At 37.3% G+C, this 144,179-nt stretch overlaps 1 pseudogene; it reads left to right on the top strand.

Annotated features, from left to right (window-relative positions):
* The first annotated feature begins 17,035 nt into the window (after positions 1-17,035).
* Positions 17,036-20,457, top strand: LOC149192587 (uncharacterized; annotated as a pseudogene).
* Positions 20,458-144,179: the final 123,722 nt, after the last annotated feature.

Raw genomic sequence — 144,179 nt, 5'->3', positions numbered from 1 at the left:
AGACATTACAGGATAAGAAGAAGAAGCAGGGTTCTTCCCGCAGTGACAACGACACTTCTGGGAAGAGCGTAGCTCACTGCACAGGGATTGATGGGATTGTGAGCTCCAGGAGTTGGGCAAGTGTTGCAAGCAATGATGATAATGATGAGATACTTCCTAGTCTTGGAAGTACCTCCCTCACTAAGAGGGAGTGTTGATTTTTGTAGCTTGGGAGGTACTCCAAGCCCTAGGGTTCAGGGTTTGGAGGGCAAAGCACCACAAGGGTCACTTGTGGGCTTGGAACCCAAGCATGGGGTTTTGCACCCATTAGATTTTGGTCAAAACCATGATGAATTTGAGCTTGAAAAGATTTGAGGTGATAGAGCTTGGAAAGCCAATTCCAATGCTCCAAAGATCACTCAAATTAGAGCTCTAGAAACGAAGTTATGAATTTCTGAAGTTGACAATTTAGTATGGATAACCAAAGTCATGTAGGCTTGAGGAATTCGTCCAGGAGACATGTCTCTTTAAATCAATTTTTGGAGCCATATTTACGTGTATATATAGAGGTGAAATGGAATACTTATTTCATCCATCAAAGTGCAACAAATTGTGGAGAATACCTTCTGAATTAACTACAGTTTGAAAAATGAGGAGGCCAAAGCTTGAAGTGACTGCTTTGGGTCAGATTGGGAGAAAGAACAGGGCCGAGGAGTAGTTGGGTTAATTTGTAGGGAGACAAGGCTATTTTGGAGTGGAATAATGTTGGGATACCTTTTGTTTTGGGATCCGCAGTCTCTATGGTAATTACAGAGCTAACACAAGATGTATAAGGTTGTTAGAGAGTCTCATAAAGCCTCAATCCTACAACAGAGCCTTATTACAGGTCGCGTAGGGAAACAACTTTCCAAGGAAGCGAAGCCACATTAGAATCTGGGGCTATTGTAGTGGTTGGAAAGGGTAAAACGTGTCTGCGTTGATTCCCTAATCAGAACATGACTACAACAATGCACCAAGGCTATGTGAAGGTATGTTTTCATGTCAATTTTTTGGTCCTAGTTTGGATAGTTGGATGGTTTAGTTGTTGCAGCCTATTGGTGCCATGTGGAGGACCGTGAAGGGTCCATCCTAAGAGCATAATCAACAGTGTAGTATTTGGCATCTTTGGACTATTGGAGGGCAGCGTGTGGATGTCCAAAGTAACCCTAGACTAGCAGCCTTGAAGTGACGAAGATATATGAAGATTGGGTGAGGTTTATAACCTTATGAGTAGCTCTTTGATGGAAAAAAGAGGCTACTAGAAGGCAGATTGGAGATCGGGAATTAGGCCTACCTAGAGAGTAGATATATGAGCCCGTGTACATGAAGTATAAGTGACATGCAACATTGTTAGGTGGCAACGCTCCTCGAGTCTCAATGTGTAGTGGCCTTAATGGAATAAGGAACTACTAGTGGGACATAAGCCAACACCTTCACGACTTCATCTTGAACTATTAATGAGCATCAATTGAAAAGAATTCACCTCCCTATTTTTTTCCATTAATTGATAAACATGTCCAATTATTTTAGTATCGAGGGGTAATCCCTGATAACTATTATCCTAATTCCCATATCTAAATGCTTGATAACCCAACATCGAACATCCCAATATTTGATTTCCATGTCACCTCCACCCTGGTTGCCACTTGAATGTCACCTTAGTGCCATGTTTCACTTAATCCACATCGCATTTCCACATGGAGTTGTCTTTAGTGTGACTTTTTGGAAGATTTTACGGTGGGTTTTTCTAGTCAAATTTATCTAAAATCCGGTAGGAATTTATTGAAATCACAAGCTTGATGGGTAATCCTATGCAATCGAAGTGCCCTAGGGGTTTTCCAGGGTGCTGAATCCATGTATATAGTCAAAAAACTAGTTTAAATAACACAAATCAAGATTTCACCTCAAATTTTTCCACCGAATTCCGGCACCAGAAAGTCCAAAAAGTCGCACTAAAGACAACTCCTTTCCACATTATCTTGTCTCATTAGCATGCCATGTTGTCACCACATCAATATGCCACATCAATTCCATGTTCGCTTGTCACATCACTAAAACTTGCCACAGTACACCTTATCGAGTTTCACTGGTGTTGGGAGGAAACCCTCAATAGTTTTGTCTCAACCTCCTGATACCTGATACCTTGAAAGGCTCATAAAAAATATACCATAGTTAATTGATGGGAAAACCCATCTTCGACAATTAATAGGCATTTTCAGGTTGTATTAGTAGTTTTAGGAAAATATCAATATGGAAGTCCCAACCTTCATAAATCCCAACACCTAATAATTGATCTCCCATTGTACCAAGTGCTAATAACTTGTAGTCATTAGATGGGGAAATTACTTGATAGATAAAAAACATGTTGGGATCCATAAATATCAGGTATTTTTTTAATAGAGGTTGCTCGTTGGGTTAGTCTTGATGCCCAATTGTTGATAGCCCAAAACTCTGATATTCCATTCTCCCAAGGCTTAGGCCTCATTTGGCTAAGCTCTTAGTCACAACTCTTATCGGCCATGTGACTATAATTTGACACTAAGGGTTCCAATGCCAAAATTTTCAAAATTTCCACTGTACAAATCCTAAATTAAAAAAGGGCAATGCTTGAACTTTTGATATTCCTGAATCCCAACAACTGTCAAGTTGATACCCAATGGTCAAAGTCTCGATAGTTCCTTTCATTTAGGACCCTAGTCATGGATCCTATTGGGCCATGTAACTAGGGACTAAGGATAAATATTTCAAACCCAAAATTTCTAAGACTCTCAAAAGGATCCTCAGGCTTATTTCACAAGTCTAAGGCTAACTCCCATAGGGAAAGGAATTACCCATAAAAATTCTTAAACTCAAGAATCTTCAACAATCTTTGGCAGCATTCAAAGCACTACCTTCAACTAGACAAATTCACCAAGAAATACAAAGAGATGGCTAATTCCAAATCCACAACCTATCATAGCCGAATAAGCTTCTTCTTACTCTAATACTGCAACTTCAACTTCCCACTCCAAAATACTTAGAAATGGGGAGACTAGTATCTTGACTTATCTCCATAGGAACAGACACCCCTTAAATAGAGAAGTACTTCCAAGTCTTCTGATTTAGAACAATGGCACAATCACAACTGTTCTATCCCACACTGGCCTAACAAAGGCCATTCACTTTACAAAATACATGAATATCCTTAGAGTTCCATTCAACCTCTAATTTCTAGCTCATAAAGCAATACTTCAAAGCTATAATAAGGAACAAACTTTAAAGAAATATTTGTATATTGTATTTATTCTTACAAGAAATAACAACTACAAACTAAGCATAATTACACATTTATTCAACTCATTATCACATCCTACTTAGTGATTCCAAGAAACCATTCTAATCAACCTCTCGTGTATCCTTAAAAACTTACACAATAATCCAACATGACAACTTTCATGAAAATTTGAGCTATTCCAAGAAAATCTACTAATTGATTTCATGAATAGGGAGCGCATAAGTATCACATGTAGCCTATGTGAATGATTATCACTACATATAACATACTATAATAACAAATATTATAAATTTTAACTAAAACCATTCACTACACTCTTCAACTTGTCATTATACATGTGCATAATTGTATAGCATAGAAATAATCATGAAAAACCAAATAACAATTTCATTTTATTAACAAAGGAGTAATACACTTATGTGCTTTACTTAGACTTACTGGAAACTGAAGAAAGGGGATCCCCTCTCGACCCAACTATAGGCTCAACTACATTACAGTCTTTCTTGCAACTAACCAACCCTTGTCCAAATTTGATGCCTTATAGTAAGCTTCCCTTAGGGTTCTATAGAGTCAACTCAGGGTAGAAGATGTGAAGTCCACTCTTCCTCATGTACAAGGTTTGGGGTTGTACTCTCATCTTACCTCTCTCTCTATTTCCCTCTTCGTCTGTTCTATTTATCTAATTTGCCTTCTCAAATCCCTCTTCAACCACAAACACTCTTCCCACTATGAGAATTTGGCTTGTTGCCTAGGGTTATGTGGTTAACTAGAAGTCTCCAAAAAGGCATACGTAGACCATACCTCAGAAGCAACTTGGTACCACTTCCACACTCTTCCCATAAATGTTGGTAGTTGGGTAGTTCAACAACCAAATTAGAAAAATATAGAAAATTTACTTAAACTAAGATAGGAAGCTTCCCCAAATCCCCCTCACAGTTTCCTTCTTAGGCATCAATATCTGTGTTGGTTGCTATATTCTTCAATTTTAACATATATTAAATAAAGATGAATATTGCATCAATTAAAATATGGTAAAATATCTATTTTGGTCATCAAACATTGTCAGTCCTATTTACACATTACAAATATGTGGGGGTTAAAAAGGGGTCACACAGAAGGGATGTATAACTGAGTTTAAATCCCTTTGTGTGTCAAAAACATCCTTGTTAAGGTAGTTAGGGTAAACTTGACTTGGTCATAATGTCAATTTACCATTGGAATTTTATGGGCTAAAAGTTATGGTAACCCATGTTTTAACCCATGGTATTCTCATGACATGTAGCCTATTTAAAGGCATGATGACTCTATTATAATTTACCTTTTGGCCATCTTGAGGGCATGGTTAAAAGAAGGGGGAGACTATAAAAATGTTGAAGAGTTTCGTGATGAAATAATAAAAGGAATAATCATTTTTCCATTGATGTAGCATGTTGAAAATAGCAACAAGAAATGCTAAAAATAGAAATGCTAAAAATAGCATTGCTATAAACAACATTTCAAGATATACTACAACTCCGTTGGAAATGTCAAAAAATAGAAATGCTAAAAATAGCATTCCTATAAATAGCATTTCCGGATATATTCCAATTTTGATTTGTCCTTGAATCAAAATTCAAATTTAGTCTCACTAGCTGTTTGAAAAATAATTAATTAATTCATCTTGAGTTAATTAGTTGAAGAAAATCAAACATGAAGTCTTTGTGAAGACATGCAATAGTTATCCCTTTGATTGAGGAAGTTACCCCTTAATTAAGGAGATAAGGATGAGTTGTAATTAGTTAGCTCAGTTAACTGAGTTAAGTCGAGTTAAATTAGTTCCAAACAGTTGGAGGAACTAATTGTGAGATCAGTCAGTTAATGCATGCATGAATGCAACTAGTGTTCTCCAGATAACTGAATATTCTCTCATAAATAGCCAATGCATGTCAGTTTAGAGAAAGACCCAGTTGAGATTAAAGACATGGACATTGTACTATCAGTTGGAGGAATTTTCCTATAAAGGAAACTCTTCCATGTAGAAGGAATTAACTCCTTCAGGATTGCGTAGTTATTTCAGAGGTCAGTGTTGTGTGTGAGGTGAGAATCACACAGGTTGCAGATAGAGGACCTAGGAGAAACTGCGTAAGGAAATAGGAGGCTTGGAGGACTGAAGGAAGGCATATGTGTTGTCTATTCTGTCTATGAGAAGCAATGAGGGATTGTACTGAGAGCTGGATAGCTTGAGAGCTAAAGCTTTGTGTAATCTTGAGATATTTCCACTTGTATGATAGTAGAGATAGCAGGGTTTTTAGCTGAGGCTTTCCCCAGAGTATTCTTATGTGTTTCATGCGTATTGATTCTTCTTTTGGTTATATGTCTTCTGCTTGATCTTGCTCAAATCTATTAAGCTTCCGCAAGTTTGATTGCAGAAGTAGATTAAGTATTTTGCTTTAGTTATATTGCATAATCAGGTTAATCTACTGTCAGATTTTCTACATAGATCTTAGAGGTAGAATTGTAGAGAATTTGCAGGAAATTATACATGGTATCAGAGCTAGCTGATCTATAGAGAAATTTCTACATGGTATCAGAGGTAGCTGATCCATAGAGAAATTTCTACATGGTATCAGAGCTAGATGATCCATAGAGAAATTTCTACATGTTATCGGAACGAGGTTTGGTAGAAAAAGTTCTACATGGTATCGGAGCAATGGTGAGTCTTGCTCTCCTCGGTCTTCCTAAGAGCTGGCATAACTACCAGGAATCAGTGAATGGAAGAGAGAAACTGCCAGATTGGGAACGACTGAGGTTGGATCTGATGTAGGAGGAGATCAAGAGGAACACTAGAGATGGTTCTTCATCCAAAGAGGATGAAGAAAATTTCGCCTTAGCAAGTAAGGCAAGGAAAGGGAAGGAGAAGGATTCTCATCCCAAATCGAGTTCTTTCCATGGAGGGAAGAAGATCGACAAATCTAAAGTGAGATGATTTAATTTTCATGAGGTGGGCCATTATGCAACTAATTGTCCATTGAAGAAATCCAAGAAGGGATCCTCAGAAGGATCTGAAGGTGAGGCCCTAGCCTCATAGTTCGAATTGGATTTTACCCTCATCACATGCATGGATTCATCGATGATGGGTTGTGGTTGGTTTCTTGACAGTGGAGCCTCATTCCACATGACCGACGATAAGAGTTTATTCAGTACCTTAAAGGAGAAAGACCTCGAGATACTCATAGAGATGGGTGACGATGAAAGGTATAGTGTTTCAGGAGTGGGCATAATTGCTTTTCAGAGGGAGCTTGGAGCTTCTATCACCTTGATAGATGTGAAGTATGTGCCGGGAGTAAAGAAGAACTTGGTGTCGATCGCGATGGTGGAGGACAAAGGCTATGATGTTGTCTTTAGTAAGGGAAAGGTTTTCCTTAGACACATCACCACGGGTCAGATGAAACAGATCAGTTCACAGGTACAGAACCTGTATGCTCTTGAGGTTCAATATGCATGCAAAGCCTTGAGGAGCAAGGAAAATGTTGGAGACTTGGTGGTTGAGAGGGAGAGTACATTACCTCTCAACATGCAGCGCCCGAAGAAGACTCAGCAAATTGTGCAGGAGCCACTATTGGTGAAGCAGCTTCAGGAGGTTGTGGAGCAGCCACAACTGGAGAAGCCGAGAGGAGATCAAGTGGAGGCATCCACTCATGTAGAGACCTCTAGTAGGGGGAAATTTCAATCCAAGTGGGCAGAGGGATCACATGCAGCCATACCTTCAGGTGTGAGGTGGGGCGATGTGAAGTGATAGTCCCAAGAAGGCTGAAATAGGGGAGGATCCTTGAGGTACCCAGCCTCTTTGATTAGACCTTGCTACGGGAGCCCCAACAAGGAGTAGCAAGACTGGCTGAGTGGGTAGAGACAGATGCGGATGGAGCGACAGAGGGAGCTTCAACACCGGAGGGTGTTTCTAACCCAACTGGGAGGTCAGTTGGGAGATCAATTACTTACTTCTTAGTAACTGATTTGCAGTACAACATTGGGCAGCACGATGCAACATGATAAGAGGAGGTGCAGTGCAGATGCATGCTGGGAGATAGGACCAACAATAGCACGGATGCAGCAGGAGGAATCAATGTGATTGATGCAATCAAAGATCAAAGTGACAGAGGCTAGAGCAGTCAGATACTGAAGAGAACAGAGGTGCATAGTTTTCAGTCGACAGAGGCAATAACAATAAGAGACTTTGATGACAGATGCATCATACTGATTCAGGTTGTATATTTTTTGTTTCTAGAGTTGCTGTAGCAACAACACTTGAGAGAAGTGTTGCATGCAGAACATTCCAAAGGTTCAAGATCGGGTTTGAGTTAAATGCCTTTCTTGTTGAGAGGGAGTGTTGAAAATAGCAACAAGAAATGTTAAAAATAGCATTGCTATAAATAGCAATTCAAGATATACTCCAACTCTGTTGGAAATAGCAAAAAATAGAAATGCTAAAAATAACATTGCTATAAATAGCATTTTGGGATATTCCAATTTTGATTTGTCCTTGAATCAAAATTGAGGATTAAAATTTGAATTTAGTCTCACTAGCTGTTTGAAAAATAATTAAGTAATTCATCTTGAGTTAATTAGTTGAAGAAAATCAAACATGAAGTCTTTGTGAAGACATGCAACAGTTATCCCTTTGATTGAGGAAGTTATTCCTTAATTAAGGAGATAAGGATGAGTTGTATTTGAGTTGTAATCAATTAGCTCAGTTAACTGAGTTAAGTCCAGTTAAATTAGTTCCAAACATTTGAAGGAACTAATTGTGAGTTCAGTCAGTTAATGCATGCATGCATGCAACTAGTGTTCTCCAGATAACTGAATATTCTCTCATAAATAACTAATGCATGTCAGTTTAGAGAAAGACCCAGTTGAGATTAAAGACAAGGACATTGTACTATCAGTTGGAGGAATTTTCCTATAAAGGAAACTCATCCATGCAGAAGGAATTAACTCCTTCAAGATTGCATAGTTATTTCAGAGGTCAGTGTTGTGTGTGAGGTGAGAATCACATAGGTTGCAGCTGGAGGACCCAGGAGAAACTGGGTAAGAAAATAGGAGGCTTGGAGGACTGAAGGAAGGCATATGTGTTGTCTATTATGTCTATGAGCAGCAGTGAGGGATTGTACTGAGAGCTGGATAGCTTGAGAGCTAAAGCTTTGTGTAATCCTCAGATATTTCCACTTGTATGATAATATAGATAGCGAGGTTTTTAGCTGAGGCTTTTCCCAGAGTATTCTTCTGTGTTTCATGTGTATGATTTCTTCTTCTTTGTTATATGTGTTCCAATTGATATTGCTCGACTTGATTAAGCTTCCGCAAAGTTTGATAGTAGAAGTAGATCAAGTATTTTGCTTTAGTTACATTGCATTATCAGGTGATCTACAGTGAGAATTTCTACATAGCCCATATTGGGTGAACCATTTAAAGTTTGTCTCTTGTGAATTTTCCATTATTTGTGTGCCTATTATATTTTTATATAACTCTAATTTTTATTATTATAAAAAGTTGTATTACAGCTAGAAGTTGAAGATTAACCAACAAGATCGAGGTGTTGTGAAATATCTATAGGCTGCCTACAAACTCGATCTAAAAACATATGCATTAGATCCATATCAAGGCAAGGAAATACATTTATTTTGATCAAGTGTTGGATAGATAATGGAGGAGATAATGACAACTATAGCGATTGAACGTGAATGACATCGACTTATTCATATTGAATGGATGTCCAAAAAAGCTAGGGATTAGGTTGTTTTTCCTAGGAAATGACCCAATGCCATAAGCATGAGAAACTATACTAAGCATATAAAAATAGAAGAGGCATTTTGGATAGGATGCCTAGAGATCAAATGGAATTTTCTCCTTTTGCTTCTCCCTCTAATGTTGACTAGATGAGCGTTCACCAAGAAGACTACAAAAAAATATTAAGGGGTGGAGTGGTAGAGTAAAGGAGCATGGTTTGATGGGTTACATGATGGAGGAAAATGGATACACGTTGTTTTGAATTTGGTTACTCGAAAATGTCTATTTTTATATGTATAGGGGAATAAATAGAAGAATGAGAAGCATACAAGGATTTTGATGTATATTATGAATAACTAAAGGCATTTTATGATAATCTATCTAGATGGGATGATGTGGTTCTTGCATATGAGCTTGCCATTGATACAAGCAATGTGGCTTCTCTTCAACATGCCTAGGAAGTGCATGTGGTGGTCCACTAATGGTTAAGAAAGAATATTGCTATTAAAGTTGTATCTCAAACTCGAATTATTTATGGGGTTTCTGTAAATGGAGGCAAAAGTGTGGAGCAAAGGAAAACATTCCTAAACCAAAGGTGGTTGCTAAGGTTGAAGTATGGAGGTTGAAAGCCACACTGGAGTAGCAACAAATAGTTGTTTGCAAATACACCTTGAATCCTAAGATTTAGAGCCTAATAGATGTAACACCCCACCCCACATTTACCCACTTTTACAAGCTTAATAGGGTAAACATGAGCTGAGATTTACTATGCATGACTCAAAATCCAAGATCCAGATATGGAAATGGGGTCCACTTGTCCAAAACCTTTTACAACACCCAAGAACACATGATCCCATTGACATCATACAATCTTTCCCTGGTGATCACTTTCCCTAAGCATAGGCCACTCTTCAACCTATCTTTACTGCCCAACAACACGCATGTAGGCCTGCTAGTACAACCAGAGGGCTCGAACCACACGGATAACCTTTGTTAAATGCAGATATGGCCCCAAATTCCCTAAACTAAGAGTGTAGCCACGAACCCTGTTCTAGATTTTTCAGGGCTAGACTACAGGCCAACTGCCTAGATCTATCCAAAACTTTCCAAAACTTTGTCAATGATAATTACAAGTATGCATATTTTATTCTTAGGCTCAGATATTGCCTAAGCTTATCCAACACATATGAATCATTTATATAAACACTTGGTGAACATGGTACCTGTGGGTCATGAATGCATAATTGTTCACTGTTTCATTAGTTTCATCAGATGTTCATCAAGAAGGCTTACTTCCCTCTCAAGCTAGTTGCAACAAACACTTATTAGCTCATGCATTCATATAACTATTCAATAGCTTGTCTAACCATGAGCAAGATTAATAACAAGAGCATATCATATAATAAGAAGTATACCATGCATGTAACCAACATTTAACCAGAATGAAGCCATGACAAACTAGTCATATAATCACACATTAAACCAAAACTTGTGCTCATTGATCTCAATAAAGAATAACACATACTACGATATGCATAATGCCAACCAAGTTAGGGAATTTGACGTACCACCTGACCATAGATTGGGCTAAACCAAATATTTCTTCCAACCAATCACCCTCGTGCCATATTCCAAGCATGAATTTGGGATCATCATGAGATAAACCAAAACATAAACAAAATAGAGAATCCAGAGGAAACCACCTCCACCCTCTTACCACAATGATTTTACCCAATATCAGGTCCAAAAATCACCAAAACCAATACAATCTTGGATGCCTCATAATTTCTTCACCATAACCAGATGAATTTTCATGTCTCCACCCACCTGTCAAGAGCTTCTCAGAGAAAACCACCATTGGGATTTTTCTGGGACCATGTCAACCAAGAGCCAAAATCTACCAATAGTCCAAAGCTTAACCAAACAAGGAACCCACTACATCATGGCTATCCGAGAAATGGCGTAGGTAAGGTTGTACATAACTATTAATCTAGGAAAAAATCCTTGCCAATGAAAACAAAATGACCAATAATCCAATGCATGAACCATGCATTCAAATTCCAACATGATAAATCACACATGCACACTGTTACCTGCAAAAATCCTCTTGCTTATTGCTCTTTTCTCTATTCTTTTATGCCCTTTGTTAGTTGTTGTTCAATCCTTCTTCTTGGCTGCCACTCAAATTCCTCTTGTGCTCCTTGCTTGTCTCTTGCTTGTGTGTTGCTTGTCTTCCTTGTGTCCAAGTGTTGTAGTGTTGTAGCTTCTATCCCCCTTGCCTCTTTTCTTCCCAAAGAGAATGTTAGAATGTTGTCTCTCCAATTTATTTTATTTTCTTTTCCTTTTCCTTCATTTTCCTTGCATGCATATTCTTTTACTATTTTTATCCTTTTCTTGTCTCTTCCTCTTCCCCACTTGCTGAAGTGGAATTTCTTTCATTTTCCTTTATTTATTTTACTTTTTTGCCTCATGTCCTTGCTAGCCTGTAATAATTAATTTGCCATTTATTTCCTTTTGCCTCTTTCCAATGCCAATTTCCATAGCCAATAAATAATTAACCACAAGTGGATCCCAATGTAATGTTTTCCCCCTCATTCAACTTGGAATACATGTCCCATGACCTTGGTTTGATTTTTTTGCTTTTGTCCATACATTATTTATTTACATGGAAATTTAACCTGAAGTTGTTACAATAAAACATTGTTGTTAGGAAACTAAGAGTTGAGAAAAGTGGTTTAGTGGCTAATGGGATGGATTTGTGCAAGATTAGTTTTGAGAGTTGGTTTATTGAGAGATCACATAGAACTAACAAGTGAAAATGACATTGAAAGGCTAGGTCAAGATGAGAGGAGTGCATTGGATAATTTTTGAGAGGAGGCACAATATAAAGATACTTAAAAGCATGGGTATATAGCAAGAAAGGGTTGCATAATTGAGAAAACATAGATGGAGCCAATGGCATCGAGGCTTAGTGAATGAGCCAACATGTTATGAAGAGCCATAGTAGTGCATGAACGCCCTAAAGTGTTTGGGCCAAGTTGTAAAGCCTAACCATAGGTAGGAAGTATTCCTAAAGGTTGTCGTAAGATTTGTGGTTCAAGCATACATGTTGTAGTTTAGTAGCACATGATGACATTCCTCTCATGAATAAAGACGATGGAGGATCAATTTGCGGAATGAAGTACTTGAATAACTATGAGGGTGATAGGTGTCACTTTGTATGCTATCTTGAAGCTAGTTTGATGTAAGACCCGTTATTCATGCATACATATTGTAGTGGAGTGGTGCATGGAGTTATGTATGATCAAGTTGTGGAATTGACCACTTGAATAGATACAAGGGTGGTAGGTGTACTCATACACTTAACTTGAGTCGAAAATGTGATATCTTAAGATATGAAATGGTTGATGAACCATGTAAGAGAAAACTGTGCTTTAAAATTAACAAATGCAATGACTATTACCCATGTGAATCTCCCCATGTCAAGTTTAAGGGGGGATTTTTAGGGTAGTGTTGATGGTACTGGACGCTGCCAACAGTTAGGGGTCTCCCTAGTGTGAAGTCCCAATTAGACCTCACATCGTTGATAGGAGCCCCATGCAATATGTGGGCTCGACTGCCACCATGAATTTTTTCACTCTTGGTTTTCAAATGAAAAGGTTTAAGAGTGAGGACAAAAATGAAATGCCTAGACAATGAAACAAAGTCAACCTAATACTGAAAAACTATAGAAATAGGTACAAGGAAGTCACAACAATAATAAGAAGAAGTATTTCATGAGAAGGATCATTGAGCCAAAACCCAATCAAATGTACATAAACAAGAACATGCCGAAGGTTAATTGCAAATTAGTTCACTATAGATCACCGACATGGTGAGAAATAAGTAAGCACAGATTCGAAAGCAAACATACATACAACAACTATGAACCAGTCCATAACATATTATGTGTATGAATTCACACATACGAATACAGTGAAAATATCAGACAACCAATATAACCACTATGAATAAGCATGGGAATCAGTGCCAGAAATGAAGAACATATTATTATTGTTGCTGCAAATACAAGTACATATGTTGCAATTCATCAAATCCCAATAGTGGAACATGGGTTGCTCATGCCATTATCCAATACAAAACCCTAGCCTCACTTCAACTCACCCTCCTAGCTTCCAAGAGTAGAGTGCCTCTAGCTCTCAAGCATAAATCAAATATCTACTACTAGCCCCAACTCAAGTGCTAAAGTCCTCTTCAATGAGGAATGAGGGTCTACTTATAGAGGTGAGGAGGGCGACCTTTCACCCTCTCTTGTGACCTTTCACCTACCCTAATGACTCTTACCCTTCCTCACTCTTCTCTTGTGACCATTGACATATTATGTGCTCAATTGATTTATACATAACTGTGGGCATTATGATGAGAAACATGTACATATTAGTAGAAGAGTAATTGTGAGGAGAATGAGTAGGGTTGCTAGAAACCTTGATGCTGTTGCAAAGTCATGGTGAGCCACCAAATAGGGTTGCAATCCAGTCGCTATGTTGAATGTTGATTTTCCTACTACAGTTTCTGCCAACATGGTTGAGATAATGTTTCAGGCAGCTTCATGGATCCACTAGTCTTTTTGTCAAAACCTTGATTGCAAGGCTCCTTGCAAGAGACCATAGCTCTCTCCATCCAAATAAGCATTCCCACCTGCAAACAAATAACATTGTCATATAAATATGAGACATATAATAATGCCAAAACATGACAAATTAACTGAAAATAAAACATCAATTTGGACCCCCATATAGTCCCTTTTTGTGCCACAGTGCAATCAATGAATGTGATGTCTATGGGGTGTGTCTCTGAGCTCCAAAATGTTTACAACAATTCTTGAAGAACTGTCCATATCTCTCTTGGTAGGCACCATGCCTTATCCACACTAGTACCACAGGTTGTATGCATGACAACATATTATAAGTGTCTTTGGATCTATTTTGACAAGAGGAAATTACATTCTCCTTGCATACAACTTCTTTGACTAGCACTCAGTATGGAGGTTGTCCACTATGCCCAACAAGAAGCGGTCTATCATTGGTTGTTAAAACAAATTGGTGACAAATTTTACTTTCTGGATTCTCTTGTTATTTAAGATGCTTCCGAAGTCCAAAGGAGTGCCTTTTCACGGTTATAACCTGCTAGTCTCTTCAACATCGTAGACCCGTCAATACCAAATTCAAAATAGTATGAGATATTTATTAAGCACATAGGTTGCATTGTTGCCATTTAGAGGAGATCACCCACCTTGGCTACTCCTTTGAGGCCTAAAGATGTGATCATGCAACTTAGAGAGAGGTCGCATAGTCACGCCCCGATGAAGATCACACTTTAGAGCTACATCTCCAAACTTTAATCCTGCGATTTTCCGACCTCAGGTGCCATACTTTCCGGGAAGCTTCATGACTATTGGAACATGTGTTGGTTGTGTTGAAGAATCAAGGGAAATTAGGTGTGGTGTGATTCTTATTGACTTGATAACAATTTGTGGAGTTTTTTTTTAATTTTCTTGTTAGCTTAATCTTCTTCTTCTTATTAATGCATGTGTGTATACTTCATCAAACTGCTACCAAAACACAAGAACAAGAACACAAGATGTTGGCTCTTTTCTAGGGCCAAAGCCTCTCTTCTCTTGAGAGGAAAACCCTTTAGTAAGTTTCTCTTATTGAAGCTTCTTATTGATCAATGTCAAACCCTAGACCCTTGACTAGGATGTCCTCCAAGCACAAGTCAAGTCCTTCCTCTATTCTACACTTTGTTCCCGGCACATTGACTTCCTCCTTCCGACACTTTGCTCCCTAGCACTTCGTCCTTTTCTTCACTGCTTTGTCTAGAGATAGACCTTGGCTAGTTAGCTTCTTGATGAGATATTCTTCTTCCTTCCTTCAAGATGTTCTTCACTTAATGAGACACCCTTCTCTTGATCCAACGAGGTTCTTCTTGAGGTAGGTCTGCAAACTTGATGTGACTGAACAACAACCCTAATTTTCCCACGTGTGGAAGGTACCCTTGGAGAGTTAGGGTCCTTTTTGCCTTCGCTAGAGAGAGGGACTTCTTCGCTTGACTTGGGAGGCCTTGTAGGCCTAATATTTAGCCCAAACACTAACAAATTATGAATTGTGATATTACTGCTGTTATACCCGCAAACTATCCTATTTTTCCTTCGCACGTGTGATTGTTTCTTGCCCTAGAAACAGTCCCATAACTTCGCTTTTTCTTCTCCTTCCTTCACTGCACTAGGAGACCCTTAAACTTGTCTTTTTGTCACTTCTTCTTGGCTTGTATACTTCGTTGATTTCAGATGAGAGTTTCTTGATGTTATAGTGGAGTGGACAACCTCTATATATAGAGGACTGTCCCTCCTTTTAGGCCGACTAGAAGGCTGACATGCTATCTTTAGGTCGACATGAATTTATTCCATTGTTTTGCTTTATTTGGAAGACGTTGCTGTGTGGAGAGGACTTGGACTTTGCTTGGAGGTATTCCTTTGACCTTTATACCATGTTATACATAGTGTAACATGCCCTCAAAGGGTCTTACATAAATACATTGACTCTTTGACTTCCTAGAAGCACTTAAACATGTGCTCGACCTAATTCAATGAGCAAGAAACTCATTGACAAATATCATAAGAATCATTTCTCTTTTCTTGAATAAACACAAATATCAAAGATACATTTATGAAGAACAAACCTAGTTACACTTTCTTCAACAAGTTGCTTTCTCTACCACTTTATCTTGGCTTCTCAATGCCCCATGTGCCATCGAACAATATCAATTTTTTCTAGGAATAAAGCCTTCTTGCTTTCAACTTGGAGTTTTCTTTTGGGAAGGGTCCACCTTGGTGATCGAATAGAATACCTTCATTTCATTTCTGGAGACATCTACAACCATGGTTTGATGGATTTACTCCTTATAATATCATTCAGGCTGAAAAACCGTGGTGGAGTTGCTTGTATATATAAATGTATGTGAGACAACCATCACCCCTCCAATTACAAAATAATCCTCCGTTCTAAAGCATGGTTATGCCCAACACCTACTTTCTAGCTCTTCAGGTGGGCGTTAGTCATATTCCTCTTTATTAATCAATGTGTCAAACACAAGGTTGCTTCACTGTTACTGCGTTATACACTCTTGTATAACCTTCTTCTGTTATTTAAATAACACCTTGCTATGTACGCAACCATAATTTGAGAGAGGTCGTAAGCCTGTGCGACTCATGGAGGTGGCACAATCGCACTACTATCCAGATTGCTCTTCCCAGATGCTTTCCTGAGGCTTTGAAGTGCGATCTAGTGAACTTAGTGGAAGTGCGACTCATTGGAAGTCGCATAGTTGCAACACAAGGTTGGTCGCCCTTTTGGAGTCTAAACTGTGATTATGCGACCTGCCAGTGTCACCATTTGAATTTTCCATGCGAATGTCCGTGCCTGAAAGGTGCAGTCGATGCCATAAAAAATCTCGACTGGTTTTACTTTAATCTAGGGTTAGTAACATTTGACCGGAGAGCAGATGGGTAAATTTTGGCCTTCTTAATTGGCTGGAAAACTCCACATAATTCAGAGGCTATAAACGGGCTCTTTAAAGAGGAATCGATTAATGCAACTCTGGACCTTGGAACTCGTCAAGAAGAACTTAATAGGGAAAACGCTTATGAATTTCGACCCCAGCTCTGGTATGAAAATTATAAAACTGTCTTCAACATGGAAAACGATAGAAACCTTTAGCATATATCAACACCTCATCAAACCTTTGGCGTGGATTTGATGGCCTTCACCCTATCATCGTCTACCAAATGGCAATACATTTGACATAATGCATGTAGTGGCACTTGACCCAATTCTTTGGATATGTTGCATCAATCTAGTTACATTGAGAGGCAACGTATACTTGGGAGCAATATAACTCCATCCATAATTTCGGCCAATTGAAATGGTGTATGGTGTCGACGTGTGTTATGATGATTTGCGCATTATATATTTACGCCGTAAGGCGTTTCCCTCTGAAATGGACTCCCCCAAATGCCTTTCTGTCCTAATCGTAGCCATTAGATCTTTTGTTAGACGATTGAACAAAAATCGGCGGTCTAATTTAATAAAAAAAAATGTTTTAAAACATTAAAAAACCTTAAAAAGCGTTATTAGGCCAATGAACAATGCTCTCCGCTTGACATCTGTGCGCTTTTTATGGAGGAGTTCCAGAGAGAGTCCATTTGAATTCTTAGTGGAGTTTATGGCAATGAACTCCAGCGCCGGCGAAGCCTTTTCGTCGCCTCAAGGATGGCGTTAAAGTCCCTTTTGTTGGCGAAATCAGGTGGGTATTTTTGAAGGAGGCAGTGAAAGTATGGTTGCGAAATCCGAAGAATTTGGCACTGTTAATATGGGGTATTGCTGTGGCAGTATCTGGAGCTATTCTTTTTTTGGTTTTGGTTGGCTTTCTTAACAGGATCGTGCCTAAAAAGAGTGAGAGGCATGCCTGGTTTGAGGTCAATAATCAAATTCTAAATGCGCTTTTTACCATGATGTGCCTTTATCTACACCCACAACATTGTTATCATATTTTACTTCTCATTAGATGGAAACCAGAGGACATTGTCAATCTTAGAAAGGTCTACTGTAAAAATGAGACTTACAAACCTCATGAGTGGGCACACATGATGGTAGTTGTGCTACTTCTGCAAATAAATTGTTTTGCATAGTATGTGCTCTATGGTCTGAATTGGGGCTATAAGAGATCACAGCGTCCGGCTATTGGAGTGGGTTTGTGCGTTTCTGTTGCAATAGGCGCCCCTATTGCAGCTGGTCTTTATCTTATCCTGAGTCCTCTTGGGAAAGATTACGAAGCCGAAGGTGATTTGGAGACTACGGTTATAAGTATCACTGATGCAGATGCAGAGGCAGATGTTATTAGGATAGATGATAACTCTGTGAAAAACAAATCTACATACGTGCAGCTTGAGAAGAAATACTCTCTTCTTAGAAGAGGTAGTAAAAGAATGGAACCTAAACCGGAATGGCAGGGAGGTCTATTTGACTGCTGGAGTGATCCTTCTGTTGCATTTTTTCAACATTTTGTGGGTTCTGCGTTTTTGGGTGGAATATGGATAGACTGGGGTTTGGGAACATGTATGTGCACATAGTGACCTTCATTTTGTTGTGCATGGCCCCTTATTGGATCTTCACCTTGGCTGCTGTCAATATTGATAATGAGAATATTCGGGAAGGTCTTGGTATCATTGGGATCATTCTTTGCGTGTTTGGGCTTCTGTACGGTGAGTTTTGGAGGATTCAGATGCGGAAGAGGTTTGGCTTATCTGGAAATGGCTGCTGTTGTGTGCAGCCTAATGTGACAAATCTAATGCAGTGGCTTTTCTACGGTGTTTGTTCTCTCTGTCAGGAGGTTCGCACTGGAAATTTCTATGAGGTCTGTGAGGATAAACTCTATTCTAAAAAATATCTTGGCCAAGATTCACAAGACCTGAGAGATGCTTCACCGAGTTTGGCTCCGTTGGGTCATGAACCAGGATCACCAGCTTTGAATTCACCCTCTTGGGTCAAATCAGACATGTCACCAAACTTGAATGCTCAAGCTTTAGTGTCGCCAGTTTTGAGTCCAGTGCATTATTCCATTGAAAACTCTCTTCCTCCACAGGGTATGCCCCTTGTGCGGGAAGGGTCGACATTTCCTTTGTCTAACTTTCTGTCAGCAGAAACTCATATTACGATTTCTCCAGATTCAGAATTAGCGGATGCACATAATGTGGCAGCTCAAACAGAAAATCTAAAGAGGGACGGGTTCTGCGTTTTTAGTGACCTTCATTTTGTTGTGCATGGCCCCTTATTGGATCTTCACCTTGGCTGCTGTCAATATTGATAATGAGAATATCCAGGAAGGTCTTGGTATCACTGGGATCATTCTTTGCGTGTTTGGGCTTCTGGACGGTGGGTTTTGGAGGATTCAGATGCGGAAGAGGTTTGGCTTACCTGGAAATGGCTGCTGTTGTGGGCAGCCTAATGTGACAGATCTAATGCAGTGGCTTTTCTGCGGTGTTTGTTCTCTCTGTCAGGAGGTTCGCACTGGAAATTTCTATGAGGTTTGTGAGGATAAACTCTATTCTAAAAAATATCTTGGCCAAGATTCACAAGACCTGAGAGATGCTTCACCGAATTTGGCTCCGTTGGGTCACGAACCAGGATCACCAGCTTTGAATTCACCCTCTTGGGTCAAATCAGACATGTCACCAAACTTGAATGCTCAAGCTTCAGTGTCGCCAGTTTTGAGTCCAATGAATTATTCCATTGAAAACTCTCTTCCTCCACAGGGTATGCCCCTTGTGCGGGAAGGGTCGACATTTCCTTTGTCTAACTTTCTTTCAGCGGAAACTCATATTACGATTTCTCCAGATTCAGAATCAGCGGATGCACATAACGTGGCAGCTCAAACAGAAAATCTAAAGAGGGACGGCTATCCGATGAATGCACCCATTCCCCAGAGACTGGAAAAATAAGAATAGGGCATTAATGCAATCATAATCCTATGGTTGATGGCTGGAAGGTTAAATTGAATTACCTTGGAAACTTGTCCAGTATTAAGATGCATCTAGACATTGACTTGTTCTGTAGCTTTCTGCAGTGCCCATTGTTACAGTTTACACTTCAGGTTTGGTTGATTCTTTTCTTTATTCGATACAGTGGTTAGATAGAAACGTTCATTGGCATTGTTATTTAGTCCATGAAACCTTACCTTACATAGAAGGGGTTGATTGGTGCAGGAACAACATTTCGAGCTTTACAGATCATCCATCCGTCTTTTATGTTGCTCCACGGACTGTGAAAGTAAGAAATGTGAGATAAGAGCAGTCAACAGTTCCTCACTGATGTATATTTGTCTGCAAATACGCAAAATATGAGATTCTGATTTTTAACTGTGTTGATGCAATTTAATTTTGCTTTCTCATCTAAATTATCTGACTGAATCCTCTGTAGTGAGTTAGTAATATATTTTGGGACAAATTGCATTACCTGTACTGAACCACATCCTAACATGGAATATTGCTCATGTATGGTTTGCATTTATGTTCTGTACATTCAAATTTACATTATTTATGGTTCTATGGACAAAGCTGGATAGTTCTTTCTAATTCTTGATCACTATGTGGATCCAATACATTGAACTTGGAGCATTGCTGACAAATGAAGAGGATTTTAAAAGAAAAATTATGCCTTCATCTGATCTACAACCTGTGAGGGAAATTTTACTTCTATCTAGCTCAGGCTGCCTCTCCATAAAACACTACCTTTTGGTAGCAAAAGTGGAAAAAGGCAAACCTCTAGAGCTGGAGGCGAATGAAGAGGAGCAGGGCAAACTTTCTAGAGCTAGGAGGGAATGACGGGGAGCAGTGGGAGTCTAACATAGGTGGACTAAAAGTGAGTCATGTTCGACTCAAGGAGACAAGGATGAGCTGGTCTGGTGATTCTCTACCCCCAGACTCGGTTTCAATGCAATGCAATGTTTGTTAACAGATCGGCCTGATGGAATCTAATGGCAGTGGAAACCACTTTGGAAAATCAAGTCCCCACTAAAAGCATGAAGCAAGGATCTTCATGTGGCTGGCCATATAGAACAAGGCCCTACTCTGTGTAAGTACTACATGGTACAGAAGAGGATTGGACATGGGCCAAGTCGATGTACTTTATACAAGCTGGATGAGGAAGCTATAGGAGATCATCTTGCCCATATTCTTCCCCATTGTGGGCTGGAATGGATAGCCTGATACGGGTAGGAGGTGCTGGGCAAGGTGAAACTAAAGTAGTAAGTTTTACACAGTGGCAGTAGAAGCCAGATTTAAAAGAGTTCAAAGCTTTACTCTTGATAGTTGGGAATTTGGTTTGCAAGGAACGTTGACGCTTTTGAAGGGAGATTCATCCCACCTTTCCAGTGTGCATCCCAGCACAGATTTATATTTGCTAGTTATATAAATCTTCCCAAAGCAATGCCTGAGAGGCAGCCTTTTCATGATTTTGACGGAGCAAGCCAAGGATCTCCTCCCAAATATAAATATAAAGCAAGTGGCATAATTTTTTTTTAAGACACCCACTTTTTCAAGGTCAAGGCCAGATTGGGAGAGGAATTTGACAGTTATGCTGAGCTCCTTGCTTTGAAATTGCTTATTAATATACTTTGTAAAAAAGGGTTCAAGCTTCAGATTTTTGGTGGTAATAAATTCGATGAAGGGTGAATTTACGATGGGGAAATGGTCTTAATTCTGATTTTTGATGAGTTAAAAGGTCGATTTCTAACTCCATTTCTTTTTTCATCATGCCTACAGAGAACTCAACTCTGAAATTGATCTCTGGTGACTCAATTGGTGGTAATAAATTGGATGAAGGATGAATTTAGAATGGGGATCTGGTCTGAATTCAATCTCTGGTGACTCAATTGATGGTAATAATTTGGATGAAGGGTGAATTTAGAATGGGGATCTGGTCTTAATCCTGATCTTTGATAAGTTAAAAGGTCAATTTCTGTTTTTAACTCCATTTCCTTTTTAACAAATCATGTTTACAGAAAACTCCACTCTGAAAATGATGTCTTTCTAAAGCAGGACTATAGATTTTCATAGCTAGTCTGTTTTAGAAGTTAAGGATGGGCAAGCTATTTCAAAATGCATTCTTTCAGTCTTGTGACTCATAGTGGCTAGAAGTCGCTTCCAAATTGGTCCTGATCCTCTGTTATATATACTCGTGGGCAAAAGCTCCTGATATTATTTAATGGCTCATGTTTGACAGCTTAATTCCCTTTGTTACAAGATGAATGCCATATGCTGGGAGAGTTGTGATTTCTCTTTTTCAAAAGTTATCCTTTTCTTTGGATGTTATATCATGGGGATATTAATGTGATTTTGATGAGATTTTTGAACCTGTTTTGACAATTTGTGATTTTTATGAGCAATATTAGGATCACACTGTAGGCTCTCTTTGGACAGATCTTGAGCCTACTCGGGCATAAAATTCTAGCAGGGAATACTCTTGAAATGCTTTGTGCATATGCAGAAAGTAAAGCTAAGCTATTTTAACATTTGACCATTTATTCATGGAACAGATTTACTAATTAATAGTTGGTCCTTATTAAGGAACTTCAATGAGGATGACACGCCTTCCATCTCTCACTACACTGTTAATGCCCACTTTGGCCTAGGAGATTATATTTCACAACATTTCTAGCTTCATAGGGCAAGGAAAAAATTACATCTCTTCCTTCCTTAAGAGCTTAAACCACCTACTTGGTTGCATGATATTGTTCATGCGACCGATAATCTCCATAATCATTTGACAATCTTATTGTCCAAAATCAATTCTTTGTTGAAGGCGTAAGATAAGATTCATATATTTTCTTGATTTTCCAAATATTTTAAAAATGATCAAAAGATATATATTTTTAATTTTTTAATTTTTTATTTCTTAAATATTTAAAAAAAATCAAAAAGTCAAATTTTGATTTTCTAAATATTTAAAAAATATCAAAAGTCAAATTTTGATGTAAAGAAATCTTTTACTTTACAATGAATTTAATGCACAGATATGCACAGACAAATATGATGTCTTTACAAATGAATCTCATCTCTTTTATTATAAAAATATGATGTCTTTACAAATGAATCTCATCTCTTTTATGATCTCTATGCAAAGTCAAATATGATCTTTATACAAGTGAATCCGGTTTACTTTATTGTCTAAAATCAATTTTTTTTGTTCTTGTTGTTGAAGGCATAAGACAAGATTCATATTTTTTTTTGATTTTCTAAATATTTTAAAAATATCAGAATATATATATTTTTTATTTTTTAAATATTTTAAAGAGATGGAAATTCAAATTTTGATTTTCTAAATATTTTGAAAATATCAAATGGGAAATCTTTTTTTTACAATAAATTTAATGCAAAGACAAATATGATATTTATATAAATGAATCTCTATCTCTTTTATTATAAATAGGAGAATACGAAATAAGGAGAAATGAATCTCTTTTATTATAAATAGGAGAATTGGAGACAGCCCCACATGATGTAACCTATTAGTAGGTCAATTTAGTCCTAATAAATAAAGTAATAATAAATGCTTATTAGAGTTTTAACCGTCCTCATCTTTTAAAAATGTTTTGCCTTTAGAGTTTGTAATTGAGATTGTGTCTTCAACTTAATCATAATAAATAAAGTAATAATAAATCTTTATTAGAGTTTTAATATAGCCCTCATCTTTTCAAAATGTTTTGCCTTTAAAGTTTGTAATTGAGACTGTGTCTTCATGAACCGTTCATTTTCCATTTAGCCTTTTCAAAATGCATGTTCTTCCACTGATTTTAGCTTTTCAATTCTATTCTAAAGTGATACAGAATGCTGATCTATAACTTTTTCTAATCTAAGATCAATTTTCATTCTTCATACAATTTTAGAAGTTTTGTTTGCACTAGCATAGTTTATCTCAAAACCTTTTTTTAGACAATATACATCCTATGAATGTGGGAACACAAATCTAACTGATATGCCACTTGTCCAATCCTATGAATAATCTTGTAGATTTCCATTAAATTTTGTAGCTATGTTTTTTTTTCTTCTTTTGCTTGAATATAAATTGTTTGTAAGGTTGTAGTCTCAAAAATACCCAATCAATTTTCTCAAATTGTTCTTCATTTACATGTTGATTTGCTTCTTGTTTTGCGCTATTTGAAGGTTTTACTTGAGAATTGTTAAAGTTTCTAGTCTTTTCCATTTGTAACTCTATTGCATGTACTTTGGACTTATCTTGCAAAAAGTATGAGATACTAGGAGATGTATATCTATAAATGACCTCAAATGGGGACATTTTAGTAGATGTGTGATAGGTGGAATTATATGACCATTCTGCCAAAAGCAACTACTTCATCCATTGAGTTTTCTTATCTAAATCATAACATCGTAGATAACTCTCTAAACATGTGTTAACTATTTTTATTTGACCCTTTGTTTGTGAATAAAACTTTGAACTCATATCTAGTGTTATTCCACTAATTTTTCATAATCCTTTTAAAAAGTTAATGAATTTTGGGTCTCTTTCACTTACTATTACTTTCGGAAAACCATGAAGTTTATGAACTTCTTTCATGAACACTTTCATTGCTTGGCTTGTTATATATGTACTTTGAATTCCAAAAATGTGCATATGTTGTGAGTCTATCAACAAGCACAAAAATGACGCCCTTGCCTTTAAATTTTGGTAACCTTGAAATGAAGTCTATTGATATCTCTTCCATCTTTGATTAAGTATGTGTAATGGCAAAAGTAGCCTTGGAGATTTTATTGTCTCCCCTTTATTTTTTTACAAGTTTTTGAATATCTTTCTTTATTCATTAAAAAAAATGATCTTTTGATATGTTTTAAGAAACCCTGCATGTCTTGGATCTTGGATCATGTAATTCTCTTAATATTTGTTGCCTCAACTATGATTAAGGGTATGAAAACATTCTACCCTTGTATACTAAAGTATATCTCCCCTCCACTCACAATGCTCCATATAGTTCATCCCTTTATCCATTGTGTTTTTTGTTTAGAACTGTTGTCAGTTTTCCATTTATGGTGAGCTTTTGCTAGCCACTTATGGATAGAATGTGTATTAGAATATGAACTTGAGGTTTCTTTTATTTTATAAAGAACATTTGCTACTACATTGTCCTTCCATTTTCTGTATATTATTTCAAAATCAAACCCTTGTGCTTTTGCTACTCTTCTAATGACAATATTTGCTCCAAAAAGTACTTTAGGATATCATGGTTTGTCTTGACTTTAATGTTCTCCTAATGAGACACTGTCATCATTTTTTATTGCATGGAAAATTGCTTCTATTTTACTACACGTTGATTTCACCAAGTCTTTTCCCTTGAATTGTTTGCTTTCAAAAACCAATAGTCTTCCTTTTGTGTCAATATTTCTCTAATTTATTGTCCTGATGCATCATGTTTTTTTGTGAGTGTTTTACAAAACTTAGGCATTTCCAATACTGGTATAGAAGACATGCACTTGATCTTAAAAAAAGATACCACTATATCAAATTAAGAAAAGAAACCATTCCAAAAATAACTTCTAGAACACAAACAATACTGTGAGTTCTTGGTCATGCCTTTAGGGTTGACTAATGCTTCTACTTTTCAAAGCCTTATGATCAATTTTTTTTGACCCCTTCTTGAAAAAATTGTGTTGGTTTTCTTTGATGATATACTTATCTATAGAAAATAATAGGACGACCACATTAACCATGTGGATAAAGTTCTACAAATTCTCAAGAACAATTAAATGTATGTAAAAATATCCAAATGTCCTTGTGGGAAACAAGAAGTAGAGTATTTAGGTCATATCGTTTCAAAGGAAGGAGTTAAAGTGGATCCTCAAAAGATCCAATCCATTACAAAATGACATTTTCTCAAGAACATCAAGAGTCTTAGGGGATTTTTGGGACTTGAAAGATATTATTAAAAATTTGTTAAAAATTATGCACACATTACAAACCCACTTACATCTCTCTCGAAGAAAAAAAATATTTGTATGGAATGACGAGACTACTTTGGCATTTCATTTAACTTTCATAAAATAAAGTTTAACCACAACTCCCTTGCTACCCTTTCTATTTTATGATATTTGATGGCTTGAGAAGGTCTGGATTTTAACTCTTTGTCATTCATATTGAATTCCTCTCAATTCAAATCTCATGAATAATTCATTGTAGTTTGTAGAAATTTTACCTAATGTTCACAACCATGGAATCCATAGAACATCTACACCTCCAATGGAAATGGCATACATTGGGCTTACCAAATTATATCCTCCCATACTTAGTTTAATGTGGTGGCATTTTTCCCATACTTAATAGCTTGGATATACCAAGCTATTGAGACACTTTGCTAATATTTTTTCAATGAAGTGATAGTTACTTCCTTAGTGAATAGGCGCCATGACCTTTTGCTTCTCAATGTAACCTACAATCTTCAAGGTTTGAGGTGATGACAAACTTTCCAATGCATGCATAGATATTTCACACATGGATAAAACAATATTGTGCACAATTTCAACTTCTATGTCTGCTTTTTTAAGTTGACAAGTTCTTTTTCATTTCATTGTGTAGATGTTTCCATTTTCTCTCTATCATTAGTTTTCAAGGTGAACACTTTTGTTTCTTGGCATTTATGCTCTTTTGATCCTTTGCTGTTACAACCAAAGGCTATACATTTTGCTCTTATTTCCTTTATTTTCTTCTGTGATATTCAAGTAGGGTGAGTTAGGGTTGTCTTATGAATCTCAAACAATCTTTGCTTCATGCATATGGTCCCACCAGTAGACTTGTTTGTAGCGTTATTCTTGGCTTGAATATGACTATTCAATTGCATAGCTTCCATAATATTTTCATGATGTTCTAGGAAAATCTCATGTTTAATGTCTTATTTTAATCCAACCATGTAAGCTTCCAACAAATGTTCATCACTTATGTTATCCATCCTTGTGGACAATACTCAAAATTTTGAATTTTAATTTTCGATATCACCTAAGTACTTGATTCCTGTCAATTGACTAAAGTAGTCTTGTTCCCAAACTTTTCCATATTGTGCTTCTAAGTCTATTGTAAATAAACCCAAAGTATAAGAATAAAAAAAAGGCTTTCTTTTAACTACCCATTTAGACCATTGATAGCGTTATATTTCAAAATTCAAAGTTGTTATGTGAATCGTTTGTTTATCATCTATAATATTATGCAATTCAAAATATTTATTTATTTGTTTCACCTAGGTAAAGATATTTGTTCCTTCAAACTTCTTTAATTCAACCTCGAGAAATTTCATACTGTTTGGAGACAATCCATAAGTAACTCCAATATTTAGAGTTAAATCTTTTTGACAAATGCTTATTTTTAGAAACTTTAACAACATGGATATTACATTTATTTTCATGAATCACTTCAAACATTATCAATTTTAGGGAGCCTTTCATAGAGGGCTTGTACGATCTTAAGTTCCAATTTTCCATCTTTTTCTCCATTTCCTTATTTTCATCCATCTTTTGCTTCAATCATTCCACCATTTTTTTTGTTTTTTTGTTTTCGTTTTTTCCATATCCTATTTAATTGATTCTTGTATTTGTGACAATTCAACCTTTCTTAACATAGTGTCAATTATTTTCTTAATTTGAATATCTAAATTGAATACTTGATGTTGCACGTCTTCTATTTCTTCATCAGTCATGATTGAGTTTTCTAGAAGTTTAATTGGTGAAGTAACTCTTGGGTGTTTCTTTGGAGCCATGTGAGAAAAATAATTCTCCTCTTTTATCTCTTTATCACAACTATGGTGAGCTCACTGGAGAAAGTTATTGGTTATGAGGGAAAAGGAGTGTTAGGTGTTATAGTCGTTTGATATACATGTGTGGTTCAATAGTAGTGCTTGGTTCAATCATGCCCTTAGTTGTACTACTCAACTACCTACACACTAAAGATTGGCCTCACCAAACATTGTTCTCAATGTACTATAACAATTAGGTGTTGAAAATTGCAACAAGAAATTCTCAATTTGATTTTTCCTTGATTAAATTGATAAAATTTGAATTTCCACATCAACAAACAACTTGAATGATGTTAAATTGTGTGACATGGCTTATGTCACCTAGTTTACTCACTAAATTCGAGTTGGAGGAGTTAGAGTTCAATTTTTCATGTGTGATTGCTAATTTGTAGCAATCAAGGCCATTTATCTCATTTCCAATTAAACTAGTTCCAACTGTTGGACGAACTAGTGGAGCGTCAAGTTAAGCAGTGGGACTTCAGTCAAACTTAATGATCATCCAGTAACTGATCAATCATCCCAAAATATCTAGTGCATCCAGAGAATTCGAGTTACCTAGTTGAGGTGGAGATTCCAAGGCAATGTAACATCAGTAGTAGACTAGTCTTGAGTGTACAGGTGTTGCATGCAGTCAAATTATCAGCCTAAGGAATTGCACAATTTAATTAGAGGAATTTCCTAAATAATGGGGCTTAATTCCTCAAGGAACAACACAAGGAAGTATGAGCTCAAGACGAGGCAAAATGTGACCTAGTCTGGGTTAGATGGCTTCAATGAAGAATGAAATAAATTGTGCACTTGCAGGGTGAGATCAGTTGTGCAAAGCAATTGTAATACATCTCTATTCATTTGATTAATGCAAGCAAGCATTGGGTTTTTTAGCAAATTTATTTCCCCAGATAAAAATACTTGTTGCATGTGTGTTATTTCTTCTTGTATGTCTGAGATTTTTGCTATAAATTTTAAATTAATGTCCTCAAAGCAGTAGAGTAGGTTTGTGTCTTGTGATTTTGATTAAAACTTCATGAGAAATTGCAAATATACAACCTAATTTCTACATGGTATCAGAGCAGGCTTCACATTAAAACAACAAATTCGAAGTCGTTTCTCAGAGGTTCAAATTTGAAGATCAGTGTAGCGAGATTTATTCAGAGCTGAGAAGATGGCCTTCAATGGACTAAGGCTAGAGTACCCAAAATACTGAATGCGTGGGTACCCAAAATATTGAAGCTTGACCGCTGTAGTTGACATTTTCAAAAAAATTAGCTGGATTTTTTCAAAATCATGTTGTAATTTCTATCATTTTCTATGCAAAATTAATGCACTCAAAATTCTAAAACTTACAACTATAATCCACTTTTTCAAAAAATTTAGCTAAATTTTTTCAAAATCATGCTAGAATTTTTATTATTATCATGATGGCTCCAACAAATTTTCATGCATTTTCAAATATGGAACGACGACCATGATGTTGTTCACAATGTCGTATCGTTTCTTTCACCTCTTCCATTACAATAAAATATTATTTTCTAATAACACCATAAATAGGTAGCATATGGAAAAATTACATCTCGGAAGACAAACAAAAATAATAATAATAATAATGTACAAAAACATGTTCACATAAACAAAAACAACTACATGGTTAATAGATAACCTCTACATGACATTACTATTATTTACCAAATAGCAATATTCGAATACACATAACTAATCATTTCAAGTATAACTCATTATCATCCACCCTACCTTTCAACAATGTCCATTCACATGTTGCTATTTTTCCACACACTACTATTATTTACAAAATATCCATATTCAAAATACACATAACTAATACTTTCAACTCTAACTCATTATCATCCACCCTTTCTTTCAACAATGTCCATTTACATGTCGCTATTCTTTCACAAACTATTATTATTTACAAAATATCCATTTTTAGAATACACATAACTAACTATTACAATTGTAACTCATTATCATCCACCCTTGCTTTCAACAATGTCCATTCACATGTCCCTATCCTTCCCCACTCTATGTTATTCTTCCCCACTCTATACATGTCCTTATTCTTCCCCACTCTATGCCATTCTTCACCACTCTATGCCTTACGGCGTTTCCTTTGCAACATAAGGTGCAAATGCTAGTTACAATTCCTTCACTGCATAAAGCTTAGTTTGAAGCAAATTTACTTTAGCCTTTACCGTGCCCCAATACGTTACTCTTAATCCCTTATGTGATGTGGTGTTACATGTAAGCAGGCCTTAAGGATCAATCATGGGAACATGTGATGTGCTTAAGAGCTGAAACCAATTTTATACAATGCGCTGGCCAGTGTGGTGTCCATTGCACCTTAACAATGCACATACACATGGTTCTTTGTCGACTTCCAAAATAATATTTGCCTCAACGTTGATGTTGGCTTGTGGTCTCGATTGCACCATAATAACGCACTGCCATTTATAGCCATCATTTAAAATGTCGTTGTTTAATGTCGGCCCTTCATATGTGTTTCACAATTGCACTTATGATCGACCTTACTTGTGCCAATAAGCTGCACTAAATTATTTAATGAGAGTGCATTGGAAATGGATTCCTAAGAAGCATGCATATCGTTGAAATTTTAGGCCGATTTTCATGAATATATTTCCCATGGGATGATGTTATGCCTTAGAACAAGGTTACAAAACTAGAGTGATGCCTTTTCAATGCACGATTTGCATTGCTAGGTGTGTATCAAGCCACCTTTATTTATTTCATTTGCCCTACCCTCATAGCCTTGAATTGTGCGATAGCCAAAAACTAAGTCGATGGAGTATTAATATGGCTTTGTAACACATATTTTTTTGAAAAGCGGGCTCTTTAATCACATCGGTGTAATGCACTCCAATTCAAACCAAGTGCTTAGTGTGTGATGATAAGCAAAACCCTAGCGATGTTAACACAACCTTTAAACCCCTTGAATTGCACCTTTATATAAATATGATGCGCGTTGGTTTATTGAAGTGCCATCACCATTTTCAACATGACTTGAAACTCTCTTTGATATCAAACCTGTACGCATAATAATAGTAAGTGTAAATAAGATTATGCACTGCAAGAAAAACCTAGTCACATTAAGGCCTAAAGTGCAACAAATAAGGAATTAAGTCTCTAAAAGTTTTGCTATAAACTGCCTAGATGTGTTCTAGATGATGCCATAAATACCACTAATGTAAATGACCTTCTCAAAAGCATGATAAATTACATGCATGTGTATCTTCTAATAGTTTAATCTTGGGTATGTGAATGCCACTTCCTCAATTTCAATGATGACTATGCAACTGTCATGTCTAGGATTGAAGATGTGATTGCATCTTAGAGAGAGAAGAAATTGAGGTTATAATATGGAAGTCACAAAAATCCCTCCAACCTTAGTGCAGTCACAAAAATATGACCCAACAATGCCATGATGATGTTATGATGTGATGTCAGTGCGAAAACATGTTTGTGGCAATGCATCTAGGGGATAAGATAACATTTAAACAAGGTTGGGGCTTTAATCAACCATCCAAGGTTTCAGGTGCGCATGAGAAAGATAGCAATACACGAACCCTAATGGATTTGAAAGGGATGAGGATGATGGTGAGGTGAAGTTATCGACAAAAGGTTTTCCCATAAACCCTGATGCTACTGCCATGACCATATTTTGAGATAGGTCAATGAGGGAAAAGATGAAATGCCCCATGTAAGTGGGTACACCGATAGGGTTTAATGGGAATGGGTCATGGAGAGATCAACTAGTTCCAAACACGACGATAACCTGTATGACCTTAAGCAAGCAGGGGGGTGGGGACTCAAAATTTTCAATATGCCCAAAATTTTGGGTGTTGTTGTCAAGGTAAACTTGACTCATTAAAATAGTTAATTTACTATTGGTGGTTTATGGGCTTGAGGTTATAGTAACCCATGGTTTTTCCCATTGTATTCTCATGTTATGTAGCCTCCATTGTAAGTTGTCTTTTGGCTACTATGAGAGCATGGGTTAAAAGGAGGAAACTATAAAAATGTTGAAGAGTTTGTTAATGACATAATAAAAGGCCTAGCCATTTCTATATGGACGTAGCCCATATTAGGTGAACCATGTAAATTTTGTCTCATTATTAATTTGTCATGATTTGTGTGTCTATTATATTTTTATATATCTCTCCTTTTTCTTAACAATACTGGTCTTGTATTTTTGGGCAAGATAACAACTCCCTAACCTGGCCTTTCACCATTACCAAAGTGTTGCTATAGTTACTTAATTATGGAAGTAATTCATATTGTTGTCATGATGCATTTTACCCAACCCTTGTGCTGCATCCATGGCCACTTGCATTAAAGAAATCAAGGAGCACATCAATACTTCTACAAAGCTATTGCAAGATATGATATGTATTACTTTCTCTGCCTCTCAATTTTTTTACACTTTCCTTTAACGTAGGTGAAGAGTTACTTCTATGAGGGTATTGCAAATTCAATGTTGTATTTTTATCATTGGCTTCCAATATTGTAAAGTGAAGTGATATGAGAATATCACGCTTTTGGTTAGAAGCCATTGCTCTAGACATCTACTTACATGGTGAGGTGATATGAGAATATCTACTAGTACTAAAGAACCACTATTTACATGAGATATTAATATTGTTTTTTGGAATAGAAAATGAGGAACTATTAACATTGATTTTCAATACATTATTTATTCATGTTGTTTCTATGGATTTACTTAGTAGACAAAAATATTTATATATTCAAAGCAATTTTAACATGCACCAATATTCAATATATTCTATTGAGTAACAAGGGCCATAGTAATGGTAGAAGTCCCTATAGAGAGAGGGAAAATAGGGAAAACATCATAAACCTAGATCGTATCAATTCATGGTGAAAAATTTTAAGGTATGCCCTTAAAGTAAGAACCTGCTGAAGATCAACTTGTGCTCTAGTCAAGTTCTCTTTGAAGAATAAGTAGAAGAAATAATGTTATTTCAATGTTCCACATCTGATGCTCTCAAACGTGGCTTATGAGGCAGTTTGAGAAAATTTCCATTAATAGTCCAAAATGAGTCCAATGGTAGATTCCAATGCAGGAAATGCTGATACTTGTAAAACCAAATCACCAAAAGAATGTTAGCACTATTACAAGAATTACAAAGTCATTGTTGTTTCAATTGGTCATAGAGGCATTAATAATCCCATTTAGCCAATATGCAACCCTAGTTATATTTCCAAAGTGACATTTTGTGTAAAGAGCTTGAAGCACTCCTTCTAAGGGTAGAAAATAACTATTACTAAAAACAAAGCCATACACTTTGGGTTTCTCCTGCTTAAGCATTAAATGTTCAATCCCCCCCCATGAGCTCCAATGCTTTCAGTTTGCATGTTATCTTTCTCTTGTGGTGAACTTCTTCCCTTGCAACTCTGAGACTGTGGTAGAATTAGATCCATTGCAACGACTAGCTGGAAATGCAATCAGACGACCTATAAGAATCATATTAAACCCAACAACCCATAATTGTAGGTAAATTGGAATTTAATAACATAATTCATTTATCTTCATACTTCGACATATGTTGATTTATCAAGTGAATTTTACATTATAAATTCCAAGTGAAACTAATAATTGATAAACAACATAATGTTTGAAATTTGAATGCAAGTCAATGTTTGGATTACACACTAATAGGGATTTTGGAGACAAATATGTTGTTATAGGTTTTCATATATCATGTAGGCAAGATAAGTTTAGGTGAAATGCATAATGCACTATTGCTTAGTGAGGTGAATAACATGACTATGCTTTTGTCATTTAAACCAACAATATATACGATGGAATAGTTCACATTTCCTAAAAATGTCTCAAGCTTTACCTATGTGTTGTATACTACCCAGAGGACCAATTTCTGTGTTTCAATTCTAAAACTACAACAAATTAATACGAATCAATTGTTGAGTTCCAAACTTCCTTGTTGCTTTGAGTTGCATCATTACTATTCTTAGGGTTGTAACAAATCTTTAACCAGGAAGACGAGATTCCATTTATGATTACCTAAGGCCTTATTTAGAAGCCAATGGGTTAGCCTGGCTAGCTCAAGTTCAAACACTTTAGTTTTTATCGTTTGCAATCTTTGCGCAACAACTAGCAACCCATTTTCCCAATATTCTCCATCTTTTTTAAAGAACAATTCCAATTATTAATTGTGAGACTTCTTCAACTTAGAGGATAGAAAAAATGAATGGGGTAGAAAAATACCTTTTTAATAGCCAAAAAGCTTATAAACATATTTATTCCGTATTATTGAAAATATCAAACAATAGAATTTTTATTAAAAGTTATTAGAACTAGAATTGGATGAGGATGAGACCAAGACTAGGCTTCAACCCATTCAAGAACTAGGTTGAAGAACTAATCTACTAATAGATTCATGAACCCCCCCTCCTTGCATGTTCTTCTTACAACATTTGCAATATTTTCCCCATCAACCCCATTACAATGACTTTGTGAAGGGTCTTTCACATTTTGAGGGTAATGGTAACGTCTTTAAACATAAAACAAATGTTCAAATGCAAAAGCTAACTTTACTTATTGTTTAGAATTATTTTATTATCAAATTCTGGGAGAAGAACAATGAGGGTTTGAAATATTTTTGACATACCTTCAAATGGGCACAACAATCTAGTCCCAAATCTCCTCCTAGATTGTAGATGTTAAGCAGAGAATTGATATAGATGCTAAATCCACTAAAAGCAGCTCATGTAAGATTTTTCAATCAAAATTTCTATAGTTTGAGCTTTCTACAAGTTCTCTATTTCTCATAAATTTCCTTTTATGAATTATTGATTCATTGAATAGATATTTATTGGATACAAGAATATTTATATTATCTTTTGTATAATTCTATTCAAAAAATAAATGGTTAAAATTGGAAACTAAGGACAAACTCCATGCGGGTCATCTTATTTATGGCAACTGATATTTTTATTAGATCCCTCTCATTGAGAGGTGTAGGATTGATCTAAAGATCATCCGATTCCGATAAGTATTCATGGAGTTATGAATTTATTTGTATTATAAGACATATTGTCAAGTCAGCCAACATCCTATGTAGGCTCAGAAGCCCAATAGTCGTGTCTATTCATCATCTACGTTTTAGTATAAATATAAAGGACTTGAAATCATTTGGAATACACATCCTCTTCATGTGTGGTCTCCTCCTCTCCACGTCTTTGGGTTTTGGTGAAGGAGAGACACAATGAAGATACGCTGGCCCAAAGGTGATGCCCTAACCACAGTAAGCCGTAGGCATATGAGGATGATCTACGCAGTCAAGGAGGCTCCTATAATGCAATAAGAGGAGGCTTTAATGCTGTCAAAGAAAACTCTAAAAGAGACCTAGCCGCAGTCCTAAAGGGTTATCTAAGCCGTAGTTGGAAAGGCCTGAATCAACAGTATGTGAAGGCCTAAATCCATAGGCAACTTGACTCTAATACGTAGCTACAGGAGGAGACATAATCCACTGGTCAAGCAATCCTGAAGAAGGTCTAATACGTAACCTAACTTCAGTCACCAAGCCGCTATCATGATGAATGATATTTGTAGATGATAGCGTGGACTGTGTTGGGCATGTTCAAGATCTCAGTTTTCTGGATAGAAGTATCCACTGTAAAGAGGAGCCTAAGTCTGGTTGCTTAAGGACTGATTCAGGAGACCTAAATCTCAGTCCACTGCTGGGCTAGGCCGCAGGCCATAGCCAGCAGTTGGAGGCCCTTTTTAGTAGCTGCGTTCAGAAGGAAAGCATCCCTATAAGGCAACATATCATTGAAGGATTGTATAAAGGAATAGCCGCAGTAAACAGGTGAATTGTGAGGTATGTATGTGCCCCAACCAGTGTAGTAATGAGGCTGTTCATAAGGACAGTTTAAGGTGACCTATCTAATAAGCAGTCACAACTAGAGCAACAATATGATAATGAATGATGCACATTAGCAAGGGCAACATGATAATGAATGATGCACATTAGCAAGGGCAGCATGATAATGAATGATGCACATTAGCAAGGGCAGCATGATAATGAATGATGCACATTAGCAAGGAGTTGCATGATGATGGAAGATGCAACATATGATGATGAGCGCAGATGAGAGCAGCTCAGTCATCAAGTTCTAGCACTGTTATGGTACAACATGGTGCTACACGGTAAGGTGCAACAAATGGATGAAATGAAAAACTACGATAGGTGAAGCCGTCACCTTGGAGAATTAGTTGAAGCATAATATCTTCAACTGATCTCATCGTTATAGGAGATGATCTATGCTCAGATCTAGATAAGTCAAAGTGTTTACTTCTGTAGTAAATGTACTATCTCTCTCTCTGCTAAACTTTGAAGAACATAAAAGAAGAATTGATCAAGGGTTTCCCCACATTGAGGTTTGTCCCTGGCTAGCACCACATCTTGTGTCCTCTTGTCTTGGCTTGTCTTCTACGATTTATATTTATGTTCTATCTGCATTTTACTTTAATGCTGATTGATGAGCCCCAACAATGTACAATTATTTGGGCTCATTCAACTTCCTAATTTGACTTAACCCACCATTCTCATTAGTTTATTGCATGTTTTTGATTATATTTGTGTTAATAGAGTGAATTTGGTTAGTCATTATGCCAACAAGTCTAATGGGTGCTTTGTGTAGCCTTTTTGGTCAACTTGGAGACAAAATGGAAGGTCTTAATGAGCACTTGGCAGCCAAATTCGTGGGAGAACAAGCTAGAGGATTTGTAGGAAGGTGTCCCCCTCATTTATGGGCCCTTACCTCGAATTCTCCACCATCAGCTCAGAGTTCAAAGGCCACCAAATCAATGAGCACAAGGGCAGCCAAGCAAGTCAAGTAGGACTGCTGTTAACTACAAGTCTTGGGCAGCCAAGTCCCTAACTTTTAGGAGGACTGTTGGGTCCTCAAATTGTATAAATAAGAGGGCTTGGGGCCTCATTTTGGTTAGCTAGTGGTTAGTCATTTTGTAGCTAGTTAGTCATTTTGTTTTAGCCATTAGTTAGCTAGTTTGTAGTTCGATTTTTATGCAATAGATTAGCTTTGCTTTCAGCTCATGTTCACGTTCTCCTTGTGGACAATTTTGATGTACTTTTCATTTCTTGATTAATAAAGATGGATCCAGCTTTGCACCAGCTCTAAATCTTTCATGGGAGGCTGTAGCTCTTGGGGTTGGGCCCATCTCAAGCGCCCAGTACCTCCCTTGTTTCTCTTTATGTGTGTTTGCTGCGTTCTTAAGAAAAAAATCTGCTCTTTAGATTTAATTCATGCTGTGTTACTTAGGTTGCTTCCGATGGTTAAAGTAGTTTCTTATGTTTAAGATAGATTGGTAGGAGTTATTCATGCGTTTATATCTCTTTGATAATGTTTTGTTCACAGGTTGTACGTGATTATTTTCACGAATAAGGTTGCTGTCCACCGATTTCACTAACTTGTTAGATAGATCACATGATATTTCGATTGCATGCAAGATGTAGTTGGTTTGATCAAGCAACCACTATGCAGGGCATCTTCATCACCTCCTCGTTCATTTGAGCCTCGTTCAGATCAGCTCCTCCATCACCAAGTCTGTTCCCTCATCTCCCATCTTCTCTTTTGCCAAGTAACCTTACCTTCTTCCCCATTGTTGTCTCAACTACCTTCAAGCCAAGTCAGCTTTCCACATCATCTCACCACTCCATCCATCAGTTCCTGGGTCACTTCAGACCCCCATCCTACCTCCATAACCATCCATGCATCTTCCCTCAACCATCCATCCTCAAAAATCCAATTCGTAAACATCCTGTAGAAGAATTACAGAACATCCTGTAGAAACTTCCTGTAGAAGCCCCTGCAGACTTCCTGTAGAAGTTCATGAACACGGTTGCATGTCATCCAGACTTTGTGAAACTCTCAGAAAGGATACTGGGGATCCCTTAGACTCTCTCTGTACCATCCCAATCTTTCCCAAAGCATTTCATCCCTTGATCCATCCCTGCACAGTGGAAAACTAGTTAGAAGCACATGCATGATAATTTCAACAACTTAATCAAAAATACAAAAAGATGTTTTCTTCAGATAGTGATAACGTAGACACATGCATTTTACCTTCCTAGAAGTAATGGCATCTCTTTTCGTTGTTTGCATTCTTTCCTTTGCATCAGTAGGACTAGCTGGTAGAATTAGGGTTTTCTAGGGTTTGCTAGGGTTTGTGTTTCTTTTTGGCTTTCAGTTCATTTTTGCAAAATAGATTAATTTCCTTCGAGATAGCCTTCGTCCATCATTTAGAAAGCTTCTTCTGAGAGCATATAGAAGTTGGCTTGAGCCCTAGCGGACTTGTGCCAGCTGACCAAGTGACAGCTGCGACAAGAGCTAGTACTTGTGCATACAGCACCGTCGCTTCCAAGTTTGTACGAACTACCGGGTTGATAAAATTAGAGATAGGAAGCTCCAGGAGTTGTAGCATTATTGCTACAATACTGGAGCCCACCATCTTTTTGGCGCCGTTGCCGGGGAAGCGGTAGAGTATTGGTGATTGTTGCTATTCTTCTATTTTCTACTACAACCTTCTGCTCAGTAGCTTATTTCATTTTCATTCTGCAAAAGTATCATAGACATTTCCTGCTTTCATAGATTAGTATTTCCTGCTTTCATAGATTAGCATTTCCTGCTTTCCTAGATTAGCCTTTCAATTCCGCAATTTCAATTTTGCAAGGGTAGATTAGTATTTCAATTCTGCAAGCTTAGATTAGTATTTCAATTTTGCAAGCGTAGACTAGCCTTTCCATTCCTGCAATTTCATTTGAGCAAAATAGATTAGTCCTTTCCTGCTTTCATTTCAATTCCGCATTTTCATTTTAGCAAGACAGTTAGTTGCAGTTCAATCTATTTCAGTTTTGCAAGTAGAAGTAGAAAAAAGAAAAAACAACCAAAAAGATTTCATTTCATGCTTTGTAGGAGTAGAGATAAGTTAGAAAAATGATTGCACAACACCCCCACTGCTTCACACAGCCAACGTTCTTCTTCGATGGCTGTGATGAAAGAACCCCTGGGTGGACATCAAGGCATATTTAAAGAACCTCTAGGGGAGAAGAAGAAGAAAACATTCCTCTGGAGCAAATGGCTACAAGTAGAGATGTTGGGAGCAACATCTTGTCCAAAGATGAATTTGAAAATCAGATCAAAGATTTCAAGAGTGATATGAGGCAGTTTCTTGCCATGCAACTGGATACCTTGCGGGTCCAAAAGAAGCAAGAGGAAGCCAAGAGGGCCTTGGTCATTTTTTGTCCTAGGTGCCTTAAAAAGCATCCTAGGAACGAATGCCCAATGCACTCCCTAGAAGTGTGTTTTGTATGTGAAGAATACCATCCTACAGATCAGTGCCCTTCCTTGCCCAGAATCAAAGCTGCATATCAAAGAACCAAGGGAGCCACTGAATCACTCTATTATATGAACCAAGGGAGGCCACATGGACCTAGATCTTACCAGCAGGAACTGCAAGGGATACCCGAGACCTATTATGACCCTTATCAAGCCACTTTCATGCCTTCTTGGGGTCCCCCTGCTCATCCTTCCTGGTCTACACCTCCTCCTTGGTCATATTCTCCTTGTTCCTTCACAGATCCATATTATGCCCAACCAGTTGCTCATCCATTTCACTCTTATGCTCAGCCACAGCCTCAGTGGAATGCACCTTATCAGGAGTGCAGGCCCCAGTATAACTTTCATCCCGCTCATTTTCCTCCACCACCTGCTCATCCACAACCATCGCCTCCTCCTCCACCAAGGCAAACCCAAATGCCTACCCAACCATAATGCCATCCATCTCCATCTCAATTACACCCCTCCACTCAGCTACCCGTAGCACCATTTCCAAAACCATGCAATGGAGCAACTCAACCAAATTGCAAATCTGAGGCACAACATGTGCAAATGACTCCTTTTGAGCTCAATGATGTTCACCAAAGCTCAGGAAGAGTGTTGCAAAGCAGAGATTATATTGACAACATTGAAAGACCAAAAGCAAAAGAAGATTCCAAAGAGGAGATCAAAGAACCATGGGCTGCACTTGATAAAGAGAAGAGATCAGAATCAGAGATCGAGAGAGTTCCCTCATGGTTACCATCAAATCCTCCATGTATTCCAGAGAAAAATCAACAACAAGAGGAAGATCAGAAGGTCATGATAGAAGGTGACATGAAGAATGATCCAAATCAGCAAGATGACCAAGGATATCAAAGCTATATTGAGATATGGTTTCAGAAGGTCACTAAGTTGCAGCAGTACTCTCCTCCTCAGCTATGTTTTGTACTTTCAAAGTCAGATCATGTTGTCTCTGAAAGTTGGATAGTTGTCAAAGCATGCATTCCGAGCCTTTACATCATCTTGTCTCTAATCTCGATGTGCACATGGCTCCATTGGAAGTATTCTTATACTTGAAAATGATTTTGTTTTTCAAGTAGGGTAGGGTAGAAAAAAATGAAAAAAAAGAAAAAAAAGTAAAGAAATGAAAAAAAATGAAAAAAAGAGAAAAAACAAAAATCTAAGGTGAAAACCTCCTCGGAGGCGCCTTAGATTGGCTCATTGATTGAAAACCTCCATGAGGCGGTCAATGGGTTGGGAAAAAATAGAGAAAAGAGAATAAGATCTCTGGGTGAAAACCTCCCTTGGAGGTGCCCAGGGCAGGCAATTAGGGTGAAAACCTCCATGAGGCGCCCTAGTTGTTTTTCAAAAAAAAAAAGAGAAAAAAAAAAGAAAAAATAAAAAGCTAATCTCCATTGAATAATTTCATGTTGCAGCAGTGACATTGCAGGTTGCAAGAAGGACATTATAGGTCAGGTGGATCACTCAAAACAAAGACAAAGGAGTTTTTGTGCCTTCTACAGGAAGTTTCGTATCTTCTACAGGAAGCTTACAAAAAAGCCAAATTGATCTCCGAGGAGGACCTGAAGGCTTGGAATATGTCCATGAGGCCTACCCACATCCATGTTTCCATTCCTCACCCCTTTTCCATCATTTTTTTCCATGTCATTATGCTTCTTTCCTCAAAACTGTGTCTTCTACAGGAAGCTCTGTATTTCTACAGGAAACATCCTGTAGAACCTTTGGACGAGCCAAATACAATTTCAAAAGTGAATCTAATGGTGGGAATCTGTTGATTAGGCCTACAAGCACTTGTGTGTCCATCCCTTGCCTTTCTCCATCATTTTTTCACCTCCTTGTGCTTCTCGTTGTGCTTCTACAGGAACTTCCTGTAGAAATTGTGGGAAACTAGGCAAGCATTTCAAAAAGTGGTTTGGCAAGCATGGTAGCTTCCTCAAGGGTCCAGAAGCCCTCATGCAATCTTCCAACTCCTCCTCCATCAGCTCCATACCTGCATCACAGCCAAAATTCATTTTGTCATCCCATGCAAGCACATGCAAAAAGCCTTGAGGCAAAAAACCATAGAGCAGAATTTGTTTATGCCATAACTTGAAAACCATGCATCCATTTGACAAACCGTTTTATGGGGAATTGTGCAAGGTTGATGAAAACATGCCTGAGCAGTTTCATGCAATTCCGGTGCACGGTTTCCAAGAAATCAGCCTCCATCACCATCAGACATTTTTGCATTTTCTCCATAACCGTGCATCCATTTCAAAACCTGTTTCATGGGGATATGCATGTGAGTGATGGTAACCTACCCAATTAGTTTCAGCCGATTCCGATGCACGGTTTCCGAGAAATCGAGCTCTGAAATATTCAGCCATTTTCCATTTTTCTCGAAATCCGTGCATCCATTGATCACGAATTTGCTATGGGAGATGCATAATGATGGTAGGAACATGCTCACCGAGTTTCAAATCAAACCGATCTACCGTTTGGGAGAAATGGCAAAAAGAAGTTCTGGTTTTGTGACCATGCAGTAGCAGCAGCTTGAACGGGCAGAGTTGAACGAGGAAATGAACTCCTGCAGCTTAGATCCATCCAGAGGACACCTGCACAAGAAAAAAACAGCCATAAATCATCAATCAAGCCACCATACATGCAGCAAATGAAGATCAACACATGCATGCAGCAAAAAGCTTCACAGCAGCCAGTCGACTTGCAGGTACGTGACTAAACTAATTCCTCTGTTTCATGAATGTAATTCGTAAACTGCATGAATAATGAGATGGTCGGGATTAAAGGAATTGGTGGCTAGCTGACTGACCACCGTCATCCAGTTCCATAGTACTCGGTGGGTGGCTGAGCACACGTGTCTCAAGAAGAAAATTGAAATCAGGTAGTGGTGACCGTAAACTGCAGCATGATTGATGGATGTAATTTCAAGCAGAGAACAATCAGTGACCACTGCAGTTCATGAACAGTTGCATGGGCCAGCACGTCTTTGCCACCTCACTCCACCAGCAGTCACGTAGAAATTAATAAGCGCTCAGCTGTTAGTCAACTTGCACACAACTGGAAGTGTGGATTTCGTTGGTGATTTCTATTAGCACAAGAGCAGCCACCATCAAAGATTGCTACAGAAAGCTCTGATGCCATTGCAGAACTACAGTTTGCAAAAACACACAAATGAAGGGGCTATGGAGCATATACAGCGGAAGATTTCCAGACCAGCGGAAGTTCATTGAAATTGATATGTTAACATAGTTTGGACAGTACATCAAATGTGTGACTCCGGCATTTGAGTTTGGAAAAGTCGATTTCACTGTTTGTACAACACATTGGCAGGGTATATATATATGAATATTTGCAGCATTGCATAGATGTATATTGGGAAGCGCTTCAGAAAACGATATGGCATTTTGTGAAATCGATTAAAAGATTTGAATAGTCAATATTGTGCAATCGATACACAACTTGCAGACGAAGGAGACAAGTTTCAATTGGTTCGATTCCTATATGCAGTTGTACAAAGGTTAATGCTGTTAGTTAATGCAGTGAATTAATTTCAATAAGAAAAAAATTCCAAAATCTGGGCGCAGAAAAATGGGTGCAGAGTTATGTTGTTAGAAATTGAGTACGTTGAATGCAGTTAAAATCATTGCTGTGAAAGATCGATGTATCTCAAGATCGATTAAGGGGTTGCCGTAGTGTTAATTGGTGCTTGCTGTAATGATTATTCCAAATTGGATTCATGAGTTTGTATTTACTGAACGCTGTCATTAAATTTAGAATGAATGCATTTGTTGAATTATTAAAGTGAACACAGTTTTAAAATCGATCTGCTGGGGTATGGAACCAGAAAGTTAATGCGTTTGCCGGAGTTGAACGCTGATGATGTAAATTGATCGAATGGCATAACCCTGAGCTGATCTGGTCACTGGAAAGACGCAGTTTACCGGAGTATATGTAAAGAATTTTGCAAAGGAATAGAATTGCTGGCAGAAGCCTCGTGCATATCACTGTCCAAATATTTAAAGAAATCAAAGGCGCAAATCATGAAGAAATGGTTACACCTCGACTTGTGTGCAGGTAGAGTCAATGGGTGAATTGCAGAGGCGTTGTTGAGGTAATCACTTTTGTTAGCATATCCAGATTTATAATGGATTCCTTGCGCTGTTGTGATATGTTAGAAAGTGCAGTTCTAATAAATATTCGCTATGGCATTATTTAGTCAGAGCTTTATATTGGAATCCGAATTTGTTCTGAGTTGAATGTAAATATGGGCGCACTTGTTTGATTGGTCTTTGAATCTGATATTGAAGGCGCATATACAAGATTTGTGTTTGAGTTTGAAGGCACATGTTATAAGCTTCTGCAAGTGATAGTTTTGAATTTGCCAATTATTGAGGTTCTGACTTGGGTAGATAATGATGATACATTTGGATAAGAACTGTGATGAAGTTCCTGGGTATGGCAAGCTCCAGGCTTGCGTCAGTTGGATTCGTCAGCTTCCAGGTAGCAGCACAGTTCAAGGAGAAGGCACCCCCAGCCAAGCAAGTAAAATCAGTGAAATTGGTCCTACAGGAAGTTAGCAGACTGTTCTACAGGAAGGCAGAGGACTGTTTCTACAGGAAGCCAGCGAACAGTTTCTATAGGAAAGTTTGAGAAGAGGGAAGCCAAAGGAGAAATCAGCCGAGATGCTAGCCAAGGAAGCCACCAGGGCCATCAAAGACAAGGGGAGAGATTTGGTTGCTCAGAGGATGAGCAACACTTTCAGTAGGGGGGTGATGATGAGCCCCAACAATGTACAATTATTTGGGCTCATTCAACTTCCTAATTTGACTTAACCCACCATTCTCATTAGTTTATTGCATGTTTTTGATTATATTTGTGTTAATAGAGTGAATTTGGTTAGTCATTATGCCAACAAGTCTAATGGGTGCTTTGTGTAGCCTTTTTGGTCAACTTGGAGACAAAATGGAAGGTCTTAATGAGCACTTGGCAGCCAAATTCGTGGGAGAACAAGCTAGAGGATTTGTAGGAAGGTGTCCCCCTCATTTATGGGCCCTTACCTCGAATTCTCCACCATCAGCTCAGAGTTCAAAGGCCACCAAATCAATGAGCACAAGGGCAGCCAAGCAAGTCAAGTAGGACTGCTGTTAACTACAAGTCTTGGGCAGCCAAGTCCCTAACTTTTAGGAGGACTGTTGGGTCCTCAAATTGTATAAATAAGAGGGCTTGGGGCCTCATTTTGGTTAGCTAGTGGTTAGTCATTTTGTAGCTAGTTAGTCATTTTGTTTTAGCCATTAGTTAGCTAGTTTGTAGTTCGATTTTTATGCAATAGATTAGCTTTGCTTTCAGCTCATGTTCACGTTCTCCTTGTGGACAATTTTGATGTACTTTTCATTTCTTGATTAATAAAGATGGATCCAGCTTTGCACCAGCTCTAAATCTTTCATGGGAGGCTGTAGCTCTTGGGGTTGGGCCCATCTCAAGCGCCCAGTACGTCCCTTGTTTCTCTTTATGTGTGTTTGCTGCGTTCTTGAGAAAAAAATCTGCTCTTTAGATTTAATTCATGCTGTGTTACTTAGGTTGCTTCCGATGGTTAAAGTAGTTTCTTATGTTTAAGATAGATTGGTAGGAGTTATTCATGCGTTTATATCTCTTTGATAATGTTTTGTTCACAGGTTGTACGTGATTATTTTCACGAATAAGGTTGCTGTCCACCGATTTCACTAACTTGTTAGATAGATCACATGATATTTCGATTGCATGCAAGATGTAGTTGGTTTGATCAAGCAACCACTATGCAGGGCATCTTCATCACCTCCTCATTCATTTGAGCCTCGTTCAGATCAGCTCCTCCATCACCAAGTCTGTTCCCTCATCTCCCATCTTCTCTTTTGCCAAGTAACCTTACCTTCTTCCCCATTGTTGTCTCAACTACCTTCAAGCCAAGTCAGCTTTCCACATCATCTCACCACTCCATCCATCAGTTCCTGGGTCACTTCAGACCCCCATCCTACCTCCATAACCATCCATGCATCTTCCCTCAACCATCCATCCTCAAAAATCCAATTCGTAAACATCCTGTAGAAGAATTACAGAACATCCTGTAGAAACTTCCTGTAGAAGCCCCTGCAGACTTCCTGTAGAAGTTCATGAACACGGTTGCATGTCATCCAGACTTTGTGAAACTCTCAGAAAGGATACTGGGGATCCCTTAGACTCTCTCTGTACCATCCCAACCTTTCCCAAAGCATTTCATCCCTTGATCCATCCCTGCACAGTGGAAAACTAGTTAGAAGCACATGCATGATAATTTCAACAACTTAATCAAAAATACAAAAAGATGTTTTCTTCAGATAGTGATAACGTAGACACATGCATTTTACCTTCCTAGAAGTAATGGCATCTCTTTTCGTTGTTTGCATTCTTTCCTTTGCATCAGTAGGACTAGCTGGTAGAATTAGGGTTTGCTAGGGTTTGCTAGGGTTTGTGTTTCTTTTTGGCTTTCAGTTCATTTTTGCAAAATAGATTAATTTCCTTCGAGATAGCCTTCGTCCATCATTTAGAAAGCTTCTTCTGAGAGCATATAGAAGTTGGCTTGAGCCCTAGCGGACTTGTGCCAGCTGACCAAGTGACAGCTGCGACAAGAGCTAGTACTTGTGCATACAGCACCGTCGCTTCCAAGTTTGTACGAACTACCGGGTTGATAAAATTAGAGATAGGAAGCTCCAGGAGTTGTAGCATTATTGCTACAATACTGGAGCCCACCACTGATGTGATTGCTAATCTAGAAAAGATATTGGAAAATTATAATAAATTGCTATAGCATAGAACATACCTAAAATTAACATGGAATCAGAGCTGAGGTGAAGAAAATGCCCAAGCAAGAGTGAAAGAGAAATCACCAAAGACAGTTGGGATAGGACAAAAGGATCAATGGGATCATTATCCCTCTTCTCATTCACTAAGGGTGAAGTGGAAGCAGAGAATATTATCAGAATGACACATCGGAAGATCACTTCATTGGGAAGTTTGGATCTAAGGGTGGAAGGAAAGGCGGATGCCTTGAGTTCGGCCATTATGCGAAGAAGTGTCCGAATGGCAGAGACACATCTCTTGAGGAAGATAACTATCATTCCAGGGACATCTTCAATGATAAAAGGAATGACTGGTAATGCAGGTCATCAAATGGTTGGCTCTTCAATGAAAGCAAGAAACCCCAGGTATGAAGAATCAAATGTTGTTATGACAAGATTAAGAAGTGTTATCTTGCATTGGATCTCTCCTTCAGATTCTTTGGGAATATGGCTTATTGATTGTAGTGCTTCAAGGTACTTCATCGGATAGATGGGTGCAGTCTCTATTTTGGTAGCGATGGAAACAATCGTGGAATTATACTTGGAGCCAATGCCACCTATCCTGGAAAGGGTGTAGGGAATGTTATCTCTTTTATGTACTTGATCGCAAGAAGAACTTGGTGTCCATTTCAGCAATGGAAGTCAAAGGTTACAGGGTGGCACTCATTGATGGAAAGGTACATGTTTGAAAATAGATTTTTCAAAGAAGTTTTTGAGTTCAGGGTTGTATCAAGTTGTAGGAAGTCCATTGGGGACCATGTCCATTGACACAGCACTGGAGGTCTGTGAGTAAGATGGTGACAGGGATGCCTGAATTCAAAAGGAGCATGAAGGTACATGTCTAAGATTTACCAAAGGAAACTCTTATAAGGGGACCATTCCCCTCATGCAACAGGTCCACAGGTTTGGAACAACCCGAGGAGTTTTAGATTCATGATCGGGAATCTCATGTATACAAGTGGAAGAAATCCCTCTATGGCTTGAAGCAAAACACCTCGAGCATAGTGATAGTTGTCCGATGAAGCTGAGATTCACTAAGATTGAAGCTCATCCAAACCATTGTTTAAAGGTTGTGGATGATAGACCTCTCATACTAGCACCTTATGAGGACGACCTATATTTGACAAGTACAGACTCTCTCATTTGCAGAATTAAGAGGGAGTTGGATTTCTGATATGGAATGATAAACTGCAAGCCTGTGACTACCTCGAGGATCTTAACTTTTAAGAATTTATATGGTGATGATGTCAGACTAGATTTGGGAAATGCCTCTAAGTCTCATAAACTCATTCGTGTTGATGTTCTTAGTGAACTTCTGTCCGGACATATGTTTTGCAGTTAGCATGGTGAGCTCATATTTGGTTGAGCCTCACTAGATTGGTGCCAAGAATCTTCTGAGATGTCTTCGGGGCACAATTTCTCATGGATTGAGATACACTGCCGAAAATTTGAAACTGCATGATTATTTGAATGCTGACTGGGCAGGCAGTGTGGAGGATCGCTAGAGCACTTCTTAGTGATGTTTCTCTTTGGATTCTACTTCGATATCATGGATGAGCAGGAAACAGAAGTCGGTTGTTATAAGCACCGTCGAGACCAAATACATAACTACGAGTATGATCTCGTATGAAGATTCCTGGTTGTGGAAGCTCTTCAGTGAGCTCTTTGTACACATGATGAATACCACTATGATTCTCTGTGACAACCAGAGGTGGGATTCAATTATTGAGGAATCCCGTATTCGAAGATTTCTCTAGCAGATAGACATAAGATACTGCGTTATTTGGGATATGGTAAGTCGATGAGCAAGGAGGCTCCATCACATTGAGATGATGTACAGGTCGCTACACTTTGTCAAATCCCTGAGGAAATATTAAATTTGTGATTTTCTCGAATGACTTGGAGTCGTCGAGAGACCCTTGTAAAAGGGTCCTGCATGTTGCATACATTGAGCTTTGGGGGTTTGCGGTTCTTACTGGAGCAACATACGACCACAGGGTGACTCACCATCCCCTGGTGGTGTACGTGTATAGGGTAAAATAATCAAAACTTTTCCTGTGACACCCTGTGGCGACTATGTAGCAGGATGATTAGTTCTCCTGTGAGGTCTGGATGATGTGTTCTCCATGACGATTGTGTAGCAGGATGATTAGTTCTCCTGTGAGGTCTGGATGATGTGTTCTCCATGATGATTGTGTAGCAGGATGATTAGTACTCCTGTGAGGTCTGGATGATGTGTTCTCCATGACAATTGTGTAGCAGGATGATTAGTTCTCCTGTGAGGCTTGGATGATGTGTTATCCATGGCGATTGTGGACAAGATGATTCGCTCTCTTGTGGGACAGGATGATTCGCTCTCTTGTGGATAGGAATGATTAGTTCTCTTGTTGAGGCATCCTACCCATGTAGTTTGGGACTCATGGGAAGTACCTCTCATCTGATCAATGAGCAGGGAAATGAGGATAGGGACCATAGGAGTACCGATGGACGCATCGTTGTATCTATCATACTCCCTATGCTAGGATGAACTTCATTGATCTAGGATCAATGATACAAGTCTGGGACCAGTTGTAGGAGTTGTATCCACTATGACACTGACTTTGGGTTGGTTGAGGACTGGGGATCAGTGGTACACACTCTGAGACTGACTTCGGGTTAGTGGAGTATGGTATGAAACATTCTCGATCAATTCTTCTTCTTCATGGTTCAGTAGAGCAGAGCAGAGCCAACAGAGCAAATCAAAGCAGAGTAGAGCCAACAGAGTTGAGCAGAGCAGAGTAGAGCCAGCAGAGCTAAGTAGAGCAGTGCAGGGCATTGATGGCAGAGATAGTACAGTTGGACATATGGATTAGCGAATGGAGTTCTCCCTAGTTGAGAGGGAGTGTTAAAATTGGCAACTAGGGACAAACTCCATGTGGGTCATCTTATTTGTGGCAGTTGATATTTTTATTAGATCCTTCTCATCGAGAGGTGTAGGATTGATCTAAAGATCATCTGATTCTGATAAGTATTCATGGAGTTATGAATTTATTTGTATTATAAGACATATTGTCAAGTCGGCCAGCATCCTATGTAGGCTCAGAAGCCCAATAGTCGTGTCTATTCATCATCTACATTTTAGTATAAATATAGAGGACTTGAAATCATTTGGAATACACATCCTCTTCATGTGTGGTCTCCTCCTCTCCACATCTTTGGGTTTTGGTGAAGGAGAGACACAATGAAGATACGCTGGCCCAAAGGTGATGCCCTAACCACAGTAAGCCGCAAGCATATGAGGATGATCTACGCAGTCAAGGAGGCTCCCATAACATAGTAAGAGGAGGATTTAACGCTGTCAAAGAAAACTCTAAAAGAGACCTAGCCGCAGTCCTAAAGGGTTATCTAAGCCGCAGTTGGAAAGGCCTGAACCAACAGTATGTGAAGGCCTAAATCTGCAGGCAAATTGACTTTAATACGTAGCTACAGGAGGAGACATAATCCGCTGGCCAAGCAATCCTGAAGGAGGTCTAATACGCAACCTAACTGCAGTCACCAAGCCGCTGTCATGATGAATGATAGCTGTAGATGACAGTGTGGACAATGTTGGGCATGTTCAAGATCTCAGTTTGCTAGACAGAAGTATCCATTGTAAAGAGGAGCCTAAGTATGGTTGCTTAAGGACTGATTAAGGAGACCTAAATCTAGGTCCACTGTTGGGCTAGGATGCAGGCCATAGCCAACAGTTGGAGGTCCTTTTTAGTAGTTGCATTCAGAACGAAAGCAACCCTATAAGGCAGCGTATCATTGAAGGATTGTATAAAGGACTAGCCGTAGTAAACAAGTGAATTGTGAGGTATGTATATGCCCCAACCAGTGTAGTAATGAGGCTATTCATAAGGACAGTTTAAGGTAACCTATCTAATAAGCAGTCACAACTAGAGCAACAACATGATAATGAATGATGCACATTAGCAAGGGCAACATGATAATGAATGATGCACATTAGCAAGGGCAACATGATAATGAATGGTGCACATTAGCAAGGGAAACATGATAATGAATGATGCACATTAGCAAGGAGATGCATGATGATGGAAGATGCAACATATGATGATGAGAGTAGATGAGAGCAGCTCAGTCATCAAGGTCCAACACTATGATGGTACAACATGGTGCTACACGGTAAGGTGCAGCAAATGGACGAAATGCAAAACTACGATAGGTGAAGCTGTCACCTTGGAGAATCAGTTGAAGCAGAATGTCTTCAACTGATCTCATCGTTATAGGAGATGATCTATGCTCAGATCTAGATAAGTCAAAGTGTTGACTTCTATTGTAAATGTACTATCTCTCTCTTTACTGAAATTTGAAGAACATAAAATAAGAATTGATCAAGGGTTTCCCCACATTGGGGTTTGTCCCTGGCTAGCACCACATCTTGTGTCCTCTTGTCTTGGCTTGTCTTCTGCGATTTATATTTATGTTCTATTTGCAGTTTACTTTAATGCTGATGTGATTGCTAATCTGGAAAAGATATTGGAAAATTAAAATAAATTGCTCTAGCATAGAACATACCTAAAATTAACATAAATATATATGTATATGTATGTAACCTTTATTGAATAATGTGAATGAATTCCTTAGTTTCAACAATCAATATTTTTTCTTATATTTGATTTGAATAGACTTACTCCTTCCTATCTAGCTTGTACAAACACACACAAATTATAGTTTATATTAATTAGAATAATCTATACAATATAGATGGTATATAATAAATTCTTAGATTATATATATACTTTCATTAAGATAATATTATATTGTATCCAAAACTTCTTTGGTGGAAACTAGGCCCACATACTAGTGAACATCACTATAAAAAATGAGAGTGGGTCTAAGTGGAACTTACCATCAAGTGATCCTGCCTTGTTGATTGTCTATACCATAAACATGCTTTTGATAAAAGGAAACCTAGTCATCTCTAGCTTTCATTCATAGCGCAATGTTGTTGTTTATAATGTGCTTGTCCTTGTGGTAAAAGGAAAGCTAACAATCACTAAAGTTTCTTCACTATGCAATGTTGTTGTTAACAATGTACTTATGATTCTACTAGAGGGTAATCTAGCAAGCACAAACCTTCCTTTATGGTATAGTGTTATTGTTGGAAATGGGCCTGTGCTTATACTAAATGAAAAGCTAGCAGATGCTAGATTTCATTTACAACACAATGTCGTTGTTGGAAATGGACTTGTGCTTGTGTTATAAATAAAACTAGTAGTTGATAACTTTCCTGCGTGGTGCAATGTTTTTGTTGGTAATTCACTTTTTCTCATGCTAGAAGGAAAGCTAGAAGATGTTACCTTTTCTTCATAATGCAATGTCGTTGTTGGCGATGTGTTTATGCTTGTGCTAGAAGGAAATTTGGCATACACTAAATTCCTTCACCCTATAATGTTTTTGTTGTCAATGCACTTGTATTTATGCTAAAAGGAAAGATAGTCAACACTATTTGATCTAGGTGGATATTGGTTGCCACCCACCTCTTTCACTGACTTAATGGTTCTCTATCTTCTTAGTAGTTTTTCTATTGTTTTTTAGGTTCCAAAATTTCAGGGCCATTTTGAGGCCCTAAATGATGTTTTTTGTCAATTTAAGGGGATAGTGATTGCCACTCCATTCCTATGCCCTAGCCAAAAGTTGTAATTCTTGGATATTTCTTCTCAATAGGTTACTATGCACCCCAAATAAACATTGTATGTAAAATTTACACCCATTGGAAGTTGATGTACCAAGTAATTACCTTGGGGCCCACAAATATTTTAGTGCTTCCTCTTCTAGGGTTAGGTTTTTGGACCACTATGGTTCTTTCTTTATGTTAAAATGCCATTCTTTCAACCTCTTGTAATAGCTTTTACGAATGTTTATAACTACCATCTCTCTCCCTTCAGAGCCAACTACAACCATTCTAGTTAGTTTGTGTTTTACAATATTATGTTATTTTATTTATCAATAGAAGTTGGGGTTTCATTGTATTATTATGATCTCTACTATATTTCTCTATGTGTGTTCCATTTCCTTTCCTTCCTTTCATTTCATTCCTTGTACAACCCAAACGAATGTTATCAAATCAATATACTCATTGTTTCTCAGTGAATGTCTTTGATGAGGTTGGGGTACAAAGAATTGGATCTCAAGCGAGCTTCACTTGGGAATAGTCATTCACACAAAACCAAGGAGGGAGAAACAACCTCAAGACAACCAACCCAAGTCGCAGGTAAAGAAGTGTTGAATCCAAAGCTATATTGAGAGGTGGGGCTATGAGTTAATATAATATAATTTTTACTTATTTAAAAATCCAATCACCATAAAACATAAATCACATAATCAAAACGTGAAACACAAGATATACATGGAAACTCTTTTGGGAGAAAACCATAGAAATTCTCCAAATTATTTTTCTTTATAGGCACTAACCTATTGTTACAATAATTTATAGGAACCAACCTACAAGAGACACCAACCTCCTCATTTTTCAAATTTGTAGGCAACAACCTATATGACACACCAATCTCCTCCGATTTGTAAGCACCAACCTACAAGAGACACTGATGCCCTTTGATACTTTGGATGCACCAACCTCTAAGAGACACCAATGCCCTTTGCTTCTTTGGATGCACCAACCTATAGGAGACACCAATCCCTTACGCTTGCTTGTGTCTCTATATAATCACTGATTTTCTTTGACACATGAACTAGGTGCTTCTTCAAACAACATATTTAACATTTAACTTCACCAATGTTTTCAATTCATTATACTTTGATACAACTAGATGTTTCATTTAATCTAAGTTTCTAAACACACATGCCTTCATAAATATGCAATTAGGTAGGCACTTCCTTCAATGCACCTTTCAAGACTTGGCATTCATGAGGTCAAGTAGTTTATTCCAATTGTAATAACATTATGGCGTCAATGCTTCCAAAATAAACCTCTGAGATTTATTCACATGCTTACAATACTTGTATATGATATATATGAGCTCCCTCAAATCCAGCCTTATTTAAGTTTGGTACTTATGATAACCAAACATTATGTTTTTGGAACTCTGAGTGCTCCCTTCAATCCAACCACATATAACCAAGTTCTATGCAAGTGCTTTCTTATTTTTATAACATCAGAGCTCCCTTCAATCCAATATTACATGAATCTCACGCACCTTAGCAGTATATGATATGCCTTTGCAACACATCCAAACACTCTAATATTGAGATATAAAACAAATGGACGAATTCCTTTAACGCTAAAAATTATTGCAAAACTAATACTTTTCAAGTATGAATGATGGTAACTTTTTCTATCAAATTTTGGCAATTTTTCTATTAGTTTGTGGACCTCGACATTAGAATACTAGAATATCATAGGTTTCAACATTATCTAAACCACAATTCTTCTAATTTCCTAATATGCAAAGGGCTCTAAGCCCTAGGTGCTACTCCTTAGCACTTTGGTGACTAGTATGATGGATGGCGACCAACATGTCGGAGCACTGAAGATTCCTTAGATCCTTCTCTTTTTGTTAATACACCAATAGACAATATGTCGAGGATCCTTAGCGCTGAGGTGATATTCCTAAATCACCACATGATTAGGGGCATGACTAGGGGATATATATATTGGAATATAGGAAATTCCTATAATTCCTGTAATGTATTGATGTGGTGATATATCGATATGCCAAGGGGGGCTTATCCCTCCGGCACTAAGCCTCAAGTGCCCTATTACTAGGGGCTATGTCCAAGAGGCTATATACTGGGATATTGGTGATTCCACACTATCCGCTCCTTTTCGATAAAAAAACAATATGATGATATGCCAAGGGGTGTAGGCCCTTGAGTGCTAAACATTAAGCACCTTGTGACTAGGGGAAAGTCTAGGGGATAACCATACTGGGATATCAGTGATTCTCTGTGTAGCTGAGCTTTGATGAATAGGAAATATGTCGATATATTGAGGGTTAGGTAGATGGAAAAAAATTTGGTGTTTATCAAATATTTTGAATTACAATCATTTTATCACCTTTAACTTCTTACTCAACCATATGCTCCTCAACTTTACTTCTTTGCCCCTTTCCTCTATGCCTTGATATTAATTCAAATCGCATTGCCACATTCGCTCTCATATTCACACTTCATACATCCTGCTTATATTTCACATTGTTATGTACTTCGCTCCTTCGCTCCTTGGGTCACCTCTTTGTGCTTGATTTCAATCGTTTGCCTTCCACAAATGCATTATAGTGCCAACACTCCTCCTATTTATAAATATTAGGCACCTTCCTTTAGGGGTCAACATGAGAGATGGTCGGGGATAAGCTTGACTTGGGTCTGATATTATTCTAAATTTTGTTGACTTCTTGACTTGGGTACATATTATGTGGATCCCCCTTAGCCTTGGGGTTCCTCATAACATTAACATATACCATATGGGTATCATGTTCCCATATTAAGATCCCTCTAGCTTTAACATCAATGAAAACACATTATTCAACAATCCCCCCCCCCCCTTGTCATTAATGGGAATCCTCAGAAATTTGGCAAAATGCTAAGGATATTCCCCTATTTACAACTTCTCCTTTTGATTTCACCTTCTTCATTCATCTGCAATTTCTCCATTTGTCTGCAATTTCTCCATTTGTCTGCAATTTCTCCATTTGTTTGCAATTTTTCCATTTTTCTACAATTTATCCCTCTTTGACATCAAAGGAAAAGGGCTTCTCCCCCTTAGATGATGCTTCTCCTTTTCTATAACCCCTCCCCCCCCATTCATAAATTAGGAACAAGAGTTTGCTCCCCCTAAAGCTATGCCACCTTTTACTGATGAGATGGGAGAGGTATTACTCCCAACTTCCCCCTTAGATATTCAAATGTCTCTCTAGGAAGGGATTTGGTAAATATAACTATAATTTTCTCTTTAGTAAAAATATATTCCATCTTGATAGTCTAATCATCTACCTATTCTCTTAGGAAATGATATTTGATAGGAGTGTGTTTTTTCTTTGAATTCATTGAAGAGTTTTTTGAGATATTGATTGCACTTGTATTATCAAAGATAATTGATATTGGTTGATCATAGTATATTCCAATGTCCTTGAAAGTTTGCTTCATCTAGAGAACTTGAGTGCAACATGCTTATATTGTAATGTACTTAGATTTAGTTGTGGATAAAGGGATTGAGGACTATTTCTTGCTCAATTATGACACTAGACAATTTCACAGAAAGAATGGCCCTCCATTAATACCTTTCTTGTCATGAACACTTCCAACCTAGTTTGCATCTGTATATGCTATTAATGTAAAGTCTTTGCTTCTTGAGTACCATAACCCAAAGTACATAGTCCACTTGAAATACCTAGAAATCCTTTTCACTTCTTGCATGAGTCTCCTTTGGCGCAGATTGAAATCTTGCAACCAACCCTACTGCTTATATTTTATTAGGCCTTGATTCTATCAAATATAACAATCTACCTATCATTGATCTGTACACAATTTTATTTTCATATTGTAACCATGGGAGTGCTAATAGGTGCACAATTTTCCATTCCAAACTTCTTTAACATCTCCTTAAGATATTTGGTTTGGGAGATGAATATGCCTTTATTTGATTGAACAACTTGCAATCCTAGGATGAATTATAACTCTCCTAACATGGACATTTCAAACTCCTTTTGCATTTCTGTTTCAAAAATTTGGCTCATTGTGTCAACATTGCTTCCAAATATAATATCATCCATAGTGACAATAATGATAATTAGGTTTTCATTATTTGTCTTAATGTATAGGTTGTTACCTACTACTCCCTTTTTGAATCCTTGTCGTTGTAAGTATTTATCAAGTCTTGAGGATCACGCTTTAAGAGTTTGCTAAATACCATAAAGATATTTTGTCAACCTACATACATAATCTTCATTTTATGATAGCTAAAATCCCTCCGGTTGTTCAACATATACTTCCTCTTCCAAGTTTTCATTTAGGAAATTTTATATGACATCCATTTGATAAAACTTGAAATTTTTAAAACAATAAAATGCTAGGAACATTCTGACAACTTCAAGTTTAGGAATTGGAGCAAAAGTTTCTTAAAAATCAACACCTTCCACTTGAGCATATCCTCATTCAATCTATTCCTGAAGATCCACTTGGTGACAATTACATACTTATATTTTGGTCTAGGCACAAGTTTCAATGTTTCATTCTTCTCAATCTAATTTAGTTCTTTCTCCATAGCATTGACCCATTGTTGATATTCACTAGCTTATGCAAAATTTTTAAGTTATGTTTGAACAAAAATAAAAAAATTGCAAGATTGAGTGATATTATTAGTCTCCTTTTGGTCTGAACTCTTGAATATTTATCACCAAAAATTTGGTTTTCTAGATGTTTTTTTTGAGTATACCTAGATGAAGTATTTGGATTGATGCTCTACCTCTCCCTCTTCTTCCTTTTATTCTTTCTGATCTTCCACTTATTCTTCTTCCTTTTCATGTTCTATGGTGCCTGTCTCAACTGAATCATTATTTCCTTGTGTCATTAATGTCAAAGTGGAAGTGTAAGGAAACAATAATGTCATTAATGAATCAAAGGAAGTAGTATGAAAGTCCGATCTCTTGACAAGCTTTCATAAAATGATGTCAAAGTTACCTAAAGTTTATTGAGTTTTTGTTGAATTTATGATGTTCAAATGAGTCTATTAATGGTATGATTGGATCATTATCTCTAATGCCTTTCCAATGGTATATTAGTCTTGGTAAAACTCCTCCCAGATGAGAAGCTATGTCATTTTAAAGTTGATAGCCACAATGATGACAAAAACACAAAATTTATTATGAAAAAAACCAATTTTTTTAAATGCTGAGCATATTCAGATTGGATCTATGATCTTGTGGTGCGATCCATGACAGATGACTCATGGACTTGCACAATATTTAACAAGTTAAACATTACACATCTTTTGGTAGATATAGTGACAATGAATGAATGGAGGAAGGTCTATGGTGGATAAAGTGCAAACTTGTGCACTAGTTAACAACATGCATGCACCTACTTTTAAATGACACATCAACTTGTTCAAGACGTTATCAATGGCCCACTTATAGATTAACACATCATTAGGGTGACATGGCCATACAAATGATTGCCATGTGGCAGGTGCATATGGAATTTTGACTGACCAATCAAGTTGTTTTTAAATGACACATGACACCTCTCACTAGGCACCACACGGCGTGATGGATTCATGCTAACTTCACCACACGGATAACCAATGACCCCTAAGCCTAGGTCATATGGCATAGAGGGTCTACCCAAAGTGAACGAGGGTATTTGTGTAAAAATCAAGTCATGATCACATGGAACAATTGTATGGTTGGGCCCAAGACCCAACCGGTGGTTTGATAATATATATACACAACCCCACCATAGCATGGAGTACATAAAACATATTTAAATTCAAACAAAACATGTTGGTTCATTGGCTTTGTGGTTTTGCGAAGGTTTGTTTGTTGGTGACGTAACTCGTTTCACTAGTTTTGTGGTTTATGTTGGTCTGTTGGCTCTATAGTTTGCATGGCTGGCTCCATTGGCTCTGTGGTTTTGTTGGTTCGATAACAACATAATTTGTTTGGTTTACCAGCTACATTGGCTATGTGGTTTGAATTGGTCCGTTGGATCTGTGGTTTGCATTGGTTTGTTGGTGGCATAACTTGTTTGGTTCATTGGCTTTGTTGTTTACATTAATTAGATGGTGGTAGAAATTGTTGGGACGATGCATCTATGGTTTACTTTGGTTCATTGATTAACTATCTCTATTGTGTTGGTGACATAAACTTGGTTGGTTCACTAGCTCTATGGTTTTTGTTGGTTTGTGGTTCAAGTTCATGAAGGGATTCATTTTTTGTGGCACTTGGAAATGAATTGAAAAAAATAAATTGCAAGCCACCATATGACACAACCTATTATGTAGTTCGATTGGTTGTTGGTTCTAGTTTGTATGCAAGAGGTCATGGGTTCGATCCCCAAACAACTCGCCCTGTTTTTTTTAAATACGGATCTTGGCGTGCCGAAAATGACCAATTTGTACAATCGTTAAAGTGTTTTGTAGAACCCTTAAAGGGTCATTCTGTATAATGTGCCCATAAATTGATATTTTGTTGAACAATTATTTTTTCATATGGTTTTTGGAATGATTTTGAAGCCAAATTGAATTACGGAAAAAGGGAAATGACTAGGATCAATTATGATCTTTTGAGGAGTTATGAAGAGTCATGAAGATGCATTTTTGATGTTGTAAAGCTACATTTTTCATTTTGGGGCTTATGATTAGGTTTTAGGGTTGATGAGAAGGTGTTGTCTGTATGACTAGAACGAGATTCGAAAAAAGGTGTTATGGTACCAGATTGATGAATAAGCTGTTGTGATGAACAGGTTGATGACAAATTCATGAACAAGGTATGACAACACCACAACTTGATGAACATTTTATGACAAATTGATGATTAGGGTTGTGAAAACAATGGTATGATCAATTTTTGAGGACATATGTTGTTTGCGATGCTTGTATATTATGAAAATTGGTCCACTACAGGTTAAAGAAGGAGGTGGGTTCCTCCATTGAGGTTGGAACCTCAATCAGGTTGAGGTCTACTACAAGTCAATGCTTGCACATTTTCTAGGTTGGTGCCTCAATTAGGTTGTATCCTATTGCAGGTCAATGCTTTCACATTTTGGGGGTTGCTGCTTGCAAATTTGTTTTTGGGGGTAGGTGCCTCTAGTAGGATGGTGCCTGTAAACCTATCTAATCAAATTCAAGAAGACAAAAATAACTTTTGGTTTTCTCCTGCAAGGGTTTCCACGTAAAAGATGGTGTTATTATGTGTTAATGTGATGATTGTTACTTGATGCACAATTTTATTCACTATTATGATGCATTTTGTTTAATGATGCACTATTTTTTTTTTTTTCTATTTAAGACTAACCTAAGTACCCACGGGGGATTTGAACCGGTGACCTATCGCAAGGAGTGCCTTAACAAGGCACCCATTCACCGTCAATCCAAAGCCCTGTGGGCGTTTAATGATGCACTATTATATATTCAATTATTTATGAAATGGTTTTGGGATGTTGAAATTTCCATTACACTGATTCACCCCTCCTCTCAGTTTAATCTTTAGTCTAACAATCTCCTTTCTAGGTAATGCTTCATCTCCTTTTACATCAATGCTTTCTACTATATTGCACAATAGTTTGTTGTAACATTTGTAGTCCTTGCTTATGGATGAATAACCAAGGAAAATTCCTTCCTCTATTCTTGATATAAAATTCCCTAAATTTCCATCATTTATCTTGATGTGGAATTTATTTCCAAATAATTTGAAGTACTTGACTACAAATAGTTTTCATTTCCATAATTTGTAAGGAGTTTTATTCAGAGTTTCAACGGTTGCATTAACTACTTCTCCCCAGAGGGTATATGAGAGCTTTGCTTCATTCAACATTGTTCTTTCCATCTCCTGCATTGTTATATTCTTTCTTTCAACAACACCATTTTGATGGGGATTCTTTGGTATTGAGAAATGTATTCTAATTCCATATTTTTCATAGAACTCATTAAATTCATCAATATTAAATGCTCCTCTATCTGATCTCAAACATTTGATTCTTAGGTCAATCTCATTCTCAACAAGAACTTTAAAGGTTGTAAACTTTTCAAATGCTTCATATTTTTCTTTAAGGAAAGTTACGCATTTCATTCTTATATAGTCATCAATCATAAGCATAAAATATATATTACCTATTAATGTTTGTGTTCTCGCTAACCCATATAGGTTTGTATGAAAAATTTCGAATGGATTTGTTGATGAGTATTCTTTTATCTTGAAGCTAACTTTGGTCTTCTTTCCATGCTCACAAGGCTTGCAAATAATGTCTTTCGATTTTGAAATCTTTGGCATGTCTCTCATTACTTTGTGATTCGCTGAGTTTCACTAGATTGTAAAAATTGACGTGACACATCATTCTATGCCATAATCATCTTTCATCCACTTGCTCCATGCAACACTTTTCTCCATTTACTTCATCAAGGATATATACTTTACTTAAAGTTCTAGTTGCATTTTCTTCCAATCTTCCCGATCTTTCTTTCCTTATTTCACATCCTTTATACTCAAAAGTGAGGTCATATTCTTGATCACACATTTGACTAACAATCAGAAGTTTTTGTTTTTAAACTCTCAACAAAAACAACATTCTGATTTTTAGTCCTTCCATTATCAAGATGGAATGTTTCATATCTAGCTATCCTTGTTGATGCATTGTTTCCAAGAATCACATTGTCTTCTTTTTATTTAAGGAAAGTCACCCATGCCATTCTTGTATATTCATCACTTAGAAGAATAAAATATCTTTCACCTCTTAACATTTGTGTTCCTGCTAATCGACAAAGGTTTGTATGAAAAAATTCCAATTGCTTCGTTGATGAGTATTTTTTTTTCTTTCTTGAAGCTTACTTTGGTTTGATTTCCATGCTGATAAGGCTTTCAAATAATGTCATTCGGTTTTGAAATCTTTGACATGTCTCTCACTACTTGTGATTTTCCGAGTTTCACTAGATTGTAAAAATTGATATGACACATCATTATATGCCATAAACAATTTTCATCCACTATCCCATTGAAACACTTTTCTCCTTTTACTTCATCTAGGATACATATGTTACTTAAGGTTCTAACAAAATTTGCCACCAATATTCATGATCCCACTTTCCTTATTTCGCATCCTTTATACCCAAAAGCGAGATCATATTCTTGAACACACATTTGAATAACACTTGGAAGATTTTTTTTTAAACCCTCAACAACAAAAACAAATTCTGATTTTTAGTCCTTCCATTAGCATGACTGATTGTTCCCTTTCTAATTATCCTTGTTGATGCATTGTTTCCAAGAATTGTACTATCTCCTTTTTATTTTTTTTTTAGAGTAAGAACTTACTTTGATCTCCTATCATGTGCCTTAAGCATCCACTATCAGCATACCATTGACTCTCTTTACTTTTCACTTATAGTGAAATACCACATTATTCCTATTTTCTTGCTTCGTCTTCCATACCTTTGTGATTCATTTTGCTTGTTTTGTTGAGTAATCCTTATTGAGATGCTTCTACATTGACTTACCTTGTGCCCATAGTTATTATATTTACAACATTCACATGATCCAGTTTAGAAGAAAATGAATCGTAATTTCTAGCAACATTCTAATTAAAAAATATAAGTTTGTTGTTTACATAATCATTCCTTAGAGTCTCATAGGTTCCATGTTTCTATATCTCATATGATCATTTCTTACATATGCTCTACAATTCATTGTTTTATGACCAAAATTATTACAAAAAAAACAATTCCCAAGAAAAGGTTTTGATACCTAGACATGAAAGTTCTATTAGAAGAAACAATTCTCGACTTGTTCTTATTATGAGAAATCTTGGGTCTTTGTTGCACCTTAACTCCATTTCTGGTGCTGCTAATATTGTTGATAGGGTTATAACTCTACTAGTTCTTGACTTCATTTTTGATGTTTCCTTTATTGTTGATAGGTTCATGTCTACGTTGGTTCTTAAATTCATTTTTGGTACTACCTATATTATTGATAGGGTAATGTCTTTTTTGGTATTTAACTATGTTTATGGCACTTCTTGTATTGTTGATGGGGTCATGTCTCCACTAGTTCTCACTTCCTTTTTTGGACCTGCTTTCAATGTTGATATAATTTTTTAGCATATTAGCAAATATTTTAGATTCCTTAGTTGCAATTGATTTTCCGGATCAAGCCTATTCAAGAAGATATTTAGATTCTTATTGGATTTCTTTTTTTGATGCCTTTATACTTGAATCTCCCATGAAAATCTCATGAATTTTTTTATAACCAAGACAATTTTTAACCAAGGGAGACCTCTGATTGTTGGGAATGTTATCTAATATCTCAATACTTTTTCCAAACTTCAAACTTTGAGTTAATTTAACATTTTGTAACCACCCCTCCCACATTGACCCAATTTCATCGGCCTGCTAGGGTAAACATGAGAGGGAGAGCTACTATGACATGACCCAACCTCCTAGATCCAATTAAGGAAGTGGAGCCGACAATTGGAACTTACCAACCACAAACTGACATCCTACAAGGCTTACATGACACCCAAGAGCTAAATAACCACTCCAAGTGCCCAAACCTTGAGCTAGATTGCCTTTTTAATGACCTGGGCCAACAAATGCATTTATGACAAGGCCTCCATGTGGTTATATGCCTCCAACCACATGCATAAGCCTGTAAGGGTGCGGTTATGGCCCAAAAATTTAAGTTCAAAGGGTGCGGTCCAAGATTCTTACCCACCATTTTAGGCTAGCCTTTAGACCACTGCCCATAACTTAGTGAGATTTTCTAGAATGATAAATAACATCAGGGAAAAACCATTCATACAAAACTTGATCAAGGACTTGGCCTAACGAGGCCTAACCATGACAATCATTTCATCAAACCTATGGTGAACATGTAATCTACAGGTCATGAATGCATTTTTGAACATAGGAATCTGAAACTTATCTGAGATTCACTAAGAAGGTATAATGCCCTTGCATAATAGTTAAAATAACACTTGTTAGCCCATGCATTCATCAACCAATCAATAAATTATCAAATCATGTCATGAGCCATAGAAAATGTACATCATATAACCAATAAATAACCAACATATAAACCATGACAACTCAGGCATAATATCACCAACATAATTAATACATATGCTCATAGATCATAATAGAAAATACCTCATATTAATGTGTGAAAATTTAGGGAATTCCACGTACCACCTGACCATATATTAGGTTGAACCAAATCTTTATTTCAGCTAATCACCCCCGTGCCATATTCTAAGTGTGAATGTGGGATCTCATGGAATAAACCAAACAAAACCAAACCGGGGATTCCAAAGGCCAAACCACCTTTGCATGTTGACACTTGGAATGTGTGCATGCAGACCTTTTCCATTGTTTGGTCTATTTAATAGACGATGAGGAAGATGAGATTGATCATTCCTTTATCAATTCTCTTGGGAGAAAAGTGTTGTGAGATAAAGGATTCATAGTAGTAGTACGTTGATTGAGGGCTCGGGGGTGGGCAATTGTAGAAAGATTATGTGCAGCTGAGCCTACGGTTAGGTGGAGAGCCATCCCCAAAACTTTGTTGCGGTTAGCAGAATTCAAAGGGCATTCAACTCCAAAAGCACAAGTAAGGAATATCATCAATACAGGTAAATTGTCTCTACTCATGTTTTTGAAAATTCTGTGTTAAATAGTTGAGTGTTGATTATTAATCATATAAATTGTAAAATTATTTGTATATTTTAAATCAAGGTTGTTACATAAGGAAAAAACATTTTGATTTATATTTATTAAAATAAATAATTTTAAGGAGGAAAAAAAAAACATATAATGATTATTATAAGGTAGTCGAATAATCAAGTCCCCCATTGTATGGGGGTCATAGTATGAGGGTCATAGAGCTTGCTAATCAATTCTATGAGTGAGTAGGTTATAAATTTTGGAAACCTATTTATTGTCTTGAATTCTTTGAAGTTCTAATTATTCCATAATATTAATACCAATATTTTCTAATATATATATTTTTTTATTTTAATGAAAATACTTATTAATAATATCTAATATATATTCTCTTATTTAATAAAAATACCTCCAAATTTTTTATAAAATATTTTGTAAAAAGACCATCCCTTTCGACCACTAAATATCGTTCTTAAATATTGTGAAATACTCCATCCCAAACTAAAAAAATGTTCTTGAAGCTACTAGAATATCCAAATTAAATGAAAGGGAAGTATCCATAGGTAACACAACAAAAATTAGATTCACGTGAATTTACAATATGAAGAGATATCTTATGGTAAGTTGGATTGGGTTTTATTTTTTTTATGGTAAAAATATAATATGTTTTTTATTTTAAGTTTTATAGAACGACATTATTGTATGTTTTTAATTTTAATTTTAAAGTTAATTGTAACTTTTACTTGAAATTATTTTATAAAAAGGAAAAAGGTGAAACAATTTAGTGGTGTCTATTTATCTAGTCAACTAAGGAAAAAAATATTTGGTAATTTTGGAAATTATAATAAAATGTGGAGAAAAATTTTAACCACTTTTACTTGCATGTTACACAATATCATTTAATAAATAAAGTAAATCAAGGATATTCTGTCATTAAACAAGAGGGGCTATGTGACAGCTAGTCCCTGCCCTATGCTGTTGTTGGTTCAAGTTGTATCTGGCACAAGTAGCATAACAAGCAAAAACAATACTAGCTAGCTAGCTTTTATACTTGCAGGGTCGTGCTCATTGTGCTACGCCAATTGAACCAGTGGAAGCACCACTAACAACAGAGTAAGCAGCAAGGGTTATAGTACCTATTGCAAGACCCATTGCGGAGGCTGTGAAAGAGACAATTTCCCCAGATAGAGAGTCTCTACAGTTCTCGCCATGGTCCAAGCTGATAGCAGGAGACCATGAACCTGGTACTTTGAACATTGAACGACCTGTTTTTTTCACGAACCAACCATCTTACATGAGCAACTCCTTTATTAAACCATACGGCTTTTATAAGACTAACGAAAATGAGGAACCATGTTATAAGAACATCTGTATGCCCGTGTCTCAGAGAGGTATACCCAACTTTTTAGCACCCACTAACAACAAAGTAATTACAGTGCCCCAAAAATATCTAGGATACCTTCAGTGAGTTCAAGATAATGAGTGAAATTGTAGAAAGGGAGTCCGCTGGAATCTCGAAACCCTTGAGTTTCCTGTCCATGGTACTTACCTGCTCAATAGAGAAAGTTTGCAACTGCGTGAGGCAACAATATGTCTAATTGTACTCGCGAAAATGCGTAACAGTCTAAGCATTGATTTTGTTTCCTCTACCTGTGTGACTGTGCAAAGTTTCCATTGACTTCTGCAGTTGAGATCCTTCAATCCAATGCCGTTGTCAAGGATAGCTGCCTTGTCCAAAAACCTGAACTAGCACGACAAACCTTATATGCATTAGGTATAGATTTTGTAAAAAAAATTACGCTACAATTCATACAACGTTCACAAATAATTATTTTCCTGCTACATTTCTGATAACCAGCTGTACAATTTCAAATTTATCTCCCCTCTTAAGCTAAAAATTGATGTAATTGATCATTAATTTTTTTTGTTTTGTTATATGCAAAGGTTTTATAATAAAAATTGCATTGTTATATGCCAAGGTTTTATAACAATTGCAATTATGTTTAAAAAGGTATTTTTATTAGGGCAGATTTGGGAATATCTAGGAATCCCATGGATAACAGTTAGGTTGAAAAATTGATCCACTATGAGAGCTAGTTCCCTCTATAAGCTTCTCTTAATGCTGAAGTTGTGGATGCTTTTAGGAAGGTAGGTTGGCTTGATTTCTTTGATAAGTTGGAAGGATACGATGATGTAGTAGCACTGGAGTTTGCCCAGAATTCTTAACATCCCCAAGAGCAAGACTCTAAAACCATGAATTCTACATGACTTTCAGGGGATTCAAGATCTTTGTAAATGAAGAATTGCTCAGTGAAGTTACTGGAATTCCTAGGGGGAAGCCTTGGGATAAGGATGATAGAGTACTCAACCTCAGAGCCAAGACCAACTTTTTCAGATCCTATGATAAGTATGAAGAAAATAGAAATGGGGTGAAAAGGGAGTCTCTTCCATATGAATGGGGAGAGATAGCATATCATTTCATTAAATATTGAACCTGTGAGGCAAGGCTAAGCATTCTATATTCTTACTATTTTCGAATTCTGCATAAAATTCGAAACCCGAGCCATCAAAAACCACAACAAAGGATAAGTATCCCCCATTTCCTACTACATTCCCAGTAATAAATGTGTGTTATAATTCAAAAGGGGAAATTGGACGTTGTAGCACATCACTGCCTAGTTAAGTTGATCATTTGTCATGAGTTATAGAAAAAACTCCCTCATTTGTCATGGGACCAATTTGTCTCTTCAGGGATAGGGCATTATAAAATCTAAGAAACAGAACACCCCACAACACCTCCTTCAGTGAGAGTAGAGGGTCATAAAAGTGGGAAGAAGTCTGGTCAGAAAGATTCCAAAAGGACAAGGGCAATAGTTTCAGATGAATAAATTGCTCATACATTAATCCATCTATCCACTCTAGGCTTTAAACCCCCAAGATCCAAGAATCCCGGGGCTTCATTTTTTGTAGTTCAAACGCTCAAGAAAAGAAAAATGATTCTTCAAGCAACACAAAAATTGTCAACCTGATGACCAAACAAATTTAGTTCATAAATTACCTGTTCATAAATTCAAATCGACCATTAGATTGAAGTATGATAAGAACTCAACAAGTCGTATCAATTAGACCATTTTAAATAAGGACCACATCCAAATGCAGATTAAAAAAGAAAGTGAAATTTGGGCAATTCTGGAACAAACTAGCTTGAAAATTGGCCATGTGAAAATAAAATGACAGAACACAACTAGAATCTAAAAACTTTGAACTATTTTTTGGTGGGAGTGCAAAATCATGTGCTTAATTGCATTATGAACAGAAAGTATGATAAGAACTCAATACCAAATCATATCAAGTGCAAAATCCCGTGCTTAATTGCACTATGAACAAATAGTACGATAAGAGCTCAATACCAAATCATATCAATTAGACCATGTTAGATAAGGACCAGTGCCAGATGCAAATTAAGGAAGAAAGTGAAATAGGATCAATTATGGGACCAGCTACCTCGAAAATTGACCAAACTGAAAATAGAATAATGGTACAAGATTTGAAATTGAAGAATTTGAGATATTGTTTATTTGGAGTGCAGAGTTCTATGCTTAGTTTCACTATGAAGAGAAAGCAAGCAAGGAGTTCCCTTTTGTACAATAGATGTTTCTCTGTCTCTGGTTGTAAACTTTGTACAAAAATTTCGGTTCTATTGCAGCTTAGTCTCTGAAGTGGAAATAGGCACACTATATTTTCCATTCTATCACCTAACACTAAATATTAATTAACTCTTAACCATAAGTAAGGATCCCTTTCAATGCAATGTCCTAACTCTCTAGGTTGTGGCAGAACCTCCATAACGGAAAAACTGCCAAAATAGTAACAATGGAAAACATAAAAGCTGGTGCAAACAAGAAATAACAAACAACAGAACCTCTCACAGAAGCACTCATATTTGGCACTTTAAACATACAATTTAGCAATGCATGTCTGCTTCTCTATATAGAAAATGTCAAGAATACTACAAGAACAGAGTGGCCATGTGGGAAAGACAAGTTTGTTAGCTTTTGAAGAATCTAAGCAACAATGAAGTTGATTAGGTTAGCTCACCAACACAATCTGTGGGGTGCAGCGTGATTGAAAGATCAAACATACAAGCTACCTGCCAATCTGTCCAAAAATGCCCTCTTTCAAATGGTGCTATCTAGATCCTTTCAATGAGATGCCTTACAGAACTGTTCCACACAACAAATTACTCACTTTGTGCTGGATATGTGCTGAACGATGAATAATGTCCATGGTTTGTTGATGGGGATGCACACTATGAAATTTGTACCCAATGCAAATCGGATATTTGGCCTCCTTTGCCACTATCGTGGTTTGCATACAAGCATTTTGAAAATCATCAATGCTATGTCACATTTTTGAGCCCACACATATTTTTAGATACAATTAAGTTATAGTACATTGGTTCAACAATGAAGAGAGGCAATGAATACTCTTAGTAGAGGCATGAAGGGCACCCTATAACTAAAGTGTTTGGTGAATTACTTATGTCACTGGGATTGAGGACATTTCGGTGTGGTGCCAAGTTCGCTTCTACCCCATCTCCCAAACCAGTCTAGGGTGTGGGCAAACAATTAGTGTGCATTTGAGCTCTGAGTGTTTGAAATTATGCATTATTATATAATAATAATAATAATAATAATAAAATTGCTCACTTCAGATTTAGTGCCCCCGTGTGAGACAAATCCGACTAAAACCTCCTTTTTTTAACCCTTGGCTACAAATTTTAACCTTCCTCGTCATAAAAGCGAATGCAAACCCAACGGAAATTTTGGATTCGAGAGAACCCCAAAAATAAAACCAAATTAACAGACAATTTGTACTCCATTTGTATAAGCCGTACTACTTACTTGCACCTATTATAAAATATCCCAAATTCCATGTTCAGTGTATCACGGATCTAAAACCTAACCCAACTTAGGGGTATTTCCCACACAAGGAAAATTTAACTCAAATAACAGCAACAACCCCCCTCACAAGCAAGACAACCAGATATTGTTTAAGGATAGATTTCACACTTTTTTAATCAAAATTGTGAGAGAAATATGGGATGCCGTTGCTTACCAAAAAGCAGAGACGAGGCAAGTTCTATCCCCACACATTTAAAGCACATCGAATCATGAACAGAAATTGACAAATGAATTTACTGAGAAAACTGATCCTCGTACTAGATCAACCATAGCTTTATTGAAATCCTCTGCAATCAGAGGCTTATTCTCTTCGGACTCCATGATTCACAAGCAAAAAAACGTTCGACACTCCTAGCTTAGATGCTTGACTGATCGCTGCGTTTATCCACCACTTGATTGATTGAGATCAGAATATTGCTCTGCACCTAAATTAGATTCGAAGAACCTAAATTATATTCGAAGAGATACAATGTATGCGAAGGGTATAATTACAAAAAAATAAATAAAGTAAAATACCTAAATTACATTTGAATACATTTGACGAGATCCAATGTATGCGAAACTTATAATTAAAAAAAAAATATTAATAAATAAAGTAAAATTAAATTAAAATTAGACCGTGGTGAGGCTGATCATCCATGCATGCATCCTAGGTGTCACAGGAATTGATTCACAAGTTACTCTCTAGCTGGACACTTCGACACACCAGAATAATAGTTTTAGGGTGGGTTTCTTGTGCAAGTCCGTGTTCTCTATCTCTGGGTAATAGTTCTGGCACTGGCACACTAAAATAATGTCTCTCCTCTAACTCGCACTGGGTAAGCCTGAGACACGTAATACGGAAGATCAAGGCAATAGCTACGTAAGACGTAAGATGGAGGCCCAGTGGAATCCCCTTACCTTATATATGATAAGAGTGACCTTTGAATTTAACGATGGGTAATATCTTGGCTATAACAACCCACCTAAGCGGGACTAACCAGGTTTCGTAGGCCTGTAAGGTAGGCCTGACTTCAATGCCTAACTTTCTTTAACTGCTTGTATAAATATTCCCTTAACTACCCCGTGTCCTGGAGGTGTTTGTGCTTTACCAATTCAGTTACTAAACATGATAGGAATAGGAGGAAGAATAAGGTTTCTCCTTTCTTCCTTCCTCCCTACTTCCCTACCTTCCTCTCCCGATGGTCGAGCGAGTACCTTCCTCTCTTTTTTCTTACCTTCTCTTCTACCTTTCTTAATCCTTCTTAGGCACTGGCTAAGCTTCTTTATTTGGCTGGCTAGGGGGACTGGCTTTTCACGACTTTCACACAGATAGGATAGATGACATCAATGGCTTTTAGGCTGCGTGGAACCTAGCTGGCTGCTTGCTTGCTTTTACTAGCTTTTTGTTACTTGCAGGCTGGTCGAAGAATCACTCGAAGTTGGTCGAACTAGTGATTCTAGAATGTGTAGTGATAATATTAAGCTATACCGTTTCCACTCCACGCAAGCATTTCACTTTTCCTCCACATTTCATAACCAACTAGCTTTCCACTGCTAGAGAAATGGTCGAATTTCCCAGTGGTGTGAAAGGTTAGTAAGGCCGCTCTATCGCTAGATAGAGGAATGACTTCGTCCAGATCTAGGCCCATTGGGGCAAAGTATGAAGGAGAAAAACCCGCAAAGTAAGAAGGTTAAGTATGAAGCAGTTGAAGTCGATCTAATTAAGAAGCCCCCTTATTCAAGTTAGGTAGCCAGCCAGAAGTAGTTCGAGATGCAATCAATAAGTCAGAATTAAGATCCGATGCAACACGCAGATGAACCAATTCCTCCTGAGTCTGAAACAGTGGAGATGGGACAGAGATAGCAACAAGAGATACATAGCGAGCATAAATTCCTTCCATTTCGATAACACTTTTCTCTTTCAACTTGATCAAGACTTATAGGTAAGTAAAGAAGATTTTAGAGAACCAAGAAACCAATCACTCATTGCTTTAACTAGATTCTATAGATAGCGCTGGTAGCATTTGGCCAAAAAACGGTGATTAGGTTAGTCTGATACTTTGTAGATGTACTTCGTATTTTGAAGATGTACTTCGTGTTGAGTATGAGTAGCTAGTCGATGCATTTAGTAAGCATTATTTATTAGCAATCCTAGGCCAATTCGAGAGGGATTTTGACCTGATCCTGTATTTTTTCATTTGTTCCCATCGAGCCTCAGCCCCGACTTTGTCTTTTGGTAAAATAGCCAAGCTGCTGCACAAGGAATGCCTTGTTAGATTTTTCAAGGGGAGTTATTATAAAATATTATAGTATGAACTCTAAAATATTATCAGTTTTCTTTTTGTCGTAGAGATGAACAGGAAAGCATTATGAAATTCTCAAAACTATGGTACCAATTACCTATGTACTGCCATTGTTTTGAGATGTTTACGTTAAATTCTTGTTCAATGAATGAATGGATTACCTGTGCAATCAATTGGGCGGGTGACGACATGATGAAGGAAAAGGCTTCAATTTCAATATGACGTTGCCAGAAGCTCAAAATAGAGCACTAGAAATTGAAGCCCATATCCCTGGGCGAGGGAAATTTCAGCTGCTTGCAAGAGGACCAAGTTGGGATGACTCTACCTAACCAACTCTAATGATTCCTCCTCTTCTGCTACTGCTGCTTCTGCCTAACCAACCCTGTTGATTCCTCCTCTTCCCTCCACTTCTGCTACTACTAGTTCTGCATAATGTTGTGTGTTGTGTTTCCAGACTAGCTGGTTTTGCCTAATGTTGTGTGTTGTGTTTCCAGACTGGACGAGGTTTCCACCTGCCTCACCTCACCAAAGCTACTTCAGAAACTAAACATTGAAACATTTCTCGCTGATAAGTAGTCTGTACATGCAGATGGCTTGTATTTCTGGTTGACAAGTAGTACATGCAGATTGCGGATGGCTCGTGCTGTGCAACCTCCATATGGTGTAGCCAGCGATGTGCTATGTCCTGCTGCTTATATGTTGGTATATACAAGCATGTTGCTGAGCTGAGCTAACATTTAATACCCTCGACTAATGCCAACATTAGTTTAGGTAGTATTTACGAGTTTGAAAATATCAAACAAACAAAAAATTATAACCTATTCTTTTAGCTTCGGATTAGCTTTGGGCCTCGGGAAGAGGCCAAATAACATGATAAATCAATATGTGTCTACAAACTTTGTTTATAGTTGATAAGCGAGGACTAACAAACAACTCAAATAATACTAAACTCCTCATTTCCGATCACTATAGTCCCTTGCCGGGACGACAATGACTAATAAATAAAGTAACGGATATTATAATTTTGATGACTAACTTTTTGCAAGGCTAGAGTAAACTAGTTCAACCAAGTAACCAAGTAAGAGATGTGGAGATTGTTGAATGGTGGACACATGGTAGGTTAAAAAAAAAACATAAAATAAATATATATCATGCTTAATCATAAGCCAATCTTCAACCCCGCATTAAGCTATATCTTTAATATTTTTATAAATTTCCATATTTTGTTTGGCATTTAGTTCAAACTGTGGCACATGGGTGTGACATGTGAAACCATGAAATTTTTTAGCCACACGCCATAAATGTTCATCTTAGGTAAAATTATGAGTAGAGTTTAATATTATTCATAAATTAATTGTGTTTTTGTAAAGTATTTTTCTTAATAGTTAATTTTAAAATGTGTTTATGGAAATTAAACTATTAATGTTATGAATACTATATAGTTAAAAAAAAGGATGTAATCCAACCTATAATACATAAATTGTCTATAATTTTCATGAGATTAAAATATATGACAAATCTTAAAATTTAAAATTAATATTTTAATACCTATATTGGAAAATTAAATTGGACGCATACATATATGTTTTAAAGTATTATACTTATCTAAGAAATTTAATGATTTTGAAACATAGTATGATAAGTTCCTAAATGTTATTTGAGACATACGTAATGTAAGTGAAAGTTAAACTCAAAATAATAAAGTGCTTATTTAATGAGATTGGAAACTAGTAAAAAAAAATCCTCAACGTTAATTGATTTTATATTGTAGATAGTATGGTGGATTATTTTAATTATTTTTATATTATAATAATTAGATAATATATTAATTGAATAAATAATGTGGGTTTTTGGTTTAAATAAACTAGCATATATAGGTTAAGATGATTTTTTTTTTAATAATAATGTCTTTATTATCACTATGGGATAATTAGAAAGGGTAAAGTTTAATTTGGATTTGGATTTATAAGTTTAAATTATTTTTTTATTTATTAAAATAAGAGTTTATGATACAATATAGTTTTAGATAAAGTGTATTTTAGAAAAGGAATTTTTTAAATTTAGAGTTAGTTGTTTTATTTGATGTTATTAGAGGTAATTGATATCAACCAAGTTAATATTTTGTAATTTAAATTAATCTTGACATTTTCAATTGATTATGACTTGAAATGGTTTATTATTATTTATGATGATGCATTTTAAGAAGTGAAAAGAGATAAATTAGTATCAATCATGATTTTGTGCTACAAATTCAACAAATTATATAAGATGAGAACAATAGATTTTTCGATAAGAATAGGTATATTAAAAACACTATCTAGTTGAACTTGTTTCAATGATGTATCCTCTTTAGAAGGGAAGGAAGTGTAGTAATACAATAACAGAAAATCAACAATGTCATTTTTCTTTCATCTGTACTTATGGTATTTTTATTGTAAATAGTGTAAGTAATATGCCCTAATGTTATATCAACATAGGACTGTTGAAATATAATGTTGGGATGAGGTTTCATGATATGATGGTATGAGGATAATGATGCACATGTGGTTCGTATTTATTTAGTTGTTATGATAATGATGTATGGTCATGCTGAATATGATATGCATAGGGACTATGATGTTATGATATGAGGTAATTTGACATATGGTTAATTTATTATGTGATGATATGTCTTTGATGTTGATGTTATAACTTATGAGGATATTATGATGTGAAGCATGTGGTAATTACATGTGAATTTTGTGACTTGCATGAGCATGCAACTCCTTACTAATTAGAATGTGGTCATAAACAATGATGTTATGTTGGCATGTGGATTATTTCTATGATACTCTGATGATAACTAATGCATTGGTTGCATATTGAGATGCGGTGATTGACAGGAAATCCAAGAATGGGCCAAGAGCGTCGGTTTATTTGATGATCTCGTGGGAGCCCATCCCTGCGAGGGAGAATATGTACCACCATATGGGTTGGGGACAAACTCAATCAACACTACATATGCCCGTGGTTCCTTTGTCTTGTGGGGGTGTAAGGACTTCGATGCCTGGGGCTGTGCACCTTAGTGAGTGTGGAGGGAGTGTGCCAGCCTTGCGAGATGTCTAAAGTACTCTTGAATGGAGTATTGAGTTAGGTGCATGTCTTGGGGTAGATGAGGTTTGATCCGGGTGTGAGCCTTGGACTATGGTACAAACTGATGAGGCTTATGTCTGGTTCCAAAAGTGGGAAAAAGAAAAAAGATTCCTTGAGATTTCTCGGGTGTTGTGGAAACTTTCGATGCCTGCTGGTTATACTAGTTCAACAGAGGGTGTAGGGAAAATGTGAAGTAATAAATAACTAAATAAGTAAAATGTTAAATGATTCAATTTAACTTCAGGACGGATTTCCTTAAAAAGGGGGAGTATGTAATGTCCCCTGATAATAATAATAAAAATAAAATAAAATATAATAATATAATAATTTTAAATTTTGTTAAGCTTGGTAGGACCTTTCATTTTCTATTCATAATAGACAAATTTACACCACATAGATTGGCTAGGTGGCCTCAACTTGCCCAATGGGAAACCAAGTCTGTTGGCCACCTATCCGCATTGTAAGCCATCCAAAAACAATAAAGTTTCAATCTCTCTAGCCAAGCTATATATGTCTCTATTTCATGACCAAACTCTATATTTCTATCTATACATATACTTGCATGATGAAAAGTAAATGCTATCCGCATATATAACAAAAGTAAACATGGGAAACTGACTAGCCCTTCTGCTCCTCTGAGGCCGATTCCACTGGCGCGGGATCCTTAACAGTTGCTCCAGGCATCTCCGATAGTTCCAGGATGCATGGAATGTGTCTTTCAATTTTTTCCAGCCTAATATCTTGCTTATGGAGTTGGAATTGAATTTTCTACAGATCTTGTTTGTAGCTCGACATACCTTGGAGAGAAACTGCCATACCCACCGAGATCTGTTCCATGGCCTTGCCCAATATGCTTTTCATTAGCTAGTAGAGGTACAATGTATGTTTAAATTGTATTATCTTGCCTCTGGTGTTCCCAGGATTTGGGACAAGTGTCCTCCAATTTTCCATATCCTCCTCAGTCTCATTGCCCTGCTTAATTTCCTATTCCCATTCATCTAACAGATTCTGGATGCCTTCATCCATACCCTCAGGATATGCGTCAACAACTTCATTGATAAGATGTTTTTACTGATTTCCTCCCTCTACGGGGCTTAGACGTGTTTGGGTCCTTATCCTTTCTGGGTTCCCGACCTCGTCTTCCAAGTCCGTGACCTTTCACAAACCGATCCATGTCAACGATGCCCAAAACCTATTCACAACAAGAATTTGTTAATCAAAAGAAATTTGACATATTATGGCACTGGTTGCTTCCCTGAATCAACTTATCAGTGCTGTCTACCTCCCCATGCTCCTCCCTTTTCCTTTTACTATCAGTACCAGAGCCATAATGGACGGTGATCCAGTCCTTAGAAAGTGTCGGTCTCCAAATCCCTTCTGTCATCTCACACCTCCACCCTCAGTGCCTCCCATAAGCCATAAGGTTAGCATTCCCTTGCCGAGGCCACACAAGTGAGCCCAGCCTCAGACTGGCAGGTTGCCATCCATGAATTGCTGCCGCTTTCCCCTCTGCCCAGTAAACTAGAGCAATACCATTGTCCTTTTCATGCCCAACGTCCCCCTCAAGGTCCCTAACAATTCTCTTAATGCATGAATTTCTCACAGTACCCTAGCAATTACAGTGGTTTCAGTAGCAGGGCCAAGCTCCTATACAACATAGTCACTGACCCCCACTTCCCTTAACATCAGCCTCATGGCCTCTACCTACTTGACCCCTTCGACTAGCCCCACTTAGCCCTTGTCGTGCTGTACCTAGGTTCCCAATGCAAAACATTGCAAGGTCAGGACAACAAGAGGCAGAGGCGATACCCGATAAGTGCAGTACATAGACGGAGAACAAAACCATTGCAACTAGTTGCCACCTCCATTTCCCCCAGAATTCCCCCCATTTAACATTCCCATTGATCCCCCTCTACCCCTAGCAAAGGCTCAACCAGGTCATCATTGCAAAGGAGGCGAAGAGCCAAGAATCATACCCGTTAATGATTGTAGTCCATCTCCAAGCTTGATAACACGGATGTCGATGCCCTCCCTTTCCCCTACACCAGCTCCTACGTCCGCAAGCAAACTTGCCACACTTACCCACCTGTCTGCCCTTTATTTCTATAAATCCTGCCCCTCTGCTATCTTCTCTGCCACCTTTCCCACCACCCTTGCATGCACTCATGCTAAAGGCCACCATACCCATCACTTTGAGCGTGTGGGGGGCGATGGTACTTACATCATAGGTACTCTTCAGTACTTTCTGTAGGCTATCCCAACTACTGGCACACACCCTGATCGACGTCAAAATAATATAATATTAAAATATAAGAAAATAAATGATAAACAATAAAGAAAAGATAATAATGGTAAAAAAAATAATAAAAAATTAAAGAAAATATAATAATAGTAAATAAATAATAAATAATGAAGAGAATATAATAATAATAAATAAATAAAATAGTAAATAATAATAATATAGTTCTAAATAAATATATATAAAAGTAAACTATAAAAATAGTAAAAAAAAAGTAAAGTTAACAAAAAGTAAAATAAAATAAGAAAGAGTTAAATTAAGAGAACTATACATGTGGTAAAAATAAGTAAAGTTAACAAAAAGTAAAAAGGAATAAAATAAGAAAGAATTAAATTAAGAGAAATATTAAATTAAGTAAAACTTAAAATAAAGAAATAAAAGTTGCATGTTTGACACATGGAATTTGTGCATGTAGACCCTTTTCATTGTTTGATCTATTTAATAGACGATGAGGAAGATGAGATTGATCATTCCTTCATCCATTCTCTTGGGAGAAAAGTGTTGTGAGACGAAGGATTCCCTGGTAGTAGTACGTTGATTGAGGGCTCGGGGGTGGCTAGTTGTAGAAAAATTATGTGCAACTGAGCCTATGGTTAAGTGGAGAGTTGTCCCCAAAACTTCGTTGTGGTTAATAGAATTCAAAGAGCATTCAACTCCAAAAGCACAAGTAAGGAATATCGTTGATACAAGGAAATCGTCTCTACTCATGTTTTTGAAAATTCTACGTTAAATAGTTGAATAGTTGGGTGTTGATTATTAATCATATAAATTGATAAAATTATTTGTATATTTTAAATCGGGGTTGTCATAATAGTCCTGATTGATTTACTTGTATTTCCCATGCTTCCCCTTTTGATCACCCTTTTGATAAGCACATTTGTGAGCTATATTTATGATGTATCTGAGTGAAAGTGGTGGGATGGTAAAAGAGACTTAAGTAAATGGATATAATACTTCCATATTTTTGATTGCAAAATATTTCCCCGCGACTATCATTCGTAGGTTTTTAAATAAAGTAGGGAGATGGAAGGGATTCATTGAGTTAAACTCAGATCAGTTCTTTCCTTGAAAAACTGAACTATATCACTTAGAAATGATGCATGTTCCTCCACGAAAAATATTTAAAGAAAAAGGGCTATAGGATTCAATAAAAATATACCTTTAATGGTAAATGAAACTCACGAGATGATCAGAGTAAATATTTCCCATGTCTATTAGCCACTATTGGGTAAGAAAAATTAAATTCCTTCCACATAAATCTTGACAATATCACCCGAATCAAACCTAAACAAAGGAAACAAGAAAATAAATCCAAACTGAAGCGAAAGAGGAAAGCAACAAACCACAAAAATGTCAAATAAGGAGAAAAAGTGAAAGAAAAGCCCGAATTAAAAATACAACTCCAACAAGACAACTATAAAATGTCTCAACCAAAGAGAAAACTAAGACAAGCATGTGTGTATTTGTCTTATGTTGAGAATTTAATAAATTCTATCTTGCAGAGTTTTATGCAATTAGGCTCTCAAACTATAAGGGGAATAACAATGATGAGGTGACATGAAACCAAATGAGAAGTTTTTATGTTTTGTAGATTTGGTTTCAAAGCAAAGTCTACATAAAAGCATGTTAACTAACTTCTGATAAAATCAATGCTTATGAAACAAAAAGAAGGTTCATGGACTCCCCAATTTAGCTGACTTGATGAGAATCATTTCTACACATCCAAGATGCAAACAAACAAAAAGTAGAATGAATGCAAAATCTAAGTTGGTAGAGGTGTGAAGATAACTCATGGATACCTGCAAAACAGAGTTTTATATTAGCAAAAACTAATGCAAAGCTAAAACATAAATGAAGAAAATAAAAAGGATGAAAATGGGAATATGAAACTTACCATTGGAGAATTTCATTTAATTTTACTTGAGAAATATTGTTTTATCCAACAAAGGACAACCTCTTCATTTGATTGGAATTAAAAGCATGAAGAAGTGGCTTTCAAAGCAGTTTTCATTGGCCCAAAATCATAACCTATTAAAACTAAATTATAGTGAGTAGAAAAGATAGGAAAAATAATGGTTCATGTTGAAGGAATCATAAGTAAACAAAATCCATTAAAAATGAAGATGTGCTTCTTTATGAATTGCAGTGGGAATTATTCTCTTTGTTTTTCATATTTTATATTCACTCCATGGTTTTCATAAACTCTTGAAAATTAAGACCAAGTCCCAATCTATGTGATGCATATGTGTATATGGAGAGGACCTCAATTTTGTATGCTAAATATGAAGTGATATATAAAAAATTCAAACAAAAGAGAATTCAAATATGAGTTGACCATGGCCCATTACCTTTGTGTGTTTCAAATTTTCTTATTAGCTAGTTTCTCAAGAGTGCCTTCTTCTTTATCTTGTCACCCTTCTTCATTTATTCGATATGCCAGGGACCCGAATCTCTCTTATATCACTTTAAGTGTAAAGATGTCGAACCATGAGAAACTTGCTACGTTGAATTTTGGAGTGGAGATATTGGGAATGGATGTGAAATAAAGCTACGATATTGTAATGCCCCAAAATATAAAGGCCTGATATAGATACTACGAGTTACAAAGGCTTCGATATAAATATTTTATTAATTTTGTTTTTATGAAGTTCATTTCTCTTAAGTTTTTAAGAAATATTTTACGATATACTAGACCCTCGATATAATATGTTCGGATATCAATATTTCAATATAAAAGAAAAGGTCTATCGGGAAACTAAATTTCGGCAAGGCAACATCTCATAAATTTTTTAGAAGAGGTCCCAATATATAAGGCATCAATAACTGATGTGTCAAAGGTAAGTGCTCTATTATGATAAAGGGAGAAATGTGAGTTTAAAGAAATGAACCTGAAAATATCTCTATTTGTGGACTCTTGTGCTTTTTCTCCATTACAAGTTTCAGATTGTTGATTAGTCATTTGGTTAACTGCACTTTCTTGAAGACTACTCTTTAGTTGCCTTGCATTTTGTATTTGATCATCATGATCATATTCATAAATTTCTGTAGCTAATCATACATTATTGCGATCTTCAATTTCTGCTTGTGCTTACTGATTTATTGATTGATTTATTGAACTTATTTCATGCTGATTTTCAGATTTTATGGCAGCTATTTCTTCAAGTTTGTTACTAGTATCTTCTTGCAATTGATTATCAAAATATTCTAAGCTTTTTTATTGTCATTCATTAACATGTGGGATTGCATCAGAGTGATTTCAAAATTCCCAATCATGTTAATAAAGGCTAAAGAAGACTCATAAAAAATTGAAATTATTTCATATGAATTAGGAATGCAAGGAAGGGAACAAACATATTCAAACCATTCTATCAATTCAATATCCAAAGGTTTATCTTCAACTTTGAATCTTAAGCAATTTAATCAAAATATAATGATAAAATCTAGGAAAGATTCATTTTTAAACCTTTGTAAATCTTCAAATTCCTTACATACCTTTTCATAACCATAACCATCTGTTAGGTCCCTATAATACTAGCGATTCCCCATTACTATTGTCATTGTAGCCCTTATTGTTATTGTTGTGCCCCTATTGTCCCCATATTGTTATTATTGTGCCCTTATATTATTATTGTTATGTCAACTTTGATTATATTGTAACCCCTTAGACTCCTATATATAAAAAGGAGGTATTTTCATTTGTGTCATCCAAGAATTGTTCATTTTTGTCATTTAAAGGAGGTTTCCCTTCGAAGAGGCTTATTTTGAAGTCATTGATCTATCAGTTCTTCTATTTTGTGAGATGATTGCATAACATTTGGTATCAGAGCTTTGGATTCTAGGGTATCGCTGCTCCCAATAGGTCATCGTGAAATTTTCGCTATAATTTCTTTTATACGACATTGCAAAATATGAAAAAAACCCATTTGAGCAGAAATATTGATGACACTTGGATTCAAATTTCAGAGCTTCGCTCACTAAATTTTCGGAGATATGATCCAAGGAAGTTAGGGTTTTTGCAGGATCCCGAATTATATCTCAAACAGATGACCTGAGGAAAATCGTCATAACTTTATCTCTGAGCATCAGATTGAAATTTCATAAAACGTTACAAAAAGAGGACAACCTGTAGTTTTCTGTGTATTGGTTTCAGGTCCTACGGTTGAAACAGTGACACGTCACACTTCGTATAAGTTCGCTCTAGTGAAGTAGTCTATAATCAGGTCATCGTAGGAGATTTGGCATAACTCTTCCTTGGAGAATCTAATCTTGATCAGACTTGCGGGGTTAGAAAGAGGACTCAGAGCGTTACCATAGGATGAAATTTCAGACCTTGGAGATCCACAATTACAGAGATACAACAGATTCAATATCGAGCTCCTAGAAAGTGAAAAAACGTGTGTAGTTTTTTTTTTTTTAAATTTTGCATAAGTTTGGTTGAAAAATTAGTTTGAAGGAATTCAAAGGGAATAGTGAAGCATTATTATCAATAATTGATGCCCCGAAGAAAAAAAATAGAAACACCTAGTAAGCAACCTGAAATTTCTAGCATGACTCATGAAGAAGAGGAAGAAATGCAACATGATATATCAAAATTATGAGACCAAGTGCAACAAAATTCACTCTCACAAAAAGTAATAGAAGTTAAGATGGGTGGTTTAAAGAAAGGCGTCGAAGCTAAGATGGATGGCGTGGAAGCTAAGATGGATGGCGTGGAAGCTAATATGGAAGGTTTAAAGAAAGGTGTGGAAGCTAAGATGGATGGTTTAAAGAAAGACGTGGAAGCTAAGATGAATGATGTGGAAGCTAAGATGGATGGTATAGAAGAAAAACTTAAAGGCAACATGGAAGATTTGAAGACATATTTGACAAAGTTGCTACAAGACATGCTTACTAATAGCGAAAGGGTAGTAAATGAACTCATGATGAAAACAAAAAAAATGTTAATCATGATTTCATAGACTCTAACATTGGATTGAAGACCCACCATGTTCCAAAGATCGATATGAGGAAGTTTGATGACAAGGATCACGTAACATGAATACTACAGATGAAGCAATATTTCAATCTCCATAATGTGCAAAACACACAAAAGGTACACATTGCAACTTTATATTTGAAACCAAATCAGTTTGTATGGTATCGATGACTTTGATCTCGTAAACAAATTGTCATTTAGATAATTTTTACGGAAGAAATGATATCACATTATGAGGATATAAAAAACAACACCTTTTTTAGCCAATTGATAAATCTCAAACAAAAGGGTTCAATGATGGAGCACATTAAGAACTTCAAAAAATTGAATATAAGGGTAAAAGATATTCCAGAGGAGCATATGATTGATGTGTTCATAGGGACTTTAAAGAATAAAATCCAACATGAGGTTCACCTTTGGGAACCTGATGCATTAGATAAGGCATTCAGGTTGGCAAGAAAAATGGAAAACAAAATTATGGCAACAAGGGAGCATATGACTCACAACTATAAAGATGGAAGTGTTGTTGCCCCTAGCCTTCCACAACATACACGGTTGATAGCACAACAATTGGAAGAAAAAAGAGCAAAAGGGATTTGTTACAGTTGTAATAACAAATACACTAAAGGTCATAAGTGTGTTGAGAAAAAATTATTTTACATAGATTGCGAAGAGGAGGAACAAAAGGAACAAGAAATGTCACAAGAAGAGGATATACACCAGGAACAAACCCTAGAGAAAAAAGAAATGAATCTGACCATATCTTGTAATGCACTGGCCGAAATTACCACTCCTCAAACTATCAATATAGAAGGACATATCAAGAAGAAAAAGGTAATAGTATTGATTGATTCAAGAAGTACCCGTAATTTTATTCATTGTAAGATAGCCAAGGAATTGAATTGCTTCATGTATCCAATAGCAGAGTGTCAAGTTATGGTTGCAAATGGAGGAACCATAAATTGCTCTGGAAAGTGCCATAATATCAAGCTATCCATGGGAGAATATGTATTCAATAGCCCAATGATTTCCATTCCAATGGGTGGTGCTGATGTTGTACTAGGAGTCCAATGGCTACAATCCTTGGGTACAATAGCTTTTAATTTTCAAGAACTTTTCATGAAATTTGTTTCAGGCGAAAAGGAAGTTGAATTAAGGGGTATTACAGGGAAATCAAGAAAGATAATAAACTCTAACGGAATGAAAAATCTTCTAAAGAAATAAAAACGAGGGGTAATTGCACAATTATGTTCGTTAGAGGCTCCCACATCGAAATTATCTATTTCTCCATATCTCCAAAAAGTATTAGACAATCATTACAAGGTATTCGAGACTCCCAAAGGCCTCCCATCTATTCGTGATAATGATCATGATATTCAATTGATTTTAGGAAGTGTTCCTCCAAACATCAGGCCTTACAGATATCCCTATGCCCAAAAGAGTGAAATTGAACGTATGGTTGCATAAATGCTAGAGGCTGGTATAATTCAACCTAGTCAAAGTTCTTTATTTTCTCCAGTAGTATTGGTGCACAAGAAGGATGGATCATGGCGCATGTGTCCGGATTATAGGGAGCTCAACAAGCTCACTATTAAAGATAAATTTCCCATTCTTGTCATTGATGAATTATTGGATGAATTGCATGGATCAATTTACTTCACCAAGTTGGATCTTCGTTCAGGATACTATCAAATTAGAATGAAAAATGAAAACATTCCGAAAACAACTTTTAGAACTCATGAGGGTCATTAAGAATTTTTGGTCATGCCTTTTGGCCTTACCAATGCACTTTCTACATTTCAAGGTTTGATAAATTCCATTTTCAAACCTACCTTAGAAAAATTGTGTTATTATTTTTTGATGATACACTAATCTACAACAAGTCTTAGAAGGATCATGTTCAACATGTTGACATGGTGCTCAAACTATTGGAGGAAAATAATTATATGCAAAAAACTCCAAATATTTCTTTGGAGTACAAGAGGTGGAATATCTGGGTCATATTGTATCTCATGAAGGTGTTAAGGTATACCCTAGCAAAATTAAAGCCATTAAAGAATGGAAAACCCCCACATCCATAAATCATCTATGAGGATTTCTCGGGTTGACAGGGTATTATTGCAAGTTTGTTAAGAATTATGGGAGAATAGCAGCACCTATAACAACATTATTGAAGAAAGATGCATTTTCATGGACTCCAGAAGCAACAAAGGCCTTTGAACATCTTAAAGAGGCAATGTGCCAAGCACTGGTCTTAGCTACGTCAGACTTCACAAAAACCTTTATTGTGGAATGTGATGCCTCAGGAAATGGAATTGGTGCTGTTTTAATGCAAGAAGAAAGACCCATTGCTTTTGAAAGTCGTCCAATCAAAGGAAAGTATTTACATAAAGCTATTTATGAGAAGGAAATGTTGGCAATACTACATGCACTTAAGAAATGACGACCCTACCTAATGGGAAGACACTTCAAGGTAAAAATGGATCATGATAGTCTTAAATAATTTTTAGAACAAATATTATCTTTAGAAGAGAAACAAGTTGGGTCAAAAATATGTTGGGCTATGACTTTGAAATCATCTATAAAAAAGGGAAGCAAATGTTGTGGCAGATGCACTCTCAAGAAAGGATGAGGATGTAGAAGCATAGCTTTGCGCCATTTCTATTATCCAAAAAGATTGGATAAATGAATCAAGGGACGAATGGAAGAATGACGAAGAAGTGTGGGCACTCATTCAAAATTTACAACAAGATTCCAGTACCTCTAATACATTTAGCTAGAAAAATGATTCGTTATGGTACAAATATCACTTATACCTATGTAATAATTCCCAACTCAAACAAAATATTCTTATGGAATTGCACACCTATCCCTTAGGAGGGCACTCAAAATTTTTAAAAACTTACCACAGGGTTAAAAATGAATTTTTTTGGGATGGCCTTAAATCGTATATTCAAAAGTTTGTGGCGGAATGTTTCGTTTGCCAACAAAATAAAGTTGAAACAATTAAGACCCCAGGTCTTGATCCAAAATGGATTTTGGATAGACTTTTAAGTCTAAAGTGTTCCTCATAGAGGAAAACTAAAGTCCAAGGATGCTCTTGGAAATAGTCCCATTGCAGAGATCTTTTCATTCTGAATCTACTGCAACTTGAATGGGCTAAAACAAACTTCCGATGATGAAGTTATTGCAAAAAGAAGTTTGCCTTTGTTCCTTTGAAAAGGAGGCATTTCTTCTAAAAATGGCATAAAAGGCCTTATAAAGGAAAATCACATCTAAAGGGTTAAGCGAAGGACTTAAGGCAAGGGCAAAAGGAACCCCTGACTGTGGCCTCCGACGTATTGCATCGGAGGTAGGCCTTCGCCCAATATCGGGACCCCAGGCTATGTGACATGCGATTGCTGATGATCAGATTGGTTGATCGACATATCCAAAGAGAAGAACCCTTGGGCCATTACATATACGATATGACGATGCGATATGCCATGATGTGATACCGACTTTTGGATCATGTGTGCAGATCAACGGTCCAGATTTAATTGGTGGTAGACAGATCATTGATCCCCGATACAAAGGGTCGATGCGATAGCGACATACGATGCGATATCAATTGTCCGATCAAGGAGAAGATCAACGGTCCATATTTAATTGGCGATTGGTGATCCCTGATGCTAGGGCCAATGCGATTGCGATAGTGATATGCTGATAAGGGTAGGACCCGATGGGTTTATAGACTCGATTTCATAAATTTTGAAATTCGGGAATTCGAGATTTCTGTGTATTCCCGTGTATTGAGGTTTTTAGACCTCCCACCTGTGCGATCATGATTTGCAATGATAGGATGGACCCGATGGGTTTATAGACGCGATTCTATAATATTTGAGGTTCGGCTAAAAGGCAAATGGTGTGTTTTTAACGCGTCTGCCTGTGTATTCCATTATGCTGCTGTTTTCAGGTTTTTTCCTGAAGAAAGGTCTCGATTCCTTTGTATCTACCCCTGATCATTGTGCCACGCTGCAAGCGGGTGTTTTATAGACAATGATGCATTTGTAATGCAGAGAGAGCCACAAAGCCACATAGCCAGATGACCAGTCGAAGAGACAAGGAGCAGAAGAAGCCGCAGAGCCGCAGAGGAATGATTACATGTAGAGAAACAAACAGGAAGCCGCGGAGTCGGAAGAATGCCTCAAAGAAGCCAAAGAGCTCAATTGACGAGGTAGCGGGAGCGCAATTGACAACAGCGAGTTGTTGTTGAAGGTCACTGGAAAGGTTGCTGAAGGGTTGCTTGGAGGCCAAGAAAATTACAGAGGCATGCAGAGGCCGAGAGAGAGCTCAGAGAAGTGAAATCCAGAGCCAAGAGCCCGAGCGAGAGACAGAGCGAGAGCGAGAGCCAGAGCCATGAGCTAGAGCTAAGAGCCAGAGCCAAAAGCCAGAGTGAGAAAGCCGGAGAGCTTCAGAGCCAGGGATAAGATGGTGTTCTAAGTTCATTGTGTTCTGTGTAAACCAGTGGAATTGAGTGTGGAGCTTGCAAAAGGACTTATGCCATAATCCTAGAGAGCCTAGTCGAGTTGACTAGAGCTCAAGGAGACGTAGCCCAAGAGTTTTGGGTGAACTCCATATTACATTGCTGTTCTATGTGTTTGTTATTTGTTGCACTACTTTACTGTCACATGTATTTACATATCAGCATGAACAACAAAACTTACAACACATAAACAATTTTAAAACAAACATAAACATACACCTATTTTCAAGCACATTATTAATTCCACAATTGGTTAATCATAATATCTTGGGAACATTTAAGCTTTGGAAGTGGGAGAGGTTCTTGTAAGATTGACAAGAAGCCTTTAGTGCCCCATTTTTAGATCAGGTGGTATCAGAGCCTGAGATTGATTAACCACATCTTCAAAGAAGGTGATATAAAAGCTGGTTATACCAGAGCAAGTGGTATCAAATCAGAATGCTTGATTGATAGAGAAAAGATTGCTTGTCTGAAAGGTGTTTGAATAGTCAGAGGTTGATTGTATGCTTGTTTTCAGACTGAATATTGTTTGAGCTTGCAGAGGTGAAGGGAAAGCTATTGATAGCTCAGTCCAGGAAGGAAAAGAAGGAAGAAGGGCTGAAGGCATTCTTCTATCCCAAAGGACCTCAAGGAAATCCTTGAAGCACAAGAGGTTTGTTGCAAAAGGTTGCTTGAATAAGCTCTTTGTTGATCTTGTTTGAAGTTCTTTGGTTCATTTGCATAATGACAACTTCTACAAGTGAGTCCTCAAATTCCTCCTTCCTCACAAGATTCTTTGATGAAGACATGAAGCAATACTTGTTTATCATGATGGACAAGGTGAGAGAAATGTACGAGGATGGAAGGAAGAGTAGTATACTTAGAGAGCAGTCAAATTCCGTGGAGGAAGAGAAACAGTTGCTTTCTGACAAATTGCAGGAAATGGAGAGGCAACTTCATATTGAAAATATGAACCTGAAAAGGACACATGAGTTGGAGACACAACTGTTTGTTTCCAAAGAAGCCTTGCTCAAGTATTAGCTTGAAGAAGAGGTAAACAATTCTTGTTTGTCTTCAAATTATTCTAAGAATGCTTTTATTGGTTCTTTTGAAAAACATACCAGAGGCATAGGTTCCAAGCTAATGTCCAAGATGGGCTATGAGGGAAAAGTCTTGGGCAAACATGCACAAGGTATTGTTGAACCAATAATAGTTGAGGAAAGGCCTAAGTATTTGGGTCTTGGCTATGGACAGTCTTATGGAGGGAGTTCCAAAGTTGCCATGAAGGCCATTGAAACAATTCCAAGAAGGAGTTTCATTTCAGGTCTTCTACCTCGAGAGTGTGAAGATTGTATTAAGGAGGAATGCAATAGCTTGAAACATAATTTGTAGGATACAGGTGTTCAGAAGCACACACTTGAACCATATAGTTGTGGAAACTCTGAAAGCCTTGAAGAGATTGATGGTGTTTCAAAGGGAGCCACTTCTTCATTTGATTCACCTCCTCATGAAGGCAACAAAGGTGAAAGAGAAAGGTATAAATTTGGTTCTAATCATATTCCTTTTGATTTTGTTAGGCATGACAAATTTCCATATAAGCTTGGGAAAATAATTGTATGTTCCTTTTGTGGTTTGGATAACCATGATGTTTCTAGATGTTGGAAGAGGATAGCCACATGCAGGAAACTTTTGAAGGAAAAGAAGCAAGAAGCCAAAGTTCCATTGGACAATGCAAATCATGCTGTCAAGAGGATGCACATGTGCTGCACCTACTGCCATAAGCAAGCAAACATTGCTGAAAAGTGTTGGACTCTGAATCCAATAATACTTCCACGAAACTTGAAGAAGGTGGAAAGAGAAAATGGCATAAATGGAAAGAAAGATTGCATGATTGATGTGTTTTAGGATGATTCACATGTTGATGCTGATGTGCAGACAAAGGAAAGGCCTTTGAAATGGATTGGTAAGAAATGGCTAGAGTTCTTATCCAATTAAGATTGCATGTCTTTTGAAAATGCATCTATTTGTATTTCTTTGTTAATGGAATGCAAGTTGCAGGTTTTACCAAGAAGGTGAATGGAAAATTTGAGTGGGAGACTCACTTTGTTGCTGCAACATTATGTTCATTTCAGCTTCGAAAGTACAATGTGCTTAAGCGAAAGTTGAAGGATGAAATGTATGCATGAGCATGATGTGTATGAACATAGGGATGTTGATGATTTCCTTGTATTTGAACATGTATGTATGATTAACTTGAAGGGTTGATTGCTTTATTTTAAACATGCACGTACTATTGACTTGAGAAAATTTGATTTGGTCTCCAAGATGGAGATGATGATGAAGTGTTTCATCTTTGAAAAAGCAGGTAGAAAAGATGTAAAGACATGCTTGACTTGAAGGGTCATTTGTTTTAAAGGCATGTTTGTGGGCTTGTTATCTAGTCCATCATTTGTATGCAGATGTAAGACATGGAGGTGTTCACAAGATGTAAAATCTGTTTCTTTTGTTGATGCAGGAGTTTAGGCCATCTAGTTGTTGTCTGTATTTCTGTTGTTGTTAACAGTTGTTGTTGACAGCATGCCAAATAGGTACAAATGAAAGTTTTTGTGAAGCAGCTGTAACTTCACATTGGTTTGGGCCACCTTGGATCAATAATCAAGGAAGAGAAGTTCAAACTACCTTCTATGACCATCTCAGCAGGAGTTCTGTGTGAAGTCAAGGAGGAAGACAATTCTTCCGAGGAGGACCAACACATCCAGGAAGGAGAGTGGTCAAAGGCTTTGGTTCAGAGGCACTATGCAAGGCAAGTGTATGGAGGCTGAAAGAAGAGGGTGAGTTACTCTCATTTACTGTTCAGATCAGTATATTAGTCTTTTGGAGACGAAAAGTTCTTTTAATGGGAAGGCGTGATCCAAAATGGATCTTGGATAGACTTCTAAGTCTAAAGTGTTCCTCACAGAGGAAAATGAAAGTCTAAGGATGCTCCTGGAAATAGTACCATTGTAGATATCTTTTCATTCTGAATCTACTGCAACTTGAATGGGTTAAAAAGGACTTCGGATGAGGAAGTTATTGCAAAAAGAAGTTTGCCTTTGTTCCTTTGAAAAGGAGGCATTTCTTCTAAAAATGGCATAAAAGGCCTTATAAAGGAAAATCGCATCAGAAGGGTTAAGAGGATGACTTAAGGCAAGGGCGAAAGGAACCCCTGACTGCGACCTTCGACGTATTGCATCAGAGGTAGGCCTTCGCCTGATATCAGGACCCCAGGCTATGTGACATGCGATTGCTGATGATCGGATTAGCAGATCGACATATCCAAAGGGAAGAACCCCCAGGCCATTACATATGCGATATGCCATGATGCAATATCGACCATTGGATCGGGTGTGCAGATCAACGGTCCAGATTTAATCGACGGTTAGGAGATCGGTGATCCCCGATACAAAGGGACGATGCGATAGCCACATGCGATGCGATATTGATCGTCCGATTAAGGAGCAGATCAACAGTCTAGATTTAATCGACGATCGATGATCAACGATCCCCGATGCCAAGGCCAATGTGATTGCGATAGCGATATGCCAATAAGGGCCAGACCTGATGGGTTTATAGACCCGATTTCATAAATTCTGAAATCCGAGAATTCAGGATTTCTATGTATTCCCGTGTATTGAGGTTTTTAGACCTCCTGCCTGTGCGATGGCGATTTGCGATGACAGGACGGACTCAATGGGTTTATAGATGCAATTCTATAATATTTGAAGTCTGACTAAAAGGAAAATTATGTGTTTTTAATGTGTCTGCTTGTGTATTCCGTTATGCTGATGTTTTCGGGTTTTCGTCCGAAGAAAGGCCTCGATTCCTTTGTAACTGCCCCTGATCATTGTGCCATGCTGCAAGCGGGTGTTTTATAGACAATGATGTGTTTGTAATGCAAAGAGAGCCACAGAGCCACAGAGCCAGATGGCCAGTCAAAGAGACAAGGAGCAGAAGAAGCCGCAGAGGAATGATTACGCGTGGAGAAATAGACAGGAAGCCGCAGAGTTGTAAGAATGTCTCAAAGAATCCAAAGAGCTCAATTGAGGAGGTAGCGGGAGTGCAATTGACAACAGTGAGTTATTGCTGAAGGTCGCTAGAAAGGTTGCTGAAGGGTCGCTTGGAGGCCAAGCGAATTACAGAGGCATGCAGAGGCCGACAGAGAGCTCAAAGAAGCGAAAGCCAGAGCTAAGAGCCCGAGCGAGAGCTAGAGCTAGAGCTAGAGCCAGAGCCAGGAGCCAGAGCCAGGAGCCAGAGCCAGATCCAGAGCCAGATCCAGAGCCAAAAGCTAGAGCGAGATCCAGAGCCAGAAAGCTGGAGAGCTACAAAGCCAGGGATAAGATGGTGTTCTAAGCCCATTGTGTTCTATGTAAACTAGTGGAGTTGAGCGTGAAGCTTGTAAGATCACATTGATCATCAAAAACAAGTTCTCCAACTCTTAAAGGATAACCTCACTTTGGCGCAGAATAGAATGAAACAACAGGCAGATCAACATCACAGCGAAAGAAGTTTTGATGTAGGTGACTGGGTATTCCTATGACTAAAACCATATAAACAAATGTCCCTCAAACAATCTAAGAAGGATAATAAATTATCACCAAAGTATTATGGTCCGTACAAGGTGTTGCAAAATATTGGTACTATGGCATACAAATTGGAGCTTCCTGCATGCTTCCCGAGTGCACCCAGTTTTCCATGCTTCATGCTTAAAGAAAGTCATAGGTGACAAGATCCCAGTTCAAACAATATTGCAAGAACTTGTCGAGGAAGGAAAAATCATATTGGAACCTGAAGTAGTCACAAAAACAAGAACTCGACAACTACGAAATCGATCAATTTCGGAGTATCTCATCAAGTGGAAGAACTTACTGGCTGAACATTCCACATAGGAGGATGAGAATTTTATGCAGAAGCATCCAAAACTACTCAAGCGTTGAGGACAACACTTTTTTGAAGGAGAGGGGCATGTTAGGTTCCTATAATACTAGTGATTCCCCCATTACTATTGTCATTGTATCCCTTATTGTTATTGTTGTGCCCTTATTGTCCCCATATGGTTATTATTGTGCCCCATAGAAGCCCACTATTGTTATTGTTATTGTTGTTCCCTTATATTATTATTGTTATGTCGAATTTAATTATATTGTGACCCCTTAGAATCCTATATATAGAAAGGAGGTTTTGTCATTTGTATCATCCATGAATTGTTCATTTGTGTAATTTAAAGGAGGTTGCCCCCTCGAAGAGACTTATTTTGAAGTCGTTGATCTATTTGTTCTTCTATTTTGTGAGCTGGTTGCATAACACCGTCAAATTCATAAAGGAACTTTGTGGTAAATTAATCCAAATTGTGAATAGAGGCAACTGGAAGAGATTGACACCATCTTTTGGCTTTTCCTGAGAATGTAAGAGTAAAAATCCATCATAACATACCTTCAACAATATTCAGAAAATTAGAATTTGAAAGATTTTGAATAAATTGCAAGGCATGATCAAATGCAAAAACATTCTTCTTACCGTTAAATTTTGCCTTTGACAAGTGTCTTACTATTTCCAATGGAGTATTGGCAGATGCACGTCTAGATATCCAACTCCAAATTGGAAGTTTAGGAGGAGCCATTTTGATTAAATAAAAACTTTAAAAATACAAAAAACTCCAAAAGACAAGAAGTTGTTAGCCCTCCTTCTAGAGCGAAATATGTTGATGGTTCAAAATGACCTTATCAACATGTAAGGAAGACCACTCGGTTGGGAACATAAAGCAACTCCTTTTCTGTTTGGAATGGTGGTCCTGACTGGTTCAGTTGGGTCTAGTTACGCTCTCTCTTTCTCTCTTGGCTTATAGTATGTCTATTACTTTCCAATAGGAAAGAGACATTAGATCTGCCCTCTTCCAGTGCTCATGCAAGAAAGTGATCCTTAAGTTGAATTAATGACTCATCCAGGCCACTCTAAAGTCTACCCCTTGTGTAAGAGGACTTCTAGAATGCAATATTTAAAGCTAAATGAAAATATACTCTAATTAATAGAAAATAAATCCTAAATCTATCTCTATTGAAAGAAGGATTAGTCCCCCTCTCAACTAAGAGCAAGGTAAAAAGGGGATTTGGACCAGCTATGAATTTGGAAAAAAAAGGAAGTCAATAAGCCAAGGAAATAGTTCCAAGACTTATTAGTAGTTCAAGTAGGTACATGTTTTCAACTATCTGATGAATAGTCATCAGATCTTTGATTCACATACATCCAAATTCAAATAAAATTAATTCAAACTAAAACATATATGACTGCATTAAATAAATCGTTCTCATAAAACAATCATTAGTAAAACCAAGATAAACTTGACGTGAATTTGCTAAATATTTGACAAGTATGTCATGTTTATCTATTCAAATTCATAATTTAACTTGATGGCAATTAAACCCATCATTAAAATATAGCTTTTAAATGATTTAAACAAGAATATATTAAAAGAATTTACAATAGTGCAAAACTTCAAAAACATATACTTATCTCGATCAAGAATTGCCTCAAATTTTATTAAATGCATGCCATCAATCAGTCTTTATCTTCGAAAATAGTGTAAAAGAATTAAAGGTCTGATCATAGCCTTTGAGTGCATAAAATTCTCATAAAATTTCATGATAACATGAAATTTTAAGAGCTCAAATACATCTCTTTTAATCTCCACAAGTTTGGTCCAAACTAGCTAATTCTCTAAAAAAATCTTACTCCTTATAGTAGTGCAAAATGCCCTCTCTTTGTAGAGAATTTCCTCCTCATGTTTCAGATCTGGAACCCCCCGTCAATTCTATAAAAGCCATATTTATAATTACAAAAGAAAATCAAAATGAGAGCGCTGTTGGAGAATAAATTTTCTCCAACAAATTTAATTGGATAAATTTCTTCTTTCCCTTTTGCTAGTGTAATTCCATTGTTCGAAGTCTTCTCTTCCTCATCTTCCCAACTACTCATATGCCAAAAACCAATTAAAATTTAGAAATCAAAAAAAATTTGGTGCACAAAATAGAAATCAAACCACTTCTGAGCAAATTGCTAAATTAAAAATAAATTAAGATCTAAAGAAATTCTCATGCTATGATTTCTTCAAATGGATCAGATCAACCTTTGGGTATTGCTGTGAATGACTTATTGACAACAGTTTTCCAAAGCCAATAAATTTTTTCCCAAATCAAAATAGAAAAACTACTTTTTGTTGCAAATTAGTTACTTTGTCTTTTGCTAGATTTCTAGGTCATTAAATGAATGAATCTACTAAAATTAACCTTCCCAAATTATTCTCCTTTGTCTTAGCTTTCCAATGAGCTATTGTAACCTTCATTTGGTTGAATAAATATTGAGATATGCCTCTCTAAAGTTGAAGTGCCAAAAATACGAGAATTCTGGAAAAATGCATGCTTAGGCTAAACTTCAGAAAATTTAATTAAAAAAATGTAATCCTTATTAAATTAGAAAACTATAATCAACTGTTAATTAATTGTAATTATTTCATTGATTATATATATGGGGTGGCCGGAGGGGGAGGTATTCTCATTAATCCCGAAGGAATCATTGAAGATAGATATGCTTGGGGGATTGGAAGGAAGACAAACAACCAAGCAAAAGCTTATCAATTATTCTTAGGCCTCACATCGGCTCAAAAGAAGGGAATTAAAAAATACAAGTCTTAGGGGACTCCATGTTAATCATTAAGCATATGATATATACTTCATCAACAAAAAACATTAACTTAAACCAAATTATCAAGAGATCCCTAGGGCTGATCTCCTCCTTCGATTTAGTATCATTTTTCATATTCCCAGAGGGAATAATCAAGAAGCTAATAAACAGGAAAACCAGGCTTGCTAGTTGAGAGAAGAAAGAAGTAATGTGAATGAGGTTGATGGAACGACTAGCATCCCCTAACTGCATTTATGAGCTTCAAGTTCTGGGTTGAGGATGTTATTCTTGGTCTAGCTAAGAAGTTAGAAAATATCAGAAGTGGGGACTATGCAATTTGGTTTCTAAAGTTGTCCTATTGGTTTCTCTTTCCGCCCCTTCACCCTCCCTCTCATTTTGACTCCCCCTTCCCCTCCCCTCATTTTCCCTTTTTCCTATTTAACCCTTCCACCACTACCCTCCGCCATTCTCCTATCCCTCTCCTTGCTATTCCCCTCTTCTATTTCATCTCACCTCCCCTCCTTTCTGTCATATTTCCCTCTCTCTACTCCTTCATTCCCTTGCACTTTGTCCCCTGTTGCATCACTGCATGCGAGTCTTGGCCTATCCTAGAATCTTGTGGCATGGGCTTCCTCTGCTTGTGGCCGTGACGTGTTTGTGTTCTTCACCCTGGTACAACACTTGTGCATGGAAGATTTCAATGCGAGTGTGTCCAGCTCCCACGCCTTGGATCATGATGCAAAGGTCGGTGCACCATCTCTGGTAATAGAAAGATAATGGGGAATTCAGAGGAGCAATTAATTCTCATGCTTAGAAATGCCCTGATTTCTCATGGGAGGAAGGTTTGGATGTGAATGATGGACCAGGAGCATAGATGGGAAATAATGGCAGATTTCTGGGAATTTATGGAGGTTCATCTAGATTACAGATCCAATAGTACCTCTCCATGGTATTGCATCATCACACAATTATGCATTTTCTATTTAAGGAATAATGGTATGTTCTGTTTTTATGGTTTAAGGTTCTTTTCTGCTCAGGTGGCCTCTAGGAAGGCTTGACGACTGAAGTTGAGGCCTCTGAGAGTCACTGGTTGGGTCTGGGTTGTAGCATAGAATCTCAATGTGTCTGATGTGCCTGCGTATTCGAGTGGTAATCTTCAGGGGGCTTCTATATGAGTGGAGTTACTTGGGTGAGGGTTTTTAGGCTAAGTGATGTTAGTTTGCTTGATTAGGAGGGGGTTTTGAAATAGAACCTCGGGGAAAATGCGAGTGTTGAAATACAGAGGGATGTCTCTCTGAGTGTGGCCACAATTGAGAAGGCTGTGGGTGTGAGTGCTCATAATCTTCTTGATTGGGAGGGGTTTCTGGAACATAACCTCGGTTTGGAGGCCAGTGTGGAAGACGATTTGGAGGACAGTGGGTTCCTGGAGCAGTGGGTCAAGGGTATCCTAGAGTTGGGAGGGTGTGTTAGTGGCGTCTGTGGCATTCAGGAGAAGCTGGCTGAAGGTAGTATGAATATGTATATGAGTGTGCATAGCGCTGAGGATAACACCTTGTCGGGCTCATGGGGCTGTCACATGCCGAGGACAGTGGGGCCACGGGTGGGAAATTCTCTGGTTGGAGGTAGAAATCGGCAAACCTGCAACAATTATGTGCAGGTCCACATGTAGATACGAGAAGGATTGACTGTGCTGCAACGTAGCATCCACCAATAGCAGCAGGAGAATCTGACTATGCAGGAGAGACAATTGGAAAAGTAGGAACATATTCGCCAGTTGGAGGATGAGGTGGACGCGTTGCGGAAATAAATTGAGCAATTGAAGCTCAAGGTAGAGGACAGTAGCAAGAGGAACGATGAAGACACCACATCGCTGGATCTAAATAGGAGCAATGAATATTTTTCCACTGGTCTGGATCTGATCAGTCTAGCACCAATGGATTTTTAGTCTCTCTAGTTTTACTCATTGTTTTTGAATGACACACTTCAAATGTAAATATTTACTGTTCTAGTTTTGTCGAATATATAGTTATAGGATCTCTGAAATGAGGAATTTTTGTGAAAATCATAGTGAATACTCTTATAGAAGGAATGTGGAACAAATGATGTATCATCAACCCTTAATAGGCTTGAAAATACCTTGTAAAATCCCAGTTTTGTACGTGAACAGGCGCGTTTAATTTATATAAAAAAATCTACTCATTCTGGTTATATATATATATATATATATAAACCATTAATTACAATAAATTAGATAAATTAAACTACACCAATTATATGTTAATTCATTTACAAATTAATTAAATTATATACGAGATTATATAAATTTTTTAATTAAATTAAATTATTAAACAATATTATACATTATTTAATATTATAACCGTATTATATTCAATACAATAAAACAAGTTTTATATATGTTAAAATGTTATATGAAGCAAATCTTATATATATGTTAAGTGTTATATGACCAAATCCATCAGAGGCATGAAGGACCTCGGGCATCAGGGGTTTTGTGATATCGAAAGTTTATTAAAAAAGGGTCCGAGGTCAACAAGCTCGCGAGGGACATCGGGCATCGGAATTAATAAGAAATCGAAAGTGTAATTAAAAAGACTCCGAGACCTTGTAAAGTTCCCGAGGTTCTAATGGGGCCTTGGGACAAAGTAATTAACAAGCCATCAAAAGTTTTGTTATGTTATAGTTTTTTGTTAACCTTACAATAATGTTTTGCACCATCATTATATAACATTGTTTGACCCATTGGAGTTGAATGCTATCAGAGTTGTTTTTAAAATGAAGTTACGAGGTTTTATGTTGCATGGTGAGGAAGATATGGTGTAAAGGAGCAGAGGAGGGCCACATGAAGTAGGACTTTCCTTCCTTATACAAAATACAACCTCTTGATATGAAGGTCCTGTCAACATTAAAAATCTACAACCACTTTATATTAAGGTCTCGTCAACATTAAAAAACTACAACAAATTGAGTTTTTGAGATTTCAGTTCTCAAAACTTTTATTAAAATTGAAATTGAAATTAACTTCTGAAATTTGATAACACGCAATTTTAATTGTTCTACAATTCGGTTGCGACAATTTTGGAAGACCGTTAGCGAAAAACTAATTAATTTACAAAAATTAATCAAAAATAAATATTTACAAATAATTTACAAAAATTAAAAACTATACATTTTGTACATTTTTAGCCCTAGTGGTGAAAATCACTTAACTTCGGACAAGCACCATTTGAAAATCGTGCATCCAAATGAGATGAAATGAGAACCGATGGAAGTCTTGCGAAAAGTTGAACAAAATGAGGCAATCAAAAGAAAAATCCAAAGAAAATAAAAATTTGTCAAAATTACTGGACACAACCAAAATTACTGGACACAACCAAAATAAAATATTAAAAGGTAATTTAGCCATAATTTACAAAAAAAGTCCCCATTATTTAAAATAAATAAGTTAAAAATGGTGGTGTTGAGTTTTCACCTCAACAATTAGCGGCACATGGAGAAGAACCAGTGATCTCTAGTTAAAAGATGATGAACTTCACTTTACGCAAAGGTTAAAAATGAGGAATTTTATTAAGCCGTCTACTAGTAAAAATTTTCTCATGGGTCCCATATTAACGAATTAAGCAATATAGTTTCAAAAAGATAAGTATTCAAATCACACTAAGTCTAAAATCATGAATCTAAATTTTAGGAAATATCTAATATTTAAGATTACCTCATATGAAAAACAAAAGAAGGTAGAGATAGGGGTTTTTGATAAAGCATATATCCATCATTATGAATGGTCTCTGACATCGTTTCGCTGCTAGCGAGCCTTGTTAGTACCCCGACGAAGTTGTCTTTAATGTCATACAAGCATGACCCCATTTTCAGTGAGCATCCATAACGCTAACGAGTTTACTTGTATTTCCCATGCTTCCCCTTTTGATCACCCTTTTGATAAGCATATTTGTGAGCTATATTTATGATGTACCTAAGTGAAAGAGGTGGGATGGTAAAAGAGGCTTAAGAAAATGGATATAATACTTCCATGATGTTGACTCCAAAATCTTTCCCTGTGACTATCATTTAGAAGTTTTTTAATAAAGTGGAGGGATGGGAGGGATTCATTGAGTTAAACTCAGATCAATTCTTTCTTTGAAAAGGTGAACTATATAATTTATAAAGGATGCATGCTCCTCCATGATTTTCTTAAAGTAAGAGAGATATAGGATTCTATAAAAATATACCTTTAATAGTAAATGAAACTCACGAGATGATCAGAGTAAAAATTTCCCATGTCTGTTAGCCACTTATGGGTAAGAAAATTAAATTCCTTCCACATAAATCTTAACGATATCACCCGAATCAAACCATAACCAAAGGCAACAAGAAAAGAAATCCAAATTGAAGTGAAAGAGGAAAGCAACAAACTGTAAAAATGTCAAATAAGGAGAAAAAGTGAAAGAAAATCCCAAATTAAAAATACACCTCCAACAAGACAATTATAAAATCTCTCAACCGAAGAGTAAATTAAGACAAGCATGTGTGTATTCATCTTATGTTGAGAATTTAATAAATTCTATCTTGTAGAGTTTTAAGCAATTAGGCTCTCAAACTACAAGGGGAATATAAGTGATGAGGTGAGATGAAACCAAATGAGAAGTTTTTATCATTTGTAGATCTGGTTTCAAAGCAAAAGCTGCATAAAATCATGTTAACAAATTTATGATAAACAAAATGCTTATGAAACAAATAAAAGGTTAAGGGACTCCCCAATTTAGTCGACTTGATGAGAATCATTACTACATGTCCAAGATTCAAAAAAACAAAAAGCAGAATGACTGCCAAATGTGAGTTGGTATAGGTGTGAAAGTAACTCATGGAGGCCTGCAAAACATAGTTTTATATCAGCAAAAACTAAAACAAAGCTAAAACCAAAATGAAGAAAACAAAAATGATGAAAATGGGCATATGAAACTTACGATTGGAAAATTTCACTTAATTTTACGTGAGAAATATCGTTTTCTCCAACAAAGGAAAACCTTTTCGTTTGATTGGAATTAAAAGTATGAAGAAGTGGCTTTTAATGTAGTTTTCATGGGCCCAAAATCATAACTTATTAAAGCTAAATTAAAGTGAGTAGTAAAGCTAGGAAAAATAATGGTTCATGTTCAAGGAATCATAAGTAAACAAAATCCATTAAAAATGAAAATGTGCTTCTTTATGAATTGTAGCGGGAGTTGTTCTCTTTGTTTTTCATATTTCATAGTCACTCCATGGTTTTCATAAAATCTTGAAAATTAAGACCAAGTCCCAATCTATGTGACGCATATGTGTAGATGGGGAGGACCTAAATTTTGTATGCTAAATATGAAATGATTTATCAAAAATTAAAACAAAAGAGAATTAAAATATGAATTGACCATGATCCATTACCTTTGTGTATTTCGATTTTTCTTATTAGCGAGTTGCTCAAGAGTGCCTTTCTTCTTTGTATTGTCACCCTTCTTCACTTATTCGATATTTCAGGGACCCAAACCTCTGTTATATCACTTTATATGTAAAGATGTCGAAACATGAGACACTTGCTAAGTTGAATTTTGGAGTGGAGGTATCGGGAATGAATGTGAAATAAAGCTGAAATATTCCAATGCCCCAAAATAGAAAGGCTCGATATAGATACTACGAGTTACAAAGACTTCGATATAAATATTTTATTATGAAAAAGTTTTTTTGGAAGTTCATTTCTCGTAAGTTTTTAAGAAATATTTTACGATATACTAGACCCCCGATATAATATGTTCCAATAGCAATATTTAAATATAAACGAAAAGGTCTACTGGGAAACTAAATTTCGACAAGGTAACATCTTGTAACAATTTTAGAAGAGGTCCCAATATATAAGGCGTAGATAAATGATGTGTCAAAGGTAAGTGCTCTGTTAAACAAGGTTTCCAAAAATTTCTTGATGGACAAAACTATGATAAACAAAGCCTTTCAAATATCGGAGGTAATAAATCTCATAAGAGTTTTATAAAATGACTCCGATAGCTTTTGTTCTGATAAGAAAATAACTTAAAGTTTTATGAAATTGATTTTAAAAGCACTTACATTTATCTATAAAAATAATCTTCAGAGAAAAGGAGTCCGGGATGAAAAGAGGTGAAAAAAGAAATCTCAGGAAGAAAATTATATTGATTTGTGATAGCAACCTGATATCCTCAAGTTCCGAAATACGAAGAGGCTTTGGAAACATTTCTCGTAAAGTTTTTAAATAAGGGTTCCGATAAAGATGAAGCCTATGATTACTTATTGAATAGAAACATAATATAGGAAACTCAGATACAATGATAATCTTGACGAGACTTCGAGATCGAGGAGATCGGGCACAGAAAAAAAATAGGCTAGGTGGATCTCGGGGAGACAAATTTTAGAATGTATTTAATAATACTTTCGTTATAATATAAACCTAAAGTTTGATAAGCAGAAAGTCCAAAATTTTGAGGGAAACAATATTGGAAGAATGGAAAGCAAAGGATCAAGATTCCAAGATTTTCCAATTAGAGGCTCTGAGTTATCTCAGAAGAAGGAATGTGACGAGTGGGATGCAATGATTCAAATCAACTTGGAAAACACAAGATTCAGAATGGGAAAAAAATGGATAGGAGCACTTTTACAACTCGATGCACGATTTTGTTGTTCAATTTTATTATGATTATGGGTCATATTTAATTTAAAATGCGAGAAACTGTAGACCCATGAAAAATCTGAAAAAGAGGGAGGCAAGCATTTTATTTCATCTGCATCAACGGGAGGTAGAATATGATTATTGACTCATCTCGCAATTTTGTAAAGAAATGAAATATGAAAGGAAGCACCAATACAGAATGAAAAAAATCCTGATGAGAAAGCAAATAGTTCCCTGAACATGTTTGTGACTTCAAATATGCTAGTTGCTTGCTTATTTCTAAAGCTAATTAACTTTTCTAGTAAAAATGAAGTCTTCAAAATCAAGCCAATGAAGACCTGCAAAAGAAGAAAAATAAGAAATAAACTATGAAAAAGAGAAACTAACGACAAATGAAGATGAACATTTTTATGCATCCCTGGAAGAATCTGATTGTAAGAGTACCTTATAGATCTTGACATTCTCCCCTGAATTATCTTCAATTTTTAATATGTTCAAAATCATCTACTTATTTAATCTAAATTAACCATTAAGTGATTAGCTATTGATTTGCATTTACTTCATAAAAAGATGTAGAGACAAGAGTGGGAAAAGTGATCATATGGAAATGATTATGAATTGAAAATTGAATTTCTCAAGAGCACTTGATTGTGAAGATTCTTTGGAACTTCACTCTTCCTGATTTTCTTTGCAAATTTCAACAATGTGACAAGATTTCATCAAGAAGAATAAACAAGTGCATCATAAGCATAATTTAAGCAGTCATACTTTTAGAATGCTCTTAGCATCATAGGATCATTACATGCTTATTAAAGATCTGCAATAAGGAAACAACTACAATTAGGAAAGGAATCTAAAGCTAAACTAATCTATCCCTAATCCTAAATACATGAAAGGAAAAAATAACTAGGTATAGTCATACTTCCAGTGTAACCATTCAAGCATTCTATCTATCACATGTATGTACAAGTCACACATCAACAACAAAAATAGAATTACAATAAAACTAACATAAATAAATTTGAATGTCGTGAGTACACTTACTGCTCACATATTTACAACAACCAGCTTATTTACAAGCATTCTCTTTTTGAAAGTTCCCTGCAACCGAACTTCTATGGGATCATAAAAATAAGGATGAGGAGTTACTAGAGAATGGAAGAGATTACATGAAAGAGAGGTTGAATAACAATGAAACAAGCCATTAGATAAAATATTAGTAATCTTATGTGAAAATGAAGTTTCCAAGAAACTTTGAAGTGGATCAGTGAAGTATGGATGGAGGCTTAAAGTATATTTAAAAAGATCTTCAATTGGGTTAGATAACCGGTCATATTGGATCAATGCACTCACAAGTGTTGATTCATATTGAAAATGCATTATAGTAAGCTAATAAGATATAACCATCAAATGAAAATGGAAGATCTAAAGCTCTTGATGGTCATAATCTAAATTTTGAGATTGTTCCTATATTCTAGTAATGCACATTGCAAATTTTCAACATTTAATTTCCCAACATGCCAACAAATGACATCTAAAAATTGAAAAATGCAAGCATAAAACAAATCAAAAAACAAACAAAATAAACGAAAAAAATAATGAAATCAACTCATAATTTACATTATTGTTACAATTAATGTTATAACACAAATGGGAGTGATTTTAAACAATTTCCTTCTCACAAAAACTAGCCAAGATAGTACAATTAAAAAGGTCATCGACATCAACTTGTGGAAGAGAGAAAGTTTGAAGGCTATGAATAGGAGTGGGAACTTGATCATCATAATAATCATAAGTTGGAATGGATTCTTGAATGTTGAAATCATGAAAATGATTAATTTTTTGAAAATGAGAATTAAATGGAACAATTTCTGAATTAGAGTTTTCTTTATTCTACAATATGATTTGACTTTGATCATGAAGATTTAATGGAAATAAAGGTAAATGAACATCCTCAATGTCAAAGGAATCATTGTATATGACTTCATGACATTCATTAGAATTCTGTTCATTCCCATATGATGCATCAAAACAAGAAGGAATATTGAACACACGTTCATCAATGTCAGAAGAATGATATATAATTATCTCTCTATCTTGATAAAAACTAATAGGAAATTCATTTATATCAGCCTCTCTGTTTTTTAGAACAACATTAATGTAAAGGGGATGAATTACTATGAGCAAAAATATCACAATAAATGGAGAAATGTAAGTTTAAAGAAATGAACATAAAAAATCTCTATTTGCAGACTCTTGTGCATTTTCCCCATTACAAGTTTCAGATTGCTGATCATCCATTTGGCGAACTGTGCTTTCTTGAAGACTGTTCTTTAGCTGCCTTGCATTTTGTATTTGATCATCATGATCATATTTAGAAATTTCTGTAGCTAATCGTACATTGCTGTAATCTTCAATTTTTGCTTGTGCTTGTTGATTTATTGACTGATTTATTGAACTTATTTCATGTTTATTTTCAGATTTTATGGCAATTAATTCTTCAAGTTTGTTACTGTATCTTCTTGCAATTGATTATCAAAATATTCTAAGCTTTGTGATTGTCATTCATTAACATGTGGGAATGCATCAAAGTGATTATAGATGTTGTAGGAGGTGTGCACTAAATGAAGGATTTTTTCATACATGGCAAAGGCGACTCCATCATGATTAGTATGCACCTCCATGTCGAAATTCTCAATCATGTTAATAAAGGCTGAAGAAGATTCATAAAAACTTGAAATTATTTCATATGAATTAGGAATGCAAGGAAGTGAACAAACATATTCAAACCATTCCATCAATTCGATATTTGAAGGTTTATCTTCAACATTGAATCTTAATAAATTTAATTGAAATCTAATGGTAAAATCCATGAAAGATTCATTTTTAAACCTTTGTAAATCTTCAAATTCATTACATACATGTTCATAATCATAATTGTCAAATTCATAGATGAACTTTGTGATAAATTGATCCCAATTGTGAATAGAGACAACTAGAAGGGATTGATACCATTTTTTGGCTTTTCTCGAGAATGCAAGAGTAAAAATCTTGCATAAAATACCTTCATCAATATTAAGAAAAGTAGAATTTGCAAAATTTCAAAAAATTGCAAGGCATCATCAAATGTAGAAACATTCCTCTTATCGTTAAATTTTACCTTTGACAAGTGTCTTACTATTTCCGGTGGAGTATTGGCAGATGCACGTCCAAAGACACATCTCCACATTGGAAGTTTGGGAGGAGTCATTGTGATTAAATAAAAACTTTAAAATTACAAAAACTCCAAAAGGCAACAAGTTGTTAGCCCTCCTTCTAGTGCCAAAAATGTTGATTGTCCAAAATGACCTTATCAACATGTAAGGGATATTATCCAGTTGAGAATTTAAAGCAACTCATTTTCCATTTGGAATGGTGGTTCCTATTGGTTCAATTGGGTCCAGTTACCCTCTCTCTTTCTCTGCTGGCTTATAGTATGTCTATTACTTGCCAATAGGAAAGAGACACTATTGAAAATAGCAACAAGAAATGCTAAAAATAGAAGTGATAAAAATAGCACTGCTATAAATAGCATTTCGGGAAACATTCCAATTTTAGTTAGTCCCTGAACTAAAATTGAGAATTAAAATTCGAATTTGATCTTAGTAGTTGTTTGTAAAATAATTAATTAATTCATCTTGAGTTAATTAGTTGTAGGAAATCAAACATGAAGTCTATGTGAAGACATGCAACAGTTTCTCCATTGATTGAGGAAGTTATCCCTTGATTAAAGGAGATCAGGATGAGTTGTACTTTGAGTTGTAATTAGTTAGCTCAATTAATTTAGTTAAGTCTAGTTAGATTAGTTTCAACGGTTCGTGGCACTGATTGAGAGTTCAGTTAGTTAATGCATGCATGCATGTAACTGCTACACCTTAGATAATTGAATATTCTCTCATAAATAACTCATGCATGTCAGCTCAGTCAGAGACCCAGTTGAGATCAGATGATGGGACAGTGTACTATCAGTTGCATGAATATTCCATTGAGGATATCTCTTGCATGCAGAAGGAATTCATTCCTTGGAGATTGCGCAGTTACTTTTGAGTTTGATGAGTGTGTGATGAGGCCAATTCACACAGGTGGCAACATTAGACCCCAAGAGAAATTGCACAAGGAAATATGAGGCTTGAAGGATGGGAGTAAGGCATATATTGTGTCTATTCTGTGAGCTGTACTGAGGGATTGTATAGAGAGCTAGATAGCTTGTGAGCTAAAGCTTTGTGTAATCCAGACATATTTCCACTTGTATGATAATACAGAGACCGGGGTTTTTAGCTGAGGATTTCCCCAGAGTATTCTTCTTTGTTCATGTGTGATTGATTGCTCATTCTCTGTTATATGTGTTTTATTTGATCTTGCTCATAATAGATTAAGCTTCCGCAAGTTTGTTTGTAGAAGTGGATCAAGTATTTTGCTTTAGTATATTTCATTATCAGGTGATCTATAGTTGGAATTTCTACATGGTATCAGAGCAAAGGTGATCAAAGCAAAGAACAATATAAAAAGAAGGGAGAAGTTCGAAGTTTCAAGTTCTTGATTATAGAATTCGAATTCTTATCACATCTCAAATTTCACCAATGGCATTCAACAGTTTAAGACTCGAGTATGCCCTTGATGGCAGCTCAAATTATATAGCTTGGAAGGATCGCATGGAAGCAGTATTAGAGGACAATGGTTTAAAGGACTTCATTTTTCAAGAAGTCCCCAAACCAGCAGCAGTTAATGCTACAGAATTAGCGGAATGGAAGAAATGTGTGGATAGAGCGAGGAGAATCCTTCTGGAGGGAGTTCGAGACCACATAGTCTCGAGTCTCCATGGGAAGGAGACACCATTTTCAATGTGGAAAACATTGAAAGATATATATCAGAACAACACCAATTAGAGGAAGCTGGTGCTGAAAGACAAGCTTCGGAAAATCAAGTGTGAAAAGGGCCACACGATCTCTACATATCTGAACAAGCTCACCAACTGCAGAGATGAACTTGGAAGTGTAGGGATCATGACAGCTGATGATGACATGGTGAGTCTTGCTCTCCTCGGTCTTCCTAAGAGCTGGCATAGCTACCAAGACTCGATAAACAGAAGAGAAAAACTGCCAGATTGGGAACGACTTTGGTCAGATCTGATGCAGGAGGAGATAATAAGAAGCACTAGAGATGGATCTTCATCAAAGAAAGATGATGAAGAAAATATAGCCTTAACAAGTAAGGCAAGGAAAGGGAAAGGGAAGGTGTCCCATTCCAAATCCAGTTCTTCCCATGGTGGGAAGAAGTTTGACAAATCGAAAGTGTGATGCTTTCATTGTCATGAGGTGGGCCATTATGCTACGAATTGTCCACAAAAGAAATCCAAGAAAGGATCCTCGAAGGGATCAGATGGTGAGGCACTAGCCTCACAGTTCGAATTTGATTTCTCTCTCATCACATGCATGGTTTCATCCATGGTGCGATGTGTTTGGTACCTGGACAATGGAGCCTCTTTTCACATGTCCAGTGACAATAATCTTTTTAGTACCTTGGAGGAGAAGGATCTCCAGATGAGGATCGAGATGGGCGATGATGGAAAGTACCGTGTTTTAGGTGAAGGTATGGTTGTGTTTTAGAGGGATCATGGAGCTCCTCTCATCTTGAGTGATGTAAATTATGTACTGGGTCTAAAGAAGAATCTTGTGTCTGTCTCTATGCTAGAAGACAAAGGCTATGATGTAGTCTTTAGTAAAGGAAAGGTATTCCTGAGGCATATTGGTACTGGACAGACCAAGAGGATTGGGATTCAAGTAAAGAATCTCTACAAGCTGGAGGTAGACGACTGTGCTGCATTGAGTTCCAAAGTAGAGATGGTGCAGAGCCAAGATGTTGGCGAGCTATGGCATAGAAGATTGGGTCACTTGCACCATGGGGCCTTGAAGATCATGCAGCATATTTCTACTGGACTTCCCAAGGGAAAACTGGAGCAGACGGATACATGCAAAGGTTGTACCTTGGGTAAGTATGCAAAATCTTCCTTTCAGGATCGAGATAGTAGAGCTGGAGCAATCCTGGAGCGAGTTCACACAGATGTGTGTGGACCATTCTCTACAACCTCCACCGCTAAACAAAGGTACTATGTTATTTTTGTTGGTGATTTTTCTCGTAGATGTTGGATCTATTTTATGCAAAAGAAGGATCAGACCTTCTTAAGGTTTTGTGAGCTTAAAGCCTTGGCAGAGAAAGAATCTGGAAAGAAAATAAAAGCCTTGCGTAGTGACAATGGTGGAGAGTATGTCTCCCAACAGTTTAAGGACTTCTGCGCAGCAGAAGGAATTAAACGGGAGTTGACGACACCCCATAACCCACAACAGAATGGGGTGGACGAAAGGAAGAACAAATCAATTGTGGGAGCATCTCGAGCGATGTTGCATGACCAAAGCCTACCACTTCATTTGTGGGCTGAGGCATGCAATACAACAATATACTTGTAAAGCATAAGCCCACACCGTATACTGGGGGTGAAGACACCAATGGAAGCCTTTTCTGGGAAGCGACCAGATGTGAGTCACTTCAAGATCTTTGGATCATCAGTTTATTGCCATGTGACCAAATATGCCCGGAAGAAGCTAGATCCAACAACTAAGTTGGGGATACTTGTGGGGTACACTGCTACACCCATAACTATCGGGTGTTCCTGCCTACCAGTCAAAGGAAAGTGGTACGCAGAGATCTGAAGTTCGATGAGCAGAAAGCCATGTGAATATCACTTGAAAGGGAGCTCAAGTTGCATGCAGAGGAGGAGCCTAAGGAGGAGGAGCCTCATACTGATACGGAGTAGCTGCATGCAGAGGATCCAGGAGTGGACACATCCACTCTTGATGAGTCTTCCAGAGATGGGTGGAAACGCTCAAGGGAAGCTAACATGTTGATGATGGATGCGTGAGAGAATGTGGGACAACCATCTTCTTAGCACAGATAGAGGAGATCACCCGAGCGGTACACTGGTTACATGGATCTGGTTGAGGAGTGTGTAGAGACTGAACCTTCTTCAGTCGAGGAAGCAGTGCAACAACCAGTCTGGGTTGATGATATGGTAGAGGAGTATGACTCTATCATTTGGAACAGTGTGTGGGATGTTGTCCCAAGACCTTAGGACAAGTCAGTGGTGAGTTCCCGATGGCTTTACAAGGTAAAGCAGGCAGCTGATGGCAATGTTGAGAAACATAAGGCAAGTTTTGTTACCCGTGGTTTCTCACAGGTCGAGGGGATTGACTACGATAAGAATTTTGCTCCTGTAGCAAGGTACTCATCTATCAGATCGATGTTGGCACTATCAGCTCAAATGGGTTGGAAGATCCATCAGATGGATGTGAAGACAACGTTCCTCAATGGGAAGATTGAGGAAGATGTGTACATTGAGAAGTCAGAAGGTTTTGAGACCTTCGATTGTGAATCGCATATGTACCGACTCAAGAGGGCATTGTATGGGCTGAAGCAAGCACCTTGTGCTTGGTACACCAGGATCGACAGCTATTTCATTGGGTTGGGCTTCACCAAGAGTGAAGCAGATGCGAACCTTTACCACATCATGGTAGAAGGTAAGCCATTGATCATTGTTCTTTATGTGGATGATCTGATTTTGACAGGTGATGATCAGTTGATCAAGTCTTGCAAGGAGGACCTTGCAAGAGAGTTCGAGATGAAAGACATGGGTCTTATGCACTACTTTCTAGGCATGGAAGTGTGGCAAAAATATGGGGAAGTATTTGTGTCTCAAGGCAAGTATGCCAATGAGATACTCAGGCGATTCCACATGGAGAAGTGAAAACCCATGTAGACTCCTCTAGCTGGTAACTAGAGGAAGGAGGATGCTACTTCAGGTGAGGCAGTAGCTGCTACTATTTATCGGTAGCTTGTGGGTTCATTGGTGTATCTAGTGAACACATGACCAGATTTGTGCTTTGCGGTGAACCAGTTGAGTCAAGCTATGGTTCTGCCTACCAAGCTGTTTTGGAAGGCAACGAAGCATGTGTTAAGATACCTCAGAGGCACATCTCAGTATGGATTGTGGTACAGATGGAAAGAGGGAGTGAAGCTTCAGGGCTTCACAGATGCAGATTGGGCAAGGAGTCCATTAGACCAGAAGAGCACTTTTGGAGGAATCTTCAGCCTTGGTTCAGCTGCAGTTTCCTGGTACAACGGGAAACAGAGGTCAGTTGCACTTAGCTCAGCACAGGCTTAATACATGGCTGCCAGTCAGGTAGCATGCGAGGCCATTTGGATGTGGAAGATTCTAGTGGGATTGTTTGGTTAGAGGATGGATCCAACTATGATCTATTGCAATAATCAGATTTGTATCAAACTCTTTGAGAATCCAATATTTCATGAAAGGTCCAAGCACATCGATATCTGGTACCATCATCTTGGAGACTGTGTGATGAAGAGGATCATGTTGTTGCTATATGTTTCGATCGAGGAACATGATGCAGATGTTTTGACTAAAGCATTGTTAAAATGCAAAATCGAGTTCCATAGAGACAAGATTGGGGTGACTGATAATCCCTTTCTTGTTGAGAGGGAGTGTTGAAAATAGCAACAAGAAATGCTAAAAATAGAAGTGCTAAAAATAGCACTGCTATAAATAGCATTTTGGGATACATTCGAATTTTGGTTAGTCCCTGAACTAAAATTGAGAATTAAATTCGAATTTGGTCTTAGCAGCTGTTTGTAAAATAATTAATTAATTCATCTTGAGTTAATTATTTCTAGGAAATCAAACATGAAGTCTATGTGAAGACATGCAACAATTTCTCCATTGATTGAGGAAGTTATCCCTTGATTAAAGGAGATCAAGATGAGTTGTACTTAGTTAGCTCAGTTAACTGAGATAAGTCCACATAGATTAGTTCCAATAGTTTGTGGAACTGATTTAGAGTTCAGTTAGTTAATGCATGCATGCATGTAACTATTGCACTTCAGATAACTAGATATTCTCTCATAAATAACTCGTGCATGTCAGCTCAATTAGAGACCCAGTTGAGATCAGATGATGGGACAATGTACTATCAGTTGCAGGAATATTCCATTGAGGATATCTTTTGCATGCAGAAGGAATTCATTCCTTGGAGATTGCGAAATTACTTTTGAGTTTGATGAGTGTGTGATGAGGTCAATTCACATAGGTGGCAGCATTGGACCCCAAGAGAAACTGCGCAAGGAAATAGGAGGCTTGGAGGATTGGAGGAAGGCATATCTTGTGTCTATTCAGTATGTGAGCTGTATTGAGGGATTGTACAGAGAGCTGGATAGCTTGTGAGCTAAAGCTTTGTGTAATCTAGACAAATTTCCACTTGTATGATAATACAGAGATCGAGGTTTTTCGCTGTGGCTTTCCCTAGAGTATTATTTTGTGTTCATGTGATTGATTTCTCATTCTCTGTTATATGTGTTCTATTTGATCTTGCTCATAATCAATTACGCTTCTGCAAGTTTGTTTGTAGAAGTAGATCAAGTATTTTCCTTTAGTATATTGCATTATCAGGTGATCTACAGTGGGAATTTCTACAGACACCAGATCTACCCTATTGCAGAGCTCATGTAAGAAAGTGATCTTTCAGCTGAATTAATGGCTTAGCTAGATCACTTTAAGGTCTTCCCCTTTTGTAAGAGGACTTCTAGAATGCAATATTTAGAGCTAAATGTAAATCTACTCTAATTAATAGAAAAAAAATCCTAAATCTATCTTGATTGAAATAAAGATTAGTCCCCCTCTCAACCAAGAGCAAGGTTAAAAGGGGATTTGGACCAACTTTGAATTTAGAATAAAAACGAAGTCAATAAGCCAACGAAATAGTTCGAAGGCTTATTACTAGTTCAAGCAAGTATATGTATTCAACTACCTTATGAATAGTCATAAGATCTTTGGTGCACATACATACAAATTCAAATAAAATGAATTCAAACTAAAACATATATGACTGCATTAAGGAAATAGTTCTCATAAAACAATCATTATTAAAACCAAGATAAAATTGACATGAATTTTCTAAATAGTTAACAAGTATGTCCTGTTTATCTATTTGAATTCATAATTTAACTTGATGGAAATTAGATCCATCATTAAAAGATAACTTTCAAATGATTTAGACAAGCATATATAAAATGAATTTACAATAGTGCAAAACTTAAAAAACATGTACTTATCTGGATCAAAAATTGCCTCAAATTTTATTAAATGCAGGCCATCAATCAACCTCTATCTTCGATAATACTGTACAAAAATTAAAGATCTGATCATAGCCTTTGAGTGCATGAAATTCTCAGAAAATTTCATGATAGCATGAAATTTTCAGAGCTGAAATACATCTCTTTTAATCTCCACAAGTTTGGTCCAAACTAGCTAATTATCTACAAAAATATTGCTCCCTACAGTATTTGAAAAACCCTATCTTTGCAAAGAATTTCCTCCCCAAGTTTGAGATCTGGAACCCCCCATCAATTCTATAAAAGCCATATTTATAATTACAAAAGAAAATCAAAATGAGAGAGCTGTTGGAGAATAATTTTTCTCCAACAAATTCTAATTGGCTAAAATTATTCTTTCCCTCTTGTTGGTGCAATTCCATTTGTCCAAGTCTTCCTTTACTCATCTCCCCAAATGCTCATCTACAAAAAACCAATCAAAATTTAGAAATCAAAACAAATTTGGTGCACAAAATAGAAATCAAACCACTTATGAGCAAATTGTTAAATTAAAAATAAATTAACATCTAAAGAAATTATCATGCTATGATTGCTTAAAATGGATCAAATTAGCCTTTGGGTATTTCTAAGAGTGACTTATTGAAAACATTTTTCCTAAGCCAATAATTTTTTTCCCAAATCAAAATAGAAAACTAATTTTTGTTGCAAATTTGTCACTTTGTCTTCTATTGGATTTCTGGGTTATTAAATGATTGAATCTAGTAAAATTAACCCTCCCAGATTATTCTCCTCTGTCTTAGATTTCCAACGACCTATTTCAAGCTTCTTTTGGTTGAATAAATCTTGAGATATGCTTCTCCGAAATTGAAGTGCCAAAAATATCAGAATTCTGGAAAAATGCATGCCTAGGCTAAAATTTAGAACAATTAATTAAAAAAAGATAATTGTAATTAAATTAAAAAATTCTAATCAACTGTTAATTAATTATAATTATTTCATATATATTAATCTAATTAACTGTTAATTAATTATAATTATTTCATTAATATATATATGTAATTTAAACCATTAATTACAATTGATTAGATTAAATTAAACTGCACCAATTATATGTTAATTTATATACAAATTAATTAAATTATATATCGGAATATGATGATGATGATGGTTAACGTCTGCTGAGACCAAATAATGATCTATCGGACCTAAAAAGACAAATTATTTATTTTGATTTAAGATTTTATTCCTATGCTCAAAAAGCTTGGAGAGAAGCCTCTCGAGTTCACTATAATTTTGGCATTGTAAAAGGCTAGGAAGGTCAGTATTGTAACAAAGGTTGTGAAATTGAGATCTAATGTGGTTGTATGCAGGGAACTCTAAGAGGAAGTGGTTTTCATCCTCGATGCTCCTATTCTCACAAATATGGCAGATCCTTTCTATCCATGGCGTTTTAGGAACTGCCCAATGACCAGTTTCACTATGGAGCTCATGAGAATTCGTTCTAATCTTTGCTATATTAATTTTCTTCTTTGAGCTAGTTAAAATAGAGAGATACTTTTGATCTTCAAGGGTGGGGTTGATGACCCTCTTATAATAACTTAATTTTCTTTTAGACGCTAAATCTTTCTCACACCACAATTTTTCTTTGAACTTAGAAGTAACAATATCTTTAATGTTATTTATGTTTTGCAAAGCATCATTCTCATTGATCTCCCAATATATAAAAATTTCAATTAAAATTAATTTAATTAAATGATTAAACAATAATATACATTATAATATATTTAATATTATAGCCATATTATATTCAATACAATAAAAAAATGTCTTATATACGTTAAAGTGTTGTATGAAACAATATATACGGTAAGTGTTATATAACCAAACCTATCAGAGGCATGAAGGATCTTGGGCATCGAGTGTTTTGTGATATCATAAGTTCATTAAAAGAAGCTCTAAGGTCAATAAGCCTACGAGGTACATCGAGCATCGGAATTAATAAAAAATCGAAAGTGTAATTAAAAAAACTCTGAGGTCGTAAAGGTCACTAGGTTCTGATGGGACCTTGGGATAAAGTAATTAACAAGCCATAAGAGGTTTTGCTATATCAGAGTTTTTTTTTTGTTAACTTTATAATAATGTTTTGACCCATCGTTACATAACATTGTTTGACCCATGGGAATTGAATGCCATCAGAGTTGTTTTTAAAATGAAGTTACGAGGTTTTATGTCCCAAGGTGAGGAAGATAGGGTGTAAAAGGAGGAGAGGAGGGACACGTGAAGTAGGACCATCTTTCTTTGTATAAATTACAACCACTTTATATTAAGGTTCTGTCAATATTGAAAAAATTGTAGATATTTGAGTTTTCAAGATTTTGGATTTTAGAATTTTTATTAAAATTGAAATTGAAATTAACTTTTGAAATCCGATAATATACAATTTTAATTGTTTTACAATTTGGCTGAGACGGTTTTGTAGGACCGTTAGCGAAAAATGAATTAATTAATAAAAATGAACTAAAAATAATTATTTACAAATAATTTACAAAAAATAAAATAATATACATTTTGTACATTTTTAGCCCTCGATGAAAATCACTTAACTTTCTGACAAACACCATTTGAAAACCGTGCATCCAAATGAGATGAAACGAGAACTGATGGAAAGCTTGTGAAAATTGGAACACAATGAAGCAATCAAAAGAAAAATCCAAAGAAAATAAAAAATTGGCAAAATTGTTGGACACTTAAACATAAGAAAACATTAAAAGGTGATTTAGCCAGAATTTACGGAAATAAATAAGCTAAAAATGGGGGTGTTGAGTTTTCACCTCAATAATTTGCGACACATGCGGAAGAACCAATTATCTCTAGCTAAAAGATGATGAACTTCGCTTTACTTAAAGGTTAAAAATGACGAATTTTAGTAAGCCGTCAAACAATAAAACATTTCGCATGGGTCCCATATTAACAAATTATGCAATATAGGTTCAAAAAGATAAGTACTCAAAGCAGACTGAGTCTAAAATCATGAATCTGAATTTTAAGAAATATCTAATATTTAAGATTACCTCGTATGAGAAACAAAAGAAGGTATAATTAAGATATTTTGATAAATCATATATCCGTCATTATGAATGGTCTATGAAATTGCTTTGTTGCCAGCGAGCCTGTTCAATACCCTGATGAAGTTGTCTTTAATTCCATAAAAGGATGGCCCTGCCGCCAATGAGAGTCCATAGCCCCGATGAGTTTACTTGTATCTCCCATGCTTCCCTTTTCATCGCCCTTTTGATAAACACATTTATGAGCTATATTTATGATGTACTTGAGTGAAAGAGGTGGGATTGTAAAAGAGACTTAAGGAAAAAGATATAATAGTTCCATAATGTTGACTTTAAAATCTTTGCTCGTGACTATCATTCATAGTTTTTTAATAAAGTAGAGGGATGGAGGGGTTTCATTGAGTTAAACTCAAATCAGTTCTTTCCTTGAAAATGTGAACTATATCACTTAGAAAGGATGCATGCTCCTCCATGAAAAATATTTAAAGTAAGAGGGCTATAGGATTCTATAAAAATATACCTTTAATAGTAAATGAAAATCACGAGATGATCAGAGTAAAAATTTCCCATGTATGTTAACCACAATTGGGTAAGAAAAAATAATTTCCTTCTACATAAATCCTGACAATATCACCCAAATCAAACCATAGCCAAAGGCAACAAGAAAATAAATCCAAAATGAAGCGAAAGAGGAAAGCAACAAACTGCAAAAATGTCAAATAAGGAGAAAAAGTGAAAAAACATCCCAAATTAAAAAGACAACTCCAACAAGACAACTATAAAATGTCTCAACCAAAGAGTAAACTAAGACAAGCGTGTGTGTATTTGTCTTATGTTGAGAATTTAATAAATTCTATCTTGCAGAGTTTTAAGCAATTAGGTTCTCAAACTATAAGGGGAATAGAAGTGACAAGGTGAGATGAAACCAAATGAGAATTTTTTTTGTTTTTGTTTTTTGTTTTGTTTGTTTGTTTTTTTTTATATGGTTTCAAAGAAAAGCCCGCATAAAAGCATGTTAACAATTCTATGATAAAAGAAATGCTTATAAAACAAATAGAAAGTTCAGGGACTCCCCAATTTAGCTGACTTAATGAGAATCATTACTACACGTCCAAGGTTCAAACAAATAAAAAGGAGAATGAATGCCAAATCTAAGTTGGTAGAGGTGTGAAAATAACTCACGGAGACATGCAAAACAAAGTTTCATATCAATAAAAACTAAAGCAAAGCTAAAACAAAAATGAAGAAAATAAAAAGGATGAAAATGGGTATATGAAACTTACCGTTGGAGAATTTCATTTAATTTTACGTGAGAAATATTGTTTTCTCCAACAAAGGACAATCTATCCGTTTGATTGGAATTAAAAGCATGAAGAAGTGGCTTTCAATGCAGTTTTCATTGGCCCAAAATCTTAACTTATTAAAGCTAAATTAAAGTGAGCAACAAAGCTAGGAAAATTAATGGTTCATGTTCAAAGAATCAGAAGTAAACAAAATTCATTAAAAATGAAGATGTGTTTCTTTATGAATTGCAGCGGGAATTGTTATCTTTATTTTTCATATTTCATATTCACTCCATGGTTTTCATAAACTCTTGAAAATTAATACCAAGTCCCAATCTATGTGACGCATATGTGTAGATGTAGAGGACCTAAATTTTGTATGCTAAATACAAAGCGATATATCAAAAATTCGAACAAAGAGAATTTAAATATGAATTGAGCATGATCCATTACCTTTGTGTGTTCCGAATTTTCTTATCAGCTAGTTTCTCAATGGTTCCTTCTTCTTTTTCTTGTCACCCTTCTTTTTTTTTTTTTTTCGATATGTCGGGGACAAGAACCTCTCTTATATCATTTTAAGTGTAAAGATGTCAAACCATGAGATACTTTATACATTGAATTTTGGTGTAGAGATATCGAGAATGGATGTGAAATAAAGCTATGATATTCCAATGCCCCAAAATAGAAAGACCCGATAGAGATACTACAAGTTACAAAGGCTCCGATATAAATATTTTATTATAATTTTTTTTTCTTTCGAAAATTCATTTCTCATAAGTTTTTAAGAAATATTTTATGATATACTAGACCCCCGATATAATATGCCCCAATAGAAATATTTAAATATAAAAGAAAAGGTATATTAGGAAACTAAATTTCGGTAAGGTAACATCTCGTAACAATTTTAGAAGAGGTCCCAATATATAAGGTGCCAATAAATGATGTGACAACAGTAAGTGAACAAGGTTTCCAAAAATTTCTTGATGGAAAAAAATATGATAAACAAAGCTTTTGCTTCGGAAACGTTTTTGGTATAATTACTTTTCATACGTTTAATTGAATTTCACTTCCGATATAAGAAGTCCCGATATATAAAAGTATTGAATATTAATGGGAAGCAAGATCTTGGAACAAAAGTATTTCATAATTTTTCATAAATAAAACTTACGATATCAAATATGTCTGATAGTGAATGCCTTTTAATGTATGATGTGGAAATATTGTACATCAGACATTCAAACATTGGAGCTAATCAATCTCATAAGAGTTTTATAAAATGACTTCGATAACTTTCGTTCTAATAAGAAAGAAACTTAAAGTTTTGTGAAATTGATTTCAAGAGCACTTACATTTGTCTGTAAAAATAAGCTTCCAAGAAAAGGAGTTTGAGATGAAAAGAGGTGAAAAAGGAAATCTCAGGAAGAAAATTATATTGATTTGTGATAACAGCCTGATATCTCGAAGTTCTGAAATACAAAGAGGCTTTGGAAATATTTCTCGTAAAATTTTTAAATAAGAGTTCCAATAAAGAGGAAGCTTGAGATTACTTATTGAATAGAAACATAATATCGGAAACTTAGATACAATGATAATCTTTACGAGACTTCGAGATCAAGGATATCAAATAGAAAAATAAAATAGGTCAGGTGGATCTTAGGGAGGCAAATTTCGGAACATATTTGAGAATACTTCTGATATAATATAAACCCAAGAGTCGGATAAGCCAGAAAGTCTGAAATTTCGAGGGAAATAATCTTAGAAGGATGAAAAGAAGAGGATCAAGATTCCAAGATTTACCACTTAGAGGCTTTTAGTCATCTCAGAAGAAGGAATGCGATGAGTGTGATGCATTGGGTCAACTCAACATGGCAAATACAAGATTCAGAATGGGTCAAGATGGATAGGAGCACTTTTACAACTCAATGCATGATTTTGTTGTTCAATTTTCCTTTGCTTGTGGGCCATATTTAATTTAAAATGCAAGAAACTGTAAACCAATGAAAAATCTGAACAAGAGGGAGCCAATAATTTTATTTCAACTGCATTAACAAGAGGCAAAATATGATTATTGACTCATCTCACAATTTTGCAAAGAAAAGAAATATGAAAAGAAGCACCAATGCAGAATGCAAAGAATCCCAATGAGAAAGAAAATACTTCCATGAACATGTTTGTGACTTCAAATATGCTAGCTGCTTGCTTATTTCTAAAGCTAATTAACTTTTCTTGTAAAAATCAAGTCTCCAAAATCAAGCCAATGAAGACCTACAAATGAAGCAAAATAAGAAATAAACTATGAAAAAAAGAAATTAACAACAGATGAAGATGAACATGTTTATGCATACATGGAAGAGTCTGATTACAAGAGTACCTTATAGATCTTGACATTCTCCCATGAATTATCTTCAATTTTGCATATGTTCAAAATCATCTACTTATTTAATCTAAATTTACTGTTAAGCAATGAGTTATTGATTTGCATTTACTTCATAATAACATGTAGAGACAAGAGTGGGAAAAATTACATATGGAAATGCTTGTGAACTGAAAATTGAATTCTTTGAGAGCACTTGATTGTAAATATTATTTGGGACTTCACACTTCCTGATTTTCTTTGCAAATTTCAACAATGTGATCAGGCTTCATCAAGAAGAATAATAAAATGCATCATAAGCGTAATTTAAGCAATCATACTTTTTGAACACTCTTAGCATCATAGGCACATTAAATGCTTATTAAAAATATGCAATAATGAAATAACTATAAGCATGAAAGGAATTTAAATATAAATTAATCTATCCCTAATGCTAACTACATGAAAGGAAAAAATAACTAGGTATAGTCAAACTTCCAATGTAACCATTCCAGCATTCTATATCCTATGTGTATGTACAAGTCATACATTAGTGACAACAATAAAAATACAATAAAATCAATAGAACTATATCTGAATGTAGTGAGTACACTTACTGCCAACATATTTACAACAAGCAACTTATTTACAAGCATTCTCTTTTTGAAAGTTCTCTACAACCGAATTTCTATGGGATCATAAAAATAAAGATGAGGAGTTACTAGAGAATGGAAGAGCTTACATGAAAGAGAGGTTGAATAACCATGAAATAAATCATTAGACAAACTATTAGTAATATTATGTGAAAATGAAGCTTCCAAGCAACTTTGAAGTGGATTAGTGAAGTATGGATGGAGGCTTAGTGCATATGTCATAAGATCTTCAATTGGGTTAGATAGTTGGTCATATTAGATCAATGCACTCACAAGTGTTGATTCATGTTCAAAATGCATTCTAGTAAGCTGATAAGATATAACCATCAAATGAAATTGGAATATCCAAAGCTCTTGATGGTCATAATATGAATTTTGAGATTCTTCTTTACATTCTAGTAATGTACATTGAAAATTTTCAACATTTAATTGCTCAATATGCCAACAAATGACATCTAAAAATTGAAAAATGAAAGCAAAAAACAAATCTAAAAACGAACAAAATAAATGAAGGAAAAATAATGAAATCAACTAATAGTTTGCATTATTATTACAATTAATGTTACAAGACAATTGGGAGTGATTTGAAACAATTTCTGATGATGAACCACACTGGTTGGTTCAAAACGTATTGATCGAATTTTTCTGATGTGATTTCTTCCGAAAATATTTCTATTACTCATAATATGGATCACAGAAGCTTAAATTCTAAAATTTCCTTCTCACAAGAACTAGCCAAGATAGTACAATTATAAAGGTCACCGACATTAACTTGTAGAAGAGAGAAAGATTCAAGAATATGAATAGGAGCGAGAACTTGATCACCATAAGAATCATAAATTGGAATGGATTCTTGAATGCTGAAATCATGAAAATGAGAATTAAATGGAACAATTTCTGAATTAGAGTTTTATTTATTCTCAAATATGATTTGATTCTGATCATGAGGATTTAATGGAAATAAAGGTAAATTAACATCCTCAATGTCAAAGGAATCATTTTAAATGACTTCGCTACATTCAGTACAATCCTCTTCGTTCCCATATGATGCATCAAGACAAGAAGGAATATTGAGCACACATTCATCAATGTTGGAAGAATGATCAATAGTTATCTCTCTACCTTGATAAAAACTAACATGAAATTCATTTATATTAGCCTCTCTGTTTTCTGGAACAACACTAAGGTAAAGAGGGGATGAATTACTATTAGCAAAAATATCAGGATAAAGGGAGAAACGTGAGTCTAAAGAAATGAACTTGAAAATATCTCTATTTGCAGAATATTGTGCATTTTCTCCATTACAAGTTTTAGATTACTGATCATTCATTTCGCTAACTACGCTTTCTTGAAGACTATTGTTTATTTGCCTTGCATTTTGTATTTAATCATCATGATCATATATATATATATATTTTTGCAGCTAATTGTACATTAATGTAATCTTCAATTTCTGCTTGTGCTTGTTGATTTATTCACTGATTTTATGAACTTATTTCATGATGATTTTCAGATTTTATGGCAGCTATTTCTTCAAGTTTATTACTGATATTATTGAATTGATTATCAAAATCTTCTAAGCTTTGTGATTTTCATTCATTAACATGCGAGAGTGCATCAAAGTGATTATCAATGCTATAGAAGGTGTGAACTAAATGAACAATTTTTTCATACATGGCAAAGGCAACTTCATCATGATTAGTATGTACCTCCATGTCGGAATTCTCAATCATGTTAATAAAGGCTAAAGAAGATTCATCAAAACTTGAAATAATTTCATATGAATTAGGAATGCAAGGAAGGGAACAAACATATTCAAACCATTCCATCAATTCAATATATGAAGGTTTATCTTCAACTTTGAATCTTAAGCAATTTAATCTAAATTTAACGGTAAAATTTATGAAAGATTCATTTTTAAACCTTTGTAAATCTTCAAATTCATTGCATACCTGTTAATAATCATAACCATCAAATTCATAAAGGAACTTTGTGATACATTGATCCCAATTGTGAGTAGAGACAACTGGAAGAGATTGATACCATCTTTTGGCTTTTCCCGAGATTGTAATTTTTAATAAATTACAAGGCATGATCAAATGTAGAAACATTCATCTTACCATTAAATTTTACCTTTGACAAGTGTCTTACCATTTTTGGTGGAGTATTCACTGATCCATTTCCAGAGATACAACTCCAAATTGAAAGTTTGGGAGGAGCCATTGTGATTAAATAAAAACTTTAAAAATCCAAAAAATCCAAAAAATCCAAAAGAGAACAAGTTGTCAGCCCTCCTTCTAGCACCAAATATGGTGATTGTCTAAAATGACTTTGTCAACATGCAAGGGAGACCACCCGATCAAGAACTTAAATCAACTCCTTTTTCGTTTGGAATGGTGGTTCCGACTAGTTCAATTGGGTCCATTTACCCTCTCTCTTTATCTACTGGCTTATAGTATGTCGATTACTTTTCATATTTTCCCCCTTGCAGAGCTCATGCAAGAAAGTGATGCTTAAGCTGAAATAATGGCTCAGCTAGGCCGCTCTAAAGTCTACCCCTTGTGTAAGAGAACTTCTATAATGCAATATTTAAAGCCAAATGCAAATATACTATAATTAACAAAAAATAAATCCTAAATCTATCTCGATTGAAAAAAGGACTAGTCCCTCTTTCAACCAAGAGAAAGGTAAAAAGGGGATTTGGACCAGCTTTGAATTTGGAATAAAAATAAAGTCAATAAGCCAAGGAAATAGTTCCAACACTTATTACTAGTTCAAGCAAGTATATGTATTCAACTATCCGATGAATAGTATTAGAGCTCTCGTGCACATACATCCAAATTTAAATAAAATGAATTCAAACTAAAACATATATGATTGCATTAAGGAAATAGTTCTCATAAAACAATCATTATTAAAACCAAGATAAACTTGACATGAATTTGCTAAATAGTTAACAAGTATGTCATATTTATCTATTCAAATTTATAATTTAATTTGATGGCAACTAGATCCATCATTAAAAAATAGTTTTCAAATGATTTAAACAAACATATATGAAATTAATTTACAATAATGCAACACTTCAAAAACATATACTTATCTGGATCAAGAATTGCTTCAAATTTTATTAAATGGAGGCCACCAATTAGCCTCTATCTCCGATAATAGTGTACAAGAATTAAAGATCTGATCATAGCCTTTGAGTGCATGAAATTCTTAGAAAATTTCATGATAGCATGAAATTTTCAAAGCTTAAATATATCTCTTTTAATCTCCACAAGTCTGGTCCAAACTAGCTAACTCTCTAAAAAAATATTTCCCTCTATAGTATTGCAAAAATCCCTCTCTTTGTGTTGTGGGGAAAAGTATCCGACTCGGAATGACCCTATCCCTACTCTAAGGGTGATAGTTCCTTAGCAACAACTGAAAGTAAAGCTTTGATATTTTTCCTCTATGAAAGTACAGAGAAGGAAGAAAAGATTGACCAACCGATGTCTTTCGCTTTTGTCGATCCTGTCTTCTCTCTTTGCCTCTTGTTCCCAGCTCCTTGCTCCCTTTGCCGGCCCAGCTACACAAAGATCCTGCAAAAACAAGAGAGGGAAACTACAAGAAACATGTACTCATAACTGATGCATGGATTAGAATGGATCAAATATACAGATAAAAACAATACATCATTGCAATACAAGTATATAGGAGAACATCAAAAGCTTTATTGATAGAAGAAAAAGGTTCTGAGAAGGTTACAACCATAAATGGCTCCAATCCAGCAGCACCTCCCCAGCAGCAAGAAATCTCCTCTTCTCCTCTATAAAAGCAATCACCCAATAACTCTAACTGTAAACCAACAACACTTCCTTACTTTGCACAAAATTCCAGCCTCCCTAGACCTCATAGAAGAGCTCTATATATAGGGTAGAAGGAGAAAGGATGAGTCAGCTTGAGACTGACATAAAGCTGCCTTGTGTCCTCTCCCTCTTTAGTTAAACTTCAGTTCTTGAGTCCACTTGGAGATCCTTGCTTCCACATGGAGATCAAGTACCTCTTACTCATCATAGGGCGAATTCCTTGAACCAAGTGTCAGTTTGGAAGCTTCCTGGGCAGTTGACACCTTGCAGAATGACTGTGCCACTTGGCCAATCTCGCCCAGCGCAGGTAGCCTTCATTGGTTTTGACTTTCAGCGCAGGTACAAGGAGGAGCAGTTGACATTCAGCGCAGATGCTCAGTGGAGCAGCTGACATGATCCAAAAATAGCCTGTTTTTGAGTGTTTTCAGGTGGAGAACTGATGGGAAGTGCTGTGGTTTGCTGACCTTGTTCCTCTAGGGGTAAGAACAACATGTTTAGGGACTGAGGATCCCTGTAATTATCGACATTTCATGCTCCATGCTGCGAGGCACAAAAATGTCTATAACAGTTGCCCCCTAAAGTATGAGGCCGTTTATCGGGTGAAATGCTTTATCCAGAGGGTCCGAAGTTCATTCAAGTGCTGAGAGGTGCCCTGTAATACAATACAATACAATACATTATTTTTCATTTTGTTTTCATGATCTAGCTGAGGCGGGCATTCCCATGCTCAGCTTTATAAATACATTTTGGTACATAGAACAGACGATCGTCTGATGGTAGACTGATAATTTTCTGCTGAAATTATCATCCTTTGAGTAGGATGATCATCTGCTGCAATGATGTACATGACAAATGCTTTTATATTTCCTGAATATGTATCGCAGCCCGGATGGATGAAACTAGATCCGGGGTCTTCAAACTCGTTCGATCTTCACTCTAAGTACAGGTCGATCCATGTGAGAATTTCGCTGAAGTCGAACATGGAAAGACATCGCTTGATTACCGGTCAATGATGAAAACCGTTAACAAGCGCGAGAGGAATCACCGATAATGATAATGACCCTCAAGGTACTGCAGTACAATTCACGTGGCGTGAATAAAGGACTTGGCGTCGAACGCCACGCAAAATCTTCTGGTCGAAGGCCATTGATGTATACCTGTCGCCGGAAGTGAGAAACTTGCCATTGAGGCATGCAAGCTTCAAAGTACTGATGGGGTTGTTCCTAGATCAACTTCTTGGATAATGAGCTGAAGTCGACAAGAAGCGATCCGTCAAAGGAGGGCCTTAATGAATCCCACATCAATGACACGGAACGGAGCTAATGATTTTAGTGGAGGTGAAAACAAACTGTGACATATGATTCAGGGTGGCGATCATGAATGGATGAAGGATAATGTATGGCAGTGGATGGGACACGGTTGACACTTTCAGAATGACCTCTCTTGAACATATAACGACACTGATGCGATGGATCGGTAGCATTACCCCAAAATGTGGATGGTTTGGCGAAGACCATGGTGATGAGACCGGTGAATGAAATAACCCAACCCGATGTGGTACGGAAGAAAAGTGTCATGTTCAAGAGCGACTTGCTACCATTAAGCTTTGATGTTCTCCCAATTTTTCCCCAGTCATTTCTGACCAGTACCTCTTTATTTTTGTCAAGCTTGAGGAGGATAACATATGCTTGTTCTATAACCTGCCCTTCGGGCAAGCCCATCGCTATGATTTAACGAGCTTAGCGATAGGGAAACTCGTTCTCGTCTAAAGACAAGTTTGTCGCTATTTAATCATTTTAACGAGTCTAACGACAAGGAAAACTCGGTCCTTTTCATTTTTAGAGAGTCTGAAAAGGTACAGAAAGTTAACTCCATAATTCCTTTTTCGTCATCTAATCCCTTAAGTCCGAAAAAGTATAAAACAATACAGAAGGGATGGGTGTTCGGTACTTTTAACGAGCCGAACAAGACAAGCGCTCGATCTTTTTGTGTAATAATCCCTTAGGTCCAAAAAGATTAAAGTCTAAATGAGGGATAGCTCTTCCGGTCCTTTTAACGAGCTGGAAGGCCAAAACTCGGCAAACTTTTCATATTTTACGAGTCTGAAAAGAGCTCAAAGAGGACTCGTCTTTTGAGGAACGAGTGATGAACAGGGATAGCAACTGATTCCAGGTACAAGTTGGAATTTTCCAATCACGGCAGTGTCACAAGGATGGCTAGGTGAAATCACTCTTCGCAGATGTTCCTCAAAATGGGTAAACAATCATATGGGGGTGAACGACCGGCCAAATGACGGTGGAGGTGATGGATGAAAACACGACCAAGGCTTTTAAGGCTGATAAATTTACGATCGCAATGGTTATTTACCGGGATAGGTTCATTTTTTAATGAGCTTGAACTCTGGTGGAAACTTTTGCTCACGCTTTTCTATTTTTTAACGAGCATAAATTCCGCGGTAAAACTGCTCGATTCATGGTCAAATTTGATTTTTTACTTTTACTAGCTTTTCTCTTTTCAAATGTAGTACTTCACCTTCAATTGCTGCAACAAACTTTGTTAGAAATGGACAATATTTGCATGAAAATGAGATTATAACCCTAATATTTAACTTTAAACTGTGTAAAAAGTCATAAAAAGGTGTTTTTACCTCTCATTTACCATTTCATTTGCATTTTGCTTGTTGGAGCTCTGGAGGTGCCTCTTCTTCCTTGATTTTCACCAGCTGATTCCAGGAGATTCTGTGGACGATTTTCGGCGCCGTTTGGACCAGGTAGGAGCTAAACTTTAGCCCTTCACTTTCATGGTTTCCTTTTTCAGTTTCATGCACATTTTTCAGGGTTTCTGAGCCTCAGGGGTTTCATCAAGGCGCCCTGGCATCAGCGCAGGTTCTCCTTTCGAAACCTGCGCTGCATGTCAGGTTGTCTTAAGGCAGACTGCGCCTCAGCGCAAGGGAGAGACTCTCTGCCTGCGCTGGGCCTAGAAAAACTGATCCTGCATGTGATTTTCGATGATTTTTCGCCAGTTTTTCATCAAAATTAGGAACTTACTCCTTCTCTTGCAGGAAACTTTGAACAAAATGTCCCTTACATGGCGAGAACGAGAACATGAAGCAGAGGACATGGTTGCACTCCATGACCCGGTCACGGTGAACGCGCTTCGGAACTGTGGCCTACTGAAGTTCTTCCGTATCTCTAGCATGAGAGCACAGATTTCTTTACTGCAGTATATGCTTGATGCTTGGGATCCTGTTAACCAAGTATTCCAGATTAGGGGGAAAACCATCCCCTTGACCATAGAGGACATGTACTTCTTGACTGGGTTGTCAAGGCGGGGTGCCCCCATTTCTTTGTCAGGTACGGCTCGAGGGACTAATTCCACCAGAGACTATATTCGCCAGTATTGCCGGGAAGGTTCACAGCCGAGCAAAGACGGCAAGATCAATATCCGTGACATCACTGACAGGTCTCTTAGGTCCATTCTGTTTACCATTGGTAGGATGGCCGGTAGCGCAGCTTTACATGTTGCCAACAGATCTTACATGCAGCACGCCTTGGAGTGTCTCCAACCGAAAGTGTTTAACTGGTGTGATGCAGTACTTGTTCAGATGAAAAGTCAATTGACCAAGGTAAAGGACGGGAGGCTAAAGAACTTTGGATTTGGTTCTATTCTGACTGCCTTCGCCTTGGAGAAAATCCCATTGATGCAGCCTCAGTACATCATACTTGACTTGCCTTCTCCGACCGAGCCACGCATGCAGAGGTGGGTTGACCACATGTCCCGACATGCTGGTCAACCTCAGATTACTTTCACTGAGGCCTTCTTTAGGTGGTTCGAGCGTCAGGAGATGGTGTTTTCTGAGTATCCATATGTGGGTATGGACTACCGAGGTGATCCGGACTTGGTGCTACCGGATGGCGAGCAATGGGGCGCTATTGGTAAAATCTCTGACCATATTACTGTTTATTGTTTTTACTCATGATGTTACTATGCAAAACTAATCAAACTCTTGGGTGCATGCAGATGTTGGTCCTGTTCGTCCAGCAGCCCGTCCACGATCGCCAGCTGCTGCCCCAGCAGCAGAGCCTGCTAGGAGAGTTGTTATTCGCGACCTTGGTGATACTGAGACACTTACAGCTGTGCAGGAGCAGGTTGAGAGCCTTACTCGTGGTCTTCCGGATGTACAGATTGACGAGTTACCTTTACAGTTGCAGCGGCACACTATTGGCGTGCCTAGACGATGGACTCGTCTCTTGCGCATGATTGCACAGACCGTGACGTACTATCATGAGCACCACTAGGCTAGGGTGCCCCCTAGCATCTTTTTGAGTTCTAGGTCATACGACCAATTTTGTTTTGATTACAGCACATCATGTACAAACTATAAACAACTTTATATATTTTGATTTTCGGGGTTTATTCTGGTTTATTTGTGATCCACTTGCATTAGCACCGATGCATCTCTTTTTATATATGTCGTAAATGTCTATCTAATACATAGTTTGCTAATGAATCTGTTAATGTGTTCAAGTTTCTGGAAATATGTTGGTATTGAATTGAATCAAACTCTCTTTCCAAAATCTTAACCCTTAGAAACATTCGATAAATAGCTGGATTGCGGACTGAATATATACCAGTGAGTTGTAGTATCACAAGCTGTGAGTCTAGCCTAACAATTAGTCGGCGTATACCATGAGCGATGGTATCAGAGAGGAGTTCAATCAACGCGCTATACTCAGCGATGTTGTTCGTTGACTGCCCAATACACACACCTCTGAAACTCACTAACTCGCCGCTTGGATAAAAAATGGCCCAGGCTGCGGAGGACAAATTCCGCGTACTACGACTCGCTCCGTCGGCATATCCTACATATGTCTCAGAAAAATTCGACATCTGCAACAAACGAGAAGGGTGGATTACTAAACCGAAACAAACACTTTAGCGAAAACAAAATACAACAAAAGCACTCAGGTTACTATTCAGGCATAGTAACGCTTGAGGTACAACCCGTTGCGGGGTTGCGCCAGTGGTATCCCGTCATAATCCATTAACTCGTAGGCTCCTTTTGCTAACACCCTTTTAACAATATAGGGACCCATCCATAAGGACTTAAATTTTCCTGCTCCTAATTTGTCGGATTCTTGGTCGTAAAGCAAAACCAAGTCACCCTCAGAGAAGATACGAGGTTTGACATTCTTGTCGAACTGTGCCTTGACTCGTTTCTTATGGGCTTCGTTCGCCAAAGCGGCGTCACGACGGTTTTCATCCAACTGGATCAATTCCAAGAAATGAGCCTCTTCTTCTGAGGTTCCGGGGAGGAGGTCAATTGCGAGTTTAAGAGACGAAATTTCGCACTGGATTGGTAAGACTGCCTCCAGGCCATACACCAATTGGAATGGTGTGAACCCAGTGGCGTTCTTTACCGAGGTTCGGTAAGCCCACAATGCTGAGTACAGGAGTAGGTGCCATCTTCTTTTGTGAACCCCGATCATCCTTTGCAACATACGCTTCAGGACCTTGTTGATTGCCTCAACTTGTCCGTTGGCTTGTGGATAATATGGGGTAGAGCTGTCGTGAGATAGCCCTAGTTTGGCAGCTAATTCAACCATCATGTGATTGCGAAAATGCGATCCATGATCTGTCACTATAGCCTGCGGAACGCCGAACCTGGTGACTACATGATTAAAAAAGAAAAGGGCAGCTGTTTCACCAGTGTTATCCAATGTAGGCATCGCCTCGGCCCATTTGGTAAAATAGTCAACAGCGACTATAATATACCCATGCCCCCCGGTCGAGGTGGGGTTACATTGCATGAAATCGATGCCCCACTTGGCGAAAGGCCCAACAGCAACTATAGGCTGCAAAGGTGCGGGCGGTCTCCTGGTTTTGCTATCAAAGATCTGACACGCATGGCAACTTCTGACAGCTATTATGCAATCTTTAAACATAGTTGGCCAGAAATATCCTGCTCGTAAGATTCTTTGTGCTATTGCATATCCAGATTGATGCCCCCCACACGCGCCTGAATGACAATCATTCAGGGCTTTCTCGGCCTCCTCATGGGTAAGGCACCTCCTCAGAACCGTATCGACACCACGACGGTAAAGTGTATCACCGACGATCATGTAGTCTTTAGATTGGTATCGTATACGCTTCTGTTCCGAGTGTGAAGTATTAGGCCTAAATTTTTGGGTTTGGAGATAAACAATGATGTCTCCATACCACTCATCGCTTACTGATATCAGAAACAAATTTTCATCCACGATTGACTCTTCTGATGTTTCATCGTTGGACGACGATGGGAGATCGCATAATAATTCCGCGAAAACTAGAGCTTTCTTCGATTTGGATTTTACAAAATCCAAATCAAACTCTTGAAGGATTGCTATCCATTTTGAATATTTGCCCCCAAGCAACTGTCGCGACAGTATATATGTCATGGGGTTGCAATCTGACAGAATGGTAGTTTTCCTAAAGAGGACATAATGTCGAAACCTTTGAATCGCTTGAACAGCAGCAAGCGCTAGTTTTTCAACATAGGAATATTTACTTTCGGTGTCATTTAAGTTTTTACTTAAATAATAAATAGGATGTTCAATTCCATCGACTTCTTGCACTAAGACCATCGCAATGGTCGTATCTGCTGCAGCTAGATACAGGTTAAAATCTCTTTGATAGTCCGGGGCGTACATTAATGACGCTCTTATTAGGGAATCTTTCAGAGCGTCAAAGGAAGCTTGCGCAACCTGGTCCCAGACAAAAGGTACATCTTTTTTCAAAAGACGAGTATAACCTTTGGCAAGTTCTGCGTAATTTGGAATGAATCTCCTCAGAAAGTTTGCTTTCCCTTGGAGTTTCTGAATCTGAAGCAAATTTGAAGGTGGAGGCAAATTAATGATTGCCTGAACCTTACAGGGGTCGAGACGAATCCCATCCTTAGAGACTACAAAGCCAAGTAAACGACCAGAACCGACGCAAAACACACACTTGTGCGGATTGAGTCTTATCTTGTAGTGTCGGCAACGTAGAAATATTGCTCTCAAATGTCGCGGATGATCAGTCCACTTCCGCGAATGAGCCGGAAGATCGTCGAGGTAAGGTTGAACGATGTTCTTGATGTCATGGAAGGCATAATTCATTGCCCTCTGAAACGTCGCCCCTGCGTTCTTTAAACCAAAGGGTAATTTTCGATAAGCGAATGTGCCCCACGGACAAATAAATGCAGTCTTAGACTGGTCCTGTGGGCGGATATTTATTTGATTATACCCGGAAAATCCATCCATAAAGGAAAAGATTTCACATCCGGCGCATTCATCAATTATCTGGTCGATGAAGGGTGTAGGGTAGTTGTCCTTTGGACAAGCTTGGTTTACATCCCTATAGTCGACGCACACTCTTATCGTCCCTTGTTTTTTCATAACAGGGACAATATTCGATACCCAATCGGTTAGAGGAACCGGGTAGATGAATCCAGCATGGAGAAGTTTTTCAACTTCTGCCTTAATGGCAGCGGCTTTCTTGGGGTGCACCTGCCGAAGCCGTTGTCTTACTGGTTTGACATCAGGATACATTTTAATCTCATGTTCAACTATGCTCGAGTCAATGCCTGGCATTTCATCATATGACCATGCAAAGACATCTCTAAATTCGCGAAAGAGAGCACCATATATTTCCAGTTCTGAAGGGGAACAACTTTTGCCGACATGAATATTCTCTACAATATCAGGTTTTGTCGAGATGTTTATGGCTATGGTCTCTTCAATATTGGATAGGTTTCGCTCTGAATCCACCGTATTTACAGTATTTGTTAGGAATTCAAACACTGAAGGGTGATATAGGTCGTGTTGAGTTTCTTCTTCACACTCTGGAAGAAGGGAACGATGGTGGTGATCATTCCATGGTGCCCCCTCAATCATCATTGATTGTAAGATTCCTTCGTTAGTCCCATGAACTTTTGACCATGGATCTAATGGGGTACCATATTCTCCAGACCTATCTACCCAAACGCTTGACGAGCGTTGATTTGGGCTTGCCTCCCATGCCCGAAACATTGATTGCTACAATATTTCTATAGGGCTAGGTGGCAAAACCTCTTGATAATCCATGACGACTTTGTCTCCTGCGACCTTCGAAGAAGATACCATGTTGCATGTTGCTACAAACGGATATCCCTTACATGGAAAGGAGGTGGCAACGCGAAAGTTCCCATCATTGTGGGATCTTTTAGCAAGCCTACTCCGATATCTTGCACTGAATGGTCGCTCCCATGGATCATGGGAATGCTTCTAGTAACTTGTGAACCATTAGGGAGGAAATTCTGTTGATCGACGATCGTAATCCCTCCTTCAAACGGGAATGTGATCTTCCTAAAATATGTCGACACTACAGCTGCCATGGCATATATCCATGGTCTTCCCAGTAGGATGTTATAGTCAAGATTGCCATCAATGACTTCAACATCAATTTCCACTGTTTTTCCTCCTAGTTCAACCTTAAAGTTATTTAGGATACCGTACGGAGTGTACGTCCTACCGTCAAATGCTTTCAATGTCATCGAAGATCGCGACAAGGTTGGAGATCCAAGAGTTTTCCAGCAACTCATCGACATGATACATGTCGATGCTCCCTCATCAATAATCGTTCTATGAACAGTTTTGTTGAGTGCTTTCACTTGAATAAGGAAAGCTAGTTGCGCTGGTAACTGAGGATCATATCCTCTGTGATCAAAGGATACAAGATTGGAATCTTTAGGATCCACTCCACCAATTGCTGATAACAATGCCTGCCTTTGGGATGGACAATTTTGCAGTACCTCAAGAGTCGACATAGCAGATGGCGATTGGGCCAAATCTTCCACTATGTTATAATGCTGCGCCGCTCTGGCGCGAGGATTAAATGTCGACTTGTGTACTACTCCCTTAGGTGGCTTTATTGTTAATTCATGCGTGAGGGGGGGTACAGCTTCTGCCGAAGTTGTTGTCGAACTACTGGGTTGATCTTTCCCTTTGTCGTTCGACACCGGCGGATTCCCATAATCTTTATTCCTGGTCGAGATCAAAGCATCGTTTTGCTTAGAAACCGACAACATAAGCACTTGTGACGGGGAAGCATTTCCACTATCAACCATATTTTGACCTGGGGTGGGAAATGGATCAGTCAACACAGCTGAAGTTTGGGAACTTTTAAAGAACCTCTTTAACTCAGCTTTGAACGGACAGTTCTTTGTCGAATGATCCTTTTCATCGCATATCTGACATGGATAAATTTGTTTCCCTTGCCCAGGAGGGTTTGAAGGAGTTTTTTGAGGGGATGACTCACCCTGTTTCTTCTTCTTCCCTTTGTTTTGTTTCTTCTTGCTTCCTGGTTGGTTGGAGTTTTTGCCTTTATCCGTAGATACAGCATTTACCTCCGAAGCAAGAATCTCTTGATTTGCTTTTTGATTCGAAGTCTTACGGGCTTTCTTATTTGAATCCCTTGTCGACTTAGCGTTTGCAGTTCCAATCACACCATCACCGGCATGAGAGTCACTATTCGATCCGGGAGGAGGAGGGATTGAAAATTCCGGTCTGGGGGCGTCAGGTATCTTATCATAGAGCGTGCCCGACTGAGTATATACTAAGTCCAAATATTGAGCACGAGCAATAACCTGCTCCTCTGTTACGACGCCTCCCTTGGCCACATCTTCTGTTATAGCAGGAAGAAGCGACTTTATAAACCACTCAGCTAATAGCTGATCTGGAACATAGGTCTTTACCATTCTGCGACGACGATGCCACTCATGTATATGATCTGATATATGTGTGGCCGTTGTCTGCTTGAAATTGGTTAAGATCTCTGTTCCAGTTTCGTACCTTATAGGTAACTGAAAGTGTGTTAAGAAAGTCGTGGCTAGGGAACTAAAATTGTCGAAAGAGGCTCTAGGTAATTCAATATACCATTTAGCCGCCGGACCAGTCAATGTCCTCTGGAAAAGGCGAAGCCTTATCGAATCATCATTCAAGGTATTCGACGAACACCACAGATGGAATGTCATCACATGATTCGACGGGTCTTCGCCAGGATTTCCATTGAATTTAGGAATGTCCGAAGGAAGTTTGTGAGGAATCGCTGGCCACCAATGGGCATAGGCGATTGGATCGTTCGTCAATCGATGTAAATCTGGTAATTCTAGAGTTGCCACGAATGGCAACTGCTGATTCAGGTTTGGCGAGGCGTACCCAGGATACGATGGAATCGCCTGAGCAGTAGGCCTTTGCATACCAGCATAATGCAACTGATGTTGATATGACTGATATGGCTGGTGGGCTTGGCCACTGTAAAGTGGTTGATTTAACCCGTTCTGAATATAGGGTTGCCCACTATTCGCAAAGATCTGTTGTTCAGATCCCTGGTACACCTGTTGAAACTGAGGTTGTTGGTATTGCACCATCCATGGTTGCGAAGCCATGTTTTGCTGTGCGATACTAACCGACGGACCAAGATGCGGGGTTATGGTTCCCGTTTGTGTCTGTGTCGTCCCGGCAGTTGGCGATTGTGGTTGTGTTGCAGGTTCAATGGGCTGTTGCATTACAACTTGGGGTTGACATACAACAGGCATCGATTGAACTTGCGACACGGTTACAATTGCTGGCGTCGTCGGGATACTAGACATAGGTACACACTGTTGCATGGAATATACAACTCTTGGTTGTTGGGGTAACATAGGTACCCAACCACTCGTCGTTACTTCAGTCAAACCTGAATGTTGTTGAAAACTGCCGTATGGGTATCCCCCCGGAAGGGGAAGTGAAAGGGCATATTGCCCCCCATATGGTAACAATCCGGAACTCAAGGGTATAGATTGCGTTTGAGGACTGGATGGCCCAAACTGATTTCCAAAGGGATCAATTTGTCTAATTTCAACATAAGAATTACCGGGTATTATACCGGAAGAACAAACTGGAACAGACCAAGTTGTCGTAATAGTCCCTGGGTGGACTCCTTCTAGCTGATGAGAGCTAGTCGGGACAGCTGGTATGCCGGCAAACATCGTTGGAGTGACAGCAGGAGTTTCTGCTGTCGCTGTGTCATTTGGCACAGTCCTAGATGTCGACGGTTGCTCAGACATTTTAAGTCTATCCAATAAACTGCCTAACGATTCTACAGGAACTTCCAGTGGCGATGGACAAACTTCTGAAGCAGAAGGAAAAAGAGTGGCGCCTACTCCAAAATGGGTTGGAGTATTTGCTTGCTGGTCCTCTACGATTTCCTCTATTGCAATCAGACCAGGAGGAAGAGGAAGACCGTCAGGTCCGTAAAAGATTTCTGGTGCCGAAGAAGGGGTTGCTTCAACAGCGACAGTTGTTTGAGCAACAAGACTCTGTGGACCGGTTTCAGATGGAACTGGTTCAGTTATGCAAGTACTTGTCCTCAGACTAGGATCAGTACAACTGTCCCTCTGTTGCTGTTGAACTTCTTCAATAGAGGCAGGGATTCCAGAAATATTAGGAGTGACCAGAATCTCAGATGTTGTTGGAACTGTTGTTCTAACTTTAATGGGAGATTTTGACCCGGTCAAGCGGGTTCGCTTCGTCCGTACTACTCTCGATTCCGGAGATAAAGACGGTTGACTCACGAGTCTCCTCGAACGACGGAGTTTTAATTGACTTTCCTCCACGGTTGCGGATTACTCGATCAACTAAAATACAAAAAGGGGAATTATGTTTCCGTATTGAATGAATTTTATTAGACGCTTTTAGACACAACTTTGCTTTTTCATGTTTTAAGAGTCGAGAAAAAGCTAAAGATGACTCTAGTCGCCTTCGATGTATTAACGAGCCCGAAGTGACAAATGCTCGGTTGGACTTTTTCAGTTATAGAGTTTGAAAAAGGCCAAAAGAAACTGCTCTGGAGATCTAGGCAGAGGGTGTGCCAAACCTTTCGCGAAACCACAGAATACGTTTTACGGTACGGGTGGTCGATCTTCGTGAATGCTGTGTTCACTGCATCGCGATCAGTAGGGCGGCCGACACGGCTTCCTAAGGATAAAGGATAAATGCCTATAGGGGTCTCCCAATATACGCGACGGTACGCGGGAGCACAAGTCCGTATTAGTGCTATCGTCCCTCAGGAGGAATCACCCACCTTCGTAGAGATCGACAGTCACTACGTTTAACGACGCCGGAACACGTCTCTACCTAGACCTCTATTGTGAGCGTTATGTTACAAAGCGTTTTTAGATTCATTCAATATATTTTAAGTTGATCTTGTTTAGCAGTTTATCTTTCAGGATCACCACGAGATGTATTGGTACAAATTCCTAAATGCAGCTAAAATGATAAGCAAGCTTTACAATCTTTTTAGCTTTGAAAATCCTAACTACTGAGGGGAGAGAAAAACATAATCTTTCCACACAGAGCATAAAGCACAAACTAATGCACTTTCTCCTAGATCAATCACACAAACTTATCAAAAAATGCAAATGCAAGATGCATGTATTTCTTTTCTTTTCCCTTAATGTTGATGTAAGACAAAAGGAAACTGTCGTATAATTTTCAAATTCAATTTGAAGCGTAAACAAACAAGTTTTGTCTAAAATCAAAAGACGCCTTACAGGTACTTGTTTCGACACTAAAAATGTATGAATTCAAACCATAAAATGAAAAACAAACAAACTCAAACAGCCATGAACAGTAATAAAACTAGCTCTTAAGATCATAAAGACACTTTTACAGTTCAAGATCTAAGAGGCCACAACTATACTGGTTTGCTTTTCACAATGGGAAACTGTAACTGAAACAAGAAATACTGAAAGAACAATTACAGTTTCATCACACAACTGAGGCGGAATAATGTCAAGGAAAGTTGGTTTACAACAAGTACAAATGACAAGCAATCAGCAGCAAAATAACAGTGAAAACAGGGCTAAGACTCAGTGGGAAACCTCAGGAAGACATAGCCTAACTGGTTCAGCGCAGGCTCTGGTCTGTCAAACTGACTCTCAGCACAGTTCCCGAAGGGAGTACCTGCGCTGAAATGCAGACTGCCTTTGGACAGCCTGCACTGAGACACGAGAGTTGCGTTTACAAGGGTTTCCGGGTCATAAAAAGCTCAAAAATTCACTGTTTTTGCTGAAATAAAAAGCTATAGGTCAAGTACAAGCTAAGGGATGATCAAGAGGATGAAAAGCTATCACAAAGAGCACAAGATTCCTTGTGGATCAGCTCTTCAAATCATAAACATGCTCAGAAACTGAGCCAGAGCAGCTGCCCTCTACTTTGCAATTGAAGGACTCAATTGCAGTTCGATTTGGTGCTCTCTTTGTTTATGAGATGAATAGCAAGAAACACAATAAACCAACAAGATACTAGCTCCCCAGCGGAGTCGCCAGTTTGTTGTGGGGAAAAGTATCCGACTCGGAATGACCCTATCCCTACTCTAAGGGTGATAGTTCCTTAGCAACAACTGAAAGTAAAGCTTTGATATTTTTCCTTTATGAAAGTACAGAGAAGGAAGAAAAGATTGACCAACCGATGTCTTTCGCTTTTGTCGATCCTGTCTTCTCTCTTTGCCTCTTGTTCCCAGCTCCTTGCTCCCTTTGCCGGCCCAGCTACACAAAGATCCTGCAAAAACAAGAGAGGGAAACTACAAGAAACATGTACTCATAACTGATGCATGGATTAGAATGGATCAAATATACAGATAAAAACAATACATCATTGCAATACAAGTATATAGGAGAACATCAAAAGCTTTATTGATAGAAGAAAAAGGTTCTGAGAAGGTTACAACCATAAATGGCTCCAATCCAGCAGCACCTCCCCAGCAGCAAGAAATCTCCTCTTCTCCTCTATAAAAGCAATCACCCAATAACTCTAACTGTAAACCAACAACACTTCCTTACTTTGCACAAAATTCCAGCCTCCCTAGACCTCATAGAAGAGCTCTATATATAGGGTAGAAGGAGAAAGGATGAGTCAGCTTGAGACTGACATAAAGCTGCCTTGTGTCCTCTCCCTCTTCAGTTAAACTTCAGTTCTTGAGTCCACTTGGAGATCCTTGCTTCCACATGGAGATCAAGTACCTCTTACTCATCATAGGGCGAATTCCTTGAACCAAGTGTCAGTTTGGAAGCTTCCTGGGCAGTTGACACCTTGCAGAATGACTGTGCCACTTGGCCAATCTCGCCCAGCGCAGGTAGCCTTCATTGGTTGTGACTTTTAGCGTAGGTACAAGGAGGAGCAGTTGACATTCAGCGCAGATGCTCAGTGGAGCAGCTGACATGATCCAAAAATAGCCTGTTTTTGAGTGTTTTCAGGTGGAGAACTGATGGGAAGTGCTGTGGTTTGCTGACCTTGTTCCTCTAGGGGTAAGAACAACATGTTTAGGGACTGAGGATCCCTGTAATTATTGACATTTCATGCTCCATGCTGCGAGGCACAAAAATGTCTATAACACTTTGCAGAGAATTTCCTCTCTAAGTTTTAGATCTGGAACCCCTTGTCAATTCTACAAAAGCCATATTTATAATTACAAAAGAAAATCAAAATGAGAGAGATGTTGGAGAATAAATGTTATCCAACAAATTTTAATTGGATAAAATTCTTCTTTCCCTCTTGCTAGTGCAATTCCATTGTTCTAAGTCTTCTCTTCCTTCTCTTCCCAATTGCTAATCTATACAAGACCAATCAAATTTTAGAAATCAAAACAAATTTGGTGCACAAAATAGAAATCAAACCACTTTTAAAAAATTATTAAATTAAAAAGAAATTCTTGTGCTATGATTGTTTCAAATGGATCATATTAGCCTTTGGGTATTGCTAGGAATGACTTATTTGCAACAATTTTCGAAATGCAATATTTTTTTTTCCAAATCAAAACAGAAAAGCTAATTTTTGTTGTGAATTCGTCACTTTCTCTTATGTTGGATTTCTAAGTCATTAAATGATTGAATCTACAAAAATTGACCCTCCTATATTATTCTCCTCTATCTTAGCTTTCCAACGAGCTATTGCAAGCTTCGTTTGGTTGAATAAATCTTGAGATATGTGTCTTCAAAGTTGAAGTGCCAAAATATCAAAATTCTGGAAAAATGGATGCCTAGGCCAAAATTTAGAAAATTTAATTAAAAAAATCTAATCTTAATTAAATTAAAAATTCTAATTAACTATTAATTAATTGTAATTATTTCATTGATTACATATATATATTATTTTTTTTTCTCGGTAAATGCTAAATCTATTAAGAGAAATCAATATGGTACAAACAGGAAAGGCAAAAGACCGTCAGACCGGAAATGATGGATACATCAACCTCGGTCCCGGAAGAGAGATACAATCACAAAGCTACAGGAAAGACGAAAGACCGACAGACCGGAAATGATAATATCATCAACCTCGGTCTCGGAAGGAAGAAACAAACTCTGCTACCCCTGAAGATTCGATAGCAGAAACTAACTGACAGGCTGTTACCCCAGCGGGACAGTGATTACACTACACTGTTTTTTCCCTTTCTTTTTGTTAACTTTTGTCCAGCCTTCAGGAGGAGGATGGGCAAGAATGACTTGGAGACTGGAGTTCTCTATCATTGGGGATTCCTTCTCTGAATCAGAGGAGGAAGTCTCATGGGGACGTTTCTGGGAATTTGCTGAGACATGGGTGTGCACCATAATGTTCGTGGGCGGATCCATCGTCTGCGACATCTGCTCTGGTTCTGACTTTTTTCCCTCCTTTTCCATGCTTGGAACCTTTTCCATGCTAGGGGGGCTGGAGCTTCTGGTTGGCGGCGGTGGGCAGGGAGCCCAGCGCTTGGGCTTAGCATGAGCAAAGAGGCCCTTTTTTGCTTTTGCTGACAGCGATGGGCAAGAGATATGTAGGTGCCCTGTTTGGTGACAATGACGGCATCTGAAGGCAGTGTTCTCGTACTCTATCAACTGGGTCCAGATAGTGTCCTTGAATTTGAGATTGATGTACTCTGGCAGTCCCTTACTTAAATCAATCTCCACACAAACTCTGGCGTATGTATAGAGACCCTGCCTCTCTCTCTCGTAGTCTCCCTTCCAGAAGCTACCCAGGGCATTGCCTATTTTCCTGTATACTTCTGTACGCCACAAGTGAACTGGGAGATTTGGGAGCCTGATCCATACCGGAGCCTTGGTGATGACTGCTGTAGCTGGGTCAAAGTCGGGAAACCATGGAGTGAGGAAGAGGCCAGCTGAACCCATGAACCAAGGGCCTTCATCTAGGGCATTGTAGCAATGTTCCAGGTCATCGAACAGCACTATGAAATACCCTTTTGCGCAGAAATAAACCTTACAGCGATCAGTCCAGGTGTCTTTGATCCAGTGATAAAGATCCTGTGAGCGCAGCCAAAGCCCATTGAATCTGCAGATGATGGCTCTTTCAGCAAATTTCTGGGTTTCGTCTTCAAGATCCTGGAAAGATATATCAACTAATGGGATCTCCTCCACTTTGTCAACCAAAAAGGGCTTGGGTGAAGACTGTGTTGGTGGCTCTGTCTTTTCAGTCTGCTTGCCATGGACTGCATCTTTGTACGAAAAAGCTTTAGCTGAGGAAGGCTCTCCCCCAGCTCCTCCTCTAAGACGAAGGGAAAGGATAATAGATGCATCTTTCTCAATGCCATAAAAGGAAATAGGAAAGAGATCCTCAAGATGTTTACCTTGGTAGAGAAGCCGTTGGTCTGCCAAAGGGATTCCCAATTTGATGTTCGATGCATGCTTGAGATTCCTTACTGGATCTGCTTGGCAAACCCATTGAAGCATAGTTTTTCCCGAGAGAAGCCTGATCTGAATCTGGAAGGCTGCGGATGATTCTGAAGGCCTTTTTCCCCAGCCAATCTGCGGAGTGGGGAGGCAGATGCCTTGGTTGAGATTCGATTCCGCCCTTGGTTTAGTGTGCAGGGGCGGCTTGCATCTGATTAGCGTCGTCCCTTCTTTTCTGGAAGCGCTGGTCCGAGGATAGGCTAAGGGAGCCGCGCAATTTTCCTTGTTCTGTGCTTCAGCAGTCGTATCCTGTATTTGTCTCAGGAGCAGGGGCCGCATGCTACTGTTTGGTGTCGTCCCTTCCTTTCTAGAGGCCGAGATCAGAGGAACGGCAGAGGGATCTACGAGATCTTCCTTATCCCTTGCTCCCTCAATCTGAAGAGGGCGGAAAATGCATGCCACGGATGCAGAGGGACGGGTCCAGGCATTTCTTGAGATCTCTGCATTGCGGATTGCAGGCATTTTTTTTTGATCTGCGCCCTCATTATTCATAGCGAGGGTATCATGTGCTCCTGCCTCTTCAAGATAGACCCTGGATCTCTCCAAATCTTTCGCTGCCTGAGCGATCCGTGATCCAACTGCGCCGTAGGGCCTGGAGATAACAGTGCTGGGGCCCGAGCCAGTGTTCCCTGCGAGATCATGATGCGGATCCGCTGCTAAGGCACAGCCCCTTGGTCCTTGCCCCGATCCTTCGAACTTCTTCACGCGCAGAGCGATCCAGGAGCCGGCGGCGGCCGAGGGCAAGGAGACGGCGGAGCTAGGGTTCGCCAGTTTTCCTCTACATATATATATTATTAGTTTAACCATTAATTATAATTAATTAGATTAAATTAAACTACACCAATTATATGTTAATTTATTTACAAATTAATTAAATCATATACCAAAATATATAAAGGTTTTAATTAAATTATATTATTGAACAATAATTAACTTTATTTAATACTATAACAATATTATATTCAATAGAATTAAAAAAAAGTCTTATATACATTAAAGTGTTATATGAAACAGATCTTATATAAGTTAAGTGTTATATAACCAAAATCATCAGTGACATGAAGGACTTTGGGCATCGGGGGTTTTGTGATATCAAAAGTTTATTAAAAAGGCTTTGAGGTCAACAAGCCCACGAGGGACATTGAGCATCAAAATTAACAAGAGAAGCTGTGAGGCAACAAGTCCCTGCATTAAGTTCAGCCTGAGAATGCACCGGCATCTGCATTGAGTAGGTAAGTCACGAAAATAATATAATATATTCTGTCAAACTGAATTGGGAACACTTTTGCAGAGAACGCCTTTATGGTTATCCTGAATCGATTGAAGGTTGACTGAACTAGATGCTGAGAAAGTGCCACTCCTGCATGCTAGCTGTTCCATTGCTCATCTTGCAAAACCTAGCCGTCCTTGCCACAGTTGCTTCCTGAGCAGATTTAAGTCGCTTCCCGTCTCATGCAGAAGTCACCAAGGAATCAAGAAAATGTTGAATACAAGAGGAAATTCGCACTGATTATGTAACACAAGTTGAAACTTGGAGCAAAGAGTTGAAACTGAAGTGGAACCCAATAAAATAGAATACATGGATCAACCATGGATTAATTAGATGAGAGAACTTTGCAACGAGACAACGAGGATTTTGCAACGTAGGCCTTGGATTTGAAAGTGTCACAAGCATAGGAGCAAGCTCTCTGTCACAATAGAAAAGTCTTCAGAGATTTTGTTGAACAGAGTTGCCAGACCTGACTCGGTACTTAATCCAAATGGCTAAGGGTCAAAGCTGATAGAAGGAAAACAACGTCAGAACAAAATCCTATTTTTTTCCATGGAAGTTATAATAGAACCATATCCTATAATTGTTCCCCAACTATCATAATTTTTATAGAAGGCTACTGTTAACTCTCAACAATCGCACTCTAACGGAATGCTCATTTCCATTCTATTTCAGCTGCATTTCTTGTGTATCCCATTTCTCTGCTAAGCTGTTGTAGAGATACAGGGGAAAATATTACAACCATTATGTGAGATGTCGATTTTAAAGAAGCCACATATGGTTACTCCATATGTGTACCAGTCAAAATATGTCAAAATTACAAATCATGCTAGGTCAAAACATGAAACAAAATATGCTGTTGACTGAATCACTTGCTCCATAAGGGTTTTAATAAAGTAAATGAAAGTTGATGCGTCCATGAAATAGAGGTAAAATGTTGTAAATGAATACTATATAACAAACATAATATAACAAAAACAAAAACAGTCACTTACTTGAATAAAGGGTGCTGGAGTACGATGATAATCATAACTCTTTGGTAATCTATGCTCAGCTACTTGTTTCAAGATATTAACAAAACTAGTCGTCAAGTCTTTATATGACTGTGCATCAGCTGTAATAAGATCGAAAAGGGGACAAAGAGAAGCCCCCATGACACCTGGATCATTGTCACACAACCTCTGACAATAACAAAAAAGTGTAAGAATCTAGGAAAATTTGCAAAACGCAGGCATATAAACAACTGCAGAGATGAATATCATTGTAGAAATTCATATAAAGGCAGACATTTAGCATAATCGCAAATAGGAAAACATATCCAATCTTGAAAATTCTCTTAAAAGCTATATTAGTTGTACCCACTTAAACAATGAACCAAACCTTACCGATACCCTCGAAATACATGGGTTTAAGAGCCCATTGGAATATAGAATAGACACAGGTTGTTTCTAACATGCTCTGTAATGTCAATTAAACCTGAATGGAGTAACAACAAGCACAATTGATGAATCTACCTAGTAAACTCTAGTAGAAAAATCGGCACATGTTTTACTCTTTACTCTAAGGATTACTTACATGCAAATTATAGTAAATTGTAAGTTTGGGGTTTGATCTATTGGCAATTTTCTGAGTTTGGCTATTCAAGTGTATTGCCCAAGATGTAAATGGCACAGATGTGCACTTGGGCCAAACTGGTCCTGTGTACCAAGAAGACATTGAATAATAAAATTAGAATAGTACAGACGGAAAAAACACAAAAAAATCCATTAAAAGACACATTCCGCAAATCTTTGCTTTTTCTGCATGGTTTCTTGCAAATCCAGCAGGTTCCCTGCTTCAAGTGACGTGAATTGCTGTAGTTATTCTGACATGTATCAGACTTGGTAAAATTGAGTGTTTGGCAACTACTTTAGTAAAATAATTTTTCACAGTGTCTCCTGTAAGCTACTTTATTGTTGAAATTAGAAATGCACCAAAGAGCCTGAAAAGGAAAATATTATATATATAGAGACACACCCACAACTTTATAAGATCAAAAGATCACCAACCATTCTATAATACTGTTGTATATTTCATTGCTTAAAAGTTTCCCTTCTTGTCAGTAGTTAGTAGGCCGGGGAGCCTTACAAATACACACACATTTTAGCGCCATTTTGTTTTGCCACAATGCCTGGAAATGGCATTTCCTAGCAGATCTATAACCGGTGATCAAATAATGCAGGAAGTAGACCTAATACAAAATCCTTGTTATAGAACTAGAATGAGTAGAAGCCTTAATGGCATTCCAAACAACTTCAATATTGGTTTTATCATTCAGAATCTGAAATAGTGTAGGGCACAAGACTCATATATTAGAAACAATATGCAGTGGATAAATTTGGTGGGGAAAATACTAAGAAAAAGAAAACAATACCTTAAGCTTGAAAATCTATTATACAACCTCAACTGAAGTCTGAACATGCTTGCCTACAACTGAAATTGAATGAGAAGACAGTGTAAGCTTGAAAAGCTATTATATAACCTCAGCTGAAGTCTGAAGATGCTTTCCTACAACTAAAATTGAATGAGAAGAAAACCCATAGACTTGAGTTCCATTTCGGTTCTCAGTAGAATCTTAACATCATTTTCCTGGATTCATTATGGTAAAAAACAATGAGATTGTTCTTCAGTCTTAAATTATCTAGAAGAATTGAACCCTGACAGATAGAAGTAACAGTTATGCATCCATACAGAAAAGTTTGTAGAATTTATTGTTAAGTTTTCTTACCTGGTAAAAAACTTTGGGAATACGACAAACATTATTGTACGAAACACAACCATTATTATACTAATCACAACGAGTAGATCTCTGAGATATGCAACACCACTTGTGGTTTCTTCTTCCACGTCAAGCAAACATTTCTGTATACAATGCAGAATAAGAGGATGGTCCTTCATCAATGAAAATATCAGTTGGATGAACACTTTACAGATAATATTATCACAAAAAATCAGGTTGGTTCATCTCAGGTTGGTTCGTTAAAGGATAGGTTAATAGGCCGTAAAGAGACATGTGTCATACATGTAGGTGGTGGGTCACACATATGGCACTATGCATGATGATCATGGCAACAAGTAAAATGGGGCTCGGAACAAGTGAAATGGTAAACTAATGATCATGGCGACAAGTAAAATCGGGCTAGCGACAAATGGAATGGTAAACTAAATAAATATCATATATTTAGTAAATTCATGTTTTTCCTTGTTAATCAAGTGGTCATAACGCAGTTGAAGAAGGCTATGGAGGATAGCAGATAAAATTCATCTACGGGTTTGCCAGTGTGCCATACCGTACATGTCGAGGCTGCTTCGAGGCCATCTGTTGAGAGGGATTTACAAGTGAACACATTTGGTTCTATATATTTTAGTAACTTCCCAGAGTTTCAGCTCTCCGAAGCTTCTTTAACATTCTGGCAGGTTTCTGTGCAATTTTAATCCTGTTGTAGCCCATAATTTGGCGATTTTCGAGCCAGAATTGCCCAATTTTGAGGGATTTTCAGGACGATTGGACGAGGGGGTGAGGCTCCTGCATTATTCCATGAACTTTGATTTTTGTTCAAATTTTCGCGTATATTTTCACTCATTTGAGCTGAAGAGCCTTTTAAGAAGTGTCCCTGTGCTGGATGAAGCGCTAGTATGCAGAGCTGAGAGGAATTATGCAGACCTGAGAGGGGACACATGACCTTTAGTTTACCCTGCAGGGTTCCTTTACTTTTACATGGCCTTTCAGTTTCTCACAGGCATATGCTTCTGAAACCTCCTTTACCGTTGGAAGAAACGTTCTTGGTCTTTGTTTTTGTATGCTTTCATAATGCAGGTCAGTAGATGCCCTGGTGGCCTCAATTACTCCAACAACCCATAGGATTATAGCCAAATGGTGGAGCGCTTCATCAGAGTATTAGCAACCGACAACTTGGTATGATCTTCGAGCTATAAGCTTCCTCGCCAGATCGTTTATCTCTCTCCGACATTGAACCGTACGAATAGAGTCTTTGAAATGAGTCTTATATATGTAAAAACAACTCCAATTCGATTTCTCTTGACCTGCATTTCTCCTTACTAATTAATAGCGAGTTAGGTCGATTCTTACAATATTCACTTGTTTAAAATTGTATAATCTGCAATGCAAATTCGATTTTAGATTGCAAAGAGTTTTATTCCAGAAACATGTATATCAGGCTTTGTGTTAATTGTATTGAGTTTAAATTATCTGTAAATTGAAATGATATTATATATTTGAGGTTTATGGTGTTAAAAATATTTAAGTAAATGTTTTTTTTAAGTCAATCGACAAGAAATAGCAACCTAACATTTGGTCGAGTGCATTAGTGCATTTCCGCTCCCAACTGCCCCCTTTTCTCCTGCTGAATGGATTGTTGTCTCTAATAGATACAATCACTCATTGCTTTATGGATTGAATACAGGAGGGAAACTTGTTGCGACTAGTGAATCCAGAAAGACTGTTAATCCTGTGCCAAGCTTCTTCCTTAGTCGGTTTCTTTCGTCAAGTCCGGATTGGTTGGGACCACTTCCTTTTGTGATAAGCACCCGCCAAGAACAAAGCCAACTACCAACAACGTGGAATACAAACCAGAAAGATAAGTGTTAGCCAAAAATAAACCACCATTGCAAGTTTCTCTACAGCAGGCCTCAACTTTTTCCTGTAGAGCATCACTGGAAGTTGAATGTTACATCACTCTCTCATTGCTTATCTTTGCACGACATTATTTCTTGTGTTTGCACAACATGGTTAAACTGCTGTAGTTTTGACAACAATGGAAAAATGAGATGACTTACCACCAGAAGCGAAGACAACCCAAGCCGCAGACTGGCTCATCATAGCTTATCTTCATTATCATGCAGAATAACTAACGCAGAAGAACTTTGGCTTATGGAAAACTCTCTTATGCAATCTGGCGAAAGGGACAACTATTCCAGTTTATGGAATGGGACCTAGATTGAAGCGGTGGTACGTGGCAGGCGACAGGCGCACTAGACAGAAGCGTTCGCAGATGCACATGCCAA

This window comes from Pinus tabuliformis, chromosome 2_2 (genome assembly GCF_031772625.1).
Source record: "Pinus tabuliformis cultivar Carrire ecotype Pingquan chromosome 2_2, CPIR1, whole genome shotgun sequence".
In the NCBI taxonomy this organism is placed as follows: domain Eukaryota; kingdom Viridiplantae; phylum Streptophyta; class Pinopsida; order Pinales; family Pinaceae; genus Pinus; species Pinus tabuliformis.
Note: the sequence above shows the minus strand (reverse complement) of the source record. Positions and strands in the feature narration are given on the sequence as shown.